General features: G+C 38.2%; 1 protein-coding gene across 1 annotated transcript; it reads left to right on the top strand.

Moving 5' to 3' along the window:
* The first annotated feature begins 16,343 nt into the window (after positions 1 to 16,343).
* Positions 16,344 to 78,925, top strand: LOC144454317 (uncharacterized). Its single transcript, XM_078146069.1, has 3 exons — positions 16,344 to 16,601; positions 21,413 to 21,508; positions 78,817 to 78,925. The coding sequence occupies exons 1-3, from the start codon at positions 16,421 to 16,423 to the stop codon at positions 78,879 to 78,881; spliced, it is 342 nt and encodes a 113-aa protein (XP_078002195.1). The 5' UTR covers positions 16,344 to 16,420; the 3' UTR covers positions 78,882 to 78,925.
* The last annotated feature ends 58,269 nt before the right edge of the window (positions 78,926 to 137,194 follow it).

Raw genomic sequence — 137,194 nt, 5'->3', positions numbered from 1 at the left:
TTCTGCCTGCCTCCAACCTCCTGAATTATCCTGTATTTGTTCTTTTTAATCTGTTCACAGGTGTACCTGTTGTTTCCCCTGATAGATTGTAAACTTCTTGATAGTAGACTATATAATTTTTGTCTTTGTCTTCTCAGTACCTTGCACAGTACCTGGCATAATTAATGCTTAAAAAATGCTTGTTGGTTCATTCATTCACTGTTGATTGATTGATTCCTTTATGCCTTGGTAAGAGTTTTTGTTCATTTATTGTCATTATAGTGCTAATAGAATCAGGGTTGTGTGCTTTGTAGCTTTTTTTGTTGTTTAGTCATTTTTTTCAGTTGTGTCTGACTCTTCATGACCGCATTTGGGGTTTTCTTGGCAAGGATGCTGGAGTGGTTTGCCATTTTCATCTCAGTTCATTTGCCTCAGAGTTTAGTGACTTGCCCAGGGTCGAACATCACATAGCTAGTAAGTTTCTGAGGCCAGATTAAAATTCAGGAAGGTGAGTCTTCTTGACTCCAGTCCCAGCACCACCTAGCTGCCCCACACAGTAGGTGTATGTGTAGAAAAAAGTCCTTTCCTCACTATGCCTTTGCACAAGCATGTTACTGATCACAAGGAGGTTGAGGGAAGAATGAATTCATGACTCAAAACAACCAGTCCCCACTACTAGAAAAACTGCAGACCAGTAATGTCATCACTGTATAGATAGGATGCCGTTATTTAGCATTTATTGAGTACTAGTCAGATACCAGATACTACACTGAAATAAAAAATTGTTAAAGAGTGAATGTCACCAGGTATGGTTGCTTACTTCTGTTACTGGGGAGGAAAAGACTGATGAATATCTTATCTTTTGAGAGCTTTAGAATTCTCAGCATCAGTGGGCTAAGCAGATCAGATGTCTATACTGTTTTGCACCAGTATGGTGAGTGGAGACCATCAGACTGACTAAAGAGGAGCAGGTAAAAGACAGAGCAGGTCAAACTTCCTACGCAGTTAGGCCTAAGAGTAGTTAATGTACCACCTTGCCTGGGGAAAATGAGGAGATCTAGCCTTGGGGGGAAAAACAGTGAATGTCAATTTCAAGATAACACTATAGATTGAAGTATTCTTAGTTTGCGTGCCATGCAATTCATTAAGATAATACATATTTATGAAATAACTATTTATGAAATACTTATTTCACTTACCCAGTTAATATTAAACAGGCATGAAAGAAGGGTATTGATAGGTACAGTATCTACCCTTTTGCTTATATGTCGTTTTCAGATAGATTTTATCAGGAGTAACTTCTCCTCTGGACTGTTCAGATGATGGAGTGAGAGAGCTTTGTACTCTACTTGCCAAGGGCTTATGGTTTACTCATAACCACCTCAGGACCAGATTTCAGCATCAATGGACATAGAAGGGGTGGCAACTTAATAGATGTCTCAGAGAACATTACCTCACATTTCAGAAAAAATTGAGGCGATTTACCATAATCTCTCTCTTTTCCCCTCTTCCCTGTTTCATATAAATTAGATGCCTTCTGCCATTATCTTATCCTTCATACCTGTCTTACATGAAGAGGAAGCCTTACTCCTTACCAAGGCTAACCCTTCTTACCTGTACAAGAGATCCCATTCCATCTTGTCTCCTTCAACAAATTGTCCCCTCTGTCATCCTCATTGTATAACTTCAACCTCTTCCTTTTCACTGACTCCTTCCCTACTGCCTACAAATAGGCCCATTTCTCCCCTATCCCTAAAAATCTCCCTCACTTGATCTGTTCATCCCCACTAACTTTTGTCCTATATTTCTTCTACCCTTTGTGAACAAACTCCTTGAAGAGACCATTTATAGTAATTGTTGCTGCTTTTTCTCTCACTCTCTTCTTAACCCTTTAAAATCCTTTATTCCATTGAAACTGTTCTCTTCAAAATCACTAATCATCTCTTAATTGCCAAATCCAATGGCCTTTTCTCATTCCTCATTTTTCTTTCTTTTTTTTTATTCCTCATTTTTCTTGACCTCTCTGCAGCTTTTGACACTATTTATTAATCACCCTCTCCTTGATAACTCTCTTCTCTCTAGGTTTTAGGGACAACCATTCTCCCCTGGTTCGCCTCCTACCTGTCAGATCACTCCTCAGTCTCCTTTACTGGGTCCTCACCCAGATCACATGTGCCCTGTAACCATAGGTGTCCCTCAGGGTTCTGTCCTGGGCCCTCTTCTCTTCTCCTTCTATACTACTTCGCTTGGTGATCTCATCAGCTCCCATAGATTTAATTACCATCTGTAAGCTGATGATTCTCAAATCTACCTACACTGCTTTGACTTTTCTACCAGCCTCCAATCTGCTTTTCAGATATCTTGAACTGGATATCTAGTAGACAGTTTAAACTCTACGTGTCCAAAACTGAACTGATTATCTTTACCCCTAAATTCTGCCTCCTTCTAGCTTCCCCGTTACTGTAGAGAGCAACGCCAACCTCCTTGTCCCTCACACTTGTGCAGCCTGCATGCTATCATCAACTTTTCATTACCTTTCACCCTCTTATTGCCAAGGCCTGTTGATTTCACCTTTGCACCATTTCTAAGATAGGTCCCTTCTCTTCTCTAATACTGCCACCACACTGTGATAGACCCTCACCTCACACATTGCAGTGACCTGCTGGTGAGTCTGCCTTCCTCAAGTCTCTCCCTGCTCCAATCCATCCTCCATTCAGCTTCAGCATTTTCCTAAAGCACAGATCTCACCATGTGGTGGCACCCCCTGCCCCCCAATTCCCTTTTATTGCCTCCAAGATAAAATCCTCTGTTTGGCATTCAAAGCCCTTCATAACCTGGCTCTCCTTACCTTTCCAGTCTTCTTATACCTTATTCTTCCAATCTTTGATCCAGTGACACTGCCCTTCTTGCATCGCATGAACAAGACCGTCCATCCGTCAGCTAGGGCATTTCCTCTATCCCTTACCTACAATGCTCTCCATCCTCACCTCTCTACTGACTTTCCCGGCTTCCTTCAAGTCCAAGAGCCTTTCCCAGCCCCTCTTGTTTCTAGTGCCTTCCCTTTGTTAATTATTTTCTGTTTTCCCCGTATATGGCATGTTTGTGCATGGTTGTTTGCTTCTTGTCTCCCCCATTAGATTGTCAGTTTCTTGAGGGCAAGGATTGTTTTTTGCCTCTTTTTGTATCCTCAGCTATCAGCACAATGACTGACACATTAATGATAAATATTATTTCTTAATAAATATTTACTGACTGATTAAGTCTGGGGGTGGTCATTCTTTAGCACCAAAAATTACAAGATGTTTAGTCCACTCTTTGAAATAGCCCATTCTGAACATATCTTGTTTTCTGTATTATAGGCTGTATTTATAACAATTGGCTACTTGCTTCTCACCTAACAGGGTCTCATTTTCTCTAAGGATACAAAAAAGACTTGACTAGTGATTTTATTGGTGGAGGGAATGCCTGTGTAAGGAAACTCTCTCACCAATGTGCCTTTTCTGCAATTCAGAGAATTTCCTGTAGTACCGAGAGGTCAGTGTGTGGCAAAGGCAGGACTTGAACACAGGTCTTCCTGGCTAGAGGTCAGCTTTCTAGTCACTATGCCACCTTGCCTCTGTAAGGGAGCTTTGGGAAATATTGGCACCTAGGAAGGAATGAAAATAAGACCAAGAGTCAGGAATAGCAAAGAGCAAATCACTATTAGACTCCAGATAAATAAATATTAGATTGTGAACTCTCTGAGGACAGGGAATGACTGTCTCTTACCTTTCTTTGAATCCCCAGATTTAGTACCCTGCCTGACAAAAGCTTTAAAAATGCCTGTTGACTGATCAATTCCATGACAATTAGGAGAGCAAAGAAGATACCCTCCCATCCCCAGGAGGCAGTAGACGGAGTGACCCAAGGCCTCCCTCATGGAAGTTAGGGGTGCTAGTCTTCCTCTCAGTTCCTCTGGCAATTTGTTCATATCTCATAGCCCTTTTCATATCCTTTCTTTTGTTGAAGTGATTTTTGTAACTTCTCTTTCTTTCTAGGCTTTAGGATCCATAAGTGTTTTATTCATTTTCACATTCCCCCTGCCCATGCCCCCTATACACAGTAACAGAAATAGGGGATAAAGGGGCCTGCTTTGGAGTCAGGAGGGTTTGGGTACAATCCCGGCATCAAACGCATCACTTATAGATGTCACTTAACTTTAAGTGCACCAGGAAACTTTAAATTAAGATTCTTGAGTTGTTGCTCATTTCCATTGTGTGAGAGAGTTTCTACAGTGGGAATTCCCTTCACCTATGAAATCACAGGCTCCAACAATGGCACTCCACCCTCTCCCCCCAACAAAAAATATATGTATTCTGGACCCTTTTCTCTGTCTTGGTTATTCCATCATCTACCATGGGGTTCAGTTCTTATCCTTATGCAAATTGCTCCCTGGTCTATATATTAAATTCATTCTCTCCCCTGAATCATTACCACCTACTACACGTCACTAAGTGGATGTCTCATGGGCATTCGGTTCAACATGTCCAAAACATCTCTCATTATCTTTCCTTCAAAACTCACTCTTTCCTAACTTTCTTTCTGCTGAGGGCATCACCATTTCTCTAGTCACCCAGATTTACAACATCAGAGTGGCCTATAACTTAGAACTCTGTGACTCTTTCCTCTTCTCCGCAAGGCAGGGCATCCCCAAATCTTTTTGCCGCTTAAAAGTGCATAAAGACTTTTGGGACACTGAATATCTCATATTGTCTGCTTTTCCCCACTCACACAAGTCAGAACCCTAGTCCAGGCCCACATCTCTTATATTGGGCCTAAGGCAGGCCCTTCTCAAATTTGTCCTCCTCACCACTAGCAAACTGATATCATCTGTTTAGTGCTGGTCAAAAAAAGAAGTATTGATCAATGAAACAGACTAAGAAAGCAAAAATATAAAGGGTCATATCATTATAAAATATAGAGGAGAATTAAAGAAAGTATCTTTACTGTAGCTAGAGGAGAATTCTTAATAAAACAATGTGTAGAAGTGATCATGGAAAATAGTCATTTTTTGTTATATAGAATTCAAACTTGTTGCCTGTGTGACCTTGGGCAAGTCATGCCCTTCCTGGGTCTCAGTTTCCTCATCAGTAAAATGAGATAATTGAAGTAGATGTCTTCTGTTATTCTTTTTTTTAATTATTATTATGTTAGGCAATTGGGGTTAAGTGACTTGCCCAGGGTCACACAGTTAACGTCAAATGTTTTAATCTGAGAGTAGATTTGAACTCAGGTCCTCCTGACTTCAGGGCCGGTGCTCTATCTACTACACCACCTAGTTGCCCCATCTTCTGTTATTCTTTTCAGCTACATAGCTATCATCTTATAAAAATAAAAAATTGGGGGGAAACCTGTTGTTATCTGAAGTTCAGGTCTAACCTTGTCACTCCCATCCTCAAGAAGGACCAGTGGCTCCCTCTTGTCTCTAGGATAAAATCCCAAACTCCCATTTTGCTTTCAAAGCCCTTTTGAAAATCTGGCTCCAGCTTCTCTTTCCAGGTTTCTTTCACATTACCTTCTTGCACAATGGATGTTCCAACCAAATTGGCCCTATTGCAGTGCCGTACACACAGCCCTCCATTCTCTTGTCTCTGTGCCCTGGCACAGATTGTCCCCGCGCCTGGGCTGTCCTCCTCCCTCCTTCCCTCACCTCCAGCTCCTAGGATCCTTAGATTCCTTCTGAGTTCTATTTGTATCACCTCCTACAGGAAGCTTGAGGCATCTAGGTGTCTGGACAAGCTGCAAAGCCTGAAGCCAAGAAGACCCAGTTCAAATCTAGCCTCACTTACTTCCTGGCTGTGTGACCCTGGGTAGGTCACTCAATCTCTGCCTCAGTTTCCTCAACTGTAAAATGAGAATCATAATAGCACCTACTTCCCAGGGGAAGCTCAAATGAAACAATATTCATAAATCACTCAGTATGTAGTGAGAGCTTAATAACTTTTTTCCTTCCTGTACTGATTCACCCAGTTGCTAGTCACCTCTCCTTTGAAGCTGCTCTGTATATGCTTTTCATTTTATTTTCTTTGTACATATAGAATAGAACCTAATATCTCTGAGGGCAGTGGCTGTTTTATTGTATTTATTTTTTTTATTTCCATTGCCTGGTACACTACCTACATCACAGTAGACACTTTAAAAATGTTGAGGGGCAAGTAGGTGGATAGAGCAGTGACCCTGAATTCAGGAGGACTTGAGTTCAAATCTGGTCTCAGACACATTACACTTATTAGCTGTGTGACCCTGGGCAAGTCACTTAACCCCATCACCTAGCCAAAAAAAAGAAAGGTTGTTGAATGAACATCATTTGGTAGTGTCACACACACACATATACACACACACAAACAATCTCCCAGGGTGTGTTATATACACAGTAGACTCTCAATTATCATTGTTCAGTCATTTTCAGTTATATCCAACTCTTCATGTCTCCATTTGGAGGTTTTCTTGGCAAAGATACTGGAGTAGTTTGCCATTTCCTTCTCCAGCTCATTTTACAGATGAGGAAACTGAGGCAAACAGGATTAAGTGACTTACTCAGGGTCACCCAGCCAGTAAGCATCACTACCTCTCTTGGGAAATATTTGCTCAATGAATGAATTAATTCTCAGCTCCAAGGAGACTAGGTTGAATCCAAAGCTGGGGCAGGATCAAGCAGATGCTCAGGGACAGTTAGGTGACATAGGGTATTTTTGCCAAGATTCAGAATATGCTGTCTTACACTTGCATAGACCTTTGCACTGTTCAAAGCAAGGTTACCTCTGCTATCTCGTTAGATTCTGCATCCCATTTATAGCAAAGGAAACTGAGGCAAAGGAAGTTTACAGAATTGAGAGAAAACCTGAGATTTCCTGGCTCCCATTTCAGTGTATTTTTCATCATAATGTGATGCCTTCATGTGTCAAGCAAGAATCATGATACTGAAGTAGGCCCTTAAGAAGTTGATCTACCTTTACTGAATGGAGTGTAATGGTTTCAGGGGTAATAGGAAGGGTATCCTATGTTCCCCAAATCTCAATTCACTTAGATGTTATAATGCTCAAAAGTTCTCCATTAGATATTCCTTTAGTCTAAAAATTGCCCTTTCTCTCTCAAACCTGGGCAAAGTAACACATTGTTAATAGTAATTTAATATTTTTTTTAAAAAATTGTGTTATCCTAAAGAAGACTGAATTAAGTAATAGGATAGGGGGAGGGGAAAGGAGGGCAATATGAGGGTGTGGACTTGGTGGAGGAAGGTTAAAGGGCACAGAAAAGGAGTGACCAGATTCCCAAGGACTGATTTTTCCAGCCCTCACAGTTTTGCCTGAGGCCGTTTACTTTGTGGAAAGCTATGTGCTAGACACTGGGAATACACAATCAAAGTGGAAACAATTTCTGCTCTCAAAGAGCTTCTTACAGCCTACTGGGAGGATGTACATAGATGACTAAATACAAGAAATTTGAGGATGAATGTGGCAGCTAGATGGCGCAGTGCATAGAGGAATAGGAGCTGGATTCAGAAAGCCCTGAGTTCAAATGTGGTCTCAGATACTTATTAGCTGTATGACCCTGGGCAAGTCACTTCACCAGTCTGCCTCAGTATCCTCATTTGTAAAATGGGTATAATAACAGCACCTTTGGGGGGATCAAATGAGATAATATTGGCAAACCTTTAAGTGCTGTACAGGTGTCCCTTCTACATCACAATTTTCCCTGTTGCAGTTTCAATATATTATGGGTTGGCACAAGAAATTAAATGGGAATTTTGGGGGAGTTTTGCAGAAGTTGCCGACGACGTGTGAAGGCCAACAGATGACAGAAAAAGTTTAGAAACTCAGAAATATATAAAATATATGCATAGTATATAAATATATGTATAGTATAAGAATGTATATTTTTATATGTTATATACTTCTTTTTATATTTATATTTATGTATTTATATATAATTTATATATTTACTATTATATATTATATATATATATAAAATATATGTGTAGTATATAAAATATAGCCTATGACCAAATACTTAACTCAAATTTTACAGTAAGGTACTGTAAACACCACATAAAAGAAAACTTAAAAAAAAAATCAGACTTCTTCTCTGGTACCAAGGGAGGGCCAAAAAGTTTTCACACGGGTTTTCTAGATCTTGGGGAGGGGGGTACCACACCCCTAGCCCCCATGATGTGGAAAGGATAACTATATAAATGCTAGCTGTTATTATGAATCCAGCACTAATATCTTGAAGGGGCAATGCAAGCCCCTACATAGCAGTTGGCCCCTGAACTAAACCTTGAAGGCTAATAAGGATTCTGGGGTTCAGAAATGAGAGGGAGCATATTCCAGGTATAGGACACCGTGATCATGAATGTATGTTGAATTATGCTCTGGAAGAAGTTAGCAGTCCAGTTTGATTACAGTATAACGTATGTGAAGGGGGGGTGACATGAAATAAGGATACAAAGATCTTTTGGAGCCAGATTAGATGTACTTATATGTGTACCTATTGTCTCCATCAATAGAATATAAACATCTTAAGAGGAGGGGCTAATGTGTTTTTCCCCCTTTTTCATATCCCCAACAATTAACCTGGCACATTGTAGGTGCTAATAAATACACTCTGATTGACTGATTGATTGATTGATTGATTGTGGAGGGCTCTAAGTGCCAAACAGAAGAGGTTTAGAAACTGTCAAAATGTTTAGCTGGCAGTCAGGAAGAAAAACCTACTTCCAGTCCCAGTAATTGGGAGAGGAGATAGCGGAGGAAAAGAAGCCAGCTTTTTGAGGAAAGAAGAAAAGCTAAGGAATTTGGGGAAGAAAAGGAAGAAAAACATTGTGAGAATAAGTTGGAGTCCACTTTTTAATGGAAGACCCTATTAAAATAGTTAAGTGAGTATAAAAAGAAAACCATTGATATTTTCTACATGTGTGACATTGGGCAAGTCACTTAACCACTCTGCCTCAGTTTCCTCAATGGTAAAGTTAAGAGATTCGTCTGAATGATGTTCCAACTCTAGATTTATGATCCAAAGATTTTTCAGAGCAATAGTGCTGACCTCATAGGATAGAGCAATCACAGTTTCTTATTAAGATGTCTTTGTTTTTAATTTATGATGTTCATGTTTGTTGTTCAGTTGTTTCAATCATGTCTGACTCTGTCATCCCCCGTTTGGGGTTTTCTTAGCAAAAATATTGGAGTGATTTGCCACTTCCTTTTCTAGCTCATTTTACAGATGAGGAAAATGAGGCAAATAGGGTTAAGTGACTTGCTCAGGGTCACGTGCCTAGTGTCTGAGGCTAGATTTGAACTCAGGTCTTCCTGATTCCAGGCTCAGTGCACTATCTACTGCCCCATGACATGCATAGTAATCTTCAAGGAACAGCCAAATAGTGTGATGTAGTAAAAAAAAAAAAAGGCCCAGGATTTAGAATCAGAGGAACCCCATTCTAATTCTTGCCGCATTCTTACTACCTGTGAGACCTTGGGCAGATCAAAACCCCTCTGGCTCTCAGCAGTTGAAGGGTGTTGGGCTAAATGATCTCCAGGGTCCCGTCTAAGTCTAGATGTGTGCTCCTACAGTCTGTCGAAAGGAGTTTGATGCAAAAGAAGCCATTCCAGCAGGGTTTTAGGGAGGCAGTAGGGCCCAATGAATAAAGCAACGGGCTCACATTCCAGAAAACTTTGGCTCTAACCCTACCCCAAACCCTTACTGGCTGTGTGACCCTGGGCAAGTCGATTAACCTCCTTCCGATCCAGTGTCCCCTATGTCACAGGGTTGTAGTGAGAATCAAATGAGATAATAGATATAGAGTGCTTTGCAAATCATAAAGTACTATGTAAATGTTAATTATTATTAATATTACCCCACCCCCAACAAGTTACGTATCTACCCTTGACTGAATCGAGGGTAGTCATGGTCACTTTAGCAAGGGAAGACCAGAGATAAGAGAGAAGCAAGAGTGGATTTGTTGCCTCATCTTACAAGGGCAACTTTGGGGGGCAAGAGCATAACTCTACTGGGTTCTCCTTCCACTGGGTGCCTAGCATATGGAGTTTGATCCACTCCTTGCCCTCTATTAAACAGAATCGGTAGGGGTAACAGTTACAGAACAATCTGGGTAAGTTTGAACCCTTCCTTTGTTACTCTATTTCTAGGTCTCTGTTCCCCAAAGTCTGAGGTGATGGCTATACCTTCCCCCCAATGACTCACTGCCTTCCTTCCCCTGACCAGAGTAATTGCATATGCTTGGAATAGCAATTAGTAGAAGCTTCCTTCTTTATTCATCTTCCCTCCTCTCCCCTTCCCCCCTCTGCCCCCCACGGCCACATACCAAAACAGAGACATCCCTTCTCCCGAACACCTCTTTTTTCTTCCATTTCAGGGTGCATGTAGTCCTTAAAAGACTTTAAACCTGTACCCAAAGACTGGCTCACAGCTCAGATCCACTTTTAGCCTACCAAGGAAGAGAGAAACTATTGATTTGGAAGGTATCTCAGAGTGAGAAATTAGGGAAATCTCCTCTAAGGCCTTAGCAATCATTTATGAGTCTCAGGGTATAACAGTGGAGTGTACTGAACGAAAAAGGAATACGGAGTCCAAGATTTCTTGGTGCTGGCTAACGTCCTCCAGCATTTCTGCAACAACAAAAAATGAAAAGAAGTGAGGGTTGGGTCATAAGGAGTAAGTGTTTCGGGGCACAGAGCTTTATCACATTAGATGACAAGAAATCCAATCTGGAAGAAATTTCTGAAATTTGTTTAGTCTGATCCCCTCATTTTACAGATGAGGAAACTGAGACCTAGGAAATCTAAGTGACTTGCCTAAGGTGATACAAGGAATCAATAACAGATGGAACTAGGACCCACGTCTCCTGAATCCTAATCCAAGCCAAAGCGTTTTTTCACATTATGATATATATGGTAATATATACAGGTGGGGGCCTTAAATCCGAGGGATGGAGGGAAACAGATCCAAGATCCTAGATCTTAGCATGGGAGAGCTTCATGATATCTGAAAATGGAAGAAGAAATGGGGACACCAACATTGGGAGGTAAAGATACAGCAGTGAAGTCAGGGAATTGTGCTGGGTAGGGAATTGAGGACTTTCTTCCATCTCCTCATATGAAAAAAATACATACTGTGGGATAAAGGATCCTATGAGATTAATGGTGTATGTTTAAAATAAGTGAAAATGTCATTTTGAATCTATATACTTTGTGATTTTTTTCCCCTGGGTCATATTCTTTTTACTACATATACTTTTGTGCATAGTAGTATGGGAATGGGGAGAGAGATTGTTTAGCTTGCTGCAGAAACTTCTATAGGAGAATGAATGAAGAGTGTTTCATTGGCGGGGGGGAAAGTAAAAAGTATTTGAGGATATAAGAAAGTATAACAGTGATTGCTACAGGCTTTAGATTTCTGGTGGCTACTACATTGAATAAAAAAGTTTATATTCTGGAATATTTCTGTATTTAGGGTATGTCTGATATAGTGGCAAACACATGATACTGTTAAATTTTCTATTTCTGATTCATTTTCTCTTCTTATTCTTATTTTCTGCATATGATGAAAGTTTAGTCTTATACTGTTACTTGTTAGCAGGAGTTTATATGGATATTTTGTGCATTAGTAAACTAGAAATAGTTATGGGACACAGAAATATGCAGTCACAAAATGGAATATACTATTGGAGGGAAGGAATACTTCTCTTTCTTTCCCCCGGTGTCACTAGATGGCTAAACATTCACAGTATCAGGCCAAAGAGCAGTGGTTTAAAATGATTGAAGTTGGTGGCTGGCCTGATTCTGAAAGACACCGAGGGATTCAGGAACATTAGTGAACAGGAGTTGGGTCTTCTTCCTTCTCATCTGTTGTTTCAACATAAGAAAAAAGCCCTGGGAAGCTGAATGAGGATGCAAATCACCGGCTACTGCTCTGCAAATGCCAGAGATCACTATCATTATAATAGCTAACATTTATATAGCTCTTACTATGTGCCAGGCACTGTGCTAAATGCTTTACAATTATTATCTCTTTTGATTCTTACAACAACCCTGGGAGGTAGGTGCTATTATTACTCCCTTTTTACAGATGAGGAAAGTGAGGTAAACAGAGGTTAAGTGACTTGCCCAGGGTCACACAGCTAGTAAGTGTCTGAAGCCAGCTTTAAACTAAAGTCTTCTTAACTCCAGGCCCAGCACTGCTACTTAGAATATACTTCTATGTCTCTTAAATACCTGGGTAGATGGCAGGTAATGTCTCCTAATGACTCTATTGTTGTTGTTCAGTCCTTTCAGTCCTTGTAAGACTCTGCATTACCTTATTTGGGGTTTTCTTGGCAAAGATACTGTAGAGGTTTGCCATTTCCTTTTCTAGCTCATTTGACAGATGAGGAAACTGAGGAAAACAGGGTTAAGTGACTTCCCAGGGTCACATAGCTTATAAGTATCTGAACCCAGATTTGGCCACCTTGCTGCCCCTAATGCCTCATAGTTCTCTTCAAATGAGACAGTGTTCTAACATGATTATGGCCCAATGTTTGAGAAATTAGTTTACCTGTTCTAGGACCTGTACCTTGTCTTCCACAGAATCCTTGTTGCTATTGAGTTTTATTTGTGGACACCTAAATATATGTAAGGGGGAAGCTAGGAGGTGCAGTAGATAGAGCTCCAGGCCTGAAGTCAAGAAGACTCATCTTGAGTTCAAATATAGGCTTACTAGCTATGTGGCAAGTCAATTAACCCTGTTTGCCTCCGTTTCTTCATCTATAAAATGAGCTGGAGAAGGAAATGGCAAACCACTGCAATATCTTTGCCAAGACTACCCCAAATGGGGTCACAAAGAGTCTGACACTACTGAAATGACTGAACAACAACAACAAAGTATATGTAAACTGAGGATGGCTTGGTGGCTTTGTGAAAATTCTGGGGAGACTTGAGAGGAACTTCACTTCTATAGAGTATGAGCAGCCAGACTTAGTACCATGGACCAGGAGACATAGTTAACATCACAATGTAGAGAAAGTTTAGGTTCAATGTGGAAACCTAAGAGAAAGCTTGAATTTTCCTTTTCTTTTCTTTCAAAAAAGAGAGAAGACTTTCACAGTCTAGGTTATATAGAGAATCAAAGAACATTAGAGTTAGATTAGGACCTTAAAGATCATTTTACAGATTAGGAAACTGAAGACCTGAGTGCATCAGTGACTTTGAAATTGTGTGAATCTGCTGGCTTCTGGGGAATTTAACCTGGGACACAGGCTAAAGGAAATGTATGGGTCAGTGCACAGATCATTGCCTCTAGGGTCAAACTTACTTCCAATCCTGCCTCTCATATTTCCTTACAGGTGTGACCTTAGCCAAGTTTTTTAATTTCTCCAAGCCTCTGTTTCATCTGTAAAATGAAGAGGGTGGTCTATGAGGTCCCTTCCAGCTTTAGAGCTAGAATTCTGAGGGGCTCGGAATCCTGAACTTTCCTGAGCTATGTGTCTATGAAGCTAATAACTCATTCTATGATATTAGTTTATTTGTGCTATCTATATAACCTAAAAGGTTTTTTTTAACTTAATAAGAACTTTTTTGGGTCATTTCCCAATATTCTTGCCATATAGCATTGAAATTGATTCTTTGATATCTACGAGACATTCTGTATTCCTAACCCCCCACTCCTCTGCTGAGAATAGAAAAGTATGAAGATGGTCTAAACCAGGTTGAGGATAACCAACAGGCCTCAAACCTGAGTTAGGGGGATGTTACTTTAAGCAATTGAAGACTTCCCCTGGTGGAAAGAGCAGATGAGAACAATTTGTTCCAAAGCCATGAAGATGGCTGAAGCAGGCTTGGTCAGACATCAAAGGTGCCAAGGTCATCCACTGCATCCCAAGCCATTGGCAATCCTTTTGACTTTTGTCCTACCACTGGACTTTGATGACTCTGGAGGAGAGAGTGAGGCTGATGACTTTGTGCTACTCTGCCTCACTTCAATCCAATTTATGTGCAAGTTAAGACATCATCTGTGATGTCACTGGTCCTCTCTGAAAATGAAGGACAAACAATGTATTTTATAATCCGTTTCCAAGGATCAAATGAAAGGTTTATTTGTAGTAAATATGAGAGTAAAGGAGCATGTTTTATAATCTGTTTGCTTGGATCAAATGAAGAGCTTACTCACAGTAAATATGCATAATGCTTTCAAAACACCACAAAATTGTACTTTAAAAAACTGATAGAGATTTCCCACTCCCCCCAAAAAAAATACTTATAAGACATATTCTCACTATACTACAAAAGGGTGGATTATTCTGTGTATTTTTTCATCCCATTTCCAAGTCACTTTGATGCATTTAAATTCCAGTTCTCTGATAGACCTAAATAATACTCTCTTTTGCTATGCTACTAAATGTTAATTTAACCATGTTATTGAAACAACAACCTGACATTTTGCTGAAAGCATGAACAGAGCAGATTCAGAAAAGAAACTTGGAGAGCCAGGTTTATACCAGCAACTTTTCTGTTGAGCTATTTACTCAAACTCTAACATCTTAACATCAAATCTAGGTTCCTCTGAGTATCAGTTTCCCTCAATTGTCCTCCCTTACCCTACAGCACTTCAAAAATAGTAAAACCCAAGAGAACATTGTACATAGTAACAGCAATATTGTTTTAAGAATGACTTTGAGCAAATAGTCATCTTGACTTTTATAAATACCCAAATTAACTATAAAAAACATGAAAAAAGACACTATCTGCTTCCAGAGAAAGAACTGATAATTAGAAGTATGTATGGAATAATTTTACATATATATGTATATATACTCATATATTCCTATTTGTGTGTAATGTAGGCATCTCTGGGGTGAGGGGGGAGGGAAGAAAAAAAGGGAAAAAATGTACATGATAACTTTATTATATATTTAAAAGGAATAGCTGGTTTTACATAATAGATTTTCAGTTTCATGTGCAATCATCTTTTTTATTATACTTTGTTATGGAAATACTTGTTTGTTACATAAATTTAAAAAATAATTAATTAATTAATTAATTATTTTTAAAAACACCTCCTGAGCTCAAGAGGAAAAAAAAAGTGAAACCAAGCATCTAGCTCTAAGATCTATTCGGATTGACACCAGCCAGATACAGTAGCTACAGATACAGATTTCCTTCTTTCTTTATGTCCTGGTACGGTTAGCCATTAAGGAGGGAAAACCTGAGTTTTGGGTTGAACCTATCTATGCCAGGCCCATAGAAAGCATGTAATACATGCTTGCCAATTGATGGGAAAAAATGGAATGATGGTGGAGAATAGACGTATATATATAAAAAAAAAAGAAGGCAAGTTGGTTATGAAGTTATGGGAGAAGTGCCTAAGCAATAGGAGCAAGGAGACAAATTAGCAATAGAGGAAAATGCATCATCTCGTGTTTGGAAAGTAAATTTGTAAGCACTTAATTTTCTAAGCACTTTCCCAAACAGGGCAATGTGAAGAATTCTGTTATTTTAAGTGAAATGATTTGGGCAAATGATTGCTTGAAGGCCATGATAATTTCCTTTTGATGAAAAAGAAAATCTATTTCACTTATCTTTCAGGAAAATAAAAAGACATTTTAAAAAAATCTTGCAATCTTAGAACTGACTATAGGAATTGTAGAATTTCATAGTTAGCATTTATATGGTGCTTTAAGGTTTTCAAAGCACTTCACAAATATTCTCATTTTATCCTCAGAATAACCCTAACAGGTAAATTCTTTTATCACCCCTATTATGCAGATAAGGAACTGAGATTAAGTGATAGCCTAGGTCTTCCTGAATCCAATTCTGGCACTCTGTCCACTGTCCCACCTAGCTACTAGAAGGCAGTTCAGAGATTATTTAAGTTAGGATACTCATTTTATAGATAAGTAAACTGAGGCCAAAGAAGTTAAGTGATTTGCCCAATGTTATAAAAGAGTAAGTGACATTTGGGATTTAGAACCTAGGTCTTAGGACTCTAAAATCATTCATTCAGTTGTTTAACAAATATTTATTAATCATGTATGATGTATAATAAATTCACTGTGCTGGACTCTAGGGATGCAAACATAAAATGAAACAATCCCTGCCTTCTGATACAGTACTCTTTCACCACAAGAAAGTAACATGATCCAAAAAATGAATGTATGCAAAAGTTTAGGGACCAATATAAAATCAGATCTCTGTGTTATGATAATTTCTCCAAGTGCTTTCTAACACCTTGGTTTCACTTTTCCTCTGTGCATGCCCTATTTGGTATTTAATATTTAGCCTAAACTAGATACTTTTACCACTCTTTTTTTTCCTTCCAACTTTCTCTTTTAGGATTACTCAAACTCACAAGAAGAAAATTCCTATCTGACCACAGCAGTTGTGCTGAACAGGGTTAGTACACCAGGGCAAGCTTTATGTACAGAGAGGAGGCTTGCACTGCTTTTAAACAAGTGAGATTTGGTGCCTTTCTCTACTTCTTGACAGCGAGGACGGAACAGCAGAGAGGAAAACCCTCAGATGACAAGGACTGGGTTTTGTTGTTACTGCTGTTGTTTTTCCAACTCATCCACTCTTGTCCTCCTACAGTGTTTGAAGGTAAGAGCTTAATCCTCATAACTTCATCCGCCTGGGCCCCTTATGATATTGTGTTATCAGTAAATATGTTATAGCTCCTTACATTATCTTTACATGCCTTGTATTCATTAAATGTTTGGAAACAAATTGAGATGCCATCTGATTAACATCCCAGTCCATAAAAGAATTTAAATTTGAGCAAGGAGGTTATAGCATAGTATGATTTTTGAAAATTTACAAGGAAATCTTATACCTGAAAATGAAAGCATATGCAAATGTGTAGGGCTATAATTTCTTGACAGGGACTTTGTTGAAAACTGTGATTAAAGTGATTTATTCATGTTCACTGGAACTGAGAGATGGAATTGTAACCTTCTACATGCTATTTACATTCCCTTATCTTTCTGAAATAAGAAGGCAGTGTTATCTTACCACACACATTTTTGCCATATACTCAGTGCTTAGCTTGTTTCATCATTAATTAATATTTATTGAATATTTACACTGTTCTGTGATTCCTAAAACCAAATAGAACTTTATTTCAGTCTCTTATAAAGAAGTGGCCCTTCTCCTTGTCAAAGCCAGCTCACTCTTGCTCTCATCCCCTTCTGTTTTTTCCAGCAGATTGCCCCACTATCCTCTACTGACTCTCTAATCTTCAATCTCTTTCTATCAACTGGGACCTTTCCTTCTGCCTTCAAACGGGCACATGTCTCCCACATTCTTTAAAACACACACACACACACACACACACACACAACACACACACACACACAAAACTACTCACTATATATGAGCATTCCCAGTAGCCATCATCCTCCATCTCTCAACTAAACTCCTTGAAAGAGCTATTTATGGAAGTCGAGGGGATGCCTATCAATTAGGGAATGGCTGAACAAGTTATGGTATATGATTGTGATGGACCACTATTGTGCTATAAGAAATGAAGAGCAGCATGCTCTCAGAGAAACCTGGAAGGACTTACATGAACTGATGCAAAGTGAAATGAATATCAACTTGAGAACATTGTACACATTAGAAGCAATATTGTAAGATGATCAACTGTGAATGACTTAGCTATTCTCTGCAATACAATGATCCAAGGCAGCCCTGAAAGACTTGAGATGAAAAATGCTATCCATCCCCAGAGAAAGAACTGATAGAGTCTGGATACAAATTGAAGCTTACTTTTTAAACTTCCTTTATTTTTCTTGGGGGATTTTTTGGGTCAATTTTATTTTTTACGACATGACTTAAGTGGAAATATGTTTTATGTGACTACATATGTATAACTTGTCAAATTGCTTGCCTTCTCAATAAAGGGGATGGGAGGAAAGGAGAGAATTTGGAATTCAGAATTTTAAAAATGAATGTTAAAAATTCTTTTTATGTATAATTGGGGGAAAATAAAATACTAAAGAAATAATTTAAAAGAACATTAAAAAATTAATTCAAAAAGAAAAAGCTATCTATACTCAGCTTCTCTCCTCTCATTGTTCTAAACTCCAGACAGTTTGATTTCCAGTCTTATTTGCCTGAAATTTTTCTCTCCCAAGTTACCAATGATCTCTTAATGACCAAAGTTAATGATCTCAGTCCTCATTCTTCTTGATCTCTTTGCAGCATTTGACACCATTGACCACCTTCTCCTAAATAACTCAGTCCTCTCAAGTTTTTTGGAACAGTGCTCTCTTCTAGCTTTCCTCTTACCTTTCCTGGGTGCTCTTTCTCAGTCTCCTTTGGTGGTTCTTCATCTAATGCTTCCTGAGCTCTCATCTCTTTTCTCTCTTGAGTCTATCACTTGATGATCTCATCAGCTTTCACAGGCTGTTTATCATCTCTATGCAGATGACTCCTAAATGAACATCCAGCACTACTCTCTCTCCTGAGCTCCAGTTCCACCACATGAACTGCCTATTGAAAGCATCTCAAATGCAATATATCCAAAATAGAACTCATCTTTCTTTCCAAACCAAATCTATTTCTAAAGTTCCCTATTCATGTTGAAGTCATCATGAGCTTTCCAGTCACCTCAGATCACAACATCAGTGTCATTTTCAATTCCTCATGCTTATTCACCCCACATAGAAAATCAGTTGTCAAATCTTGTTGTTTCTATTTCCATACCTCTAGTACCTGTCTTTTTCACTCATTCAGTTACCACCTCTCACCTGGATTATTGCAATAGTATTCTAATTGGTCTCCATGCCTCAAGTCTCTTCCTGCTCCAATCTATCCTTCACACAGCTGCCACAGCAATTTTCCTAAAGCACAGGTATGACCCTATCATCCTCAAGAAACAATTAGGTGGTATAATGCATAAAGAGCATTGAGACCGGATTTAGAAAAACCTGAATTTAAATCTGGCCTCATACATTTGCTAGCTGGTATGATCCTGGGCTAGTCACTGAACTGCTGTCTGCCTCAGTTTCCTCATCTGTAAAATAAGACTGATAATAGCTCCTACCTCCTTGAGTTGTTGTGAGGATCAAATGAAATATTATTTGCACCTTTAACTAATTAGTCTTAGGATATCCTGAAAAAGTGTGTCTCACTGACCTCATTTTGTATAGCTAGATCTGTCCATAGAGCCCCCGTTCATTCCCCTTAAGCTGTTACTGAAATGAGGCTCTAAAAGAAGTACTTCTTACTCCTATATCCTGGTTGTGACACCATTCACAAGTCATAGGTTGTGGAGCTGGGTCGTAGAAGCAGTGGCCTGTCTTGTTCCTAACATTTCAGTATTAACACAATGGGATTATATATACTTGTTCAACTATTTTGATCAAAAAGTTTTATAAATTTTCAATGTTTAACTAAAAAAAAAAAGAAATATTATTTGTAAATTGCTTAGCACAGTGCCTACCTTAATAGATACTGTGCTCCAGGCAGTTCTCAGATGAAGAAATTAAAGCCATCTATAGTCATATGAAAAAATACTCTAAATCACTATCAGTTAGAGAAATGCAAATCAAAACAACTCTGAGATACCACCTCATACCTGTCAGATTGGCCAACATGACAAAACAGGAAAATGATAAATGTTGGAGAAGATGTGGGAAAATTGGAACACCAATGCATTGTTGGTGGAGTTGTGAAATGATCCAGCCATTTTGGAGAGCAATTTGGAAATATGCCCAAAGGGCTATAAAAATGTGCATACCTTTTGACCCAGCAATAGCACTTCTAGGGTTGTATCCCAAAGAGATCATACAAATGGGAAAATGTACAAAAATGTTTATAGCAGCTTTTTTTTGTGGTGGCAAAGAGTTGGAAATTGAGGGAATGCCCATCAATTGGGGAATGGCTGAACAAGTTGTGGTATGTGAATGTAATGGAATACTGTTGCACTATGAGAAATGATGAGCAGGTGGACTTCAGAAAAACCTGGAAAGACTTGTATGGACTGATACTGAGTGAAGTGAGCACTTCAGGAGAACATTGTACCCAGTAACAGCCACATTGTGTGATGACTAACATTGATAGACTTAGCTCTTCTCAGCAATGCAAGGATCTAAGACATCTCCAAAAGTCTCATGAAAAATGCTATCCACATCCAAAGAAAGAATTGTAAAGTTTGAATGCAGATCGAAGCATACTATTTGCTATTTTTTTCTTTTGTTTTGTTTCCTCTCTTTGGTGATTCCTCCTACTGGTTCTAATTCTTTCTTGTAACATAACTGTTGTAAAAAAATGCTTAATAGGAATGTTTATGTAGAGCCTATATCAGATTGCATGCCACCTTGCTGAGGGAAGGGGGGAGGGGGGGAGGAAAATTTAAAACCCAAAAGCTTATGGAAGTGATTGTTGATAAATCAAAATAAATTAATAAAAAAAATACTCCATTCCTTCTTTCCTTCCTTCCTTCCCTATTCGATAAAGCCTAGTGGTTCCCTATTACTGTTAGGATCAAATATAAGTTCTTCTATTTGGCATTTAAACCCTTTCATTACTTGTCTTCTGGCACATGCTTCTTCTCCATAAATGCTGTGGTCCGGCCATACTGTCCTGTTTGTTATTCCTCACACACAACGATCATTGCTCTTTGTGCTGTCCGTCCCCAATTCCTGTAATGCTTTTCCTCCTCGTTGATGTCTTTTAGAATCCTTTTCCTTTAAGATTTAGCTCAAGTACCACCTTTTGTAGGAGTCCTTTCCAGTAACCCACAGATGCTCATACCGTGTACCTTTTTTTGTATGTGTCTTACCTTATATGTATATATTCCTTTGAGGTCAGGGATTTTTTCCTATTTTTCTTTGTATCCTTAGCACTTAGTATAATACTTAGCAATAGTAAACACTTAATAAATGTCATTTTATACTATCATTTACTTTTCTGTGTATTACCAACAAAAACCAGGAAGAAAGGATGGAAAGATAGATTCCATTTAAAAAAACTACAGACTATATGAAATACTTGGGAGTCTACCTTTTCATTCTGAGTAGCAATGTGGAGCCATGTTCCAAAAGTTAAGAAACTGTGCATCCCCTTTGACACAGTGATAGCACTATAGCCTATATTTCAAAGAGATCAAAGAAAGAGGAAAGGGACCTAAATGCACAAAAATATTTATAGCAGCTATTTTTATAGTGGCAAAGAAGTGGGAGCTAAAGGAGTGCCCATGAGTTGGAGAATGACTAAACAAATTATGGTACATAATTATAGTACATAAAATAATAGAATACCACTGTTTTATTAGAAATGACAAAAGAAAAGTTTCAGAGAAACTGAGGAGATTTGTATTAACTAGTGTAGAATGAAGTGAGAAGAACCAGGAGAAAATTTATGTAAGAGTAGCAATATTCACTACTTTGTTACAACAATGTTTACAGGTTTGGAAGACCTAAGGACTCTGATTATTGCAATGACCAATCATGATTCCAGGGGACTTAGTGATGACGAAGTCTGCTACCCAACTCTCAATACAGGTACGGAAAGAGAAAAATAAATATTTATGTATATGATCCATGAAGGAATTTTTATTTTTACTTTTTTTTGCTAGAATATGTGTTTGTTATAAGTGTTTTTTAAGGGGAAAGGCAAAAAGAAAATACATTTTTTGTTCATTAAAAAATTAATGAAATTTCAAACATAGATGCTTATTGATTGAAATTAGTAGAGTATGTGGTCATACTTTCTAAGTTAAAAATTAATTTTTTCTTTTTATCTGTTTGGATGGGATCTGTGTTTTTAGTGGGATAGGGGACTCCCAATGAGGAACCTGTTCTACAATTTATAGTCTTAGAGAGCTTATTTATAGTCTTTGAGAGCTACTTGACTGAGGTCATACAGCCAAATGTGAGAGAGACATGTGGGACCTGAATCTTGGTTTCCTTGACTCCACAGCAAGTTTTCTTAATCCACTATGCCACATTCTCTTTTTAAAAAAAAATAATATTAATATTTTATTTTTATGGTGAGTTTTAATTTTTTAAAAAATAAATACACTATCTGTGAATGTTTGCTGTTTCCTTTGGGCACACAATGAAATCAGCTCTTCTCTAAGGAGAACCTATGAACCAACTTTTTGTTTTTTTGGCTAAAATTCTCATGTCTTCTTCTGACTTCATCTATAGTAACAGTAACACATTCTGATAGTTCATTTCCACTAGTAATATAATGAATATTTGGTCATCGGAAAAATATTTCACATTTAGAATGCCAATTGTACATTTCTTGGCACCTTTTCCCACCATTCTGTTACCATCTTTTTAGAAGAAGGAATGTGGAAGCAGAAGAGGACCACATTAGATTGCAGGTCTTTATCTGTTTTTGTTTGTTTAAGGAGTTGCCATGACCAAATAATTCACAACCTACTAGTCAATATACTAACAATAAACCTTTTTGTATTTAGCTTTTATGGTCCTTGAATAACTCTTTTAATAATCCTAAATTGTTCCCTAACACAAAACCCCATCATTTTTTATCAGTATTCATCCAGTCACAGAAGCAGCTTACATGGCATAGTAAAGAGTCTTGACTTATATGTGAAGAAGCTTTGGAATCAAATCCCATGTCTGACCACAGCTGTGATACTAAGCAAGTCATTTAACCTCCATGCACCTTGGACAACTCACTATCACATATTTAATAAGTCATAAATGGGTCATAATATGTGTTGGTGGAAGGAATTCTGAAATCAGAAACATGTATGCACGTTCCTGCTCCAAAGCTGCAAACAAAAAATGCTATAGTTGCTCATACCTCAAAATTTCTGGTGATCAAAAAGTCAGTCAATGGGGAGATGCAAAGTAGAGACCGATTACCAGCAATGACTTGTGTGAAAGAAGTGGCATAAAAAAGATATTATCCAGGAAATGTATAGTTAGAAGAGGAGTTAAGCTAGTCATGTAGCAAGAGTAAGGGATAGCCAATGGACAGTCTGAGGGCTGACTTTGTGTTCACTGAATATTGCACACCTCCCCAGAAGTCCTCCCATGTAGATCATCTATGGAGGAATTCCATGAGGACGAGGACAAGAATCATGTAGGACCAGAGGATACAGATGTGTAGCTGTATGTACTGATGGAGGGAGCACCTGTATTGATGAGATCATAGATCCACATGTGACCTGAAGCACTTTCATAGGTATACTAATAGTATGGGTTATGTTTATATTACATTTTTAAGAGCTCAAAATACTTTGCCTGTGAAGCAGAGTATTGTACTCCCTTATGGACAAATTGAGGTACAAAGAGGTCGCACAGCAAGACAGGACTAATGTCCAGTCTTCTTATTCCTAGACCTGTGATTGATCTAATCAACTGTATCAACAAACATTTATTGAATAGTGCTACTATGTGCCAGGCACTGTGCTAAGCATGGACGTACAAAGAAAGGCAAAAGACAGTCTCTGCATTTGAGGAGCTCACAGTCTACTGGGGGAGACAACATGCAAACAACTATGTACAAACAATCTATATATAGGATAACTTGGAAATAACTAAGGAGGATTGGGAAAAGCTTCCTGTAGAAGGTAGGATTTTGGGTGGGACTTGAAGGAAGCCAGAAAAGTGAAGAGGCAGAGACACACAGAGAGAGAGAGAGAGAGAGAGAGAGAGAGAGAGAGAGAGAGACAGAGACAGAGACAGAGACAGAGACAGAGACAGAGAGAGGGACAAACCAAGGAAAATGACTGGGCATGGAGTGTCTTGTTCAAGGAATAGCAAGTAGGCTTGTGTCATTAGATTGAAGAGTGAGGGAAAGTAGGGAGGGAGCAGTGTAAATTGTTCATCTTTTTGTTAGGTGAGGCTCTGTGAAGAAAGTGCGTAGATTCGTAGCACTTACATTGATTTATTATTTATTATACCCATGATTGCCCTTCCAGGAGATGAATTATAGTTATCTCAAGGTTTGTTTCTCATATGTGTGAGTGCTTATATACACATATATACACATAAAGACATACACACACACATATGTATACTTAAGTGTGTGTGTGTACACACACACAAAATTAAATGTTTCTTTTTTGTTGATGAAAAAGTAATATGATATAGTGGAAAGAATATTGGCTATGGAATCAGAAGACCTAGGTTTTAATCCTGTTATTGTCACTACCTACCCAAGTGACCTTGAGCGAGTGACTTACTCTCTTCGGTCCTCGGTTTCCTTATTTGTAAAATGGATAAATTGAAGTACAGGACCTTTCACATTTCCAATTCTAAAGCCTTTTTTCCCCTACAGTTCAAACAATCATATCATTTTTGTTTCTACAAAAAGGCATACAGATATTTATAATAGTCAAAATGACTTATTCGCTCAAAGTTGTTCTTAAAACAATATTACTGTTGCTATATACAATGTTCTCTTGGTTCTGGTCATTTCACTCCGTCTTTCCATGTCACAGTAGTATTCCATCACAATCACATAATACAACTTGTTCAACTATTCCCCAATTGATGGGCATCCCTACAATTTCCAGTTCTTTGCCACCACAAAGAGCTGCTATAAACATTTTAGAACAGATAGGTTCTTTTCCTTTTTCCCTAATCATCTTTGGCAACAGACCTAGTAGTAGTATTTCTGGGTCAAAGGGTATAGAAGTTTAATAACTCTTTGAGCATAATTCCAGATTGCTCCCCAAAATGGTTGGACCACAGCTATAGTTGGTGTCGCAAAAAAACTTACTTTATTCAAGATAACTATTGATATATTTATATTTTTATAATTAAAAATCTACACTTATAAGTGATGCCAGATCATCTGATCTGCAATGTAATTACGTTACTGGATGATCAATTTCATGTGTATATGTGTGTGTAAATATATATGTATGTATATATGTGTGTGTATATGTATATGTATGTGTATGTGTGTGTGTACTTATATTTGTGTATACTTATATACACACATATTTCATTCAGGGAAATTTACACAGTGTAGTTCATAGAATCATAGAGTCTTTTAATTGAAAAAGGATTTTAGTGGTCATGTAGTCCAATCTTCACCTGAAAAATGAGTTCTGTCTTTGGCTAGTTGTGGTCACTGAACAAAGGTCAAATCAGAAAATATATTTTTAAATTAGAATATGTTGATAGGAATAAATCAAAATACATATGCTCTCTTTTAATGGCAGTTTTATTTTTCTAGAGAAGCAATTTAAAAATTCTCAAAATTACCTCTAAGTTAGTGAGTAAAGAAAATGTTTTAAATGGCGATAAAATGTGTATCAAATGTTTGACTGTTATAGAAGAGATAATAATTAAGAAAAGAACTACACGCACATAAATGATTTTTCCAAACACTATGAAACCAGAGTATAACACTCTGTTTCAGTAAGTTAAAGAAGAAAAGAACAAAGTGGACCTTACGAGCCATTATATTGTCCTTTAGGCTTAAAATGAGCTAATTATTGTAACAGAGGGAAAACATTGGGAAGTAAATAGAAACATTTTTTCATCCTAAATGTTACCAGGCCCTCATATACTAAACTCAACCTCTCTTCACCCATCAGTCTGCATTACATAGCTTCTCTTTTGCCACGTTTTCACCCAATGTGTAACCTCTTCTGTTTGGTTCAGAATATTTTTTACCTCCTACATCTTTTATAGCCTTTTCCCCCCTCTCCTTCATCTCATTGTATATTAATTGTATACTAATCATCTTAGGGGAGGAAAGGAGGAGAAGGGAAGGAATTAAGCATTTACAGAGCCTCTACTACATGTCAAGTTCCATATTAAGTGCTTTACAAATATTATCTCATTTGATCCTCACAACAATTCTATGAGGTAGGTGCTAGAATTATCCTCCTTTTATATTTGAGGAAACTTAGGCAAACAGAAGTTAAGTAATTTGCTCAGGGTCACAAAGCTAGCAGGTGTCTAAGGCTAGATTTGAACTCAGGTCTTTCTGAGCCCAGGCCCAACATTCCATTATTGGGCCACCTAGCTGCAGAAGTAATACCACTGCCCCCTCAAAAAAAACATATGGATAAAAATATTTCTTAATGAACAGTTTTTGAGTCTATTTATGTTATATCTCTTAATGGTCATTAGAAGAAACAAATTATGGAGCCAAAAGTCTTGTAATTATTATATACAATTCAATTCAACAACATTTATTAAGCACCTGTTATGTGGGAGGCATGGTACTAGGTGCTGTGAGCGAGTAAAAAAAGACAGTCCTCTTTATGGTGTTTATAATCTAGAATGAAAGGTAAGAAAACAACAGTCATGTAATACAAATTATAATATAGGTGTAGAGAAAATATATTACAGCTTGCTATGAGAGATTTGAGAAGGGAGAGATAGCTTTCAGCTGGAAGGTGCAGGAAATGCTTCACAAAAGAGAAGACATTTGAACTGGACTTTGAAAAGTGGGAAGGTTTCAATTGACAGAGACAGAGTGGAAGAGGCCATTCAGGTATGTGCTAGTAAATGTTTAACAACCAGCTGGAGGGGGAGGCAGGGATAAGAAGGGATGTGCACTCAACACACTTTTCAGTCCAATCTGTGTGATTGGGATGGAGCCAAGATGGTAGAACAGCAGGAAAACTACCTTCAAACAGACATAGAAACACATTCTTCTAAATCTTGATGAAAAAAATCCAAGAAAAATTCACAGTGAGTCATTTTTCCAGCTCAAGGTGACATAAGGAGACAAAGAGGTTTGTGGATGCTGAGGATAGGGTCTGGCCAGGAGTGCACCTTTTAGAGCATTCCATTGTAGAAAGAGGCTGTGCACCGGGGTAAGAAGAGTATAAATTGGCTGCTCTGTTGCTCAATACTCAATTCCATACATTCCTAATGAAAAGATCAGAGATACACAGACACTTTGAAATCCAGGCATTCAGAGAAACATAAAAAAGATAAACACTGACAAATAATAAAAGACTAAACAAGTATAACTTGCTTGCATTCTAATGTAGAGGGATGACATATATTTACCCTTTAAACTCTATCATCGTCAGAGGTCATAGAGAGATTCTGATTTGACCAAAGGCCTGGGAGTCACTTTCTTATGTTTGAACTTGAAGAATGGAAAGGGAGGAGAAGAGGAATATACTGGGATGGTAAAGTTAGAGAAAATTGTCTCATCTAATTGAGGTGCTCAAACATGGGTTTAAAGAAATAAGAGGGAAACGATGGGAGTACTCAATGATACTTGAACCTCACAGGAGGAAAGAATCCACACATAGCTGGGTAGAGAAAAACATTTTACTCAACAGAAAAAAAGGTGATATTTTCACACTGAAAATTTAACAATCATGAGGATAGTTCCAGCATACTTCTGACACATTCCAGGCACAGGGGAGAGTGTTAGCAAAGGCACTGAGATGAGATCAAAGAATAAGGAATCGTCTCATTTGGCAAGAGGAAGCCTAAAATCAAAATCACAGAATATCAGAATTGGAAGGTACCCTAGAGATCATCTAGTTGAATTGTTACCCAGTGAGGAAATCCCTCAACAATATCCCTCGAAGTGGTCATCCAAACTCTGCTTGAAAACCACCAGCAAAAGGCGAATCTTCTTGTAGTCCATTCCATGGGAGCTTTATTTACTTCTTAGGAGATTTTCCTTATGCTGAGTCCAAAACCTGTCTTACTACAACATCTGATTATCACTTCTGTCTTTGTCCTTTAAGGCTAAAAAGAACAAGTTTGATCCCTCTTCTTTATTGCAGCCTTTTAAATACTTCTCGTCAAACCATAGTTTTAGAGCTGTTAGTGCATCAAGTCCAGCCACCATCCCCTCATTTTACAGAGGGGGAAACTGAGGCCTAGGGAAGTTAAGCGACTTGTCCATGGGCATCTAGATAATGAGTAGAAGAGGTAGGGATGTGAACTTAGACACTTTGACTCTAAATCCAGCACTCTTTTCATTGTACTACAATGCTTTCTACACAGCTATGGAGTCTACTCTCACCCACTCTTCTCTTCTCTAGGCTAAACATCTGTAGATCCTTAAATTGACCTGTAGACTGAACAATCTCAGTACAATCTCCCTAACCATCCCAGTTATTCTCCTTGTGGCTTTCCTAGAAGGAGGAACTAAGCATAGCGTCACAGATATTAAATCAAATAGACCCATGACCAGGACCCAGAACAGTAGGACTATTACATCCCTACTTGTGGACAATATGGCATTTTTAATCCCACTTAAGATCAAGTTTGCTTTAAAAATTTTCTTTTAGTTATGTCACACTATTGAGTCTCATCAAGCTTGCTGTCCACAAAAATTGATAGATTTTTCACACAGAGTGTTATCAGAGAGCATGTAAAGGGGGATAGCGAGAGACAGATTGGAAAAGTGCCTTGAAGCCAAATGGTAGAGTGCTTTGAATGCCAGGCTGAGTTTGGACTTCATCAGGCAGAGGTGAATGTTTTATTCTGAGGGTGACATTATTACAGTGGAATCAAAGAAACAATATAATGGATAACTTGCAGCTCATGCTCTCACCTGTGAAAAATGACAACCACCTCCCTGGATGTGCTGAAGCCTGTGTCATTGTGATCATAAGATAAGGACAATGCATCCGGTCAACCCATATTATTGTACGTGAGACTGTTTTGCATAAAGTTCTCAGAATTATGCTTCTTGAAAGGCCATCCCACTTTAGCGACTTGTGTTCTAACTAGATTTTGGTGCAATCGGTCCTCAACAACCTAAATCCAACAACTCTATTGCAGATGGGCAAAGGCTACTATGATTGTCCAGTGGTCTCTGGTAACCAAAGGATATGTTAGTACATTACTAGAAACACTAAATAATTGCATTAAATAAAAAGAGAATAGATATGACATCATAGCAGATAATAATTAAGCAAATATTTATTAAATGTATACTTTGAGCATGGCACCAATAACTTAGGCTGTAGTGAGAGGTGGCTTCTTAGTGTAGAAAATGAGTGAACATGACTGTCATTGGTCTGAAACCAGAGGGAATAGGGCACATCTAAGACCAACAACTATGGTATCTCTAAGTTTGTTGGCTAATAGTAGTGAGTTAGCCATCATAGAAGACTAAAACCTAGACATTGTATGAAATGAAATTATATTTTAATAGCATTTAGTTTTAAATCATATACCTTCAAACTAAACTGAGAATCCACCAGTATATCAAGCTGCAATGAGATGGTCATAAAGCCAAATATCCTGAATTATCAAGATTAGGAAAAGACAGTGATGTATAGTGGAGAAAAAAAATGTAATGAAATAGACTTCATAAAACATGGCTTCTAGTCCCAGTTTATCCGCTAACTATATGTGTAACCTTGGCTAGATTACTTAGCTTACCTAAGCCTCTGTTTCCACATCCTAAAAAAATGACTAGATGACCTAAGGTTACTCCCAAATCTAAAATTTCAATTCTAAGCATAGATTATCAGAATTGAGCTGTGTGAATTGAAAGCTGTTTATTGAAATTGAAATTAATACCACTGGGCAGGAGTTTAGGAATGAGAAAGAATCAGAAAACAGAAAGTATATAGTGATGGTGAGGTAAGAGACGTAGCTACATCTCTGGATAGTGAGATTAAAGCAATTAAAGCAAGAGCCAACGGTAACTATGAATAAAAACCATGAGCACCAACAACAATCAGACATGTCAGTAGTGTCATAACCACATTTTTGTGTGTTATTCCCAAACTACACACACATCTATACATACACTTTTCTTTTGTTCTCATAATTATACACATTTTTATCAATGTCAAAATCCTTGGAGATTGACAGCCTTTAGGGGCAGCTAGGTGGCCCAGTAGGACCTGAGTTCAAATCCAGCCTCAGATACTCGACACTTACTTAGCTGTGTGACCCTGGGCAAGTCACTTAACCCCAATTGCCTAAGCAAAAAGAAAAGGAAAAAAAAAGAGAGAGACATTGATAGACTTTTTGTAATTAAGAGGTTAAGTAACTTATTTATGCTCGCACAGCTAGTTTCTTGTCAAAGGCAGGACTTGAACCCAGTTTTTCCTATCTCCAAGGCCAGCTTACTATCCACTGTGCCATGAGGTCTCCCCTATACTGTTGTAGTAACTGCAAACACTTCTAACTAAAAAACAAAATAAAACATTAAAGACTGCTTAAATGATTAAGCATTATTATTTAAATTAAATAGCAGACCTTGAATATGTATAATGTATAAATCACTGTACAGTAGGCATAGGAATAAAAATAATTCCACAAGAAAGCAATGAATGAGTGAAAGAGCTGCAATATGAAGCTCTATGGAGAGACTACTTGGGGACAGCTAGGTGACACAGTGAATAGAGTGCCAGGCCTGGAATCAGAAAGACTCATCTTCAAGAGTTCAAATCTGGTCACAGACACTAGCTGTGTGTGATCCTGGGCAAGTCACTTAACCATGTTTACCTCATTTTCTTCATCTGTTATGTGAGCTGGAGAAGGAAATGGCAAACCACTCCAAGTATCTCTGACAAGGGACCTCAAATGGGGTCATGAAGAGTCAGACACAACTGGAAAACAGCAATAATGGAGAAACGACTGCAGAAAAATCAGTGTGCTAAGAGAAGAATTGAGGTCTGAAAAGGACCGTGCAATGAAAATGTATCAACCAACCAAGAAAACTGAACAGTAAAGTTTTCTTGTAATCCTTTTCTATCACGAGGCTGAAGTAAAAACCTACTGATTGAAATAGTTGATTAAAACATGGGACCTTTGAGCTAGATTGAACCTAAGAGGTCATCATTATCAACCCCTTCATCCTAAAAAGGAGGAAAATGAGACCACCGAATGAAGAAACTGGAGCCTAGAGCAGGGTCAACAGACTATAGCACCGGCTTTGCTTGAAAATGTAGAAACTATTCTTAGCTCATGAGCCCTACAGAAACAAGTGGCAGACTGGATTTGTCTCTCAGGCCACAGTTTACTGACCCCTGATCTAAACAGTAATAATAATAATAATAGCTCATGTTTATGTAGCATATTAGAAAACACAAAGCACTTTCTTTACAACAAAATATACATAAGATATAATATAGTTAGTCTAGTATTATTACCTCTATTTTATAAGTGTGGAAACTGAGGCTTTACGAGGTTAAGGGATCTATACCTGGTCATAAGAGGACTAGTAAAAGCTGTGTAAACTCAGGTCTTCTGTCTCCCAGGTTTATGGCCTCTCCATTATACTATGATATCTCCAAGTGACTTTCTCAAGATGAAAGAGCTAGTTAGTATATGGCCAGGGCCAGTTTTCCAGACCCTCTTGACTCCTAGGCCATCACTCTTTCTATTATACTATATCCATGAAAAATCTACTATAAATGCTTATTCAAAAATGCCATATACTCATAAAAGAAAAAAAAAACAAATCAATATAATGAGACATCATCACTGTAAACAATTCCCAACTTACAGATGGATTGTGTTTCAGAAGTTCTTTGGTAAATCAGTTCCTTGGAAGTCAGAATACATTTTCTCCTAGAAACAATGTTATAAATAGCTTGCATTATAAAGTGTGCTACAGTATGAAGTATACTCACATGCATTATCTCATTTGAACCTCAAAAGAATCTTATGAAGTGGGTAGGATTATTGTCTCCATTTTATTGATGAGGAAACTGAGGCTCTGAGCAGTTAAATGACTTACTTAGGTCCTCACAGAAGGTAATTCTCAGTGAACAGATTAAAACTCAGGGCTCAAAGCCCATTATACTGTTGGACCTTTCAAACAGTGACTGGGATAGGAGAGGTAGGCAACAAAAAAGTCTATTTAATGCATAATGTAGTTAAATATTAGATGTTTGCAATGAAATAATCACAGAAAACAATAATGTCATAACACAATAATAAAACAAAACAGAAAAACAAGAAAATTGTGTAAGAAATAGATTTTTAACTTGAATGCAAGTATTTGAGGGAAAGCAGGTTTATCTAGAGCAAGGGTTCTTAGGGTTCTTAATCTTTTTCTTTCTTTACATTTTGAGAACTATATTTCAATATAATTGGTTTCCCTTGGTAATCCTATGCATTTGATTTTATACATATAATAACATTATTCTGAGAAGGGGTCCATAAGTGGCACCATACTGCCAGAGAGGTCTTTGACTTGCAAAATGACCAAGAGCCTCGAATTTAGAGGAACGCAAGGAAGTAGGATATAGCCTTTTAAAGAGATTCTAAAGAGGCCTTCTGGGAACCTTCAAGAAATAAAGTGGTTGTTGGCATTTTTTCCCCATTATGTCTAATTTCATTTCAAAACATTGGCTTTCTTGTTCCTTCTTAGATGCATATAAGTAGCATTGCTTTTATGCTCAGGTAGTATTATTATTATTGTTTTCAATATAATGACGAGAAAGCAAGATTTCCTGTGGGAACTAGATCAGAGCTGGAGAGAGAGGGAGGATGAAGAAAGTTAAAAGATGATCTGTGAGAGAGATTGCCTGATACAGAATTAACTATGAGTGGCAACGGCCAGTGGATACAGTGCCAGACCTGGAGTCAGGAAGATTCATCTTCATGAGTTCAAATCTGGCCTCAGACTTAGTCGAAATATAGGCTAAAAAATAAAAGTTTTTAGTCACCCAAAGGGCAATGGAGAGATCATTATGGATGTAAATCTGTTGCATCATTTTACTAATGAAGAATTAAATGCAAGAAGTCACATAAACCATATCATCAAAGAGATTTACGGAAAAGTCTTTCTGGTCATTGTAGTGAGGAAGAGTAAAGAATATGAGATGGGCAACTGGTGCACTCTATACAAGTCATTTAACCCTGTTTGTCTTAGTTTCCTCATCTATAAAATGACCACTCCAGTATCATCTGCTGAGAAAACCCCAAAGGGTGTCAGGAGAAGTCAGACATGACTAAACAACAAAAGAATGGTGAATGACAGAAGGAAAAGGGAGCATCATGAGGTATACGTGATTTTCTTGAGGGAGGAGGAGAGGTGTGAGGAAGAGATGTTGATAGGATCATAGACAGGATGTTTAGGCTGCTGAATCCTACGTTCTCCCTTTACAGAGGACAAAAATGAAGCCAACAGAAATGAAAAGACTTGTCCTAGGTCAAATAGGGATCAAATAGCAGCGCTGGAATTAGAATCCAGGTCCATTCACCCCAGACCCAGGGCTCTTCTACTGCTCCATGCTGTCCTGAAACTAGTAACTAGGTAGCACCTTTAGCCTGGGAAATCTCAGTTGCCAAACTTAGACGGGAAGTCAAATTAAGTCAACAAGCATTTATTAAAAACCTACTGTGTGCCAAGCACTGTGCTCAGTGCGGGAATACAGAGAAAGGCCAAAAACAGTCCCTGATCTCAAGGAAGAGAAGGAAACAAGCATTTATTAAGCACCTACTGGGTGCAAAGCAATGTGCTAAAAGTTTTACAAATATTATCTCATTTCATCCTCACAACAACCCTGTGAAATAGATGTTATCATTATCCCCAGTTTATACTTGAAGAAACTGAGGCAGAAAGAGGTGAAGTGACTTGCCCAGAGTCACACAGCTAGTAAATGTCTGAGACTGAATTTAAACTCAGGTCTTCCTGACTCCAGGCTCAGCACTCTAGTCACTTCATGTGCAATGGCTTATAATCTATGGGGGAGACACCATGAAGACAACTATACAAACAAGATATATACAGGATAAATTGGAGATAATCAACAGAGAAAAGGCACTGGCATTAAGGGGAATCTAGAAAGGCTTCTTGCAAGTGTGATTTTAGCTGAGATTTGGAGATCAGGGAAACCAGAAGGCAGAGATAAAGTGGGAGAAATTCATTCATAGGGTTTGGGGGTACAGCCAGTGGAAGTGCCTAGAGTCAAGAGTTGTACTAGTCATGTGCAAGTCACAGCACGGAGGGCAGCATAACCAGATAACAGAGTACGTGGTGGGGTTGGGGGGGGGTTAAGATATAAGAAGAGTGGAAAGGTAGAAAGGGGTTCGTGTTATGAATAATTAATTAATTATAATAATAAATTATTAATAAATAATTATAACAAATAACAAATGAAATAATTATAACAACAAATAATAAAATAATTAATGTTATAAAAGGCTTTAAAAGTCAAATGGAGGATTTTCTATTTGATCCTGGAGGTAATAGGTAGCCAAGGGAGTTTATTGAATAGGAAGATGATATGGCCAGATCTGTGCTTTAGGAAGATCATCTTGACAGCTGAGTAGAGCATGTTCTGGAATGGGAAGAGATTTGAGGCAGAGAGCTCACCTATCAGGCTGTGGCTGTGGTTCAGGTGTGAGGTGATAAGGGCCTATACCAGGGCAGTGTTAGCTGTGTCAGAGGAGAGAAGGAAGCAGGGATAAGAGAGACTTTGTGAAGGTAGAACTGTCAGGACTTGGCAACTGATTGGATGTATGGAGGGTGAAAGAATGAGGAGTCAAGGATGCCATTTAGGTTATGAGCCCGAGTGACTAGAGAGATAACAGTGCCCCCAACAGTAACAAGGATATTAGAAAGAGAGGAGGGTTTGGGAGGAAAAATAACGAGCTCATTAAGATGTCTGTGGGACAGCAAAATGGCACAATGGATAGAGGGCTGGGCCCAGAGTCAGGAAGGCTCATCTTCCTGAATTTGAATCTGGCCTCAGACACTTACTAACTGTGTGACCCTGGGCAAGTCACTCAATCCTGTTTGCCTCAGTTTCCCACCTGTAAAATGAGCTGGAGACAAAAATGGCAAGCCACTCTAGTATCTTTGCCAAGAAAACCCCGAATGGGTTCACATGACATGGGTTGGACATGACTGAAATGACTGAACAACAACAATAACGAGATATCTGGAGGACATCCAGTTCAGGATGGCCAGTGGGCAGTCAGAGATGCAGAAGAGGTTAGGGCTGGATAAATGGATAAGAACCTCTTCATAGAGATGATAATGGAATCCATGGAGGCTGATGAGATCACCAGGTGAAATAGTATACGGAGAAAAGAGAAGAGAGTCTACAACAAAGGCCTATAGGACATTCTTAGTTAGCAGTCCAGAGCTTGGATGAAGATCCAGTAAAGAAGACTAAGAAAAGGCTGGTCAGACAGGTAGGAGAGTCAGAATGGAGAAGTGTCAGGAAAACCTTGAGAGAAGAGATTATCAAAGAGGATGGCATGATGAATAATGTCAAAGGCTGCAGACAGATCCAGAAGAGTGAGGATGGAGAAAACACATGGTTATTTAGAGTAGGGGAAAGCAAGGTGTGTCTTATACAATTACTGATTCTCAGAGTGGGAAGGTCCCTCAGGGGCAGTAATAATAACAACAACAACAATAACAGTAACAAAATAGTTCGTATTTATATACAGAGCTTTCAGGTTTGCAAAGCACTTTGCATATGTTATCTCATGCGGTTCTCACGACAATCCTGTATGGTAGGTGTTACTATAAGGTCCATTTTCCAGATGAGGAAACTGAGACTGAGAAGGGTTAAGTGACTTGCCTAGTATCACACAGCTAGTAAGTGTCTGAGGTAGGACTTGAACTCTTCTTCCTTACTTCCAAGTACAGCATTCTTTTCACTCCACCACCTAGCTGCCTAAGTCATCTCATCATACCTGTAGCTGAACAGGATCCTAGAATGTTTGAGTGGTAGTGTCAACTGAGGCCCATCCTATAAATGATACATTCATGATATGTGTGCGTAATTCAGGGAGCGTCAGTACTCTGAAATAATTAGATAATACTGCCAGTCTGACTTTGTTTTTAAAAAACAATTTTTTTTGAAAAGCAGTTTTAACATTTCAAGTGTAGTTAATATTTTAAAATATGTTAATTTATATAAATAAGATGTAAATAGATGAAAAGATTACCATTCATTCATAGAATTATAGAGCTGTAAGAAACCTTAGAAATCATCTAGTATAATCCCATTTGTTAATGTCTTAAAAAAAAGCTGCAGTCATTTCCTAATGTATGTTTCTTGTTGTTCAGTTGTGTCTGACTCTCTGTGACCCTGTTTGGGATTTTCTTGGCAAAGATACTGGGGTGGTTTGCCATTTCGTTCTCCAGCTCATTTTACAGATGAAGATACTGAGGTGAACAGGGTTAAGTGACTTGCCCAGGGTCACGTAGCTAGTAAGTGTCTGAGGCCAGATTTGGACTGAGGAAGATGAGTCTTCTTGACTCCAGGCCTGACACTCTATCCACTCTGCCACCTAGCTGCCCCCAATTTGACCCTTCCTTATAACAAAGAAAAGCAGTTAAGCATGACTGGCTATTAGGATGGAGTATGACAAATCAATCTATATCTTGAGTCAGAGGAGCTGGGTTTAAATGCTGCCTCTGTTTTTTTCTGTGTAGTCTTGGACAAGTCATTTAATCTCTTCGAGGTCTCAATTTCCTCATCTGGAACATGAAGGGGGCTGGACTAGGAGAACTTTTATGTCTCTTCCATATTCACTGTAAATTTATGATTGTGCCACAACTGAATGTGTTTAGAGCATTTGAACTTCTACCTCTCTCTCAAGAGGAGAAATGTGTGTTTTGTCCTGCCATCTTTTTGACTCTTGCCCATGGCCTTCTATAAATCCTCCATAGGAGCGCCATCTGAAGTGCTAGGGGCCACCTTCTAGTTTTATAGAGTGCACCAGTTGCCCATCTCACATTCTTTATTCTTCCTCACTACAATGACCAGAAAGACTTTTCCATAAATCTCTTTGATGATATGGTTTATGTGACTTCTTGCATTTAATTCTTCATTAGTAAAATGATGCAACAGATTTACATCCATAATGATCTCTCCATTGCCCTTTGGGTGACTAAAAATTTTTATTTTTTAGCCAATATTTGGACTAAGTCCAAAGATGAATCCTGTTTCAGATATGTTGAATTTAAGATACCTCTGGCATATACAGTTGAAAATGGCCAATGGACAGATAGTTTATGACAATGTTTGGATTTTGAGAGAGAGATTAGAGCTGAATATATAGTCAAATCAAGTCAATAAATAAATTTACTAAGTGCCTACTATGTTCCAGGAACTATGCGAAGTGCTGGGGACACAAAGAAAGGCAAAAACAGTTCCTGCCTTCAAAGAACTCTCAATGGTAATCGTCTGCATAGAAAAGATAATTGAACACATAGGATTTGATGTAGCCTGCAAATCATAGTGTAGAGATAAAAGAGAAGAGGCAGACCCTTGGAGTATACCCACAGTTTTTTTAGAAGCTACCAAATACTTTAATATACAAGAATTCATTCCTGGAAACCTAAATATAAATGCACCCCGCCTGGGCTACTGCCCCAGAGTGTAGTTATGACGTTGAGTTCTAAGGATAACCCTATGTATATATCCACACACTCCTAACACTATAGCTAACTCATGAGCCCCTATGGATGTATTACTCATTATCATTCAGCTACTAGATACAATTAGATCTTAGCAAAGGCATTTGTTAATATGGCATAGTAAAAACAATAGCTACAAAACATTCTCCCCATAAGTCTAGGGTACACTCTTCCACAAATACACACATTGTCAATCAGAAGAGTGAACTCAGACTTAGAGTTTGTAATGGTACTAAGGTACATATGTAGGATACAAATGTGTCAGAGGCAATTCACAACTCTGATACTGCAGAACCTGGACATTCTTTCTCTCTTTCTATAGTCCGCACACATCTCTCCGTGGGAATAACATCTCTACTGGCAAATTTGCTCATCTGGATTCTCAGGATCTGCTCTTCTCCCTAGTGACTCTCTTCTCTGCTGTGAAGTGTAACATTCTTCGAATCTGATTCCTCCCTCAACTATCTCCCTGTATCTCTGTCTGGAGTGCATGTCTCAGATCCCCATTGGATGCAGTGTCTACTACTGGTCAAGTATTTCTCTGTTAAAGCTACATGGCAGATGACAGTAGGAAGGAGAGAAAAGTCCGTATCTCTCTCTTCAAGGGTTTCCTCTACAGACGGTTCCCTGACTAGAAATCTGCCTACTCTTCAACTATTAAAATTCCTCTAAGGTTTAAGCTATTTAAAACCCCCAGAGCTTTTTGCTCATTTGTTTACTTATCCAAGCACATTATTCCCTTCTCAGTCAGAGAGTTGATCTTACTCCATCAAGGGATCAGAGAGTATTACACCTTATTGCTACATTAAAACATCATCATATTCTGTGACTACATTGGCTGAATTGGAGGTGGGGTGTTATAAAATACCTCCTTCCCTCACATAAAAGGCTATTAATTTTTGAGTCTGAAAAAGTTATTAAGTTTGGTTGTATTCCTCTTATTCAAATTAAGACCTTGAAATTTCATAGAGGAAAAAGTATTTTAAATGTTTTACTCAATATTTACATCAACTATCTTAATTATTGAAAGTATTTGTGTTATTGGAATCTAAAGTAATGGAGTTTATCTTAGTGTGAGCTTTCAGAATCACTAAAATAATTTCTTTTGGAATTTCCTATTGCCTCCAAACAACCTAAAATGAGGGTGAAAAGGTATCAGGAGCCTTAATAAGGATGTAAATTGTATTTGAATGTCAGAACACTAAAGTGATCCAATTGTAAGTCTAGAAATCTTGGAAGGAATCACAAAAATGCAATTCATTTTCAGAGCTATTGACCTTCCCCAAAATAGTAGCTTCCCTGGGAAAAGCAGAACCAATTGGTTCAAGCAGCATGAAATACACTCTCCAATCAGCATTGTAATTCAGGATATGAAAATAATACCAGAAATAATTAAGACAAATTCATTTGACTAGGAGAGTAAGTTACTTAACTATGATGGCTTAGGAGATAGAAACTTGAAGATATCTTAGAAACCATCTGATTCAATTCATGTGATTTGGGTTCCATGCTTTTTCTCTTCTTCGAGAAGTACCTCAGTGAGGCTTTCTGTCTGAGCCTTGACCAGCATGGGATAGGAAAGTAGTACTGATATTATTATTGACTCTTACTGCTTTTGGATGGAAGGCTGCACAGAGACTGGTCTACTTGGAAAGGAGGTAGGAAAGAAGAAATCTTGAAGAAGGGACTCATTAGAACGGATTGGGGATTTCTTTATGTGATGAAGGGTGTGTGGTGGAATCAATATCTCAACTCCTCCCCTCATGCAAGTTAGGCTAGTTTTTCCTTAAAAGGTATTGAAAGCTTGGTTGTCTTGGGGAGACTAAAGGCTCAAGCTATTGACATCATTTCTTGGTCACCTGAGTACAGAACAGACACAAAGAGCGCCAGGCACCATCTCTGATTCTTAAATGGTGAATTACAATTGATAACTCAGGCTAGGAGTCTTTGCTCAGCTGAATTATCCTGAGGTGTTCTCCAAGCCTTTCCTTATTATATACCTTTCTGCAATGGCTAAGTAAATCTCTCATTGTTAACTGTTGAATGACCCAGGGGGTCTCATTTTGTTCCAATATTAAGCTCAAATTACCATGAAACTGACTTGAAGGAAGGAAAGAAACATTTAAGGGCAGCTTAGATAGAGCGCCAGTCCTGGAGTCAGGAAAACTCATCTTCCTGAGTTCATATCTAGCCTCAGACACATACTAGCTGTGTAAGCCTGGTCAAGTCACTTAACCTTGTTTGCCTGAGTTTCCTCATCTGTAAAATGAACTGGAGAAGGAAATGGCAAACCATTCCAGTTTCTTTGCTAAGAAACCCCCAAATGAGGTCACAGAAAGTTGGACACGACTGAAAATGACCACACAACATGTGCTAAACCCTTCATAAATATTATCTCATAGGATTCTCACAAAGCCTTAGGAGATAGGTGCTATAATAATAATAATAATAATTATTATTATTAATAATAATATAATTGATATTATTATATGTATTAATATTATTGTTATTCCCATTTCACAGTTCAGGAAACTGAAGTTAAATGTCTTTCCCACGGTCAGACAGTAAGTGTCTGAGGCCAGATTTGAATTCAGGTCTTCCTGACTCCAGGCCCAGAGCTCTATCTACTGAGCCACCCAAATGACAGCTTGAGTCAGGCCCTGCCCCAGAACAAAATGAGAAAGGATGATCCCTGGACCAGAGCTTCTTCTTGCCGGGGGCTTGAAAGTGTACTCTCATTTTCTACTTCTACTTCACTGAAGGAGTGCTTGTGTTGAATTTTCATGTCCTCTAAATTTCCCATTGTGGAACAAAGCCCTAATAGTTCAGGTCCAGTTATGGCTCTTCTTGTTAGAATATGTTATTGGGTTTTTTAAATTAATTTATTTTTAGTTTTCAACAATCACTTCCATAAGCTTTTGAGTTTTAAATTTTCTCCCCATCCCTCCCCACCTATATCTGATATAGGCTCTATATATACATTCCTATTAAACATATTTTCACATTAGTCATATTGTAAAGAAGAATTAGAACCAATAGGAGGAGCCACCAGAAAGAAGAAACGAAACAAAACAGAAGAAAAGAAAGAGCAAATAGTATGCTTCCATCTGCATTCAAACTTCATAGTTCTTTCTCTGGATGTGGCTAGCATTTTCCATTATGAGACTTTTGGAGATGTCTTAGATCCTTATATTGCTGAGAAGGGTTTAGTCTATCCATATTAGTCATCACAAAACATGGCTGTTACTGTGTACAACATTCTCTTGGTTCTGCTCACTTCACTCAGCATCAGTCCATACAAGTCTTTCCAGGTTTTTCTGAAGCCCGCCAGCTCATCATTAGAATATGTTATTGTTGGACTCAATGTGGAATACAAGCTCCTTGTGAGTAGGAGTTTTTCATTCTTTGTACTTGTGCCTGCACTGCCTAGCACAATGCTTGGCTGGCACACAGTAGATGCTTAATAAATATTTGTTGATTGATTGATGGAGCAAGTTGCTATTGGAAAGCATTGTGATCTAAGGATCCTTATGGAAGAAATTCAACAATATATCAGGTCATAGTGTTTTGAACTAAAAGTCTAGTTGGAAATTAATATAATCAACATGTAAAAAACTGAACTCAATTTTTTTACCCAAAGTCCACCTTTATCATGACTTCCCTGTTTCTTTTGAGGGTCCCACCATTCTTGTAGGTCTATAATCTTAGAGTCATAGTATCAGAGCTGAAAGGGACATTAGAAGCCATTTTGACTCCAAACTCCTTTTCTACAGATGAGGAAACTGAGGTATAGAGAAAGTAAGTGGCTCACCCCAAGGTCACAAAGCTATTAGGTATCTGTCTTTCTGACTCACTGTCCAGAACTCTATGCATTTGATTCTTCTCTTTTCCTCTCCCATTCCATTTTTAATCAGTTACCAACTTTTTACTAATTTTTTTTAACTTTTGCTAAGTTCTTTTTTTTTTTTTTTGCTAATTCTACCTCCATAACATCTCTTGTATTTGTCCATTTCTCTCCACTTACCTGTCCATAAACCTAGTCCAGGTCCTCTTCTCCTCTCCACTGTACTATAGTGTTGTCATTGTTCAGTCATTCAGTTGTGTCTGACTCTTTGAGACCTTGTGGAACATAACACGCTAATACTGTCTGTGGGTTTTTTTGGTAGAGAAACTGGAGTGCTTTGCCATTTCCTTCTCCAGAGGATTAAGGCAAACAGAGGCTGTGACTTGCCCAATGTCACACAGCTACTAAGTATCTGAGGTCACATTTGAACTCAGGTCTTCCAGAGTCCAGGCCCAGCACTCTATCCACTGAGCCACCTAGCATAGCCTTCTAATGGGTCTTACTATCTCAAGTTTCTCTGCTCTCTAATCTATCCTTCACACAGGCAGCAAATTCACATTCCTAAAGCATAAGCCTGTGTTGTTTCCCTGCTCGAGAAGTTGTAATGGTTTCTTATTGCCTCGGAATAAAATATAAACTTTCCTATTTGGCATTTAAACCCATCACAACTTGTAACTAGCCTTTTTTTTCTGGGATAATTATATATTACACTCCTTTATGTGCTTTACCTTCTACTCAAACTGGCCTACCTGCAGTTCCACCTAGATAATATTTGGTCTCCCATTTCTGCATCTTTGTACAGACAGTCCTCTTTCCTGTAATGCTCCCTCCTCAAATCCCTTGAGTCCCTAAGGACTCAGCACAAGTACTACTCCCTCACAGACAAGGCCCTTCCTGAGTCCTCCCTAACAGCAGTTATTACTTTGCATTTATCTTGTATTGACTTGTGCATTGTTTCCCCCTAGTGGAATGTAAGGTACTTGAGGTCCAGGTATTGTTTTTGGTGTATCTCCCCAGCCCCCACCCCACCCCCGTCCCTCCCTCAGTCTGTGGCACAGTACCTAGCACTTAGTAGGTGCTTAATAAGTGAATTAAATATTGTTCTTCATTTTTCTTTCTCCCAAAACACATAAAATAGTCTTCTGTGTTATAGGTATACAAAATATTTAGAAATATGTTGGGGCTTCTGAGTTAGTCTAAGTACCCTTCGAAAAGTCCTGGGCACATAGTAAACATGCTGGTATCTTAGTCCCCCTAAACAGGAAAACTGTGTTCTGATTTTCCTTAGTACAGACAGCACACCTTCAGTCCTAGGAGCCTTTTAGCTGCCTCTGTATCTGCTGGCAAGATATGTCTACAGAAGTCCAAGGAGGATGGGAAAGTATTAGAACCTGTTAGATCATTCTGTTGGAATTCATAGGAAACTTGGGAAATCTGAACCAAATTAGAATCAAGCCAACTTACTCAGGATCTCTCAACACAAGAGCCCTATAACCTCTAGGTTGAGACTGAGAGGATTCCAGTTTAGGTATAAAAGGGATTGTTTTACTGCAAAACAAGCCAAAAACAAGACCAAAAAATTGGGAATCTCTTAGAAATTAGATGAGACAAGAAGACTTTTTTGGGGGGAGAGGGAGAAGAAAAAAAAGGAAAAAAAGAAAAAAATACATTTACATGATAATTTTGTTATATATTTGAAAGGATTGGCAAGTTGTACATCATAGATGTGCAGTGTCACGTGCAATCATTTTTTATGATACTATGTTATGGAAATGTGTGTTTTATTCCATAAATTAAAAATAAAATAAATTTTAAAAAAGACTTTTTATACTAACATATTTATATATGTATATATCATGAAATAACAACATGTAGATATGCACACATATATATATATATACATAGATGTGTTTATATATTTATACACACACAAATATTTTTATACATGGCCATTAGTATATTGAAGCAACCTCTCAAACGAACATACTTCTGTTTCTCTGAGGATCCCAGTGGAGCTATGACAAGATACTTCAAGAAGCTACAAGAGGCATGATGGCACAAAACTCTATTCTCTGTTTCTGGGGGAGACTGATGCTGGTGATCACTTGAGCTTGGGAGTTTGGAGCTGTTGGAGAGCTAAAGCTGGTCCAGTGTCCTCACTAAGTCTGGCACCAATACATAAGCCACAGAGGGTGGGGAAGGGCGTATTACCAGGTTGCCTAAAGGGGTCAGAAATAGAGCAGGTGAAAACTTCTAAGAGAAACAGAGACAGAGAGAAAGAAAGACTACCCAGGTATGAGACAGAGTCAGCCTTTGTTTTCTTACGTAGAGACTACTGACTCTCCACAGATTGACGACATCCACTTCATCAATACTACAGCTGAACAAATGATATTTGGCTCAACCCAATGCTAGTGAAAATTGCCACACCATGCCCCTGCTATAGAGCCCTTGTGAAAATTAGGGTAGAAGGGGAAGCTAGGTGGCACAGTGGATAGAGCACTGGCCCTGGAGTCAGAAGGACCTGAGTTCAAATCCAACCTCAGACACTTGACACTTACCAGCAGCATGACCCTGGGCAAGTCACTTAACCTTGATTGTTTCAGCAAAAAAAAAAGCAAAAAAAAAATTAGGGTAGAAGGTTTACATGGCTTAGTCGTGTCTGGGGTAAGCAAGCACATGTAGAGGGAATGAGAAAGGCTTGTCAATCTCTAGTGGCATGAGTGTGTACTGAAGGTTAGTCATCTGAACAATCTGCTTCAAACTGTTAGCCACTAAAGATGCAAATATAGGAGATGGGCTAATTATGGAGAAAAACACTTGGAGGTTGTTGTCAGTGTCAGGACATGGACCAAACATTATTGGCTGTAAAAGTTCTATCGTGCACTGGATCCTGAGTCTATATACCTTTGCCAGAAGTCCATAACACGATCTTGAGTCTTCAACCGATGACTGGTCTTACTTGATGAAATGACTCAAATATCAAATGACAAATATGTTGTATTGCCTACATTCCTTTCATATCTTTTAGGAGGTGTGTTCACAGAGTATGTAACAAATCCAGAAAGTGGAGGTTCAAAGCAGCTGAGTGTCTGAAAACTGCTTTGATATGCCAAAGGCCATATATAAAAACATTTGTGTATATATGTGTATATATGCATATATTTACATATATATTTATTTATGTAGATTATATATTTATGTAGATTGTAAGCTCTTCTATTAGATTATAAACTCCTTGAGGACAGGGACTGTCTTTTGCTTCTTTTTTTTTATCCCCAATGTTTAGCACAGTGCAGCCCATAGTAGGCACTTTACAAATGTTTATTGATTTGTGCTTGATTATATTTTATATGTATATGTTTGCATATACTTTATATCTACACTTATATATTTATCTTTATATATATGCATGTTAATTTATATCTATATATATTTTGTTTATATTTATGTATATTTTATATGCTATATATTTGTATATTTCATATATTTATATATAAATATTTTAGGTATGTATATATGCATATACACACAATGTATGTATAATTTGTATGTGCATATATCTATCTATATCTATGTATCTATTTCTCACTTGTTGCCTACTGTTCCTAAGCTGAGAGTAAAATACTTCATATAGCTGAACCTATTCTGTCTCCTTTGGGGAGTGACTCCATTATTTCAAGGTCATATGACTAGGGCTCAGTGAAATATAACAAAGAAGAGGAAGTTTCTGGTAGGAGGGGAGATTGGAGCTTGAAAATACCAGCCCCTGACTCAGTTTGGCTGGTACTTCAGGTTCAATATTGGAACAAAATTATGTACTTCCGGAACATTTAGCAGTTAACGGAAGGAAGGGGATGTATATTCAGTGAGGATACAGCACTGATTCAGATGACCATACCTTTCCTTTGCTGGCCACGGTGCTGTACTGCCCATCAGATGCTAGAGAAAGGTCAGAAGCCCTGAATATTGTGTGCTACCTTTTCTGTCCGGGTGACCAGGGAGCTATATTAGCAGCTTGAGCTTTAGTCTCCTGAACCAAGCAAGCCTTGAGAATAGTTTTCCTGCCTTTTAAGGAAAAAATACAAAAACAAAACTATCTTAGCCTGTACTGGTTAGCGCTTTATACGATAACAGAATCTGCTAGGTGTTCGCAGAGTTGCTTCTCCACACCAAGGACCATGACACTCTCAAATGCTTGAATATCCGAAGTATGATTTGTTCAATACAAACGACATTGAAGAATAGGCATTACCATCTTGTTTGCTGCTGAATCCTGAAGACCATGTACCCTTTCCATTTCATTTGCATCTGAAATTCCCTACATATATTCTCTTCCCATCAAAGTGTGAGCATAGTCAGTCAATGAGCATTTATTTAGCGCTTGCTATGTGCCAGACACTGTGCTAAGTGCTGGGGATACAAAGAAAGGCAAAAGATAGTGAGCTCCTGAGGAACTAGGGCAACTCGGTGGTGCAGTGGGTAGAGTGCTGGCTCTGGAATCAGAAGGACCTGAGTTCAAATACAGCCTCAGGAACTTGTTAGTTATATGTGACCCTGGACAAGTCACTTAACCCTGTTTGCCTCAGTTTCCTTATATGTAAAATGAATTGGAGAAAGAAATGGCAAACCACTCCAGTATCTTCTTTGCCAAGAAGACCCCAAATGGGGTCACAAAATGTCAGACACGACCAAACAACAATGACAAAAGGAGCCTACAATGTGATGAATGAGACAGCATGCAAACAACTATGTACAAACAAGCTATATACAGGACAAATTAGAAATAATCAATAGGGGGCAGCTAGATGGTGTAGTCAATAGAGCACCAGCCCTGAAGTCAGAAGGACCTGAGTTCAACTCTGACCTCAGACCAAGCACTTGACATTCACTAGCTGTGTGACCTTGGGCAAGTCACTTAACCCCAATTGCCTAAAAAAATAAAAAAATTAAATTAAAAAAATTTTAAAAATAGAAATAATCAACAGAGGAAAGGTACTAGCATTAAGGGTGATTAGGAAAAGCTTCCTTGGGAAGATAGGATTTCTATCTGGGACTTAAAGGAAAGTAGGGAATCCAGGAAACAAAGAGGAGAAGGGGGACAAATCCAGGCATGGAGAATAGCCAGAAAAAGTGACTACAGTCAGAGACAGAGTATCTTGTTCAAAGAACAGCAAGGAGAACTGTGCCAGTGTGTCATAGATTATATGGGGGGTGGGAGCAGTAAGGTATCAGGACAGTGGAAAGGTAGGAGGGGGTCAGGTTATGAAGGGCTTTTAAATGCCAAACACCGGATTTTATATTTGACACTGGAGTTAACAGGGAGTAATGGAGTTTATTGAATAGAGAGATGATACGGTCAGTCCTGTTCTGTAGGAAGATCATTTTGACAGCTGAATGAAATATGGACTGGAGTGGAGAGAGGCTTGAGATAGAGAGGACCAAGCAGCATGCTATTGCAATAATCCAGGTGCAAGGGGATGAGGTTATGCACCAGGGCTGAGGCACTATCAAAGGAGAGAAGGGGGTGCCTGCTAGAGATGTTCTATTGTCAGTTGTTCCTAGTCACTTTTGACTCTTCATGACCCCATTCGGATTTTCTTTGCAAAGATGCAGGAATGGTTTGCTGTGGCCTTCTCCAGCTAATTTTACAGATGAAGAAACTGAGGCCAACACAATTAAGGGATTTGCCCAGGCTCACACAGTTAGAAGTGTTTGAAGCGATATTTGAACTCAGGAGGATGGGTCCTTCTCACTCCAGGCCCAGCACACTATCCATTGCACCACCTGGCTGTTCTGCTGGAGATGTTACAAAGGCAAAATTGACAGGACTTGGTGACAGATTGTATATGGGGGATGAGAGAAAGTAAAGAATTGTGGGTGACATCTAGAATAGGAGGCTGAATGATTAGGAGGATAATGGTACCCTCAAAAGTAACAGGGAAGTTCAGAAGAGCGGAAGGCTTCGGGATAAAAACAGTGAGTTCAGTTTTAGACATGCTGAGTTTAAGATGTCTAATAGGAAGTTGAATATATGAGAGAGAAGGTCAGAGAGAGGTGAGGGCTGGATAAGTAGTTGAAAATCATCTGTAAAAAGATGATAGTTGAATTCATGGAATCTAATGAGATCACCAAGTGAAATAATATAGAGGGAGAAGAGAGATCCAGGTCAGAGATTAGAAGATCACCTTTAGTGAAAGTGACCAGGATAAAAATCCAGCAAAGGAGATTAAGGAATGATTAGATGGGCAGTAGAAGAATCAGGATAGGGTAGTGTCATGAAAATCTGGAGAAAACAGTGTATCAAGGAAATATGGTGATCAGCAGTGCCAAAGCCTGCAGAGAGGTCAAGAAGAAAGAATGAGAATTGAGAAAAATCCATTACATTTGGCAATTAAGAAATCATTGTTCACTTAGAGAGAGCAGTTTCAGTTAAAGGAAGAGGTTGGGAGCCAAATTGTGTCATTAAAAGGAAAATGAATTTTTCAAAAAATGAAAGGAAAGGAAGTAGAGGCATCTATTTTAGATGGCCTTCTCAAGGGGTTTGGCCACAGAAGGGAGGAGAAATATGGGATGAGAGCTAGTGGAGATCTAGGCATGGGGGTGGGGCTGGGCATGGACATGTGTGTAGGCCCCTTCATGTGGGAGAGGGGTGAGGGAGGAATTGCCAAAGTCATCCAAGTGATATATGAGATGAGGAAAGGGGAGAAGAGGGAGCTCTCGGCAAATGGCCCTAATTTTTTTCAGTGAAATACGAGACAGGTTTTCAACTGAGAGGGTAGGAGGAGAGGGAGAGATATAAAAGGTTTAAAAAGACGCGAAAAGGTTTGGGAAAAGCACTGTAGTGAGTGGGACAGTGAATCAATTAGGGAGGTGTAAAAGGATTGCCTTGCTACTGAGTGCCCAGTAGAGATTATGTAACATAAATTGGCAGTGGATCTAGTCAGCAGAATTTCGTGATTTTCTCCAGCTTCATTCAGCAGCATATGAATAGGAGTGAAGGGAGCAGATGGTGGGAGTAATCCAGAGCTGAGGTTTGGCAAGACAAGATCATTGATAAGATAAGGGAGCAAGGAACCAGAGAGAAGAGGACTGTGTACAGTTGAACTGGTCTACCAAGGAGTCCACGTGGGAAAGGGAGGAGAGTAGAGCCAGTGCAGTGGTGTTAGCCTGGGAAAGACCTGAGGAGTGGAGGGATTAGCGATCCCAGCAAGTACAAACAGCAGGTTTTGGAGTTGCAAGGCCGAAGAGGAGGTAGAATGGCAATATATTGTGTTCAGATGAAGGAATTTCAGAGTTTGTGAATATTGGTAGTAGCACTCCTTCAGAACAGACATTGTCTTGCTTTCCTATTTGTATCCCACATGTTTAGGACAGTCTTTTATAGACCATGTATACAAAAATTGCTTTTTCATTCATTTATTGAAAAAAAATGTCTGTGATCTGTAGAAAGGCAAGAGATTTATAAGGTGTCTTTTCATCTTTCAGCCTCATTCATTGTTTAACTCTGAAATATAGTTTCTAACTTATTTTTCACCCATGATCCCTGTGTCCACTTTTACAATTATGTCATCAGATACATAAATGTTGTCTTAGTTTGAAGTCTCTCGTTAAATTCTTTGTTAATGTTCTATCCTTCATCCACCGTAATAGATTGCAATTGTCTTCATGGTGATCTGTTTTGTTTTTGCTTATTGTAAGGACTACAGGGTGAAATGACCAACTACCCGTGAAATGACCCTTGGGGTACCTTTTTGCTTTGGGATACATGATGAAACTTACTTCACCAGCTTTTTCATTTGCCTTTCCAAAGAGAACCCATGAAGTATCCTTCAAGCTAAACTGTAATTTTCTTATGTCTTCCCATTCCATTTATAACAAGAATGCTCATATTGATGTGATTCATTTTCTCTGTGATACTTCATTGGTTGATGGACAACAATGTCCAATTTATAGCACCAAGAGTTAAATTAATGTTTATGGATGGACTGTTGAATTCAACAAGCACTTAACTAAATACCTGCAATGCCTCTAGATCCTGCTAGCTATTAGGGGTACAAAAACAAAAATGTTAATAGTTCCTGCCCCATTCCACTGAAAATAGTTAAAACTAAAAAATTATTTAATTCTTAACACCTTGGTACCCTTTTTCATAGCTTTGCCACCATCACTAACCCAGCAGAAACATCCAGGCAGAGAGAGGAAGGCAACATATATTAGGCAAATCAAATGACCGCCATTTTGATCATAATCTTCCATTAGACCCTAAGGAAGACAGCCCAGGATGCTGAGCCCAAGAACCTTGGGAATATCAGTGCACCCTAAATCAGACCTGCCTACTCCTGCAGTCTTCATTGACAAGAGAAATCATTGTGAAGAAAGGGCCCACCTTCCCCATCATTATCACCAACAGCTATTGACCAGTTGCCACCAACAGGCAGATGGATACACAGGAGACCTGGGAGTAGTATCACCCCCCAGAATACTGGTCTTGCTTCTAGCACAAATCTCACAGCCTTCAGCCAGGAACACAACTCCTGTAGAATTGAATCCTAGCAACTGCTCTTACAGGTGATATTACTACAGCTACTGAAGACCCAGAAAAGAAAGTTCTTTGCACCAGATGCTTCAACATCAGAAAGTGATATAATCTTATCAGTGGGAATAACCTAAAAAAGAGGTATTAACATCTGCACCCAAAGGACAGTGAGACCTTTTTCTGATTTGCATCTAAAATCTTCAACATATGTTGTCTCCTCCATTAGAATGTGAGTTCAGGGACTGTCTCTCTTTTTTATTTGTATACTCAATGTTTAGCACAGGCTTCGTACATAGTAAGTGCTTAATAAATGCTTTATTCATTCATGCATCCCCTGAGGAAGCAGAAGGGGACTATATAGGACTTGGGGTGCTTTAGAATTTTTCTTTGTTTCATTGATTGCCATTGCTGAAGAGTAGCCAGCCTACTGGTGATGAAAGTTTCTTTATGTACCTGTTCTGATCCTTATGAGTCTATGTGGTTGTTCTTATCAACCACATTTCAAGCCTTATCGGTTTAATAGAACCTATCAAAGTTTGTCCTCTGATGGTATAGCTTTTAAGGACAGTGGCGTCAAAGTCAAAATGAGATGGGGCCACTCATTTATACATAGAGAGTCTTGTGGCCTAATGTTGACTTAGTTTTTAAATGTAATGTTATCCATGTTTAATTGTATTTTTATTTATTTTGTTAAACATTTCCCAATTATAAATTTATCTGGTTCAGGCCACTTGGGAGTGTTGCAAGGCCTCATCACCTCTACCCCATAGGGAAACATTTAGAGTAAGACTTTCATTAAGGTTTGTGGCAAAATTGGGACAAAATCCCAGTTTCCTGATTCCTAGTGCAATGTATATTTCATACAACTCAATTAATTTAAACTTAACTAAACGTTAAGTGATGAGTAAGCCGCAATGTGCATTGGTGGTATTCACTCTAGCATATTCTTTTGGACTATAGATTCCAAAAATGCAGAGACTGTATTTTATTTAAAACTTTGTCTCTTCCTTGGTGCCTAATATAATGTATTACATACAGCAGGCATTTAATAAACATTCATTTAATGTTTCATTGAATTTTAAAATAGTGCAATCCCACCAGCCAAGTGGCATGGGACAGATAACATTGGAGCAATATTTTATATTTAAATTTGGAACTCTGTGTAGAAATTTGGGGGCAGTTAGGTGGAGAGTAGATTGAGTGCAGGGCCTTGAGTCAGGAGGACTCATCTTTCTGAGGTCTGCTCTGGCCTCAGACAGTTACAAGCTGCGTGACCCTGGGCAAGTCACTTAACCCTATTTGCCTCAGTTTCCTCATCTGTAAAATGAGCTGGAGAAGGAAATGACAAACCACTCCAATATCTTTGCCAAGAAAACCCCAAATGGGGTCATAAAGAGTCTGACACAACTGAAATGATGGACAATAACATATAAAGTTGTAATGACAATAACATATAAAGAGTAAAGGATTTACAATGTAAAACACCCATGGGGGGAAAAAGTGGGTTAAGAATACATATTGCTCAAATTTGGACATGCAGTTGGATAGACATCCCATTGAGTTGGTCCCTCAGAACATCTGTAATGAGAGCACAATGAACTGACCTCTGAATTGAACAGGAGAGTGAAAGGAAGCTGGATTGCATTTTAGAAATTGTGTAGTACTTTGGGGGATCCTCAGCTGCATCCTAACACAAAAACTCATCTTTTCAATACCAATGTTCTCTCTCAGTCATGCTACACGATTATGAATCATGGTGAATAATGATCTCTGACAGCTCAAACTTGTAGGTGACTCAGAGAGTGAAAGAGAGATGCGTGGTCGATAAAAGTGGTTTATCTCCGTTATTTTTTGCTTTCAGTATATGCTTGTTTCCTTTTCCCCATCATATGTTTCTTAGATTACTGTATCCTTTAGACCACTCTTTTTCTCATAAGTCATCAAAGGATCACAGGATGATCAGTTAGAGCTGAGAGGAACAACAGCGGTCACTGGGGAGGCAGCAGTGGAAAAAGTAGTAGATCTGAAGTGTAAAGGAGCAGGTTCAAATCCCAGCTTTTCTTCTGGCTTCCTGTGGGACCTTGAGAAAAGTCACCTCCTTAAGCCTTTGTTTTTTAGTAGTTTCAGTCGTGTCAGACTCTTCATTACCCTACTTGGAATTTTCTTGGCAGAGATACTGGAGTAGTTCACCATTTCTTTCTCCAGCTCATTTTACAGATAAGGAAACTGAGGCAAACAGGGTTAAGTGACTTGCCCAGGGTCACCCTGCTAGTAAGTATCTGAGGTCGGATTTAAACTCAGGAAGACGAGTCTTCCCGACTCCAGGCCTGGTGCTCTATCCATTGCACCACCTAGCTGCCCAAAGTCCTTAGTCTTTAGGCCCTATAAAGTGAGGGAGTTGATGAGATAAGCCTGTGAGTTCCCTTCCACCTCCCAATTTGTGATTCTGAAATCTAGTCAGTCAGTTAACAAGCATTTATTCAGCACTTTCTGTATGCCAGGCGGTATAACTTCTTCCACTCACTTCCTCTACTCCTTTTCCTAGAGCTTTTTATGTGTTATCTTCACCAATTAGAACGTAAGCTCATAGACTGCAGAGACTTTCTTTCTGCTTGTATTTGTACTGCCAGCCCTTAGCACAGTATCTAGGAAATCATAACATTAACATAAATGTATAGAAAAAAAAATAGAAGGGATTTAAAAATTTTTTAATTTAATTTTTTTTAAAAACAGGAAAGTTTTGAAAAGTAGCTTGTAGAATTTATTATTTACTTTTAAAGAAGCAAGCAGTAAGAAATGGAGATTCATGGTTTCATATGGAATCCCCTTTTTGTGTTGTGTGTATGGAAATTTAAAAAAAATAATATTTAAGTTCAGAATAAAAAATGCTTTGAAAATTATTTTTACAACCACATTTTTTCCACCGAAGTCTTCCTTTAGTGATTCATTGTGGTGTGGGGTGACAGTCAGGGGTGTGCCGGAGAAGGAGTCAATTGTTAAATTTTCAGTGAGCATTTATACCTAGGGAATTAGCAAGTAACATAAATGAGGGCTTGATTTACCATTGTGTTGATTGTCTAGACTTAGGAAAGTGATTGAGAGAATGTTAATCATACAGATTAAACTTAAAAGTGTGTCAATGTACATCCTCCCCTCCCAGAGCTGGTTGTTAAATATTTACCAACATGACCCTGCCCTTAGCTCACAAAGGCTGTGACAGTGAAACAGAAGCTTTTGCAGGCTCTAGAGATCTAGAAAGGCTTTGAGTATAACCCTGGAAATAGACTGTATCTGCTTTTTAAGGATAGCCTAATTATGTATAGAGAAGATAATTATCAGCATCATAATAGCTAGCATTGATATAGCCTTAAAGTTTGCAAAGCACTTTACATGTATTATGTTATTTGGTCCTCATTACAACCCTGTGAGAAAGTTGCATTTATTATCTGCATTTTACAGATGAGGAAAGTGAAGTTGAGAGGGGTTAAGTGACTTATCCAGGGTCACACAGCTGTTAAGTGAGTGTCTGAGGCAGGGTCCAAATCTAGGTCTTCCTCACTCTAAGTCCAACATTCTATCTACTGTATCACTTTGTCTATGGCAAGGCAAGAAGAAAAGAAAAATACAGGTGGTCATCAGTCCTGTGTGACCTTTTTTTGTTCTGACCATGGCAGGTTAGTGGAAAAGGAGAAAGAGAGTACTAAGAATCAAAATTTTTTAAACCATCTATAAACATTCATTTAGATGCTAATACTCTAAATGTGATCCCCTTGTCCAGTGACCAGTGAGTGGACATAATATTGGAGGAACCAAGTCATATGAATCTTGACATTTTCACCATAAATGAAACTGGAAGATTAAAAGAAGTTGCCCTAAAAGGGTAGAACTGTTCAAAGACTTTCCTTGGAGAAGCAATACTGTTAACTACTACTATTACTACTATCATGCACCTTGAAACTGCTTCCAGCCCTCAGTAACTGTCTCTTTGGATTTCTATGCGTCTGATAGATATGTTTTTGCTTCTTTACCTGGGCCTTAAACCCTTTTGCAAACTGATTTTCCAGCTGCTGAATGGACCACAGCTTTTTTGCTAGTGCTGGGAATAGTGAAGGGGAACCCCCATCTCCCAGCTAAGAATTGCCCAAACTTTTCTAGGACTTAGCTGTTTAAAGACCTGTAAAAGCATACTCAATTTTTGCTCAACCAACGAGATTATTCCCTTTAATTCAATAAAAGAAATATGTTCACACTTTGCAAAAGGATTACCAGGTGTGATCACCTTATTAACACATTAATATCTCTGTTAATTACTCTTTGCTTTCTGTGAACTATCAAATAGAGAATGGGGGAATCCCCCTCCCTTATACCATTAACAGCCTTTGAATGACAAGAGCAATAAATTTGCTCTAGACCCTCTGATTATGAGATTATGTTGATTAAATCAAACCCCAGCACCTTCCAAAGCCTCATAAATGACATCCATAATCATTCAAAATAGCTCTGCGTTACTATTTACAAAGTAAAAAGAAAAACAAAAAACAAGTGTATGAAAAATGCTTATTGACCACAGCATCTGGTGGATGGACATGGATGCTTGGATTGACATCCTCAACATCTTATTAGGATATGTATCTTATATATCTCTTATTAAGGTATGTATATCTATCTATCTATCTATCTATCTATCTTATTAAGATATGTGTATATATATATATATACACATCTCTTAAGATATATATCTGTATACAGATACACATAGAGATATAGATGAATACACATACACATATACACACTTTAGACAGACACTAAAGATGATCAATAAATTGGACTCATAATTGAACACAAGGAGGAGAGGAGGCTGGATTACCTTTGGGAAATTTCATAGTTCTTTTGATAACCTCAAGTTTTCCCCTTAAACAAAGACTCATCATTTCAATATGAATATTTTTCTTGTGACACTGTATGATTGCAATTGATGAAATGCTGCAGTCTGAAGAATTGAAACTGAGAATTCCCCAAGAGGAACAGAGAATTGGAAGATGGGTCTAAGACAAGAGTCTCACAGAAGATGAGAAGTTTTAGGGAGGTTTGATCTGAATTGTTTGAAAGGATCCCTACATTAATGAGATCATGGATCATGCCTCTCCATTAACGATTTTTAAGTCTACTTATCCCCCCGACCTTCTTTTCTGACCCCCATTTTCATATCTCCAATTGCCTATTGAACATCTTAAACTAGGTGGCCTAGAAACATCCTAAATTCAATATATCCAAAACTAAATTCATTAACTTTACATTCAAACCATCCCCTAACTTTCCCATTATTGTCAAGGGTACCATCATCCCCCAGTCACCCAGGCGTAAAACCTAAGTGTTATCCTCATCTCCTTACTCCCTTTCACATACCCTCCCCCCCACCCCTCCATTCACCATATCCAATCTCTTGCCACCTCTTGTATCTTTGTAACATCTCCAACATACACACCCTTCTGTCCTCTAACACTGCCACCACCCTTGTACAGGCCCTCATCACCTTCACCTGAACCGTTGTGATAGCCTGCTAGTTGGTCTCCTTGCCGCCAGTCTCTCTCCCCCATAGTCCACTCAGGAAAGGGATCTTCCTGAAGTGAAGCTCTGACCACGGATTACAACTTAATAAACTCCAATTGTTGCCTGTCACCTCCAGGATCAACTATGAAATCCTTTGTTTGACTTTTACAGCCTTTCATAATCCGTCCTTCCAGATACCCTAGTCTTCTTATATCTAATACTACTCCCAAACTTCTATCCAGTGACACAGACCTCCTTGATGTGACTTGCATAAGTCAGTGTACTTTGTGACTCTGTATGTTTTCACTACCTGTCACTCTCCTCTTCTCTGTCTCCTGGCTTCCCTGGATTCCTTCAAGTCCCAACTAAAATCTCATTTTCAACAACTTTCCCGATCCCTCTTAATTCTAGTGCCTTTCCTCTGATGATTATTTTCCATTTAAACTGTGTGTAGCTTGTTTCTACTTAGCTGTTTGCATGTTATCTCCCCCATTAGTCTTTGAGCTCCTTGAGAGCAGGGACTGTCTTTTGCCTTTCTTTGTATTCGCAGCGCTTAAGCATGTCCAACACAGTAGGTGCTTAATAAAGGCTTGTTGACTGGCTGTTCAAAGTATTGAAATACAACCAAGTTTAGCCTACTTGAATGGAAATTGTTTGGAAATATCCCATTTTATTAAAGTAATAAATTTCTCCTTTGTGTATTTAGCTGAGATTGCTAAAGACATTAGACTAGTTTTCTGTTGTCTTTTCTGTCTGTGAGGACGGGTGACTGAGAAAGTCAGGTGAGGGTGAGGGCACAGGATGATTCAAATCAGTAAGCACTCGAGGGGTGGCTATGCTTAAGTCTCCCAAGTGAATAAGAAAGAACACAGCAAATGGCTTCAGAAGACATTTCTCAATTCAAACAAGATAAATAAAAAGCACTTAAAAATCTCCTGCTTCATTAAGCTCCTCTTTATGGGTTGGAGGTTCTTGGAAAAAATCATCACCCTCTTGCCTATGCCTAAAATAAAAGCCATTTTTAGGTGGAGCCCAGAAATATGGAGCTGGATTCCAAAGGGATGGTCCAAATGTCCAAATTATTTCATTGAATTCAGTGGGTTCTAGCCCACTGAATCTTTTCCACTAACTAGCCAGGTGACCTTGGGCAAGTCAATTAATCCCTGAGGGCCCAAGGTTCTTTGAATTCCCAGTCCCCAGCACAGTGCCTTGAATATAGCAGGTATTCAACTTAATAAGTGGCAGTGATGAGCATGAAAAATTATTTCAGTATACTTGAAAATAATTGATTCTTTTAAGTAGCTTAAGCATTACTACAGGCATCTTATTTATACTATTTACTTTCCTAGAAAACCCTTCTTTAAAGAGAGTGAAGAACACAAACCTCAGCTTTCAGAGGCTGTGTGATACAATTGAAAAGGCCTCTGGATTTAGAGTCAGAGGACTTGGGTTTGAATAATGGCTCTGCCACTACCTCTATGACCTTGGGCAAGTCACTTAACTCCTCTGAGCCTCAGTTTCCTTATCTGTCAAATGAGGGAGTTGGCCTCTAAGCTCTCTTGCAATGCTAAATCTATGACTATAAATCTGCCGAACTACCAGGGAAGCAGACATTGGGTTTCATTCTCTTTCTTTGACCCTCTAGTGTGGCAATGAGTGTTTTCTGTCTTTAGATGGCCTTGTGAGGGGGAAGATGGGGAGGATCTTCTCCCTGCCTCATTGTTTTGGTTTGTTTCTTCTTTTCTTTCTTTCTTTTTTCTCTTCTTCCTTCCTTCCTTCCTTCCTTCCTTCCTTCCTTCCTTCCTTCCTTCCTTCCTTCCTTCCTTCCTTCCTTCCTTCCTTCCTTCCTTCCTTCCTTCCTTCCTTCCTTCCTTCCTTCCTTCCTTCCTTCCTTCCTCCCCTCCCTTCCCCTTTCCTCTCCCTCTGTCCACATAGAGTATCATACATACCCTTACCTGTGGGTGTTCTGCCCAAGGGAATGTAAATTTTGAACACTGAAACCTCAAAAGAAAACTTGGGGTTTATGGGTTAGATTTCTTACTTAAGGACCATGCCTCAAACCCAAATCACTCTGGCTCTCATTGATTGACCTCCAATAAATCCCAGGCCAAGCCTCCACTTGGCCATTGTTTGGGCCCTGATTAGCTCAGAGTGAATGTAAATAGCAATGGTTTCTGTTTTGGCCCGATACCGTGGAGGTCTTTCCCTCCCAAATTGAATTTTTTTTTTTACTAAGTAAAAGAGGCCATTCTCTGCCCCATTTCTTATCTAACTTTAATCACTGAGTGGGTACTGCCTCAGTCAAATTGAGATCTGTTAAAGACCTTAGCTTAAAAAGGCCAAGGTCTCCCACTGCATCCTTGGCCATCTCCAGTTGTCCTGATCTGTATCTTACCACTGGACCCAGATGGCTCTGGAGGAGAGAGTGAGGCTGGTGATTTTGCACAGCCCTGCCTCACTTAAATCAATTTCATGGCTTCACCATCCTGATGTCATGGTCCTCTTTGAGAACAAAGGACAAACAACTACTCTATTCCCAGAAAACTTTCTCCTGGCCTCTTAGCTGTCTTTTTCAATTTATGCTTCCTTTCCTAAGTAGACAATTTAACATTAGCCTTGGGAGGATGAGATGGATTTATCTAGGCTTAGAGGTAACTTAGTGAATTTGAGAGGTTTTGAGGTCCAATGAATGGGCCTAGGTAGTAGCAAGAGAATCTTTTTCATAGAAGACAATACGAGGATTGGCTCAAGCCTGGCCCATTTTACCTGCAGACATGTACTGGTGTTATCTGGACAATGCAGAGCTGAGGTAAAATATAAAATGCCTAATTAGCAATTCCACAGATTGTTTTATGTTCTGATGAGATTTAGGTAATAGCTTCCAGTAGATTAAAATAGTATTTATAAGTAAAGTTATTGAAATCTGCTTTAAGTTGGTTTTTTTGGTCAAATTCACTCTTTTTAGGGTTCTGTGTTTATTATTTCTTTTGTGTGTAGGATGTAAATACCTGTCCCATAACTGATCCATATTAAATAATAAGTACTGCTCTACTCTTTCTCTCTTTAGGGAGACCCTAGACATGAACCAGAATTTAAGCTTTAAATAATTTGGCCCCAGGGTACTGAGGTGGGGGGATTAATGAGCTGAAGAGAATGAGAAAAGGGAATCTATCCCCCCTCTCATTAGAGGCCAAGCTCCCCCAGGACTGAATCCAGTCCAGACCACATGGTTGTATCCAGAGCAGAAAGGCCCTTTGGGAGAAGGAGTGACTGCAATCTGCAGCCCCCTGGGTCTAGCAGGGGTTCTTTATTGCTAGACGGGTATCATACATTACAAATCATTGGGGTTCAAATTAACAAAGTTTTGCTCTTCTTATTAACAACTTCCTTAATAATTGTTGAAATGGGGGCTGTGGAGGAGTGATCAAAAGTGACAGTCTCTGAAAAATCATTTTCTAAGCTCTCTTCCTCAGTTTCTCTCCTTGCTACCACTCTACTTCTGCTATTTAGTTACATGTAATAACTTTCTGCTTCTTCTAAAAAGCCAACTTTCAAATCCTATGACTTTCCTGCAGCAAAGAGGTCTGAATAACTATAACAGCCCCAGCTGTGTGTGTGTGTTCCCTAGACTGTTATAGAAATAACCCTGTAGAAGTTATCCTGGTTAAGAATAAGGCAGAGGGAAAAAACCCCCAGAGCCATACTGTATAGACTTAGCAATATTATATTTCCAAAGTTACTTCTTTCTGTAGGGATGGGAAAGTATCTCCCATTTATTCATAGTCAGGCTATCAATTCATTTAGGCCTTGGCCATTAGGAACTGGTGCTAGAAGTTCATCTAAATATCCTTTGAAAGAGAAATAATTGATGGTTGGTAGCTCTTTCTGCCAATGGTATTTGGCAACAAAGAGGAAGAACTGGGAATCGGCAGAATTTCCTAAGCAGAGACCTTCATATCCCTGGTTGATCCACAGAGAGCTGCATGAATTTTACATCCCTAGGTAAAAGTAAAAACAAAAAGAAATGGTTTCCAATAGATGGTGGATATGGATATGGCTGGAAGGCCTGTGGATATAGTTGTGGTTCAGAGGCAATTACTTTATTGAAAGGAATGCAGATGTAATGCAGATGTATGGGACTGCATGAGATGCACCGAATCTCATCTCTGGTATTATTATTGTTTTTTGGTTGTGGTAAAACCTCATCAGTTTGAAATGTGAAAGATGGAAGGAATTAGAAATTGGAATAAATTTCTAATTAATCAAGCTTTTATTTTTCAAGATTTTTATTAAGAAGTAACAGGGTATGTCCTTGGTAAGGGAATAGTAATTGCTTTGAATTACACCAGTCTCGGAAAAAATGTCACCATGACCAATAACAAAAATACCAAGACTGAAGAGAATAGCTAATAGGGCATCAGATCAAAGAATCCTATCTTACTGTCGTGACTCTGCATGGTTAGGAATATCTCTTCTTCTCTCATTATTGTAGAGCCATCTTTATGAATAATCATAATACTAGCTAGCATTTTTATTATGCTTATTATGTTCCTGGCACTGTGCTAAGAGCTTACAAATATCATCTCATTTGACCCTCACAACAACCCTGGGAGGTAGGTGCTATTATTATCCCAATTTTACAATTGAGGAAATTGAGGCAAATAGAGGTCAAGTGACTTGCTTAGAGTCACACAGCTAGTCAGAATCTGAGGCTGGATTTGAATTCAGATCTTCAGACTCTAGGCACAGCACTCTATCAACTATTATCAACCACCTAGCTGTCTCAATAAATTCAGGATTGAAAATCAAACTTTACTTTGGAGGAGGACGATATGTAATGGACAGTTTATAATGGACAGAAAAGCGAGTATTTCCAGACCTTAACCAAGACCAGAAAAGGAGATTAGCTCATTGGGCAGGTCATGCCTGAGGAGAATAGTCAATAGCTAGATGATGTAGTGCTGGACTTGGAGTCAGAAGGACCTGAGTTCAAATTTGACCTCACTCACTAGCCAAATGAGTCATTTTACCTCTGCCTCAGTTTCCTCATCTCAAAAATGGAGATAACAATGGCACTACCTGATAGGGTTATTGCAGGACCAAATGAAGTAAGAGCTGTCAAGTGCTTTGCAAACCTTAGTGTGATATAGATGCTAGCTACTGTAGGGCTGCTAGGTGGTGCCATAGTATAGAGAGTACTGGGCCTAGAGTCAGGAAGACTCCTCTTCCTGAGTTCAAATGTGGCCTCAGACACTTACTAGCTGTGTGACCCTGGGCAAGTCACTTCACCCTGTTTGCCTCAGCTTCCTCATCTATAAAATGACCTGGAGAAGGAAATGGCAAACCACTCCAGTATTGCCAAGAAAACTCCAAATGAGGTCATGAAGAGTAAGACAGGACTGAAAATCAACTAAATGACAGCAACACTGTAGCTAATTCTTAGAGGATATATTCTTATTGATACTCACCTAATATTTGGGGTTGATTCAGCCTTTCATTTGAGAAGTTAGTGGGGTTTTGTAGCTTCAAGAAATTAGATGCCACTTTTATATTTTGTTAGAATGTTAAATTATTTATCATCATACTTAACCAGACAGTGTGGTGTAATGAACAGAGGGCCAGTCTTCAAGTTAGGAAGATCTGGGTTCAAATCTTGCCTTTCCAAGATTTGATTTTAGCCCTATGACTGTGGGCAAGTCCATTACCCTCATGGAGCTAAGACTAAGTTCTACTGGAATTGCTGATCTGTTTTGGTAGAGAAAATCTCCATGTGATGAAATTTCAGGTGTGGACCAAAATAACCTTGTGGACGGATGTTGATTTACATAATTATTATAGACTCATTTTTCGTTTGCTAACTCCTTGCTCTTGGTCACCCACATAGGACTTGAATCCAGGTCTTTTTCACTGCAAGGCTGTCCCCACCCTATGTTGCTTCTATTTTTCTGAGGCAAACAGGTATAGCACAATGGATAGAGTGCTGGATTTGGACTACGAAAGACCAGAGTCCAAATCTTTCTTCTGACCTAGCTGGGTGACCCAGAGTAAGTCACTTAATTTCATTTGTTAACTAGGGAGAATAATCATCTCTAAATAGAATTCTCACATAGAATTGTGAGGATCAACTGAGATCACATACATAAATCACATGCAAATGTTGGAAGTGCTCCGTAAATGCTAGCTACTATTCTCCAGTTTAAATGATTTTTCAAGTGATTATTAACTTTTTGTGCTTCCTCCTTCATGAAGTATCTTTTCCTATCTTTTAACATTTATCCATTGAGGCATTGGCACTATTCTTGTAAATATGTTTCAATTCTTTATAGATACTGAATGCGAGATTTTTAAAATTTAATTTATTGACAACAAATATTTTCCCAATAATTTATTTTGAAGTTAGATACATTGCTTTGTTGTATAAAAAACTTTTATTTATAAGTAAATTCATCTATTTTTCCTCCATTATTTTCTTTCCCCCCCCTCCATTATTTTCTTCCATTTGTCAGTAGACAAGATTTTTTTTTTCTTCTCCATGACTGAAATAAATATCTGTAGATAAGGTCCAGATTTTATTGATATAGAGGACTCTTGAGAGAGGAAAATACTTCTACAAATGCAGGTTAGTGTTTTCTCTGCAATTTACAGTTTTGGGTATGCCTAGTACTCCAAGGGTTTAAGGAACTTTCTCAAAGTAGCACAGGCCATGTCTGTCAGAGGTAGGACTTGACGGTTTTCCTGGCTTTGAGGCCAGCTCTACATCCACTTACACCATGCTGCCTCTGATATTTTTAAAAAACATCTATGTAATGAGTGACTGGCCACTGAGCCTAGTCCTTGGGAGCATGCTTAAGATATTCGAACTATGGCCCACAAATCAAATTCAGCCTGCTTCTTCCTTTAATATGGCTTGCAATCTAGGAACAGTTTTTACATTTTTAAATAAAGTTTTATTAGAATACAGCCATGCTCATTCATCTACATATTGTCCACAGCTGCTTTTGCTCTATAATGATAGTGCTAAGCAATCATGACAGAGATAGCACGTAGCACTGCTATTAGATGCATTAAAAAATCACAGTGACACACTTATAAATCAATGGCATTGAGGACAACACATGTTGTTGTCCTGTGATATTTTAGTACCTGTACATAGCCATCATGTCAAAAAAAAAAAGAAAAAAGAGAAAAAAAGTTTTATTACAATTTTTAGCTCAGGTCTGGACATTTTTCTGAAATGAGAACCACTCTTAAACACTATTAGCAAACAGTGAATGGCTTTGGAAATTAGCTTTTGCTGCAAGCCTGGTAATGTTTTTTAAGGAATTTGCAGGCAAAACAGCATTTATATCTGGAACTCATACTGTAGTAAAGTCAATTCAACCACTAACATTGTTCAAACCTCACAACTAATATTAAGCTGTTTTATATACTTCCCATGCTGTTGAAAGTTAAAAGAATCAAGGTCTCCATTCTCACACAAATTTGTAACAGATATATTTTTCTGAGCTCAAACTACAGTTCCAGCAATATTTTTTTGGATTTTGATGCAAATACAAAAGAAATGTCCACATTTAAAACTCATTTAACCATGCAACTAAGAAGTTACTACCTGCTAACCTTCAATTGTCAAGTGATTAATCTACGCTATAATGACATGCAAATATCAAGAGAAGATTCTAATAGAATTCTACAAATGCCTTCCAAGTTGATGAATATAGTCAATTAAAACCATAAGCTCATAGATCTATACCAGTATTTGGTACTACCTATCTGTGTGAAAAGGTATTTTTTTTTAAGTGAGGCAATGGGGATTCCCATTGGAATATGGAATTCCCAGATGAGCAAACTCCCTTTACTAATGCATGTCAATGCCTTCTCTGAAACAGTCTTAGTGAGTTTCCTAGATCTCTGAGAGGTTAAGGGACTTGCCAGAGTCATACAATGGGTATGTGTCAGGTTTTCCTGGCTTCAAGCTGGCTATCTATACACTCTAATGATATTTCTAGCAATTTCCCTTTGTGCTAACCTTTGTCTTCCTAACTTTATTGCATTTCAACAGTTTCACTCACTTTGGTTTCGTGACCCTTTCCATGAGAAAGATCATCTGGGGTAACTAATAAATTGCTTTAGAAAGCAAAGGACTGAGATTCTAGTACCACTCAGTTCAGTGATTCTCAGTAGGTATTTCTAAGGGACCATCTTCATGCCTATAAGGATGGAAATCCATGGAAAAACCATAAATGCATTTGCATAGATATCTGCTTTTTATGTGTGTGCCAAAAGTATGTAGAATCATTGGGGGGGGTAACAAATATATTCTTGATTCCTTTCCTTTTTTCATTCCTTTTTCTCCTCTAATATTTACACACCTTTTTTTAAAAAAAAACACATGACTCTTACACGTCAAATTTTTCTGTATTAGAACCAAGGTGATAAGAAAAGAAATGCTTTTCTAGACTCAGTCTTTCATCTATATTTGCAAACACTCATTATAATGTCTGGCCTTCTAATGTGAGAAGGGCCTTAGTACTTTTTGTTAGTCTGCTAACTCATGGTTTCTCAGTTTCATTGGTTGTGATCAAAGATTTTTTAGAAGCTCACGGAAGGATTCATGAGATTATGAACTCTGGAGGTGGAAGGAAACTTAGAGGTTACCTAGTGCAATCTGCTCATTTTAGAGACAAGCGAAATGACTTTTTTTTTTTAACAATCATAAGTGCCTACTATGTGCAGGATAAGTGTTTTACAAATATTTCATTTGATCCTCACAACAATCCTGGGAGGTGAGTGCTATTGTTATCCCCATTTTACAATTAGGAAACTGAGGCAGACAGAGGTTAAGTGACTTGCCCCAGGTTGCACAGCCAGTAAGTGACTGGGGTCACATTTGAACTCAAGTCTTTCCTAACTCCAGGACCAGGGCTCCATCTACGGTACCATCCAGCTACCTCTAAGTTCTGTGAGGAAATAAAAAGGCAAGAAAATACTAGCTGGCATTTGTTTAGTACATTAAATTTTGTGAGATGCGTTAGATAGAGTACATCATCTGATCCTCACAACAACCCTATGTAATAAGTGCTTCCAATCTTACTCTCTCTATTTCATAAATGAAGAAACTAAGACTCAGAGAGGTTAAGTAATTTGCACATAGTCACACAGTAACTTAAATAAATTATCTTGGTAAATTTTATTTATATTATTTTATGCTTATATATAATATTTATTTATAATATATTCATTTATATATATATAATTATATACATTTCCTAAAAAACACAAACTGTAGAAAACAGACGTTCACCGTTTCTCATATAGTTTTCTTGTTATTTTTATAACTCCTCTCATTCTAATCTTAACCCCTTACAGTCTGGCTTTTGACCCTATCATTCTACCAAAACTGTTCTCTCCAAAGTTACTAATTAGGGGCATCTAGATGGTGCAGTGGATAGAGCATTGGCCCTGAAGTCAGGAGGACCCAGTCTCAAATCCGGCTCCAGACACATAACATTTACTTGCTATGTGACTCTTGGCAAGTCACTTAATCCCAATCGCCTCAAGAAAAAAAAAAGTATCTTCAAAGTTACTAATGAGCTCTTAGTTGCCAAATCCAATAGCTTTTTCTCATTCCTCATTCTCCTTGACCTCTCTTCAGCATTTGACATTGTGGATCGCTCTTTCCTCTTTCACACTTTCTTTTCTCTAGGTGTCTGGAAGACTGCTCTCTCCTGGTTTTCCTACTATCTATTTGAACTCTCCTTCTCCATCTCTTTTTTGCTGGATCCTCATCCAGATTATACCCTCTAATAGGAGGTGTCCCTCAGGGTTCTGTCCTGCACACTCTTCTCTTCTCCCATCATTTAGTGATGTCATCAGCTCCCATGGATTCAATTACCATCTCTACCTTGATGATTCTCAAATTCACCAATCCTGCTCCAGCTTCTCTCCTGAGCAACAGTCTCCCATCTTCAAATGACTTTCAGATATCTGGAACTGGATATTCAGTGGACATCTTAAACCAAATATGGCTGAAAGAGAATTCATTACCTTTCCCGTTAACTCTGCCCATTCCTCCCCACTACCTTCTCTATTACTTGGAAGGCAACACCATTCTCCCAGTCCCTCAGGTTCCCAATCTAGGAATCATTTTGGACTTCTCAAAATCTCCCCCCACCATCTATTGCCACAGCGGCCTTCACAATATTTTTTCACCTTTGCAATATCTCTCCAATATGCTCCCTTCTCTCCTCTGACACTGCCACTGTTGAGGCTTAGGGGTTCTGGGACCCCAAAATAGCAACAGCAAGAGACTGGGGGTCCTTCCCAGAAGAATTCCACCCAAGCCTTCTTTTAGCCAGAGACAAGGTTTATTAAAGATTCGCCATATCACCAGACTCTTAAGGAATCTGAACATTTGTGAGCTATTGGCTAGGTTCTTAAGGAATCTAAGCATCTCAATGGAGACAAGATGGACCTCATATACAGAAAGACTATGAGAGGGATCTAGGAGTAGCCAAGAAGTCTGAGGGGACTGTGAGGTAATAGATGGCCAGGGAGCTGGACCCTGGCCCAGGGAGAATACAGCCTAGGTAGGATTAAGGGTGGGAAGTGGCTGAGGGGGGTGGGTCATAGAAAGGTAAGACAATGGAAGGCTAGGAACACAGGATTGAGAGATTGGTGTAGGAACAGCCAGTTGATAGATTATACCTTTGGGAAGTAGGTGATAAGGAAAACCCAGTTGATGGGATTATACCTTCAATGGCTTCCTTGATCAAGTAAGAGAATTCAAGGATTGTCCAAGGGTTTTCTAAGGCCCCTTAGACAAATGGGGCCCAAATTGGGACAAGCTGGGCCCATACCTCATCACACCCAAACTTTTAATAATAATACTAACTTTTATTTGCTAATTAAAATACTCTTCTCTTTTCCTACTACAGGTCTATGTGAGGCCAGATTTTCTTGGTAAGCTTCAGTCCCAAAACAATACATTTTTACAGATCACGAGAAGCCAGCTGTCTTCTATTAAGCCAGACATTAAAGAGATTTGCAAAAATATGTAAAACAATGCCACTTCTCCTCACTATTTCTTTTTGTTTTGGAATATGTAGTTGTTTTTTCACAAAACATGATACTTATGTCAACATGTAATGGATTTATTAGTTATTCTTAAATGAATTAAGAAATATTTTATAAATACATATTTTAAAAGTTGACAGTTTTAGTTTCGATGTAGCAAATGTCGATAGAAATAACCCAAAGAAGTAAAAGCTCTTTGGGATCCTCAATCATTTTTGGCAGCAGAAAGGGATTCGGAGACCAACAAGTTTGAGAACCACTCCACTATGCATTTGTGCCTCCACAAATGAAGAAACAAATAGCAGACCTGATTTATGAACAGTTAAATGACCTGTTAGCTAGACCTAGAAGCCTAGGGGAAAATGGCCAACAAAAGTGTCGGGGGGTGGATATTGAGGTGAATTTTAGTTCATCTGATAGGAATCAGGAGGAAAACTGGACTTAGAGGCTGAGGAACTCAGGGCAGAGCCGAAAGGCTGCATCTTGGTAAATGAGATTCTGGTTACAATTGTTTGATTAAACCTCTAATTAAAAGCTGGATGCCTGAAAGAACAGGGGTCTGGCTGATGGCACAACTGTTAGACCTCTAAACCTAGGGGTATATAGAAGACAGGGATTTTTTTTTAAAAAACATATAGTAAGCTCAGTACAGACCTCACTTTCCAGAGAGGTAGCTGTGATTTAGTAGAAAGAACAATTGAACTCAGAGGGAAAAGACCTGTGTTTGAGTCCAGATATGTGCGACCTTAGGCAAGTCATTTAATCTATCCATATTAGCTTCCATCTCTATAAATGGGGAAAATTATACCTGAAATACTAAGCCACTGGCTTGCTGTGTGGTTCACATGATATAGTGTCTCTAGAGGGGTGTGGCTGGAATACTTAAGAGCACTTAAAAAGATTAGAGGATGAGGCTTTCAGGCTCATTTAGTCTTATTCCTTTAAAGGAAAGTGGGAGTATCCTTGGCTTGGGTACTTAGTGATCCATTCATACCTCACTAAGAATGGTTAATTGAGCTCTGGACAATTTTAATCGAGTCAGGCTATTGTAGCTCTGAGCCACACCCTGATATTGGTTTTCTGGAGTCATCCCTGACTCCTCACTCAGTCATCCCTCAAATCCAAGCTATTGCCTAGGCTTTTTCATTGATTTTGAAGGGATGCTTATGATGACCCCTATGATGAGGTCTAGAGGTTAGGGGTGCTGAAATCCCAAAATCATGAACTCAGGTCCTGCCCAAAAGAATTCGACCCAAGCCTTCTTTCAGCCAAAAACAAGGTTTATTGAAGATTTGCCATATTAACTGGACTCTTAAGGAATCTGAGCATCTGTGGGCTATTGGCTAGATTGTGAAAATCTGAGCATCTTTATGGAGACAAGATGGACCTTATATACAGAAAGATTGTGGGAGGGATCTAGGAGTGGCCAAGTAGTTTGGGGTGACTGGAGGAGGGGTCTAAGGAGATCTGGATGGGAGTGGCCAGTAAACTGGGGTAAACAGAACTCCTGGGACCTGGACAATGGAACCTAGCTAGGATTAAGTGTGGGAAATGGCTGGAGACTATAGGGAGGGTTAGGCTAGGTTAAGGGTAACAGAATTGGGAGATTGAGTGTAGCCACAATGAAAGGCCAATTGATGGGATTATAGCCTCAGGCAAATACCAGAGATTGTGAGAAAGTCCAGGGTTTTTCCTTTTGGGGGCCTAAATCCCATCCTCATCACCTAAAAGGCCCTGGACTTTCCCTCCCGGGCCCAGGTCCCTGGTGTTCCCTTGAGGCTGTAATCCTTTCAACTGTCCTTGCATTGTGGCTTTGATTCTGCCCCAGCTCTTCATTGTCTGTTACCTCCACATTACCTTGGCCATGTCCCACTCTTAATTCCATCTAGACTCCTTCCAAATGGCCGGGTCCCTGGTGTTTTGCCTGTGGCACCCAGCCCTTCTGGTCCTTCTCTGTTACCTCCAGTCACCCCAGCTATTGGCCACTTCTTGACCACTGTATGTAGATGTCCATCTTGCCCACATTAAATGATCAGATTTCTTAAGAGTCAGGCCTGCTTGTCAATATGAGTATCACAAAGGCTCAGATTCTTAACATCTGGCCAATAGGGCAGATTCTTAGAATAAACCTTGTCTTTGGCTGAAAGAATGCTTGAGTCGAATTCATTTGAGGCAGGACCTGTGTCACTTGCCCTTGAATTTTGGAGTTCCCAGCACTCCTAGATCTCAACAATTTCATCTTTACACAGCTTTCAACTATGTCCCCTTCTCTCTTCAGATACTGTCTCTGTCTGAGTTCACCTCCTCATTGATTTACTCCTAGACTAATACAATAGCTTGTTTCCATGTTTCAAATCTCTCTTTACTCCAAGTTCGTTCTCTACTCAGCTGTCAAAGCCAGTCTTCCTAAAATGTGGGTCTGACCATGCCATACCCTAACTCAGTAAACTCCAGTGGCTCCCAATTATTTCTGGAATTCAATATAAAATATAAACATATATATATATATATATATATATATATATATATATACATGTATAATAACATAATATATACGATATAAAAATATAAAATCCTCTGTTTGGCAGGCAAAGCCGGCTTCTTCACAGCCTCCCCTCTCTCCGCATACCACACACATGCCTTTCTAGTCCTTTTCACTTTATATCCTTTGCACTCTTTTTTTAGTTGTGTCTTGGCAAAGATTTGTCATTTCCTTCTCCAGATTATTTTACAGATGAGGAAACTGAGGCAAGCAGGATTAAATGACTTGACTGGGGCTCCCACAGTTAGTAAGTATCTGAGGATATATTTGAACTCAGGAAGATGAGTCTTCCGGACTCCAGACCCAGTACTCTATCCACTGCACCACCTAGCTGCCAGGAAGGTGTTAATACTATTATCATTTTTCAGATGAAGAAACAGAGGCTAAGAGTAGTTAAATGACTGGTTCACAGTCACACATCTATGAAGTGTCTGAGGCTGGATCTGAACTCAGGTCTTCTTGACTCCAAATCCTACACTGTACCCATTGTACCACCTAGCCACCAAGAAATGAGCTTATTGGATCATAGATGAAAAGCTAGAAGGAACCTTCAAATCCAACCCCTCATTGACCAGATAAGGAAATTTAGGCCTAGCGATGATATTATGTTACTTGTAATCTTTCACACGGGCAGTCAGTATCAGAAACAGGTTTTGAACACAGATCCTCAGACACCAGAGGCAGTGGTTTTTTCCATTGTCTCACCTTGGAGAAGGTGATATTGGGAAGATCATCATAGGATGTGATTTTGAGTTGGAATTTGAATAGGAATCAGAGATTGAGATCAGTTAGTTCATCTCTTTATTTTATAGATGAGGAAACTGAAACCCAGAGAGGATAAGTGAATTACCAAGGGTTCCACAGCTATTAAATATTTGAGTCGGGAACCTCTCACACCACGTGGGTGTGATATATCTGTGTAGGTGTCCTCTGAAAAAGTTATGGAGAATGGGAAAAAGTATCAAGGGAAGAAATTTTTCAGTTTTTTTTTAAAGGAGGAAGAAGGTAGATTCTTCACAGAATAGTTTAGGAATCTTGACTTACATTCCTGTGAATATTCTAGCATATACTTAAAAAGTGGTTTGTTACCATTTGGAAAGAGAAACAGCTGTCTCTAGGAGGTAGTGCAAGTTAATTAAGAACAAGCCATGCCAAATTAAGTTATTTCTAGTTTACAACAGGATGGCTAACCTGAAAAATTAGAGGAATGCCATATACCTGTATTTTAGAAAGACATTTTACAAAATCTGTCACAAAATCATTTTGCACTGAATGATACTACAATTAGGTAGGCTTGTAACTGGTGAAATGACCAAGCTCAAATAAGAAGAACAACAATAGTTGATGTGCATATAAGGTTTATAAAAGTTTACATGTGTTATTTGATTCTCATAACAACCATGTGAGGGAAGAATTATAGATAATATTTTTGTTGTTTAGTCATTTTCAGTTGCATAACCCCATTTGGGGTTTTCTTGGCAAAGATACTGGAGTGGTTTGCCATTTTCTTCTCCAGCTCATTTTACAGATGAGGAAACTGAGGCAAACAGGGTTAAGTGACTTGCCCAGGGTCACACAGCTCATCAGTGTCTGAAGCCAGATTTGAACTCATGAAGATGAGTCTTCCTGACTCCAAGCCTCATATTCTATCCACTGTACCACCTAGCTGCCCAGTAGATAATATTATCCCCACTTAATAAATGAGGAAACTGAAGTTCAGCAGTTAAATGATTTTCTCATGTTCATACGACTAGTAAGAGTCATAGGAGGAATTCGGACTTAGGTCCTGATTGACTCCAAATCCAATGCTTTTTTTTAGTAGCCATTATACCTCTCAAAAAGTGGCAGTTCATGGGTTGATGTCAATCTAAAGCGAGGTCTGTGGTGGTCTGCCACAAAGATCTATCCTTGACCTTGTTCTGTTCATCATTTTTTGACTAAGTGACATGAATGAAGGTATGAATGCCCTTTTTATTAAATTAATAGATGACACAAATCTGTTATGGATGGTTATCACATTGAATGGTAGAATCAGGACACAAAAAGCTGTCCATGGGATGATGTAAGAAGCCAAATCTGATCAGCTAAGCTTTGAGAGGTATGAAGTAATGTAATAGTCTTATAGTGCCCAAATGAAGGATGGAGAAACTTTCCTAGACACATTCAGTTATTAAGGACTATATATTTAGTGTGAGTCAATAGAGTGGCATGACAGCACACATTCCCCCCTCCCCCTTAGGCTAATTGTATTCTTGGGCTGAATTCATAGAGTCAAGAGCCAAAAAGGGAGGTGACAGTCTTCGTAATCCTGATATACTTTGCCCTGATCAGACAACTTCTGGAGTATTATACTCAATTCTGGATACCTTATTGTAGAAAGAATATTGACAGTTTGGAAATTGTCCAGAAGTGGGCAACCAGAATGGTGAGGGAACTCAAAATCATACCATATGAGGATCATTTGCAAGGATTGAGAATGTTTAGCCTAGAGACAGAAGATTTCGAGGGAATATGTTAGCTTTATATATAAATATTTGAAGGCCTGCCATGTGGAAGAGGGATTAGACTTTTCTTCCTTAGCCCAGAGGGCAGAACTGGGAAAAATGGCTGAAAATGGCAAAGCATCAAATTTCAGTTAACTAAAAAACAAAACAAAACAAAACAACCCTCCTCCGTAACCCAACAACTTCCTGTTTTCTCTTCAAAAGATCAATTTTGTGAGGAAGTAAGTTGCTCGTCTCTGGAGGTATTCAAGTGGAGTCCAGATAATAGTTGGAAATTGTTGTAGAGGAGGTTCCTACTTCAGATAGACAGAAAGGCTGTGTGGATTTCGAGATGGGAGGATACCTGCGTTTCCATCCTTTCTCTGATACTCGAAAGCTGTGTGACCCTGGCTAAGGCTCTTAAACTTTCTGAACCTGGGTATTCTTGTCTGTAAAATAGAGACAATATTTGTAGCACCTTCTGCATCGGTTTTATTTGTGAGCTAATGAGATAATGTATCATAGAGTACTTTGTAACACCTGAAATGCTAGATAAAGGCCAGTAACTATTCAGATACAGACTGACTGTTTCAGACAAGTCCAATACCCTTGGAACTAGATGAGCTGTCAGATTTCAGAATTCCGTGATTTAAGAATGATGTCACTTTGCAGTTTAGGAGACAGTGTTTGATGCCTATTGACCCATTAGTGTAATCCTAAAGCAATAATTTGTACCTGAGCCTTGAGTGATTCTTATGAAGGAGATGAAGAACAGCCCTGGGGCAGCAGATGGCCAGTGAGCTGGCTTCAGACTCAGGAAGGCCACCTTGGTTCAGTCTGGCTTCTGACACATCCCTTGTCACTTATCTGAATTTTCCTATTTCTATTGAGGTTCCAACTCACATTGCAGGCATCCAGAGTCCTGAGCTTGGAGTCATCCTTGAATCTTTCCGTCCCCATTTCTAATCAATTGTCAAGGAAGGAAGGAAAGATGCACTTTTTATGTCATTTGATCCTCACAACAATTTTGAGAGGTAGGTGCTATTACTATCCCCATTTTATAGTTGAGGAAACTGAGGCAGACAGCAGTTAAGCTGTGCCCAGGGTCACACAAGTAGTAAGTGCGTGAGTCCAAATTAGAACTCAGGTCTTCCTGACTTCAGGCCCTGTTGCCTAGCACAGAAAAACAAAATAGTCTCTACTTTAAAAAGCTTACATTCTAATTGGTGAGACTATATATACATATATACATATATATATATATATATACATATATACATATATATATATATATGTGTGTGTGTATGTGTGTGTGCATATGCATGTATGTACGTATGTATATAGACACACACGTATGTATGTATGTGTGTGTGTGTGTGTGTGTGTGTGTGTGTGTGTGTATGTATATGTATGTGTATATATATAGGCAGCTAGGTGGCACAGTGGATAGACTTCCAGGCCTGAAGTCAGAAAGACTCAACTTTCTGAGTTCAGATCTGGCCTTAGACACTTGCTAGCTGTGTGACCCTGGGCGAGTCACTCAACCCTGTTTGTAAAAAGAGATAGAGAAGGAAATGGCAAACCATTCTAGTATCTTTGCCAAGAAAACCTCAAAGAAGAGTCAGACAGGAATGAAATGACTCAACAACTATATGTACATATGTTGGAATATACCCAATTACATATAACACAAATACAGGTGATCTTGAGGAGAAGGCACTTGAAGCCAGGAGGAGGGGTCAGGAAAGGCCTCCTGCAGAGGGCGAGTGCTTACACGGACTCAAAAGAAATCAGGGATTCCAATAGACAGAGAGAGGAGAATGTATAATCCAGGCACGGAGTATAGCCACTGCATCGGCATGGAGACGGGAGAAGATGGTGTTGAAAGAACAGTAAGAACATCAGTTTGGCTGCCCCCAGGGGTGCACTGGTAAATGTTTAACAACCAATTTTCTAAAAAATGTACACAGGACGCACTTTTAAGTTTAATCTGCATTATTAACATCTTATCCATCACTTTTTAAAGTCTAGACCAGCAACAAAACAATAAATCAAGCCTTAATTTGTAGCATTTGCAAATTTCCAAGGTATTAATGCTCATGTGTAAAATTTAACAACTGACTCATCTTTTGAGCCGGTTATAACTGGTGCCAGCAACACTCTTGGCTACACCAGAGTGCCAAGGAAGGGGAATAATATGAAATAAGCCTGAAAAGGTAGGTTGGGCCCAGATTGTGAGAATTTTTAAATGCCAATGGAGCTTATATTTTAGCCCCAAAGCAACAGGGAACCAATGGAATTTACTGAGTAATCGAGCACTATGCTGAGGAGTTAGGTTAAGTACTGGAGAAAGAAAGACAAAAACTAGACAGTCTCTGCCCTTGGTAGCTTATGTTCTACCGGAGGGAAACAACGTGCACAAAGATGATTGAATACATAGGGGTGTGTGTGTGCATGTACACATCATACATATACATATATATTAAATATAAAGTAATTTCTAATGGGTTTAGAGCAATACCAGTTGGGAAGGGGAGGGCTGGAGATGAGTTTTGAAAGAAGCAAGGGAGATATACAGTAGTTCCAAGATATATAGACGAAGAGGGAGAACCGTCTCGGAACAGGGTGGGAGCAGGTTGCACAAAAGTCTTGAGGGGAAAGAATTGGAAAATCCTTTATGGGGAATAGCAGGTAGACCATTTTCACTAGAGCTCATTAAAAAAGATCATTCAACCCAAGGGAATTAATGAGATCAACAAGGGAGTTTTGTTGTATATGTGTGTGTATGTATAAATATGTACTATACAAATATACACACAAGCATATATATAGTAACTTATGTAACATATGTTTATATATTATATATATTTTATGTGTATGTACATGTGTTTTAGATGCGTGTGTGTGTGTGTGTGTGTGTGTGTGTGTGTGTGTAGAGAGAGAGAGAGAATAATAAAAGAAGAGGCCCAGGAGAGCTTTGGGGGACACCCAGGCTTAGGTGCTAGAAAACAGATAATGACCAAGGAGTACCAGAAGAAGGAGGTGGACAAGACAGAAGAAAACCAGAAGTGAGCAGTGTCACAGAAACCAAGAGAAGAGAGAATATGGAGGACTGGGGGTTGATGACCAGTGCCGAAGCCATAGAGAAAGTCAAAGAGGATGAGGACTGAGGAAAAACACAGGGGATTTAACAGTTAAGAGATCATTAGTAACCTAGAGAGAGTAAGTTCAGTCTAGTGGTGGGGTCAGAGGCCAGAAGGGGTGCAAAAGTGAGTGATGAGGAAATAGAAACTGAAATTTTTGGAGTGTTCTTTCTAGGAGTTTGGTAATGAAAAGGAAGAATTCAGTTCAATTCAACCAACATTTGAGACAATAGTGGGAGGGGAGGATGAGGCCAAGTGAAGATTGGGAGAACAGTCAGGTGGCCTAGTAAATACAGCCCATTGGGCCTGGAATCAGGAAGACCAGAGTTTAAATATGGCCTCAAGCATGCCCTAGTTGTGTGACCTTGGTCAAGTCACTTCACCTCTGTTTGCCTCAGTTTCTTCATCTGTAAAATGGGGATAATAACAACACCTACCTCCCACGGTTGTTTTGAGGACCAAATGAGATAGTAATTGTAAAGTGGCACATGGAAAGTGCTATATAAAAGTTAGCAATTGTTATTAGCTATTATTTTAAGATCAGGAGAGCTCTGGGCATATTTGTAGGTATTGGGAAAGGAATGAGTAGGTAGAGGTGGATGATGAGATATAAAGGGAATAATGGATGGGTAAAGCTTCTAGAGAAGATAGGAGGTTTGGTATCAAGCAGAGAAATTGCTTTTAGCCAGGAAAAGGACCATCTCTTCCCCACAATCTGGTGAAAATGCAGAAGGGTTTTGAGGTATTCTTGCTCATAAAATCATTTCTGTGAGCCAGCATCTAGTGGGGCTTGAGGGACCAGGGGAAGGATCCTAATACCATTTGCTCTCCAGTCCTAGTCCTGTGATTTGAGAAGTCTTGGCTTGGCAGTCTAACAATGATGAAAGATTCATTTCAGTTTCAGAGTTGGATATAGGAGGTGAGTTCCCAGCTTCCATACTTATTCCATATTCCGTGTTCTATGCTTACTTCCATATCCCACTCCCTGTGTATATGGCAGAAAGGATGGTTTAGGATGAGCCAGACCAACAAAAACCTTTAGCTAATATGGGGAATGGGCAAAGTGGCAGTGAAAGAATCAGATTTGGCATGGCAGCGGTAATACCCATAGAGCACAGGGTAGACGGCAGCTCTTGGAAAGAAACTAGCATTTATCAAGTACCTACATTATGCCAAACACCGTACTACAGACTTTACAAATATTATCTCATTTGATCCTCACAACAACACTGGTGGGGTGATAGGTGCTACTTTTGTACATTTTACAGATGAGGGCACTGAGATGGATAAAGATTAAATGACTTGCGCAGGGTTATGCAACCAGTAACTGAGGTGGAATTTGAACTCAGATCTTCTTGATGCCAGGACTTATCCATTGCATCACCTTGCTGCTTCTAGCTTTAGATGGAAAATTGCTAGGTTCTTACTGTTCTGAATTAAGATGATAGGTAGAGAGCCAGATCTGATCTAGCCTAAGTTCTCTAGGGAAATGCACTTTTTAGTACTCTATTTTGGATAATCTGGAAGTGAGCATCATCTCCTAGGTGGGCGGCTAAGTGGTGCAGTGAATAGAGTGCAGAGTCTAGAGTCAGGAAGACTCATCTTCCTGAGTTCAAATCTGGCCTCAGATACATACTAGCTGTGTGGCCTTGGGCAAGTCACTTAACCTTGTTTGCCTCAGTTTCCTCATCTGCAAAATAAGCTGGAAAAGGAAATGGCAAACCACTCCCATATCTTTGTCAAGAAAATCCCAAATGAAGTCATGAAGAATCATATGTGACTGAAAAACAACTGAGCAACAGTGAAAGTCACCTACCATAAGCAGAGTGTGTGGGGAGCAGGAGCCAGGAAATGGTGGAATAAATTCTTCATTTTTTTCTGCTACATGTTTTGGAGAGACAAGTGGTTGGTTGGCACAGATTTCAGGAACGGTGTGAAAGAAGCCCAGTTATATTGGTGTTAAGATGTATTATGGCAGAAATCCTGCTAACATGTCCAGCTGGTATAATGGATGTGCCTTTCAGACTAGAGGTGAGAGGGAGCAGAAAAGTGAATAGCTTCCTCACCCACAAAATATCTTCTAGAAATGGGAGGGGAAGGGGGGATGCCACATGAGGGCAAAGCTGTAGCTTCCGTGGCTCTAAATATGTCCCAGAAGTCCTTTGATTCCCAGAGGAGTTCTGAGTTTTCTTTATCAAAGTCAGAGACCAGCTGGGATCAGGAGACTGGCTCTCAGTAGCAAGCTTTGGAGCGCTCCAGGATTATAGTGGGTCACGCTGCTTGAGTCAACAGATCTTAAGAACCGCTGAGAAAAGTGGGGAGTGGAACCAAACCATTCTCTTCATGGCACCTATGGGATGCTTTGGCAGGATAGTGGATGGCATGGTGCCTGGCCTATTGTGTCTTGAGCAGGAGAGAAGTATCTCCTTAAAACCCTTCATTTATAAATTCCAGGAGAAAATATGCCTGATTTCTGTATGTGTGTCCTTTTCCCTGGTGGAACTGGTCAGCCCCTCTGAGAATTGGTCATCTAGTGAGAGGTGGCATGCTACAGTGGAAAAGAACACAGGGTCTAAAGTCCAAGGACTTGGGTTCAAATTCTGGCTTTGCTACTTAATAGCTGTGTGAGGTTGGGCAAGCTGCTTAATCTCTTTGGCCCTCAGTTTCCTCATCTGTAAAATGAGGGGGATTGGGCTACTTGGCCTTCCAAGCTCCTTTCTAGCTCTGAATCTATGAGATAGAACAAGAAAGGGCAGCTTTCTTGATCAGATCCTAGGCAAAAAAAAGCATCTAGATTGTTCAGTTGCTTTCCATCATTAGGCACCTATTTGAATTTGTGCAGAAGGTTTGCAGAGCAGGCCAACAGGGAGCTAGTCTCTTTAAGGAGAGGGGTCATTCACTCAGTGACTAATAGGAAGCTATTAGCTGGTGAGTAAGTCTAAAGGGCAGAAATGAATGGAGAGCTTCCCTTGTGCCAAAGAGCTACATAATGCTTCTTTCCTGCCCTTACTCCCTTCTAACTTGCATGGAAAGCTGCTGAGGCAGGGGGCAGAAGGTGCTAGATGGTTAGGGATGGTATGGGAGCAGAGGGCCATAGGACTAGCCCTTCCTCAGTGGACCTAGGTCTACAGGGTTTTTTTTTTCCACCACCTATCTGGCTTTCCTCCAAGAAGATGGTACTTTTATCCATGTATATGTATAGGCATAGGCATATGTACATGTATACACACATATATACCTACATGCACACACATGTATTCCCTGCAGGATAAAAGTGCCAGACCCCCCTGGAGGTAGATATATATACACACACACCTGTGTATGTATATATGTGTGTATGGATATATGGATCTATCTATCTATCTATCTATCTATCTATCTATCTATCTATCTATATGTATATATGTATTTGTAATGTTTTCAGGACCTGCAAAGAGTCCATGTTATCCTCCAATCCTAGGAAGAAAGTATGAGATCAGAGTCATTTATATAGCATGAAAGGAAATCCTGGGTCTAAAGATTTAGCTGTGGTCAGAGGTGGCTAGGGCTCACTGAGGGCAGGAGAGTTTTGAGGGACTAAATCAGCAGTGTATTCAGAGATAAATGTTTCACATATAACATTAACTCTAAAAAAAAAAGAAAATACTCCCTTGGGGCAGTTAGGTGGTGCAGTGGATAGAGTTCCAGCCTTGAAGTCAGGAGTACCTGAATTCAAATCCAACCTCGGATATTTGACACTTACTAGCTGTGTGACCCCGGGCAAGTCATGGAAACCTGTTTGCCTGTTTCCCCATCTGTAAAAGTGAGCTGGAGAAGGAAATGGCAAACCACTCCAGTGTCTCTGCCAAGGAAACCCCAAGTGGGGCCACAACAGAAATGATTCAACAACAACCGGCCCTTGACTTTGACAATGGGTTTTCAGTCTGGCAGTTAAAAGGGCCATCCATGTTTGGGATTTTGGTAGGTCCTTGACACCTGGACGCTGGAATACCCCCTTTTCTAACGCCGAAATCATGGAACCTTCCAGGTAGAGGTTGTGACTTAGACAAGGTTCAGAGCCTGGCCTGGAATAGATTAGTTTTTCGATGTTCAGTCCAATTTGTTCACTATATTACTATATTGCCTCTTCTTTGACACTTGGACACTCCCTTTAACCATCTGCTTGTCTACTGTCCCAGTGCCTAACCCTAGATTTAACAGTCTTACTAGAGAAATCAGGAAACCATATTAAACTGACATGCTATTAAACTAGCCGGGCTTTCAGTGGGGTTCAACTATCCTACCTATGCCCATGCTAGCTGAGTTCATTGCCTTAAAATGTACAAGCATTTCTATGATCCATTCTTCTCCTCTTTCTAGGGACATGGATTGACTTCTTCAAACTTCTCGGTGCGGCATCAAAGATTAAGCCCCAAATGGTGTGACTTTGTACAGGTCTCTTTATTTCTCTGGGCTTGGTCTTCTCATCCATAAAATGAGAGGTTGGACTGCACAATCTCCAGGGCCTCTCGTAATCCTCATATGGTACTTATCATATTGTATCTTGCTTGATAGTTGTTAATAAATTTATCTTCAAAACTATACTGCACGCTCCTGGAATACAGAGATTAGGTTTGATATTATATGTCTTTGTGCCCCTCATAGCATGATGTCTGACAAAAAGTTGGTGCTCAATAATTATTGGTTTAATGGATGAATTCATAAGTAATTATGACGATGTATAATACACACCCATTTGCAACAGAGTAGATCGTATAATGGATTTGGAGTTAGGAATCCAAATCCTAGTTCTGTCACTTGCTTTGGAATGTGGCCTGGACAGGTCATTTAACCTCCTCAGTTTCCACATCCATAAAAATGAGGCCAATGATACCCAGTGTATCTACCTTGTGAGTTATGAGCTCAAATTAAATGATTTGTGTAAAGTGCTTTGCAAACTTTAAAGCAACACATTAATATTAGTTATTATAATTTTGACATTTAAATCCCACACATTAAACTAGGTTTTAAAAATTGCTAGCTTGTAGTAAAGTCATTTTTCAGTTGTATCCAACTCTCTGTGACCCCATTTGGGGTTTTCTTGGCTAAGATACTAAATGGTTTGCCATTTCCTTCTCCAGCTCTTTTTACAGATGAGAAAACTGACGCAAACAGGGTGAAGTGACTTATCCAGGCTCACATACCTAGTAAGTGTCTGAGGCCAGAGCTGAACTCAGGAACTTGAGTCTGACTTTAGGTCTAACATTCTATCCAATATGCCACCTAGCTACCCTAACTTGTCGCAACTAGCTGCTATTTTGTTTTTCTTAGTAGGCTAATCAAAGGAGGTTGGGTTACTCAAGATTGACCTTTAAGGTTCCTTCAAGCTCTAACATTCTGTGACTCTACAATAAAAGCTTAATTCTCACATAATATTAGTCACAGAGCCTATATGCTATATCCTATATCCAGATAAGTTTTCTTTCACTAGAAAAAAAAAATTAAAAGGAAAAAAAATAATGAAGGGTAGGACTGTTTTGTTATCATGCTACTTTTTACATTTTTTCCTAAAATACCTGTAGCTGATATTAGAATGGAATGCTGATTCTACTATATAAGACTCCCATGCTATTTTAGAGCTCTTTAAATTTAATTAAATTTTTTTTCATTTTTATGGAGGTATTATAGTGAAATCTCCTTTATCAAGATCTTCACCTTTATTCACATAGAGCATCTCCTTTAAGAAACTCTGAATATACCTACTTGAGTAAAAATGGTATTTTGGAACTTAAAAACCCATGAAAAGACAGGAACAGAAGAAGATTCCAGTTATGGTGAGTTCAGAGCACAGAAATAAAAAAACCTCTGGTCTATAAGAATCTTCCAAAGGAAATTTAATTTATGCTTTTGCTGCTAGGCTAAACCTTTCCAGTCATATGTGTATCTGTCTTGTTCTTAATTATCTACAGAGGAGATGAGTCATCCTACTCCGTTGGCATTATCATTCTCTATTAATATTCGTTCATTCATTCATTCATTCACTTTATTCAACAAATCTTTATTGAGGACCTACTGTGTACAAAGCATCGTGCTAGGTAGGTGCCATGTGGAGTACAGAGTAGTAAGAGGCATGATCCCCACCTTAAAGAAAGTGACATTGCCAGTAGATAGACAAAATATATGGTATAAAATGGGGAAGTAACAATAGAAATCAACAGGAAGGGTAGTAGGTAAAGAGGCAGCCTTCAGAGCCGGGAAAGTCTGGGTTTAAGTCTCACCTATGACATACTGACTTTGAGACCCTGGTAAGTGACTTAACCTCTCAGGGCAACTCTCCAAGCTGTAGAGCATGTCTCTACCTGCATTAATAGAAGGGATTTTCATATCTGTAAGTTCCGTATAGCAGTGAAATCCCAGGTCCAGTCCCTATCTTTGTATGATTGAATACCTGAATGAGTGGTTCAGACAACATTTGCTATAGGTGTTTGGCTATTCACTTCTTGTAAATCAGAACAGGTAAAAAAAAAATCCCAGACATTTAGTTGCCCTTAATTACCTCCATCTGTTACTCCCTACTAACATGTACTCCCCTCTTCGGAAGGGTTTGGATCGTAGCAGGAGTATGAGTCAAGTGTAGAACTGCTTAGTTTCTGAGGGAAGACCTAAAGGAATGAATGCTCAGTGAAATAGTAGCAATGTAGAGAGGTGGATGGTAACCCCTGGAAGGTAAAACCGTGTTCCAGTTACTCTGCTCTGGGGTCCACAGAGTGCTGCTAGGGGAAAGGTTCTGTCTGGCCTAGTCTTCAGGGATGCAGAGGCCCCCTTTCAAAATTAAAGAGTAAACCAGGGGAAGTCAGACTGACCCTTGTTTCACTAGTCCTCCCTGGGTAGGGAAGGGTATTTGTTTTCTAATAGGGCTACTCATGTCAAGGATCTGTAATAATAATGGAGTATTAATAGCAATTGTTTGTGTTCTGGCCAGAAACTCTGAGCGTCTTCCTCTCCCAGAATGACTCTTTTGTGAAGCAAACTAGGCCATCTTTTGCCTCGCTTCCTACCTCGCCTTTAATCACTGAATGGGTGTTGCCTCAGACAAACTGAGACTCAGGAAAGACTTTAACTAAAAAAGGCCAAGGTCTCCCATTGCATCCAGGGCCATCATCCTGACCTATGTCTTACCGCTGGATTCTGATGACTATGGAGGAGAGAGCAAGGCTGATGACTTTGCACAGCCCTGCCTCACTTAAATCCAGTTCACTTGTAAGTCAAGACATCGCCCTCCTGATGTCATTGATCCTTTCTGAGAACAAAGTACAAGCAACAAATGATAATAATAACAATAATAGTAACTTGCATGTATATAGTGTTTTAAGGTTTGCAAAACACTTTCCACTTGTTAACTCATTTTATCCACACAACAGCCCTGGGAGCTGGGCACTGTTATTATTCCTATTTTGCAGTTGAGGAAAATGAGACAGAGGTTAAGGGATAAGGTCACAGAGTTAATAAGTATCAGAAGGAAGATTTTGAATTCAGGTCTGATGGACTGCAAGTTGTATGTTCCATTGCCACCTAGCTAATTCTAAAATGTTAAAGTAGAAAGAATCTCTGAAACACCAAGGAAATCAATGGGCTGTTAACCTGGCTTTATCAGGAGAGCATGGGGGTAGTGGAAACATTTTTGTGATCAGAATTTAAGGGGTGGATTCCAGTGATTTCAAAAGCAGAAGCAATCATTGTGGCCCTTGGGGAAGAGTAGAAATATCTGGGGCAGCAAGGTGGCGCAGTGGATAGAGCACTGGCCCTGGATTTGAGGACCTGAGTTCAAATCTGACCTCAAGATATAACACTTAATAGCTGTGTGACCCTGGGGAAGTCACTAAACCCCATTGCCTAGCCAAAAAAAAAAAGAGTGGAAATATCGACTTTATAATTGTCCATCTAAAAAGAGGTATGCTTAAAATATAATTGATAGAATTATATGTAACATAGCCCTGTTAGTTGGCCCACTACTTTTGTATCATGGCATTTTTACATGTCACGGGAGAAAGTAGGCTAAATTTATGAGTATCTTTTTTTTTTCACCCTACTGCAGTCTATTGGAAGGAAATATACTAGACAAATTTAAGGGAGGCATGGATTTTATACCAGGCTCCACAAGTGATTTATTCTGGGATGCTTAGAAAGTCAGTTGACCTCCTGGTGCCTCAATTCCCTCATCTATGAAATGGTACTGTTATCATATAACCTTAGCACCCCTCATAAAGGCAAAGAAAAAGCTAGGAGTCATAATAATGCAAAAGAAAGTAGTAGTATTTTTGTTCTCCTATAAATTGTAAAAGGTTTAGCTTCAAGAACATTCAAATGGTCTTGTATCATTCATGATGACTCAATAGCAATGTGTCTGCAAATTATTCAAGCCTATTCCATGACTCATACATTATGTATTATGGCAAAGTTATTTTTTGCCTTCTCCTGAACAGAAAGCTTTTTTTTTTTTGATAAAAAAGGTTAAAAATTTGAAAATTTTTGAGAAATTATTCAGCTAATTATTTAAGGGGTTATTAATATTTTAAGTAAAATGAAATCCTATAAAAACTGAGCTATGACCAAGATACTTGAAGTTAATAAGATTGTTAGAATCTTAACTTTCCTCCAAGGATGTCAACTATGTTCATACAGGCTGCCTTGGATCTAGATTTATCCACATGGAAAGTGTTTAATAAATGTCTGTTGACTGACATGAAGTTTTTCTACTCAATGTCTTTTCAAGGCTGATCTGTTTTAATACAAGACTATTCTGGCTATGGAGGACACTGTACCCCTTGGTAATGGTCCTAGAGGGTTAGGATCAGCCTTGAATTAAAATACTCAGCCTACAAGGTATCTAACATTCTGCTACGGAGCTAAAATCTAAATCACTGAGGATTCTGAAGCATATGAGTCGTTTTCAATTGTCACTCTGGCTGTGGGCTGGTCTTAGCCAGGCCACTGTTCTGCCAGAACAAGGGTCCAGCTTAATTTAGTAGCCCTGGCATTACAGACAGTGGATAGAGCGCTAGACCAGGAGTCAGGAAGACTTGAGTTTAAATCTTGCCTCAGACTGCTCAAGGAAGTTCACGTTCTGAAGAGCTACCATGACCTTTACAATTTTTGAGGTAGAGTCAACTCATAGGTAGAAAAATTGTCTAGATGGGAGTAACTTCTCCTTAACATTTGCCCCATGGATGCCCCATGGGTGCCTCATGGATGCCCCTGTCTTGGTTGAGTGTACCACCATCCTTTCAGTCGTTTAAGTTCATAACCTTGGCATTATCTGCATTCTCTCTCATAGCCAGTCAATTGACACATTTTGTTGAGTCTACCTTCACCACATCTCCTCCTCTTCCACATGACCATCACCTTAGTTCAGGCCCTCATTACCATCAGCTCTTTCCTCAACTATTGCTACAACTTCTTCATTGGCCCTTTTTTTTTAAGTCTGCCCTCACCAGTCCATCCTCTATGTAATTGCCAAAGCGATTTTTCTGAAGTTCAGGTCTGACCAAGGCACTACCCTACTCCATAAACTCTGGTGGCTCTCTGTTGCCTCTAGGATCAAGTATAAACTCCTCCATTTAACATTTACAGTTCTTTACTACTTAGCCTCAACCTACCTTTCCAGTCTTTTTTTTTTTTTAGGGCAGTTGGGGTTAAGTGACCTGCCCAGGGTCACACAGCTAGTAAGTGTTGAGTGTTTGGTCTGAGTCCAGATTTGAACTCCTGACTTCAGGGCCAGTGCTCTATCCACTGCACCACCTAGCTGCCCCACCTTTCCAGGATTATAGCATAGTAATGTGCACTGAGAGCTGAGACAGCTAGCTAGGTGGCACAGAACATTTAGTGAATGGAATACTGGACTTAAGTAGAGTGAAGCCCAGGACTTCTTTACTCCAAGTCCAGTGGTCTAGATACTTTGATAAGCTCCTTCATAAATTAAATTGAAGGTGATTAATTTTCCTGATAGAATAGTAACATTTTTCAGGCAAAAAGTATCCCAATACTTTCACTGTTAACGCTGGAATCTCCAAACACACTCTCTCGTGGATGCCTATATGTTATGATTTGTGAGCTTCTGGTAAAGCTCTTTATCTCCCTCCTCTCTCATATCTTCCCTAATGGACTCTCTCTCAGGGTGTCTGAATTTCTGCCGGTAGATTCATTTCTTTGTATCCAGGCTGGCCCCCAGTAGGTACTCACTAAATTACTCACTAAATACTTGTTTAATGAATGGATGAATATGGGATTGGGTCCCCTATTAAAATGAAAATATACTGGGAAGTAGAGGTCTATTAAATTGCTATCAACCATTAACACCACAGTAATAACAGTAGTTTATTAGATCAGTCTTGATAGCGAGGTGTCATTGAGGTCCTGTGGAAATAGATGTACTTGGTAGGTCAGTTTGGGCAGAGTTACAGATTTTGAGCAGTGATTTCCACTCTGTGAGCCTCAGACTCCTGGGGGCTAAGGAATCATTATAAGTAGTCCATCTCATTAAATGACTTAGCATAATAAATATGCAACTATGCCTTTTATAGATTCAATAAGTAATATTTTTATATACATATATGCATTACTATGTTTCAGATTTATGTAAATCCTGCTGGTTTTGGTTTATTTTCTTGACAATCCTAACTGTAAAATTGAGATAATAATATTGCCTACCTTCCAGCATTGCTATGAAGATCAAATGAGATAATGTTTGTGTGGCATTTATCATAGTGCTAAGCACATAGTATGTGCCTAATAATTGTTTGTTTCCTTCTTAGAGGAAAATAGGTGGAATAGTGGATAGAGCACTGGACCTGGAGTTAGGGAGATCTAAACTCAAATTCATTCTCAGACACTTATTAGCTATGTGACCTTAGGAAAGTCATGTAATCTTTGTTTGCCTCAATTTCCTCAGCTATAAAATGAGGAGTGATAATAGCACTTGTGTTCCAGAGTTATTGTAAGGATAAAATGAAATAATATTTGTAAAATTGTAAAGAAAAAAGAAAGGAATATGGGAGTAGGAATCTATAGACCTTGGTTCTCATAAGTAATCCCTCTTCCACTGTCTGCTTTTTAAATGCTTAAATGCAACAATTGTGTCCCTTTGCCATCACAGTTGCCATCAATAGTCTGTTGGGGATCTGCAGAGGTTTATTTAGAAAGCCAGTGGGTCAAAAAGCAGAGGTGTTGAGGGGACAGACTTAGGCCCCCTTAGGCACCTTCCATTTTTCAGAAGTTATTTAACCCACCCTGAGCCTCAGTTTTCATCATTTAAATGAGAGGATTGGACTAGACTTCTAAGAAAATCTTTCAGTTCTAGATCTATCATCCTATGAAAGTTTTCCAGTGCTTACTCAATCCTGGATCAGGTCTGGTGCTTGAGAAAACTGCTTATTGAAGAACATAAGCAAGAAGAGAAGAACAGCTAATAATAACAACGATAATAATAATAGCTTATGTCTATAGAGTGCTTTAAGATTGGGAAAAATTACATACATTATATCAGAGGGAGGAAATGGTATGCAAACTCTGACTTATTAAAGGAACAGAATTCATCTGGAATACTAGGGAAATCATAGGAAAGATTCTGTTTTGATGTTATATCCTACACATTTTGGTATTTTAAAAAATCTCATTATTTTTAGTCATCTTGAACACAAAATATGTATAAAGGATTTTTTTAGGAGGCGTTGAACCTGTGACTTCATTTTTTGTTAGGGGATGATCAGGGTGAAAATTCCCTCAATTGCTCCAGATCATCGCCTCATTTACACTTTAGCCTTAGAGAATTTCGTGGTTAGGTGACTGGGTGGTGTGTCATACAGCCAGTGCCTATCAGAGGCAGAATTTGAAGCCAGGCCTTCTTGACTCCAATACTAGATTTCTAGCCACAAAGATGTTCACATTAGCTAGGAAAAGGCAAAACAAGTTGAAAAAGGGAGTTTCATCTGTAAAAGCTACCTTTTTCCAATCTTCAATACTCCTGTCTTTGTACTGTCTTGCCATGACAAACATTTCGAAATTGTTGTTTATCCCAAGTAGTTCATACACCCTTGTACTCTACTGAATTTATAGTAGTGGACATTAATACAGTGCCTAAATCCAAAAGTTCAGGATGATTCATTAATACCTTCTTATTTCTCCCAACATTGTACTATATTAGGTAAGCAATAAACCTTACCAATCTGGCAGAAAGCAGAAAAGGTTATTTAAATTCACAAGACAATGACATATCACCAGTAGGATCCCAGATTTAGAGCTCAAAGTAAGTCATCTAGTCCATTCCACCCATTTTACAGATGAAGAGTTCCAGAGACATTAGGTATTGTGAAAGGTCAAATAACCAGTAAGTGGAAGAGCTGGGATACAAACCTATGGCTTCTGACTCCATTTCAGTGACTATTACTACTATAATACTTCTGGCTCAATACTTTGTATCCAGCTTTTATCTGAATAGTTCTGTGTGTTTATATTAAATATTCTGATCTATCAGATATTAGGAACCCCAAAGTACACATTACCTCAGCCCAAGGTATTTTAATAATAATAATAATATGTATTCTATGGAGAAACTGGGACTGTACCCAAAAAAGAAAGAACTATTAGCAAATCCATTATCAGGATGTCACTGTTTACTTTTCTTTGTCAACTTCAATCCCCTATCATTTGAATTTAGCTCTCCTTAATTCATTAAGATCAATAGTAGTACTTGTTAGGAAGACATAATGTGCTTAAATTTCATAAGTATGTATGCATAGCCCAATTTTATTTTCAATTCTGAAGAGGGGCCAAAATCACTTACTGTTTTCACAGGACAATTATAATCTAGGAACTAACTGGGTATTAATTCCTAAGCTAGCAAAAGACTATCCTTCACAAAAGAACTATCACCAGGGCCCTATTTGATGAATGAGTATATTGTTCTTGCTTGCTGATAGACATTAGACCAGTTTGGTCTCTAATCAGTAATATGTGTGAAATTGTACCTGTCAATCAAAAAAACCCAACAAGCATTTATCAAGCGCCTCCTAAAGGCCATGACCTATGCTAGGTATAGAGAATACCAAGACAAAAGTAAAACATTCTTTGCCTTCAAGCAGCTTACATTCCATTGAGATAACATATACCATAGCTACATAAATATATACAATATATAAAAAAATAAATGCAAAGTTTTTTGTGGGGGGAGTTGGAGAGTGAGTTAAGGTGGGGGAAGTCAGAAAAAGCATTATATAGGATGTAGGATCTTTGAAAGAAATTAGATAATTAGATATAAAAAGGCAGAAGTGAGGAGAGAGTATATTCGAGGCATGGAGGACAACCTGGAAAGTTATGGAGGTAGGAGGTAAATGCTATGTGTGAGAAACAATAAAAAAGCAGGTTTGGCAGGAGTGTCAAGTGTGTGAAAGGGAGTAGTGTGTAATAAGCCTAGAAAAGGAGGTGAAAGGCTTTGAAATGGCAAACAGAGGAGTATGCATTTGAAAAGTAACAGGCAGTCACAGGAGTTTATTGAGCAGGGGTATTATGTACTCACACCTACACCTTAGGAATACCTTCTTTGCAGCTATGTGAAGATTGGATTGGTTACAGTGGAAGCTGGAGATAGGGAGATCAATTAAGAGACTATTGCAATAACCTAGGCATGGGATGACAAAGACCCAAGTAGAATGACGGCTGTAGGAAAGGATAGGAGGCAAATGCAAGTGATGTTGTGGAGTTATAATTGAGAAGATTTGGCAACTGATTTGATAAGTGAGGTTAGAAAGGATGAAGAATTTAAAATGGCTCTTTTAGAAAGGCCATGGGTAGGGTTGTGACTAGAAGGATAGTGGTGCTTTTGATAGGGAAAGGGAAGTGGGAAGAGGAATAGATTCAGAGAGAAAGATACTGAGTTGATTTGGACATATTGAAATTGAGATGCTTATGAGACATCTACTTTGCAGTGTAATAATACTGTGCTATGAAAAATGATGAGATCAGTGAACTCAGAAAAACATGGAAACACTTGTATGAAATAATGAAGAGTGAAATGAGCAGAACCAAGAGAACACTGTATACAGTAACAGCAATATTGTTTTAAGAATGACTTTGAAATTGGAAATTGAGGGGATGCCCATCAATTGGGGAATGGCTGAACAAGTTGTGGTATATGAATGTAATGGAATACTATTGTTCTATAAGAAATGATGAATAGGAGGACTTCAGAACTGATGCTGAATGAAGTGAGCAGAACCAGGAAAACATTGTACACAGTAACAGCAGCATTGTGGGATGATCAATGTTGAGAGACTTAGCTCTTCTCAGCAGCACAATGAACTAAGACAGTTCCAAAAAACTCATGATAGAAAATGCTCTCCACATCCAGATAAAGAACTATGGGGTCTGAATGCGGATCAAAACATACTATTTTTCTCTCTCTTTTTTTTTCTTTGTTTTTTTTTTCTCATGGTTTTCCCCTTTGGTTCTAATTCTTCTTTACAACATTACTAATGTGAAAATATATTTAATATGATTGCACATGTATAGCATATATCAGGAGGAGAAAATTTAAAATTCGAAATCTTATGTTGAAAACTAAAACTAAATAAATAAATATTAAAAAAATGACTTTGAGTGAATGAGGTTTTTTGAGTATTATAAATACCCAAATTGACTATGAAGGACATATGAAGAAAGATACTATCTGCATCCAAAGGAAGAAATGATTAATAGAAGTATGTATGGAATAATTTTACATATATATATATATAATATATATATACATACACATGTATGTGTATATGTATATTTATGTGTGTATATATACATATATATACAAATGTGTTTGTGTATATATATATATATATATATATATACAAATGTGTTTGTGTATATATATATATATATATATATATATATATATATACACACATACACGCACAGCTATTTGTGTCTAATGGTAGTCATCTCTAGAGCAGGGAGGGGAAGGAAGAAAAAAAGGGGAAAAAAGAAATTTACATGATAATTTTGTTGTATATTTGAAAGGAATAGCAAGTTGTGCATAGTAGATTTGCAGTTTAATGTGCAATCATCCTTTTTATTGTACTATGTTATGGAAATGCTTGTTTCCATAAATTAAAAATAAAATAAAATTTTAAAATACTTTGAAATGGCCATAGGCAGTTGGTGATATGGGAATTTCAGGAGAGTGATGTACATATAGCTCTCAAGAGGATAACTGAACTCATGTGAGCTGATGAAGTTATTAAGAGAGAATGTGTGATGGAATACTGCTGTGCTGTAAGAAATGACAAGCAGGTTGGTTTTAGAAAAACATGGGAAGACTTGCATGAGTAATGTTCTAAGTAATATGATCATTTGAATCAACTATGAAGGACCTATGAAGGAAAGTGCTATCTACCTCCAGAGAAAAACTGACATATGAAAGTATGTATTGTATGGTTCCACATATATATATCTTTATCATTTGTTGGTCTTCTCTAATGTGGGCTTGGGAGGGAAGGACACAACTCAGAACTCAAAACGTAACAAAAATAAAATAAAACCAAAGAAAATAAAAATTAAAAAAATAAGAAAGAATATGTATAGACAGAAGAGAAAGCACAGGAGAGACAGCCTAGAGATTCATCAATAGCAGGGAATATGTTATGGATGAAGATTCAGAATAAAATTCCTTATCTATTTCCTTCAAACTTAATCTTTCACCAAACTTCTTTACTTCTGTCAAGGGAACCACCATTCTTCCAGTCTTCCAACTTTATAACCTTATTATTATGCTTAACTCCCCATTCTCCCACACCCCATATATTCAAACCCTTACAAAATCTTGACATTTCTACCTCAACAGCATCTTTCACATTCTACCTCTTCTCTCTTCTCACACAGCTACCACCTTAATTCAGGCCCTTATTACCTTTCATTTGAACTATTTTTTGGCCTACTAATTGTTTTTGCTGCCTCAAGTCTTTCCAGTATGTCCTCCAAATAGCTGTGGAAATGATTTTCCTCAAGTACAGATAGAGCCATGTCACTCCTCTCCTCAACAAACTTCAATGGCTCCCTGTTGCCTCTAGGATCAAATATAAATTCCTCTATTTAGCTTTGAAAACTTTTCATTACTTTGCTGCAGTCTTTCTTTCCAGTCTCATTATGTATTCTTCTGCTTCTGGCACTCTGTGGTCTAGAGTGCCCTTCTCCCTGTTCATCATTTATGGCTCTGCATCTCCCAACTCTGAGCCTTTGCACTGGCTGTGCCTTATTCCTGGAAGGCAATTCATCCTTACTTCCACCTCATACACTTTATTATTCCATTCAAGACTCAGATCAAGCACTGGCTTCTCCAGAATGCTTTTCTTCATTCCTTCGATTGGTAGTTCCCTCCCCTATCACAACTGTCTTTAATTATCTCTTACCTATGTTGCATGTATTTTTTCTGTATATAATTCTCTAGGTATGTGTGGTTTCCCTTATAGAATGTAAGCTTCTTGAGAGTAGAGGTGGTTTTACTTTTTGCCTTTATATCCCTTAGTTCAAGGCACAATGCCTGGCATATATCGAGAAAGCTAAGTGGTGCAGTAGGTAGAGCACTTGGACTTGGAGTAAGAAGACCTAAGTTTATTTTATTTTCATTTAGTTTATTAGTGAGGCATTGGGGTTAAGTGACTTGCCCAGAGTCACAAAGCAAGTGAGTGTTATGTATCTGAGGCCAGATCTAAACTCAGGTCCTCCTGACTCCAGGGCGGGTACTCTATCCACTGTGCCACCTAGCTGCCCCCAGGAAGACCCAAGTTTAAATCTGGGTTCAGATACTTCCTAGCTCTGTGACCCTAGGCAAGTCATTTAATCTCTGTTTGCTTCAGTTTCCTTATCCGGAAAACTGGGATAATAATAGCACCTACCTCCTAAGAGTTGTTGTGAGGGTAAAATAGGATAATAATTGTAAAGTGCTTAGCATGGTACCTGGCACATGGTAAATGCTATACAATTGTTAGCTTTTTAATTATTATTAGGCACTTAATCAATATTTGTTGATCGATTGATGGATGTTGATTGATTGATTGATGAATTTCCAATAAAAGAGAGCAAAATGAGGTGGTTAGGGAGAAGAAGAACCAGGAAAGAGAAGAGAAAAAAACTCATTGAGGGGAGAGTATTCAAGAGGAGAAGGTGGTCAGCATTGTCAAGTGCTTCAGAGATGGCAAGAAGAATAAGGCTGGTAAAGTGTTCATCTGATTAGACCATTCTGGGATCATTGGTAACTTGGGAAACATCAGTTAGAGTTGAGTTATGAGGTAAGAAGCCAAATTGCAAAGGGTTGAGAAGCGAGTTAGAGGAGAAGCAGAGCACAATATATACAGTTGATTTTTTTTCCCTAGGAATCTTATTGTGGGAGGGAGAACATGAGGGAATCTTATGATCAATTGTGTTGTTTTTTAAGAATAGTGTGACATAAAAAGCTTGAAAGATATAGTTTCTGGGTATCATTTTATTAATCATGCTAGCAGGAATTAATAAAGGGGGTCAGTGACACTCCTGAATGCCGCATTTCTAAAATATATAGAGAACTGAGTCGAATTCATAAGAATACAAGTCATTCCCCAATTGATAAATGGTCAAAGGATATGAACAGGCAGTTTTCAGGGGAAGAAACTAAAGCTATCTATAGTCATTTGAAAAAGTGCTCTAAATCACTATTGATTAGAGAAATGCAAAGCAAAACAATTCTGAGGTATCACATCACACCTAGCAGATTGGCTAACATGACAAAACAGGACAATGATAAATGTTAGAGAAGATGTGGGAAAATTGGAACACTAATGCATTGTTGGTAGAGCTGTGAACTGACCCAACCATTCTGGAGAACAATTTGGAACTATGCCCAAAGGGCTATAAAACTGTGCATACCCTTTGACCGGGCAATACTACTTTTAGGGCTGTATCCCAAAGAGATCATAAAAATGAGAAAAGGACCCACATATACAAAAATATTTACAGCAGCTCTTCTTGTGGTGGCCAAGAATTGGAAATTGAGGGGATGCCTATCAATTGGGAAATGGCTTAACAAGTTGTGGTATATGAATGTAATGGAATACTATTGTGCTATAAGAAATGATGAGCAGGCAGACTTCAGAAAAACCTGGGAAAGACTTATATAAACTGATGCAGAGTGAGATGAACAGAACTAGGAGAACATTGTACACAGTAACAGCCACATTGTGCAATGACTGGCTTTGATAGACCTAGCTCTTCTTAGCAAGAATCTAAGACAATTCCAAAAGATGCATAATGGAAAATGCTATCCACATCCAGAGGAAGAAATTAGGAGTCTGAACAAAGATGGAAGCATACTATTTGCTCTTCTTTTATTTTGTTGCTTTGTTTTGTTTCTTCTTTCTCGTGGTTCCTCCCATTAGATTCAATTCTTCTTTACATTGTGATTAATATGAAAATACCTTTAATATGAATGTATAAGTAGAAACTATATCAAGCATTCCGTCTTGGGGAGAGGGGAGGAGAGAGAAGGAACAAAATAAAAACTCAAAATCTTGTGGAAGTGAATGTTGAAAACTAAAAATAAACAAATTAATTATAAAAGAAAAAAAAGCACTCATATGCCCTTGGAAGAGTGGGTGTTCCTGAGGGTGGCAATGACTCTGATTGGTTAACAAGGTATGAGAGAGAATGAATATTACAATGAGAAGCTGGGGCAGGGGGGGAGGAAGATGTGACTTTGATCACTCAGACCTGTCAGACTAGAACACAATGGGTCCAGTTTCACCCAGATTAGATTAAATTCTTCCTTAGGCTCCCTAGTTGGGTGAGGTCTTCCACCCAGGATCAAAAGGCATCTACTGGGAGATTTGGGCAATCTCATCAATCAATGATGTCTTTCAGAGATTGAACAATCTACAGGCTTCTGAAAACATCCCAGTTTTAATTCAATAACTGATTACTTAATATAAGAGAGAAATAATAATTTCTGTCAGTAGTGGAGTCCTATGAATGCCTATAGGTATCAGAGAATGAGACGTTGCATAAGGAGAGATTGAAGATTAGAGAAAGAAGGGGTAGTTGTAGGAGATGAGATGGGATGGGATCAAGGGTAAAAGTAGAGAGGTTTTCCTTGGTGAAAAGGGCCACATCTTCAACTGACTAAAATAAAAGAGGAGAAAATGGGGGCTAATATCATGAAGTTTCAACATTAGGGAAGCGGAGAAGAGGGAGCTCATAGAAAATTTTCTTAGTAAAGTATGAGGCAAGGTCCTCTTCTGAGATGAAAGGGGCAAATGGGTGGTGTCAGAGACTTGAGCTGAAAGGAGAAGGCTTGGAATAGCCCCTCTAGGGAATGCAATGGAGAATGAAGAAGGAAGAATAGGGATGTCTTGCTGCCATGTGAGAAAGGTTTACTGGGTTTAAGGTCCTTTCAGAATCCTTGTGAAATATAAAGAAATGAGAACTTTTGACTTGTGTATTACATTTACCTTCAGGGCTCCATTAATTTCAGAACTGAAATTTAGTGTATTAAACTCAATTTCTTCTCTCTAGTGTATACTGATATTTTCAAATTTAAAACAGAAGAGAACTTTTTTCATTGTGGCCAAATGAAGAGAGTAGTGGCCTTTGAGAACATTGCTTAAGTAGTATAAACCACTCCCTTCCCACCAGCTGTCCCACTTTAAGAGATTCAGCAGGCACCACATAAGAGGTCAGACATGTTCTTGAATTATCTAAAAATGGACTGAATCAGCATTTTAATATTACATATAAAATATTAACTTATAAAATATTTAGTTTTATTAATATAAGTCCTCCCCTAAATCTCAGCATTTTAGTAGTAGCAGTAGTAGTAGTAGTAGTAGTAGTAGTAATTGAGTTCAGTTGTTTTTCACTCCTGCCTGACTCTTCATGACCTCGTTTGTGGTTTTCTCAGCAGAGATACTGGAGTAATTTGCCATTTCCTTCTCCAGCTCATTTTACAGATGAAGAAACTGAGGCAAACAGAGTGAAGTGACTTGCCCAGGATCACACAACCAGTAAGTGTCTGAGGCCAGTTTTTAACTCAGGAAAACTCATCTTCCTGACTCCAGGCCTGGCATTCTATCCACTGTGCTACCTAGCTACCCAGTAGTAGCAATAGTAATAATAAATCCATATCTGATAATTCCTCTTATTCCTATACCATGCTAACATACAGAAGTGACCCTGGGTCCTTAGATATTACAGCCAAGCATAAGCTATGACAAGTCACAGTTATACTGTCATCACAGATTTAGAGGTAGATGGAACCTTAAAGGTCCTCTAATCCAATTTCTTCACTTTCAGATGAGGAAAGTGAGGCCCATGGATGTTAAGTGGTTTGCCCAGGGTCACATAAAGAGTAGATCTGGGATTTGAAGTTAAGTCTTCTGGACTCCAAAAACAGAGGTCTTTCTTCAGTACTATGCTGCCTCCATTATCGAGTTGGAAAAATTTCAAGTATGGGCCCAGTCTCCAATGTTATATATTTCATTCAAAGGCTACCCTAGCTAATTTCAGAAAAGCTAGGTAACAGGTTAGCCATAGGTTGAAGAATTGCTTGGTGACAGAAATCCTTCTATTAAATCACAGAAGAGTTTTGATCTGAATCTGTGATGGGAATATATACACATGTTAAAATCACATGTTGTTGAAGTGTGAAGTATGATAATAGCTTGAACTTTTCTCATAGACACCCAGTAAGGCAGGAACTCCAGCCATTATTATGCCAATTTTACAGAAGAGAGAACTGAGGCACAAAGAAGTTCAATGATTTGCTAAAGGTCACACTGTTAGTAAAGGACAGAGCAGGGACTCGCACTTAGGTCACTGTCTCTTAAATCTAAGATCAATGCTCCTACAATAAGAAATGGAAATTGACATCCTCGGATATGTCTGCTGTGAGGATCATAGATTCCAAGCTGGCCAGGATTGGAGCAGGCCATCTAATTAAACACCCATACTTTACATGTAAAGAAAATTGGATCCAAGGAAGTTAAATGACTTGCTCAAGGTCACACAGTAAGTGTTAGAGGTAGGATTTGAATCCAGGTCCTCTGACTCAATTCAGTTAATAACCTAATCACTGGTCAATAACAACTTAAAACATTTTGTCATATGGCTATTGATAGGTTTAATCTCTTCTAAGAATTTCCTATTCATGTCCTTTGACCACTTATCAATTACAGACTGGCTTTTATTTATTTTTTTTAATATATAAATTTGGCTTAGTTTACTATATATTTGAGAACTGAGACCTTTATCAGAGAAATTTACTGTAATTTTTTTTGCCAGTTCCCTGTTTTCCTTCTAATTAGGGTTACATTGATTTTGTTTGTGTAAAACCTTTTTAATTTCATGTAATCATAATTCCATTTTACTTCCTGTGATCCTTTCTGTCTTTTATTTGGTCAGAAACTCTTTCTTTATCCATAAATCTGGCAGGTTAATTTTCTTAGACTCCCCAATTTGCTTATGCTATCACCCTTTATGTTTAAATCATTTATCCATTTTGACCTTATCTTGGTATACAATGTAAGATGTTGGTCTATGCCTAGTTTCTGCCAAACAGCTTTCCAGTTTTCCCAGCACTTTTTGTCAGATAGTGAGTACTTGTCCCCAAATCTTGGATTTTTTGGCTTATCAAAACTAGATTACTATGGTCATGTACTACTGAATGTTGTATACCTAATCTATCCCACTGATCAACTATTCTATTTCTTAGCAAATATCAGATTGTTTTCATGATTATTGCTTTGTGGTATAGTTTGAAATCTGGTACTGCTAGGCCACCTTCCTTCACTTTTTTTCCATTGATTCTCCTGATGTTTTTCAACTTTTGTACATCTAGATGAATTTTATTATTTTTCTTCTAGCTCTATAATATAATTCTTTTGTAATTTGATTGATATGGCACTGAATAAGTACATTGACTTAGGTAGAATTGTCATTTTTATAATGTTGGGGTTTTTTTACTATCATTTTTATTGTCAATAAAAATTGTCGTGTTTATTATATTGGCTACCCACGAGCAATTGATATCTCTCCAGTTTTTTAGATTTGTCTTTATTTATGTGAAAAGTGTTTTTTGACTGTATTCATATAGTTCTTGGGTTTGTCTTGGCAGATGAACTCCCAAGTATTTCATGTTATCTGTAGTTATTTTAAATGGAATTTCATGTTGTTGGATTCTGATTTCTAATCACGCCTTATTTAAAGTGGTTTAAGGTAAAGACCACTTTCAAATGAACTGATGCTTCAACAAGGATATTGGTAGTTTTGTTGTCATCATTTTTTTTGTCTTGTGATATACAAAATGATTCTCCTCCCTGAGATTCACTAATGAAGCTTCCTTTTGTCTTCTTTTACCACCCATTGTTAACACTCTTTTAGATGTTAGTCTCTTTTTCCTCTTAATATCAATTTCATTTACCAAGAATGAAAAGATACAGTCATAGCACTTCGCAGATTTCTTATGCATTTATTAAAAAATCTAACAACAACAATAATAGCTAGCATTTATACAGAACTTTAAAATCACATCATTTTATCCTCACAATAACCCTGGGAGGTAGGTGCTATTGTTATCTTCATTTTTCAGATAATGAAACTGAGGCAAACAGAGGTTAGATAACTTGCCCAGGATCATATAGCTACTGTCTGAGGTGCAATTTGAATTCAGATCTACCTGTTTGAGGGCATAGCAAACTATCTACTGTGAAAAACCTAGCTGTAGTTACTATATTAAGCGTTTGTTATGCATTGGGGACCATGCTGAGTACTAAGGGATATGATGACAGAAAAAGAGATGTTATCCTTATTCTAAAGAAGCTTACATATATTGTAGTCTGTATTATAACAGTTATGAATGTCATTCCCCTCATAATAATGCCAGCTCTTTTAGGGAAGGGAATTTGTCTTTTTCATCTTTGCGTTGTTTTATCTCCCAGTGCCCAATATAATGCCTGATAAAAAGTACTTCCTTAAGTCCTTATTAAATTGAATTGAAGACAAGACATGAAACTGGAGTTTCATCCATGCACATCCCAAGTGGCTGTTTTCTAATATTTTTTAAATGTTAGCCTCAGAAAACTAACAATGATATACATGCAACATAAATACTTCTACACATCAAAAAACCAGGCCACTTCATGTTACAGTGTTAAAGTGCTAATCACTTCTCTATCTCTCCGAGGGAACCCCCTTAAAACATCACTTCTCATCAGGCAAGAGGTAAGAGCTGCCAAGCTCCCACCCACAGTAGTAGAACGTGAAACCATCTGATTCCCACATCCTCTTACTGACAAAGTGTGCTGCTCAATTATTTCACTAACTGTGTAAATAACGACAGAACCAAGGAAATAGACACTTGGTTGACATAAAACAGCTCTTTTCCTTTACTCTTTCAACCTGGAACAGGGTGGTGTTCATGCTGCTGTGGTAATTGCCTTTCTCTTTGATGTTGTAAATGCATTTATTAAAGTTTTAAACTCCCCCCACCCCCACCCCACCTAAAACCTTTAGGGCAGATATATTCTTAAACATTTTTGTGTGATGAACTCCATTGGAAGTCTGGTGAAACTATCCCTTCTCAGAATTTTTTTTTTTAAATATCTCTTCCCAAATATATGATTACAAAGGAAACCAATCATATTAAAATATAGTAATTAAATTTATAGATATAGAAACATACACATATGTTTCTATAGCTATATATTTAGAGCTCACAGACCCCCAGTTAAAAACCCCTGCTCCAAGAACCAAAAGGAAACCTTTTGACCTTTATCATCTGAACCTCACATGCATGTAATTTTTTTACTTTTACAGTAATGTCCCTCCAGTTGTCCAAAGATAGGGCATATACATAGAGGGCTGAAAGGGACATCAGACACCATCTAGTCCTATTCTCTCATTTCCCAGAAGACCAAGGCTCAGGGGGAATTAGAGACTTGTCCAAGGTCACAAAGCCTCACAGAGCCCAGAATTCAAAGCTCAGTACTCTGATTTCAAATCCTGCATCCATACCCCTGTACCACTTGGTACCACACTGTACCCTACTGCCTTCATGATAAAAAAGTGATCATTAGTGGATTGACTGGATTTAGTAATGAGGTATTTGTAATAGATGTGGGTGATAATTAAAAGTTTATCATCAGTTCAGTCTTCCTAAAATGTAATTTTCTGTTAATCTCATCTCTTGGAGAATGTCCTTCCACTCCCCGTGGTCTAGTAAGTAAAGTCTAAACTGCTTAGCCTAGCATTCGAAGCCATTTATGTTTTGGCTCTAACATAACTCTCCAGCTTCATCTCACTTCAAACTACTACCCTTCAAGGAACCCGTGTCCCAGTCCAAACTTGCTCCACTTTCCCATACCCTCATACACAATTCCTTTCATTAAGAATGCCCTCTCTAGGGGGCAGCTAGGTGGAACACTTATAGTATGACCCTGGACAAGTCACTTAACCCCAATTGCCTAGAAAAAAAAAAGAATGCCCTTTCTACCCTAGCCCTGCTTGTCTAATTCCTGTATATCCCACAAGGCTGAAAATGAATGGTTTCTCTTCTGTGAGGCTTTCCTCAGTCTCTTCCTTGAGATCTGTCTCTCCTGTGAACTGACTTGGGATAGAACACTTTGTAGATGCTATAGAGTTTTCTAACTAATATCTGTATCATAATTACTTTGTAAAGTTATCTCCCTTACGAGACTGCATGCTCCTTGAGGGCAGGCACTGTATCTTATTCTCGGTGTTTTTCCTCATGATATTTTGTACATTCAACATTTTGTACAATCAACATTTATTTCATGAATGAATTAATGAATAGACTTGAACTATGTTCATCATCTTGTGGAATTTCTTAGAAATGTCTATGTGAGAGAAGTGCTAGAAGCTTTGTGACTATATGGAAGAAATATGTCTGTTTTTCCACTTAACAAAATGAGAAAAACAATAGTGCCCTTTTACCTAGTTTGCAAATTGCTGGATGAATGGCTTCACTAAATTGTGCTGATATCAAATATACCTATTGTACCAGTGAAAATCAAGTTCAGAAATAATTAAAGCCAAGTGAGCTTTTTTTTTTGGAAAGGGTCTCATTTAATAAGACTAGTTTACTTGTACAGAACATTTTCATAGTGATAGAGCAATTTTAACACTTTAACTCATTTAATCTTGACAACCAACCTGTGAGGTAAATAGCACAGCTATTACCCCTATTTTATAGGTGAGGAAATTGAGCCTGAGAGATGTCAAGAGACTTACTGAAGGTCATCGTCTTATTAAGTGGCAGAACCACAATGCCCACTCAGGTCTTCTGATGCCAAGGGCAGTGGTTTGTTCCCCTCCCCACACACATACACTTTCATGGTCTTCCCAGTTTGATTTAAATGTAATAGGAACCTGGTATTTGTGCAGAGTGCCTCTGATGCAAACTCCCCACGTCAAAGAGGAGCCTGCTTTTAGGAATGTTGTGATGATGTATAACAGCAATGAATAGGAGCATGTCTAGGCATTCTTTAACTGTTTGCTGCCTGCTAACCATTAGCTGGGCAGCTAAGTGGCGCAGTGAATAGAGTGCCAGGCCTAGATTCAGAAAGACCCAGGTTCAAATATGGCCTTAGATACTTAACTAGCTGTATGACCCTGGGCAAGACATTTTACCCTGTTTGCCTCAGTTTCCTCAACTGTAAAATGAGCTAGAGAAGGAAATGGCAAACCACTGCAGTATCTTTGCCATGAAAACTCCAAATGGGGTCATGAAGAATCTGAAACGACTGAACCACAACAACCAGCCGTTTGTTAAGAGAAGCTTTTTTAATTGGCTACATAGGTAAGAAAGGGGAATACTTTCAAAAGGCACTAGGCTATTGGAGTTTTAGCTGTTCTCTTCAATTTCTCTCTCTTGGTTTAACTGTCTAGATGATACTGCTCAGTGCTTCCCCTTACCTTGCTGTAAGGGGAAAAGTATTGGACACTCTCCTCTCCAAATCTGGCTTGTGAATCCAGAAAAAATGGGCCTTGTTCTTTTGTCTCATCATTTTCATTTTGGATGCTTCAGTTTTGCAAGGAAAAGTCAGCAGAATGAGTCTCTAGGAATCTGGGAATTCAGGAGTTGGAATCATTCTGAGTTTTACAGTTAGCCCAGTACTGATGCCTAGAGGAGCAAGGATCTTAGGGACTCAGCTTGGCTCTAAGAGATGAGAATTCTGTAGGCAATAATGCTATAGTTGGGCATGACTTTAGTGGGACTAAGGCTATGTAGAAACTGTGCCAGGAGTGAACCCACTCTCCCCATAGACTGTGGTGACATAGGGAAAACTGTAATCCTGAGGTGTTGGGGGGTGGGGGGGAAATGTTTGTACTTCTATTTTAGCTGTATCATTAAAATAAACATTGCTTTGTAAAAGCGAATTGATGTCAAGTTGTTAAATGGGATGGGTGCCAGCACCTAACAGTAGGCAACCCAGTTGCTGGAGGCTCGAGCCAATAGTGGAGAGATACCCAGACCCCTAGGACACTGAAAGGGGAGATGCAGCCTGATTGGCTCTGATAGAACAACCCAGAACAACTTACTACATACCTTTAAAAAGACTAACCAAGGTTACTGGGGGAAAAAAAATCTACTGGCCCCCCAAGCATTGGCCTTAATTTGTTCTGTCTCAAAAGTCTGCAATATTAAGGATATTTCCTGAGCCAAGTGCTCTTGGAATGTTCTGGTTGTAGGTTACAGTCTCTTTGAGATATAGACCTTATCAGCTGTACAGTTCTTTGATATCTTCAGATTAATTTTTTTTGATCAAATCTAAGAAAACAAGAGTGAAAGCTTCCTTTTTCTCAAAGTAACAATAAAGGTTGATTATTCAATCAAATTCAAATAGTATTTGCTGAATAAATCTGTTTCATTTTCCTATTGCTTCTCCTTTATTTCACTTCCTGAAAGGAGATTGACCTGACATTCTGTGAAATTTCCTTCAGTATGAGATATTCTTTGGGGAAGCGGTGGGTATATATGTATATAGTCATTTATTGCTGCTCCTGTGGAGTTGCTGAAGTTCTTTCTGTTATTCTTTGACCTAAGGCCTTGCATGCCATAGATCTTTGTTTATGAAAGAATTAGCTCTTGCAAGAAGACTTTGTCCATGTGAATGCTTAAGTGGGCCTAGATTTAACTTATTCAGTTTCAGCACATTCTACCTTCATGGAGAGGTGGAGTAGAATGCTCCAACTCTAAAGGCTATGTCAGTACAAATGATTTTTAGATGGCCTAGGAGGGATATCTTAGGGCAATGGAAATAGCATGAGACTAAGTGTTGGAACACCTGAGCTTGAATCTTGACTCACCACTTACCACTTGTGTCTCTGGCCTAATTCTTAATTTCTCTAAGCCTCAATTTCCCTGCCTATAAAATGATGACTGTAAACTTGTCTTACCTATCTCATGGGGTTATGAGGATCAAATAAGATCATATACATAAAAAATGTTTAGTATCTGTAAAGAACTATGTAAGACAATGTTATTATTTCTAAGTTCCGTTAGAAGTAGTCACAGTTTTCCTCTATAGAACTTTAGATATAAAAGAGACCTTAATGATCATTGATTTCCATGTTCTCCTTTTGCAGAGTTGCCCAAGGTCTTAGGACCACTGAATTGGTAGAGCTTGCAGGGACCTTACAGATCGAATTAGTGGCAGACCACAGCTAGAACTCAGGTCAAATGGACCCCGATCCAGTTCATTTTTCTTCATGTTCTTTGAAGTAGAGACTCCATCTTGTATTTTTAGTTCTGTCTTCTACAGCACTTAGCAGAGTGCTTTGCAACAATGAATATAGAATTTTAGAGCTAGAAAGTACCTTAGAGATAGTAGTTACTCAAATTTTTGTTGAATTAATGAAATATATATGTATGTATACATGTATGTATATATATGTATATGTATATATGTATATGTATATATATGTGTGTGTGTGTGTGTGTGTATAGCAGGTTTCAAAACTACCTGTGAAGCTAGTAATAGTCCCTGGGAGTAACAAATTAAATGTATTCAGTATTTGTAATCTGTGTGCTCTCTATGTAGCCTTGATCTCATACCTGAGAGTTTACTCCAGCAAATTGCTTCACAATCACTACCACCGTTTCTAATCTTCAATCTATCCTTACCTATTTATTCCTTCCATGCTGCCTTCAAACATACTCATGTCTCCCTTTCCTTAAAAAAAAAAAGAGACAAAAAACCTTACTAGATCTTACCATATCCTCAAGCTATCATCCTATATTTTTTCTCTCTTTTACAACCAAAGACTAGAAAAAGTTGTCTGTAATCATTGCCTCATCTTCCTCTGCTCTCCTTAACCAGGGTGGCCTCCTCACTCAATCTTTTCAAAGTTACCACTTCTTAATTGTCAAATCTAATTTTTTTTTTAGTACTCATCCTTCTCATTCTGTCTGAAAGGTCTGACACTATTGACAGCCATCTCCTCCTAATTACTCTCTACTCTATGGATTTTCATGATTTTGCTCCAGTTTGGTCCTCCTATTACCCATCTGACTGCGTCTTGTCAGTCTCTTTTGTTGGTTCATGAATTCATTTCACACTGTTGTTGTTCCCTAAGGCTCTGTCCTGGGTCCTCTTCTGCTCTCTCTATACTGTCAAGGAGCTCATCAGGTCTCATGGATTTAATGATCATTTATGCAACAGTTCTATATATGAAGTCCCAGTCTTCTTCCCTAAGCTTTAGTCAAGACATTTGCTTATTGGATATTTCAAACCAGACTTCCTGTAGCCATAGAAAACTCAACATGTCCAAAATTATGATCTTTTTGTCTAAATCCCTCCCTTTTCTGAACTTCTTTATCTCTATAGAGGCTTCCACAGATCACCCACACCCACAACTTTGATGTAATCCTTGATTCTTTACTCTCTCTTATCCCACATATACAATCAGTTGTAAATCTTGTCATTCCTACCTCCATAAAATCTTTCCCATACACCTTTTCTCCTACTTATATGGCCACCTTCCCAATCTCCCTTCCCCACCCCAGTTCTAACTCTCATCATCTCTGGCCTGGACTTTTTCAACAGCCTTCTAATTGGTCTCTCTTCCATAACTCTCTCCCCATTCCAATTTATTTACCGCATAACAGCTAAAGAGATTTTTCCTAAAAGGCAGTTCTTACTGTGTTACACCATTGCTCAATAAACTCCAATGACTCTCAATTGTTTTTAAGATTAAATATAAATTTCTGTGTTTGTTTTTTGATGCTCTTTACAACTTGGTCTCAACATACCTTTCCAACCTTAGTATATATTACACCCTCTTATACACTGTAGTCTAGCCAAGCTAGCTTTTGTGTAATTTCTTACATAGAGCGCTCCATCTGCTGACTCCTTTGGACTGTCTCCCAAGCCTAGAATGAACTTCCTCTTAACCTCTTATGCTTACAATCCCTTTTGTTTCCTTCAAAATTCAGCTCAAGTACTATCTTCCACTTTATTCCCCTGGATGGTAGTGACCTCCCCCACCCAATTACCTTGTATTTATTTTTAATGTATTTTGTGTGTAATTATAAATATACATATTATCTTCTTTCATAGAATGTAAGGTATTTGAGGGAGTGACGGTTTGTTTTTTGTTTTACATTCTCAGGGATTAGCACAGTGCCAGGCACATAATAAATGATGGATGGATTATGATTGATTAATTGATTCTCTTTGCTTAGAGGGTTTGTGATAGATGTGTTTACTAAATATACAGCATTTATAAGGATAAAGTATGTGGGAGATGGCTGATTGAAAGGCAGCATGGTGAAGTGACTAGACCCCTGTTAGACACTAGCTCTATGACCCAAGGCAAGTAACCTACTTTTCTGGTCCTCAGTTTCCTCACTTGTAAAACTGGGAAGGTAATAGATTCTAGTTCACAAAGCTGTTGCAAGAATCAAATGAAATAACAAAGGTACATTTTACAGTGATAAATAAGTGAGAGTTGCCAGTAAGTTTGAGAAATGTTTTCTGTAATAGTCTTAGGAACAAAGTTGGATGAATAACCTTCTGCACTGTGATTCCCACTCAGGTTGTAGACCACCTGGTATATCTCAGTGGGAGGCATGCACATCAAAGATGTACTCAAAATAGCTTTATTTTAATTCAGTTTAATTTAAAAAAACCTGTTATGTTACACTTGTAAGAGGAGGGGCAATGTACCCAGGATAAAATGATAACTCGTAAATCCTAAAAGAATGGGGATTTAGTGCTATTGAATAAAGTGTTCACCTGTGGCATTACACCTCAGGCTACCGAGGGTCAAAAATAAGTCTGACCCCATTCAAAACGTTAAATGACATATACTCATTCTGAGGATATCTGAGAAATGACACTCTTTCCTACCCTGCTTTTTTGGTTATTGTTTTGGTTTTTGTTAATCCTGTGTGATGAAACACCAGAACACTAGACAACCTCACTGATCTTGGGAATAAACCCACAATAAGAATAACACATTTGTATGAGGAGTAAATGAAATATCACAAGGCAGCTAGGTGACACAGTGGATAGAGTGTCAGGCCTGGAGTCAGGAAGACTCAGAAAGACTGGGCAAGTCACTTAACCCACTTTGCCTCAGTTTCCTCATCTCTAAAATGAGCTAGTGAAGGAAATGGCAAACTGCTCCAATATCTTTGCCAAGAAAACCCCAAATGAGGTCAAGAAGAGTCGGACTTGATTGAAACAACTGAACAACAAATGAAATATTGCATATGAACTTTTTTTTGCAAATGTTCAAAGACTATCTAATGTAAATATTATTTGCTACCTTCATCATCATCACCACCACTACCACCACCATCATCATTATTCTTAAAGATTTGCAAAGCACTTTCCCCAAAAATAGCTTTGTGCAGTACACAAGAGAGGAAGTCAGAAGCAAGAGAGAAGAAAAATCATAAAGAACTGAATTTGTCCTTTTTTTTTAAAAAAAAAAAGTTCTTTTCCCCTTAAGAGCCTCTAAACCACAAAGAGGAGGTAATTAAAAAAAAATTTGCTGTTAGAAAATAACCTTTGTCCAGAGAATCAATGATGGCTTGGAAGGTCCCTAACTAGTCAGTCAGTCAACTAGAATTTATTAAGTACCTGCTATGTACCTTGTCTTATGCTAAGCAAAAAACGGTCCCTCTTTTCAAGGAGCTTTCCTAAATAGCATTGATTTACAACCAGAATAGATAGTAATGGGCTGTTAGGAGGCCAGATTTCAGTAGAACATAGATATGTCATTTCAGAATACAGCATTTGTATTAGTAGTAGAGCAGCTAGGTGGCATAGTGAATAGAGTGCCAGCTCTGGAGTCAGAAGGACCTGAATTCAAATATAGTCTCAGAAACTTACTAGCTATGTGACCCTGGGCAAGTTTGCTTCGGTTTCTTCATCTGTAAAATGAGCTGGAGAAGGAAGTGGCAAACCATTCCAGTATCTTTGCCAAGAAAACCCCAAACGGGGTCATGTAGAGTCAGATGTGACCGAAATGAATGAACAACAAAAATTAGCAGTATGGTCAACTCTTCTCAAGCCTCTAATCCTTTACCACTGTGCTTAATGGCTTACACAAGACAATAAACAGCACTACAAGGATGCTCCGGCTCTACTGTCTCAGGGTCAGGCAGGCCACATCTCCCCCAGAGTCCTCAAGCACCCTGAGGGGCTTCTGGTGTCTCTCTTCTGTCATGGGCTTAGGCAGCCACCAGCTTTGTTCCCAACCCTTCCTCCATTTTTAGAGGGCCAATGACTAGTACCCCAGGTCTTTTTACTAAATACCATGTATCTTGTACAAAGGGATATTTACTTCAAAGACATAGTAAGAACAAATGTACAAAGGTTCTCCTGACTTCTCCCCCAATTCTGCCCCCCAAACCCTCTGGGGAAGGGGAAGATTAGCCTGCAAGACCCTTCCCTCTACAGGCTCTTCCAGGCTTCCATCACAACACCATAGCACAAGTAAAAACAACGAAGCAAAGAACTGACTCAAGCCTTTTTGAGGATGCCACCATGGGCTACGTAGCCAATGGAAAAATACTCTGGCTAGCCACATGTTTAGCCAATCAGAACTAATTACCCAATATCTACACATGATTCAATCTGTCCTAGGTACTTCCTTCCTATTTCTCCTGATAGCAGCACCTAGCATTCTGTTTGCGGAGACGCCATTTTAATGATCTGAAAGGTTCTGCATGGGAGCCAGACCCCTGTGACAATAATAATACTAAATCTCCTTCCCTTTTAATTGGGCACATATTTCCCTAGTAGCAACTGAGTGTTACAAGTCCTGCATTTGAGCCTGGATTCATCCATTTATTAGCTGCATAATCCTGAGTAAGACTTTACCTTACTTCCCTCATCTATAAAATGAAATGAACAATATTTATTTACGTGCCTCGTAAGATTGTGGTAGGGATCATGTAAAAGGGCTTTGTAAATGCTTAAGTATTATATAAATGTTAGATAGCATTATTGTTTTATTAAAAGTATTCAGTGTTTTTCTCATAGAACTTGAGAGATTTTTTTCAGAGACCTTTGAGATCACAGAATCTAGAATCATATATTTGGAACTGGAAAGGGAAAAATAGGAGAACAAGGCAAAAATAGCACTTCAGTTGGGGTTGGGTCTGGAATCTTAAGACTTTCTGTGTTCATAACAAAAAAAAAAAGCTGGAACTAAAAACTAAGAAGCAAAGAATTCTCCCCCATCCCTACCTCTCCCCACTCCATCCAATAAAGCCCAGGCAAGTATGACTTTAGTTCAAAGAGGAATAAAAAGTAGCCTTGGAGTATATTGAACCATTCCTGGTGGCATATTGTTTTGTAGTCGCCTGAAAACCCACACTGCATTTTCTGGATGATTTAGATTTACATATACATTAATAAAGACCAGCATGTGTTTGAAAGCTAGATAGTGCTGGTTTAGTGAATGTAGTTTAAATTGTTCTCTATAGCCGCAGTTAGGGGGCAGCAGATATCCTGAGATAGCCTTAGCTGCAGTAATTACGCCAAAGTTGGGTTTTTATCAAGCATTTGATTGAGAGGAAAGGGCAGGCCTCTTCTTAACCTTCAGGATTCTGTAATTGCTATACAATGAAGAAAATAGCAAATTTTTAGTAGTTGGTATGGGGGCAGGGTGAAAAAAACCCAACAGGTTCTACCCAGACTTTGTGCTTACAAGGTCAGGTGTCTGTGCCTAGCAGCAGTGTCTTTGTCATCATCATCATCATCATCATCAGCAGCAGCAGCAGCAGCAGCAGCCATACCCTTTTAAAGACTGTAGCTGTGAGTGCCTCTGATTGGTTCAAAGGCAGCTAGCTATTCATTTGTTGAGTTGCTCTTAAAACACACTTCATTTGTGTGGATAGAACACATGAGTTTTCAGAACTGTCAATAAAGTGGTTGTGCTATTTATCTTCTCTAAAAGAACATTCCCCCTGAAAATGATCATAATTTAATATTCTCCCTAGATTCAAAATATACTCATTGGAGAGAAGAAACCAAGGAGAAATTTTTTTCCCCGCAAAGGAAAAAAACAAACCACTGTTGACTAAAAATAGTCAACACGGCTAGTTCTATAACTAAATAATAACTAACACCTATATAGAGCCTGCTGTGTGCCAAGCACAACAATTTTATTCTTTTACAATTATTCATTTCATCCTGACAACAACCTTGGGAGGCAGGTGCTATGATTATCCCCATTTTAAAAATGGGAAACTGAGGCAAGCAGAGGTAAAGAGACTTGGTACACAGCTAGGTCACACAGCTAGTAAGTGTCTAAGGCCGAATTTGAACTCAGGTCTTCATGACAGAAAGGGCCGAAACAATTGTTCAATTATACAAATGATAAAGCTTATAGTAGTTGAGGGAGGCAGCATGGTATAGAGGATTGATGACTGGTCTTGAAATCAGGACCACCGGGGTTTAAATCCTGTCTGTATACATACTGCCTAGATGACCCTAGGTAAATCACTTAACTTCTCAATGCTAGGCAATTAAGATGTCAATTCGTAGATAAGGTGCTGCTGTGTAATAATAATTTCTTGCCATTACAATATAATTACTTGCCAGTAATTTCCTACAGAACTGAAATCAGATTGCATATGTATGACTTATATCAGATTGCTTATCATCTCAGAAAGAGAGGAAGGGAGGGAGGGAGGGAAGGATAGAATTTGGAACTCAAAACTTAAGAAAAACCCAATGAATGTTAAAAATAGTTTTTTACATGTAATTGGGGGGAAAATAAAATATTTAAAACTGAGATCAGAGAACAAACTGAATAAGACTAGTTGTGCTTTGTATAAAATATAGTCTTATTCTCCAAAATCCCATTTATGGTATTAACAGGACTAAATAATTCAGAAGACATCATTGTATTGTAACTGGTCAACAAGCATTTATTTAGCACATTCTAGATGCAGGCCTATATGATTTGAAAACAAAAGACAAAATAAAACAATTCCTGCCCTGAAGAGGTTTACAGTTTATATGAAAATATTAATATCTTCTAGTTAAGAATTTATGAGGTCAAACATGGGAGCAGAGCCAAGATAACAGAGAAAAGACAGGTACTCCCCTGAGTTCTCCCAAATTCCCCTCCAAGTCACTTTAAATAGTGCCTCAAAATGAATTCTGGAGCAGTGGAACCCACAAAAGGACAAGGTGAAACACCCCCAAAACAATTTAGAATATTAGTAGAAAAGGTCTGTTGTACCCAGGTGATAGTGGAATGCTGGCCAGCCCCAGCACAGGCTGCACCCGTGCAGACTACCCCCAGCAAACCAGCAGCAGGCAGTGGGGGTGGTAGCAGCAGCTTCTGGAGCTCTCAGCCCACATTCAGTAAGTGGGTCAGACAACTGGTCAGAAGGAGATTACAGAGGTCACTTTGCTGACACTGGGTGCAGGACTCTGTTGCATTGCCCATACTTGGATCCAGATCACAGTCTTGGGTCACAGTTCCAGGGTGAGGAAGAGCAGTAGCACACCAGAGCTTATGACCAAAAGGGAGTGTGACTCTGGTCACACTTCAGGATGGAAAAGAATGCTTGTGGTTGCTCACAGAACAGAGCACAGGCTGGAAGAGTAGTAAACAAACTTCTGCTTAGATCATGTCACTTTGAAAGAATTAAAAACTTACAGACCCTGAGAACTACCTCTGAAAACAGCTGCACACACACACCACACACACACACACACACACACACACACACACACACACAAAAGAAGCTTGGGACAGTTTCCCCTCCACTCTGAAGCAGAACCTAACTTGAACAAAAAGTTAAAAGTTGAGAACTAGGCTGGAAAAAGAGCAAACAACAACAGAAGAACAGAACCATAGAAAGTTACTGTGGTGACAGGAAAAATTAAAACACAAACTTAGAAGAAGTTAAAACTGCTGAATCCAAAACTTCAAAGAAAAATATGAATTGGTCTTAGGCCTAAAAAGAATTCCTATTAGAGCTCAAAAAAGGACTTAAATCAAATAAGAGAGGTAGAGGAAAAATAGGGAAAGGAAATGCAAGAAAATCATGAAAAAGAGTCAATAGTTTGGTAAAGGAGGCACAAAAAATACTGAAGAAAATAATACCTTAAAAAGCCAGAATAGGCCACATGATAAAAGAGGCCCAAAAATCTGAAGAGAAGAAGAGGAGAGAACTCCTTAAAAAGCAGAATTGGCCAAATGGAAAAAGAGGTTCAAAGGCTCACTGAGGAAAATAATTCCTTAAAAATTAAAATTGGACAAGTAGGCACTAATGACTTCATGATTCATCAAGAAACAATAAAACAAAATTGAAATAATGGAAAAATAGAGGAAAATGTGAACTATCTTATTGGAAAAACAATTAACCTGGAAAATAAATCAAAGAGAGATAATTTAAGAATTATTGGTCTTACCTGAAAGCCATGATAAAAAAAAAAAGAACCTAGACATTCACTTTTAAGAAATTATCAAGGAAAACTGCGCTGATATTCCGGATTTCAATCAAGAATCACCTACCCAGCAAAACTGAGTATAATTCTTCAGGGAGAAAATAAACATTCAATAAAGCAAAGGACTTTCAGTCATTCTTGATGAAAAGACCAGAGTTGAATAGGAAATTTGACTTTCAAATACAAGACTCAGGAGAAAGATGAAAAGGTAAACAGGAAAGAGAAATTATAAGGGATTCAATAAGGTTAAATTGTTTACATTCCTACACGGGAACATGATACTTATGATTCCTGAGAACTTCCTCCATATTAGGGCAGTTAGAAGGAGTATACATAGACAGAGGGCATAGGTATGAGTTCACTATGATGGGATAATATATTAAAAAAAATTAAGAGGTGAGAGAGAGGAATACACTGGGAGAAGGGGAACAGGAGAGGTAGAATAGGGCAAATTATCTCATATAAAAGAGGTACGAAAGAGCTTTTACAGTGGAGGGGAAGATGGGGCAATTCAGAGGGCAGTGCTTGAATCCTACTCTCATTGGAATTGGCTCAGATGGGGAATAACATACACATTCAGTTGGGTACAGAAATCTGTCTTACCCTACAGGAAAGTAGGAGCAAAAGAGGATAAGAGAAGACAATGCAGATTGGGGGAGGTGGTAGTTAAAAGCAATATACTTTTGAGGATGGACAGGGTGAAAGGAAAGAGTGGGGATAAACAGTGAAAAATAGGATGGGGGTAAATATACAGTAATTATAACTGTGAAAAAAATTTTATAGCAAGTTTCTTTGATAAAGGCCTCATTTCTCAAATATATAGAGAACTGAGTCAAGTTTATAAAAATAAGATACATTCCCCAAATGATAAATGGTCAAAGGATATGAACAGGCAGTTTTTAGACAAAGTAATCAAAGCTATCTATAGTCATATGGAAAACTGCTCTCAATCACTATTGATTAGAGAAATGCAAATTAAAACAATTGTGAAGTACTGCCCCACAACTATCAGATTGGCTAATATGATAGAAAAGGAAAACGACAAATGTTAGAGGATGTGTGGGAAAGTTGAGACACTAATGCAGTATTGGTGGAGTTGTGAACTGACCCAACCATTCTGTACAGCAATTTTTAACTATGCCCAAAGGGCTATAAAGCCTTGCATACCCTTTGAGCCAGAAAAGCCATTACTAAGTCTATATCACAAAGAAATAAAAACAAAAAGGAAAAGAACCTATATGTACAAAAAAAATTTGTAGCAGCTCTTTTAGTGGTGACAAAGAATTGGAAACTGAGGGGATAACCACCAAATGTGAAATGGCTGAGTAAGTTGTGGTATATGATTGTGATGGAATACTATCGTACTATAAAAAATGATGAGCAGGATGCTCTCAGAAAAAACTGGAAAGACTTACATGAACTGGCAAAAAATGAAATGAGCAGAACCAGGATAACGTTGTACACAATAACAGCAACACTGTATGATGATCGACTATGAGTGACTCAGCTATTCTCAGCAGTACAATCATCCAAGACAAGTCTGAAGAACATATGATGAAAAATGATATTTTTCTACAGAGAAAGAACTGGAGTCTGAATACAGAATGAAGTATACTTTTTTTAAACTTTATTTTTCTTTCCTTTTTTTTGGTCTGTGTTTTATTTCATAGCATGATTAATATGGAAATTTGTTTTGCACAATTACACATGTATAACCTATATCAAATTGCTTGCCTTCTCAGTGGGGAAGAGGAGAAAATTTGGAAGTCAAAATTTTAAAATACAAACGTTTAAATTGTTTTTACATGTAATTGGAGAAAAATTAAATACATATGCTAAATAAAACAATTAAAAGATAAAACTTTAAAAATTATGAGGCCACCAAATCACTATTTTAAACTTATTGAAAAGTTTCCTCATGTGAATGTTAATCATTTTAGGCTTATTTCGATTTTTCTTTTTTTAAAAAAACTGGTAAGTAATATTTTTAAGCGGAAATATTCTATTTGCTTTTTCTAACTATCTTCAGGAGCATAAGACACTTAGGTAGGACGGTATAGGAGGTAATTCTTTAGATTTGCCCTCAAGAAGACCTGGGTTCAAATTCTACTTCAGACACTCAAATGAATTATGACTGTAGACAAGTCATTTAGTTTTTCTGGGCCTCAGTTTCTATATCTGTAAAATGGGGGGACTAGACTAGGCTTTTAATGTCTCTACCAGCTCTAAATCTATGCTGCAATAAGCTTTGGAATCTCTAAAATCTTCTTTCAGGCATATTGTGATGGGAAAATGAAACAAGACAGCACAGAGAGATAAATAAGCTAAACTAGACCCCACTCCCTGGGCTTATCTACCACAAGTATATGTGGTTCCCAACAAAGGAAAGATTTATAATTGTAGTTTTAGATATGATTTTTCGAAAGCATAGTAATAAATTATAATTACTAGGAAGCATTACAATAACAGGCTTTATTGTCAGAAACTTCGCTAGCAGAGGTAGGATAAAAAGGAGCTCCAAACTGTGTTCTATGACATTAGAAAAAAGACAGTGTATAGAAGTAGCATTAAATACTAATTAAAATAGCATCAAATGGTCCAGAAAAATACATATATAATATACACATAAACATCTGAGTTTCTTTGAAGCAAAGGGATGGGAAGAGTTAAGGTTAAGAGAAGAGAAGGAAATAATTTGATTTGTGCTCAATACTGAAAAGAGGAATGAAGGAAAGGTTTGAAGGTCTGAGCATACCTTTCCCATTCCCTATTTCCTAAGGAATAAAATACAGACTTTTAAACCTTAATATTTAAAGCTCAGCTAAATATGGCTTCAACCTGCCTTTCCAGAGCTCTTTTATTCCTCATACATTCTTTAATGTAAGCCAAACTGGACTTATATTTGGTAAAAATGTCTTTAATTTCAGTCGTGTGTGTGTGTGTGTGTTGATTATGAGACCCTTGATGAACTGATTCTCTCAACCTACTTGATAAAATTACAGAATGTAAGGAGCAGGTAATAGAGATAATGAAAATCTTAAAGACGAACTCCTCTTAGACTGTGATCAAATTTGCAGGTTGCAAGATTGTGCTCAGTTGTTTAATGGTCTATTTGCATATATAAAAGGGTCAGGAAACCCATCTACAAATAAGCAGGAAAAATGGACTCATCCCTAGGGTGTGGATCACTGTTTCTCTAAATGCTTTTTGAGTAGGAAATGGGATAGAAGGAGAGTGCAAAATGGGAGAATTGACTCTGGGGAGTCACCAGAGGTGTGAGCCACTGTGGAGAAAGAACCATGTTCTTGAGTTTGCTTTTCACCTTTTCTCTTGTACCCTGAAGTAGTTTGGAGGAGAGAAGGTCAATAGGATGCATACAGTGAACCTTCTTCTTAACTCCAAGGTAGACCCTCTATCTATACCATATTGACTCTACATTTTACAGTTTTGCAATTCTAGAGTCAAATCCTGTCTCTTTAAACTTATAAATATGTAAAGTAAAGTATACATTACAAGGCATTACGTGGTTACCTAATTATTGTCAACCCTATCCTCCCAATAGGGCATCTAGGTGGCACAGTGGAAGTCCCTGGAGTCAGGAAGACTTTATCTTCTTGCATTCAAATCTGGTCTTAGCCGCTTACTAACTGTGTGATCCTGGACAAGTCATCTAACCCTGTCTGCCTCAGTTCCTTATCTATAAAATGAATTGGAGAAGGAAATGGCAAACCACTCCAGTATATTGCCAGGAAAACCCTAAATTGGGTCATGGGCAGACAGACACAACTGAAAAATGACTGAACAACAAAAATCCTCCCAGTACAACAGATGCTTCCAAATATAAGCATTGGGAATTTTATACTTTATTACCCTAAGCATTGTATTTCCCTGTATAAAGTATTGCGACAGCTACTTTGACCTAAATAGATCATATTTAAATATTTAATTTCATTCTTTCATGGCCCATTTATGCTGGTACTGAAAGACTTCACTTTGTCTGTTGGGTGGAAGTAGTGTGTTGGGTTGGAGTACAGGAGCTAGGGATAGGAAAAGAAGGATTTCTTGCTGGAAAGCAGTACATCCAATTAGTGTGTGGTTTATCTGAGTCATTTTATACAAGCTTTCTGTGTTAGAGATACATTCCTCTAGCCTTGCTGTTTGGGGGATTTCCCCTTCAAAAAAGTCTCAGAAGTATATTCTTTTAGCTCTCCGTTTATGTGCTATTACTGTCAACTACTGGAGAGCCCAGAGTTGACCAAAACTAAGAAATTATGTACCTCCAATGATCCCAAGAGACATCACAAAATACACCACAAAAATATTTTAAAATAAATTAATTTCAATGCATTTCAGTTAATTAAAATATATGGCGAACAGTATTTTCATTATGGGTGAAAGGGTTTATAAAATCAAACCAGTAATAGGATGTCCTGACAAAGCATTACTTAGGATTGGACTAAACCAGTGGTTCCCATTTAGTAGTTCTTGAACCCTGTGGGGGTTCCCAATGATGGTCCAAAGAGTTGGCACTAAAAGTTATTTAACAGTGCCTTAAGGAGCAAAAAATTGCCTAATTATATTAGAAATATATTTTTCCTCTTGAAATTTGTAAATTAAATAAATTTAATGCCTTGCACATAATAGTAAGCATGTATGAAGTCATGCAAGATTGCCTTTAATTCTTACACAATGTCCCACATAAAGTATTCATAATAGATTTAAAATTAGTTTATAATTTTGCGTTTATAATTTTCATAAGTACAGGTAAAATAACATTTCTCTTTTGTTATTATTATTATATAACAAATTTTAATTTCAAGTTTTGAGGAGTAAACGTTTTCATTGTGGTTATTATAAGCACTTGAATAAATCTAAAAGAATCGTATGAGTGGTATATTGTAGTATTATTAGTAGTAATATTATTATAGTTTTATATAGGGGGTTCACAACACATTTTTATTGTTGAAAGGGATTCTTGGATTAGAAAAAGTTGGGGACAACTGGACTAGACTATGGAAAGATTAGCTCTCACATCTAGAAAAACTAACAATTTGAAGAAAACAAACATTCTAATCTCACCACCCCAAACCCTTCCTTCCTCCCTCCTCTTTTGGGTTCCGGCCTTTACACAGCAATCCAAGTCCCTTTCCACAGCTGGCCTGCAATTTTCTTCTAAACCCTTTTTTAATGCTTTGTGACCATTTTAATTGCAAGTGAGTTGAACAATGCACAACCTTCTTTTCAAAGGCAAAGAGACATTTCCCTCTTCAATTCCCATGGACTTGCTCCCTAGACTTTCTTTTGAAGGTTTGCCTACTCACTTTTTTTATATTTTCCTAAGTGATTCAATGTTCATGATATAAAGATTTAAAAGAAAGATGCAGAATAACTTAGAGACGTGGGTTTACCCTAAACTAGCCATACTTAGACCAAGTCTCTTGAGCCACTTGTGGCTTATTCATATGTACCCCATAGATTCATAGAATTTCAGAGCTGGAAGGGACTTGGGGATTAACTACTAGCTCTCCTGATCTTCCAGATCTTAAAGTGTTAATATTAGAATGTTAGATTTTATTCTGTCCTGTAGGACATGTGTAGGCTGTGTGACTCTCCTGATTGAGAATGATTGCAAATGTGCTTCTGAATCACATACCTGAGGATCACAGCTCCAGTGGGATCTGCTGAAGGATAGGAGGAATACATGTATTAAAATTCCATGTGGGGGTGGCTAGATGGCGCAGTGGATAGAGCACTGGCCTATTCAGGAGGACCTGAGTTCAAACTTGGCCTCAGACACATAACACTTAATAGCTGTGTGACCCTGGGCAAGTCACTTAACCCCATTGCCTAACCAAAAAAAAAAACAAAACATGTGGATAGAGCACCAGCTCTGGAGTCAGGCGGACCTGAGTTCAAATGTGGCCTCAGACACTTGACACTTACTAGCTGTGTCACCCTGGGCAAGTCACTTAACTCTGATTGCCTCAAAAAAAAAAGATGTAAAGAATATCTAAAGGAGTCATATAGTGATGTTTGATGGCAGTAACACAGGAGGGTATATATCACATAGTCAATGTGGTCAATAGATGCATATTGATTATTGATTGATTCATGATAGAACCTATAGTTATTTTATTACATACCACATCCTATATTCTCACCCCTAGTCTCTTCCTAAGTAAGGAAATTCTGCCTCGGGGAGGATGTGTTTAATTTTAGGTAAAGAAAAAAAGCATTCTATATGTTACAATAAAGTATTGCCAGATTGACAGGTATCATTGGATGCTAGGTCAATATGTTTATTCAGATTTTGACTCTTATGTCACGGATAGTCAGACTAATGCTCCTCATTAACTATTCATGTGGGAACTGAAATCGAGTCAGCACTCCAATGAATGCTACATTTGGCAGCCACAGTTGTGATATCAGATAGCATGGACCTGCTCCATTTGTATGATCCGCAGAGCAAGGACCTTAGCTTCAGTCCTCTGCACCCCAGGCCTTAGAGGAATTAGAAAATTCCGTGATCCATGAGATTCCATATATTTCCTGTGTAAAGGGAGTGAGTGTACGCACATTTCAAGCCTCCCCTGCCACTCTTATCAGAAATCTTGCTAGGAGTAAATTATCAGCAAGGTGGCTAGGTGGCATAGGATACAGAGCCTTGCACCTAGAGTCAGGAAGACATGAGTTCAAATCCTCTCTCAAGTACCTGCTGGCTGTGTGATCCTAGGCAAGTCATTTAATCATTACCTGCCTCAGTTTTGTCATCTGTAAAGTGGGGATAAGAATAGCACCTACCTCCCAGGGTTGTTGTGAAGATAAAATATTTGTTAAGCACTCTACCAACCTTAAAGCACAATATAAATGCTTGCTGCTATCACCATTATCATCATCAATCCAGAAATGAATCAACTTACAGATGGTAGTCTAAGTTCTATTAGAAGTACCTCTGATGCTGAAAAATTACTTTTCTATTGATAAAAATGTAGATCTTTCTACCAAGCTCTCGCAACTAAAATGCTTATAGCATGTGATATGAAAGAAAGGAAGAGTGAGGACAGTTTTAGACCTGCTGCACATGATAAATTTTATCTTTTGGCTCTAACGATGTACATTTGCTAGATTTGCTTAGAGATAGGCCTAAATATTTCCATTTCAAAACAGTTTAATGACCTGGTGGAGGTGGAGTGGGAAAGAGGGTTGGACCTATTCCCTTTAAAATACTTGTTTGCCATGTTTTCATCTGAGGCTATATGTATACTTCCCAAACACAAATATAGTCTAGAGCAGTAGTTATCATGCTTTTTGATTTCAGTACTCCTTTATGTTCTTAAAATTATTGAGAATCCTTCTGAAGAGTTTTTATTTATATGGGTTATATCCAAGAGAATGTTAGAGCCAACTCAAATCAGCTTAAGAGAAAGCTGATTGTTAAATTTTCAGTGTGAACATTTACACCTTAGAAATTGGCAAACACGACAAATCAAGACTTGATTTTTTTTGGTTGATTATCTAACCTTAAGAAAGTGATGGTTAAAATGTTAATAATTCAGATTCAACTTAAAAGTGGGCCATGTATACATTTCCCCCCTGGAGAGTCAGTTGTTAAATATTTACCAGCATAGACTTGAGCATATCTATAGATATTTAGTATATTAGTAATTAAAACACATTACAATCATTATGAAAATGTTTGACATTGTGAACCTCATGAAAGGTTCTTAGAACTTCCCAAGAATACCCAGACCACATTTTGAGAACTGCTAGAAAAGGTCACGTTCATATTCATGATCTATGCTTGTGATAAGAAAGACAGATGACAACATATACTATAGAATAATTTAATATTTATATGCATGGCTATAATTTGTTATAGCATTCTAGTCCAATCACTTGACACCAACCATATTCAATTTCAATCTCTGTAAAAATAAGAGATTTGACAGATTGACCCCAGGGTCTCTTCAAGTTCCAAAGTTCTTTTGTTCTATTAAGTGTGTCTTGGGGGATTCCAAGCTAAATTAGGTTTGAGGTTGTTATTTTTATTTTGTGTAGAGTCTAATGGAATGGCATGTGATAAAAATCAGTTGATGGTTAATCCTCAACTGGAAAACATTTGAAATATACTTCAATTTGGAGTCAACAGACCCCAGGTTCAAACCATAGTTCCATTACTTATTTGTTTGTAGGAATATGATTTTCCCTCTAAGGATTGCTTTAGCTACCTCCTAGAAATTTTGTTATGCTGTTTCACCATTATAATTTTCTTTCATGTAGCTATTGTTCTATGATTTGTTCTTAGACCCGGTCCTTGTTAAGTATTTTATTGTTAAGCCATTGAGTTTATATCTTTTGTTTGTGGTCCCTGAAACAATCACTATTTTTATTTCATTGTCTGTAAAAAAGATGTATTAACTATTTCTGCCTTTTTTTAAAAATTTGTTTGCAATATCTCTGTGCCCTAGAACTTGGTCAACTTTTGTAAATACTCAATGTGGTGCTGAAAAAAATATAGATTCTTTTGCAATCCCATTTAGAAGATGTTGTAAATCTTTTAACTCTAGTTCCTCCAGCAATTTGTTCAGTTCCGTATATTCCCTTTTGTTTTTCTTTCTGTTAGATTTACCCAAAACTGAGAGAAGGACATTGAAATATCCTATCACTATTGTGTTACTTTCTGTGTCTTCTTATATCTCAGATAATGTTTTCTTTATGAATTTGGATGCTAAGGCATTTGGAGCATATGGGTTTATTACTGATACTGGTTTGTCATCTATGGTTCCTTTTAGCATAATATAGTTTCCTTGTCTTGTCTTTTTTATTTTTTTGAATGTTCTTAATTTGTCAGGTAGCATAATGGCAACTTCTACTTTTTTTTTATTCACTTGAGGCATAGTAAATTTTTTCTCATCTCCTCAGTTTTATTTTGTGCATGTCTTTGTTTCTTATATGTTTCTTGTAAGCAACAGACCGTAGAGCTTTGCTTTCTTAGCCAATTTGTTACTCTTTTTGTTTTTGATTGTTTAATTCATTCACATGTAAAGTTGAGAACTAGGTTTATGTTTTCCTCCATCAGTCAATAATACTGTATTTTTTCAAGTTACGTCCCCCCTTCTGCTATAAACAGAGTATTATATTCCTTCAGTTACTTTACCTTAATCTTTTTTAAAGTGGCCTTATTCCCTGGGGCAGCTAGGTGACACAGTAGATAGAACACTGGCCCTGAAGTCAGGAGGAGCTGAGTTCAAATTCGGCCTCAGACACATAACACTCACTAGCTGTGTGACCCTGAGTAAGTCACTTAACCCCAATTACCTCCCCGCCCACACACAAAAAATGGCCTTATTCCCATGGGCTCTCTTCCTCTTTCCTGCTCATTTGTTACTGTTTTCCATTTGGGGTTTTGCTTGTTAGTTCTTCCAATGGACTTCTACCTTCATCCATGTCTTTTCGTGCACATTTAGGAAGCAGTCTCTTACTGTGTTGTCATTCTGTTGCTATTGCTGTCCTCGGATGATGCATTAATTTACTTCTGCATTTCGGTTGTTTGGAGTGTTTGAGAAGAAAATAATATCTCGAATTTTCATTTTCTTTCTAATGTGAAAAATGATTCTCAGAGCTTGCCCCCAAGCCAGCCCCTTTCTGAAAAGTTCTTCACAAGGACATTACTAATAATAAGCGTATCCTGGTCAAACTCCAACCCAGGCCTGAACTGATTTAATCTGCTCAGGTTTGGGTGGAGACAGATTCTTTAGCACAGACAGCCCGAGACTAGGGGTGGTCTGATAGAACAGGTCAGGATTACATGACCTAAGTCATGTACTCAAGACCTCATTTTAATATAACCCACTTCCCAGTGTGTTGACCAATCAGGGTTGATTGGCACCCCTTTGGAACACTTACTCTTCAAAGGGCATATAACCTTGTACCCCCAAATCCCAAATCAAGCCAGTTCTGAACTGGCCCCTTTAGGTGGGCCCAGTTTTGAACTGAACTCTCATGCAATGCATGTCAAACCAGCCTGAGAGAAATTAAAATGGTGACACATGCACCCTAATTTTGTTTGTTTCTTTCTTAGAACAGACTCTGTAATTTATTTGGGTTTGTGGGGTTTGACACTAATAATGCTTCAAACACCTTATTATTTAACATCCATCTCTTTTCAAAGACAGCTAAGCTAAGATTTGAACAGCAGGTCACTCTGGGTTGCATTCTGATCTCCTTTGCTCTTCAGAATACAGTATTTCATTCCCTCCAACATTTTGCAATGGATATAGAATAGTCTCATGTGATTCAAATGTCCTTTCCATTGCATTTGGAGGTCTTTCTCCCGATGGCTTACAAAACTTGTTTCTGAATTGAATTGTTATATTTAAGTACTATGTGTCTTGGAGTTTGCAGGAGTGGATTATTGTTGTTTTTGTTTTCTTAGAGGTGGCCTATGAATTATTTCAATTGGTATTCCATGTTGTGTGTTCAGAATTTCTGAGCTGTTCTCTTATATTATTTCTTGCATTAGGATGTTAACATTTTTCATCTTGCCATGCTCTTCTGGGAGACCTGTGACCCTTAGGTTTTCCATCTGCATCCTCTCTTTGAGATCAGTATGCTTTGTTTGATAATGAGCCCATTTTCTTTTAGTGTTGTAATTTTTTGCTTCTCTTCTTCTAGGTTGTCCTCATCAGTATGTTTGCATTGCCAAATTATCGTTCTTTCTTTTGTTTCTTTGGTGAAACTTGCCATGGCAGATTCCAGTATTTCTATTCTGCCCATTGTTTTTGCTGTGTAGGCCACAAATTCTGTTCTTACAGTTCTCATTTCTCTTTTGAACTAGTCAGGAACAGCGTGTTCCATGTTCTCATATTCCACAAGGAATTCCTCTGCCGTATCAAATGTTGCATCATTTTCCTTTGTTTTGCAGTATTTATTCATCGATAACTGAACTTATTTAGTAGATCTGGAGACCATATTTCTTTCTGTTGTTGATGTTTTTCCTGTTGATTTATTTGCTTGGGTCTTAAAGTTTTCTTCCTGAGATCTTTGGTGATTTCAGTCTTTTTCTCCTCTTATTTTCCTCTCTTGCTCACTTTCTGATCCTGATTCTCTCCCTTCTGATGGTGGTTTCTTTGGGGGCTGGATCTCAAAATGTCTCAACTTCCCCTGGATCACCAGTCTAGGTCTCTGCCCTCAAGGGACATTTGAGTAGACAGAGCTAGCACCAGCTGGACTCTGAGCTCTTTAGCTCAGGAGTGTTGCATATCTCCTTCTTCCCTCTCCCAACCCCCAACGTGGCGGCCGTCCTGCTCCCTTTGTTTCTCAGTTCTCTGGCCTGGCACTGGCAGTACAGAGGTTTGTCATCCTGGCGCTGGGGAGTTGTTTCTTTGTAGTTTGTGTCTCTGAGCCATTGGGAAAAGGGTGTGTGGGGTGTGGTATCGAGCTCTATCTCAAGCCCAGAGGTATGTCCTGCCCTTTCTCCTCTGTTATTCTGCTCTCTTAGATCTTTAGAGATCTTCTGCAGCACAGACCGCTGTCCACCTTGATGCCAGCTATGTGTCTCTGCTCCCAGCAAACCTCTGTTCCTGCTGGGTTGCCATGGTGCTGTCTGTCTGTCATGACTTGAGCAAGCTTCCACAGCCTGCACCAGGGTCTCCAAAACCCTGGAAAGAAGGTGGGGGAAATGGAGGGTGAGATCGGGTTTTGTTGCAAGCTTGTGTGTCTGGTCTTTGGGTTAGCTAGTACAGCCTTGCTACTGCTGGTAGCATGGGAGGTGGGGGAGGGGTGCTGAGTGAGCTCAGGGCAAGCATCAGTTCATATATGTGTGTGTGTGTGTGTATTATATATGTGTGTATATATATATATATTATACACACACACACACATATATATGTATGTGTGTGTGTGTGTGTGTGTGTGTGTGTGTGTGTATATATGTATATATATTTTGGTGAAGCAGTCAGGGTTAAGTGACTTGCCCAGGGTCACACAGCTAGTAAGTGCCAAGTGTCTGAGGCTGGATTTGAACTCGGGTCCTCCTGACTCCACTCTATGCACTGCATCACCTAGCTGCCTATATATATATGTTTTTTTTTTCTTAACCTTTTTTTTTTGGATTCTTAGTGTCTAGATCATGGAGAGAGCTGAAGTTGCTTTATCTTTGTTTCATGATTCCTATTTTGGAGAGGTTTGAGAGGTGGTAAGGATCAGAGAAAATGTTTAGCCTTCTATCTTGTTGCTCCTGTGACCAGAATACTCCATCATTTACTTGCTCTGTGATTGTGGGCTCTCTCTTAATCTCTCTGAATCTCATTTTGCTGATTTCTAAAATGAGGGTAATATACTTGAACTACTTACTCCAAAAAGGTTACTCTAAGAAAAGTAATGTTGAATTGTGAGCTACTAATATGATTTTCATGTTTTACTTTTCTTTTCATAGACAATAAAACTTCAAACACATCTGTTGTTTCAGTATTGATATTTCCTTCCAACAATGCAAATCATAACCCATCCATGTCTGTCCATCCTGTGTGACTCTTGTCCATGTCCTCCCATAAGCTTACAATAGGGGTTCCACCTACTGTGCCAAGGATTTTATTTGCTTTCTCTCAATGTCATGAGGATGCCCATGTACCATACAACCTACCTATTAGTAATCCCATAGATTTGCCACATGGTCAACCCATCTTCTTTTTCATTCAAACATTTCTTCAATGACATCTTTTAGACTACTTCTCCTTCGTAATGGCTTATTTGTCACATATTGTAATTTGCTGACACCTGCCGTATGTCTTTCCATCTTTCTTTAAATGGCACTAATTTTTAATTCATTAGAAATTGTGGTACTTCATGACTTGTAGCCATTCAACAACACTGGTACAATTTTGGTACAAAGAATCATTTGTTTCTGGCTATAACAATAACAACAACAATAATAATAGTGCTGTATAGTCCATACAGTGCTTTAAGATTTATAAAATGCTTTACAAATATCACCTCATTTTATATTATTATTATTATTATTTGCTTTGGCAATCAGGGTTAAGTGGCCCAGGGTCACACAGCTAGTAAGTGTTAAGCGTCTAAGGCCAGATTTGAACTCAGGTCCTCCTGACTCTAAGGCCACAGCTCTATCAACTGTGCCACCTAACTGCCCCTCATTTTACCTACATAATAGTCCTGGAAAGGAGGTGCTATTATTATTCTCATTTTACAGATGAGGAAATTGAGGCTGAGAAAGGTTAAGTGACTTTCCCAGCATAGTGCTAGTCTGAGATAGGATTTGAACTCAGGTCTTCATGACTGCAGTCTTGCATTCTATCATCTATGCCGATTACCTGCCTATTATTATTAAAATATTATAAAAAGTAACTGCAGTGAGGTTTATTGACTGACATTGAAAGAATGGAAAAGCAAAACAAAAGTTTGCCTTGCTGGGTCAATTCTTTGCAATGATTCTTGTCAGGAAAATGAGCAATAAGCATTTATATTTTTAGGAGTGGCATTACATACTAACAGCTTCTTCTTGGCACCAGAGCACTATAAAATGATTGAGAATTTAACATTTTTTTTTAAAGTTGAGAGGATAGGAGAGAGGGAACATGTAAAACATTTGAAAACTTTAACAGTTAAGGAATTATAAGTTTCTCTTGGAATGTGAAGACAATAAAAAAAGGAAAATGAGTTGGGGGAGGGAAGAAAAAGGAACTGTAATAAAATTGTGCAATAGTTGATTAAGAAGCAAATAGAAATAAAAAGAGAAAAGCAAGTTACATCATTATTCCTAGGATAAATTTGGGAGGAGTGGATTTAAAGACAAGAAAAGTAAAATTAATGAAAAAGGAAATAGAAAGTAAAGAAAGAATGCATTCTGTTTCCAAAACCTCAAATTAAAAAAGTTTAAAGAACATCTGCTGTTTCTTGTTAAAGTTTGAAAATTGGTTTTCAGTGGTTTGTTGTTGGGTTTGGTTTTTTTTTTTTGGAAGAATTGGTACCTCAGATTTTCTCATTATATTCTGTCATTGGAATACAAACAGTGTTTTGGAGTTTGTTTTCCCAGCTTTTTAATCTTCCCCGTAATCACTAGTAACAGTGAAGCCTTTTCATTTTGATATCAGTGCATTCTCATCTGGTATTTTTTATCTGTGGTGCCTAACACAGTTTGTGGTTATATATGGTATGTGGCCATTCAGAAGGAAAACAAATCCAGAGAAAAGTAAATGTGTAAAGAAGTGTGAGGAAAGAGTGTATTCTAATAAGATCTTTCCCCCTTGAGCCAGGTTGGGCTAAATGATGCGGGAAGAGTGAGGATGGCTAGGTCACATTCTCTTCATGAGGACCTACTTGTGGAGCCCACGTCTTTCCTGAAGGTGGCAGTGTCTCAGTGGCTAAGACGATCAAGAGAAGAAAATGCCAGAATTGATTTAGATGTTTAATCTAAGATATAGGGCTGAAAGGGACTTTAGAAGTCAACGGGTTCAACCTCTTCATTTGGTAGGGTTAGAGAAATAAAGTGACTTAATCAAGGTGATTTCGATAGTAAGCAGCAGAGATGGTATTTGAATATTCTTTCATAATTCAGTTTTCTTTAAACAATACTATATTCTCTTGGTGGAGAAAATTAAGGGAGAAGAAGCTACTCTAATCCTGAGGGCCTGGGTTGGGGGAAGCACCCCAGTTGGACAACACCCTGGAGATCCAAGTCCTTTCATTGTATAGAAGGGGACATTGACTCAGAAAAGCTGAGCAAATTGGCCAGTCACACAGCTAGAAGTCTATGAAAACCACATTCGAATGAAAAGAATCTTTAATCAAGGGTATTCTCCTAGGTCCAGTTCCTATATTTCCATGTGCCAGCTCAGTTAACTAAGGGTTTCTTAGGGGTCTATGACGAGTAAAGAAGTTTCTTTAAAATGTAGGTCCAGACCTTTTTTTTTTTTCCGCATTTCAGTGGGATGACTTGCCCAGGGTCACACAGCTACTAAGTGTTATGTGTTTGAGGCTGCATTTAAACTCAGGTCCTCCTCTCTCCAGGGCCAGTGCTCTATCCACTGTGCCACCTAGCTGTTCCCAACTTTTTTATCCTTGAGAAGAAAAGTAGAACCTTCAATTTCATTTAGAGGTAGAAAGTTGTCGGTGAAGAGAGAGGAAAATCAGAATGATGAGCATGACAATTGTCATCCATCCTTCCAAGGAATAAGCCATATGCATAGTGCCTGTGATTAATATTTTGAGAAAGAATGAAACTTTGTTATTTGGAAATAAAAGATACATGAATTGGTTTCAAGCACGGTGACAGTGGACAGAGTACTAGATCTGAAGTCAGAAAGAACTGAATTCAAATCCAGTCTCCTCAGATACTTCTGTGTGACACTGGCCAAGTCATGTTGCCTCTATGTGCCTCAGTTTCCTTATCTGTAAAATGAGTACTGGAATAGCATCTACCTTCCTGCATTGTTGTGAGGATCAAATAAGGTCACATTTTAAAGGCACTTTGCAAACCTTAAATGCTAAAAATGCTAGCTATTATTATTATTATGTAATTCAACAATAATTTATTACATACCTACTGTATTGCAGAGCATAGTGCTAGAGCAGGGGAAGGATTCAAAGGTAAATGAGAGAAGTTTCGTGAACTTATTATGGCTATATATTTACTTTACACTAAGAATCAAATTTTGTAGTTGTGAAAATTATATAACTATAATACATCAAAGCTATTTTAAATGATCAAATGAAATCTGCAAGAAGTAAATAAGATGAAAATATTTGTCACATCCATATATGTATATATTTAGTAAACTAATTTATATGTGAGTAACACATACATCAGATTATGAAAAAACAAAACTAAAAAGTTTATAACAAGTTGTTAGGATTATTGTAGTGATACTGAATATTGCATATTAGGCAACAGAAAGCCCGACTATGTAAGAATTAATGTCTTATAGTGTCTGATTGGTCAAAACTAAAGTAAACTGTAACCAGGATATTTGTGTAACTATCTTATTGGCTAATTTATCTGTAATCTAATTCTTCTTCCAAAGGGACATGGAAGAGTAAAGCCTCAAGGGATATTGAGAGTTATAGCCTTTTGGAAGAAGATCCAAGAATTGAAGAGAAACTGTTAGATACAGATTCTGGAAGTAGCCGTTATTATGGTTCATTGATTCTACATCTGTTTTATTTTTAACCCCTTGTCCCTAAAATATTTCTCCTTGAGGCCTTTCATCATTCTATTTTCTAAGTTTATATCAAGAAGATTGCAAACTTAAAAAAAAAATGACAAATAGTACTTTCCAAACTTGGTAGTTTCCTTTACACTCTTTTTATGCTGGTTGCATCATTGTATGTAGATTGTCACTGTTGCATTTAATGAGTAGAATCTCACCTAGTTTATTTTATGCCTGCTAGGTCACAGGCATCATTGAACTCCTTGCTGAAAGATCCTTATATGTTTATACTCTAAGAAATGAATAATCTTTTATAAATTTCATTTTATTCTGCTAAATAAATCAGTCCTTTGTCATTCCTGGCATTATTGAAACTTACTGAACCATACCTTTTTCTTTCTACCTAATTTTTCAGTATTTAAAGGAGTTGTGATTTTGTAAGTGCACTTCCCCCCCTTCAATATGATTCATAACCCTTCTATACTTTAATCAAAGATCTTGAATTATTATTGTTAGGAAGTCATCATCTACAATGGTTGACCTGGAGCCTCTCTGAAGCTAGTTAACTGGGTTGATTCTCAGATGGCATTTGTATGTTTGATTGCTAGGTACTTCTCAAAGCCAGCAGATGGAAACCATCAGAGTTTATATTCCCCTGAGACTTCAGGATCTAGAGTCAATCCCATACCACAATGAAACATTGAAGTAGGATTTTAATGAAGGATCTTTCCTTTTTTATCTAGTATCAGTTTAGCTCAAAACAGTGCCCACAAGGTTGAACTTAAATGGATACTGCCTTATGCAAATGTTTTTGTTGATTTAAAAAAAAATTATGTAAGGGAACTCCATATGTAGAAAATTGGAAATACTACTCAATATCAGCTAATTGTTTGAGATCGAAATTTAGAGCACAAATTCTTAACTTGTTTTGTATCATGAACCCATATGGAAGACTGGTGAACCTTATTTATCCTTTCTAAGAATCATGTTTTTAAATGAATAAAATAAAATACAAAGGAAGTAAAATATATTGAAATATAGTTATCAAAATATCTTTTTTTGGGGGGGACAACTGTGTGGCACAGTAGATAGAGCACTGGTTCTGGAGCGGAGTTCAAATATGGCCTCAGACACATAATACTTCCTGACTGTGTGACTCTGGGCAACCCCAATTGCCTCACCAAAAAAAACCCAACTTTTTTTTTAGAAGTTCACAGACTCTCTAAGGCCCCCTGCAATAGAAGGCTTTTAGAGAAAAACACGTTAGCACATAAAACTGAACATCATAAGTCATGCCACCAATAATTAAGTATCTATGCTAATGGAAGGGAACAGATATAAGGATAATCCAAAATATGATGACTCCCACTTTGTTAATAATTGATTTTATGACATAGTTAGAGACACATCAATTCAGGCGGCTTCTCACACTTTTACTCTATATGTACCCTGGCTTCATCCTAGATCATACTTATTAGTAACCTGGAACCTGATGTGGTGACAAGGGAGATGATAATTAGGAGTTGATGATATTGTTTTCTTTCTGTTACTTCTTTCTCTCAAGTGACTTTATTATATAACAATCCATCAAAATGAAAAGTTTTCTTGTCCAAAATTTCACCAGAGGTGAAAATTTTTTTATAATGTTCATCAATGGTAAAGCCAATATACTCTTTAAGTTTGTTGTATGGTAAAGTAGCTCTTTACCCTTTGGAGAGGAAGCCCTGAGACAGAAGTCTTTGGTAAGTCAGCCAGGCATTGTAAAGTATATCTGCAAAAGGGTGAATATCCCTAATACTGGTAAGAGACAACTCATTGACCTCTTAACTATCTATTGCCCTAACCAATCTCTCAGCCTAACTCTTTCTCTGAAAGAGACAGGGAGGGGAGATTTTTGGAGGAAGTGAGGGAGAAGGAAATGAGTGATCTAAGGACTAAAAAAGATCATTTTAGACAAGGCTGAGGAGGTGAGTGACCAAAGTGCAGCCCAGTGCTTCCTTACATTGTTTCAGACAAACTCTTGTTGATGGAAAGTATTGAGATTAGAAGAGGGCGTGAAAGCAGTGACTTGGTTGAGTACTCCTCCAAACCCCTCCAAATACCCGTAAAAAAGGTGGCTCTAAACAAATTCTAAAGCAGCAGAACCCACAAAAAGACAGAGTAAAACAAATTTCCAGCCCAAGACAGCCTGGATGGTTGATCGGAAAGGCATATCATGTCGGGCGGGGCGAGGAATGCAGTTCGGGCGAACCTGGAGCAGGCCTCAGAGGACTGAATCACAGACAGCTGTGGCGATTTCCAGACTCCTCAATCCACTAACACTAAAGACAACTTAGAAGGTCAGTGGGAAAAGTCTGTTTTTGTGGGGAGAAAGGAGCTAGGTGAGAGCCAATTCCAGAGTGCACAATGCAGAGCATGGGTGCCAGGCCGGTGGCTGCGTCCTGAACTCCCGGCCCGCAGACTGAGGGGGAATCGAGTGGCTGATCAGAGGGGGACTGCAGGGATCTCTTTGTTGGTGCTGAGGCAGTATTCTCTTGCTTTGCCTGTGCTTGGATCTGGGTCACAGTTCTGGGTGGCAGTGCTGGGGTGAGGAGGAGTGCTGGCGTGGAGCTTGTAGTGGCGGTAGAGAGGAAACCCTCTTCGCAGTTCCAAGAGAGAAAAGACTGCTTGTGGCTGGTCACTCAAAGACCAGAGCACAGGCCAGGAGAAGAGTAAACACCTCAACCCTTATCATACCACCTTGGAAGAACTGAAAATTTACGGGTCCCTAGAAGTATCTCTGAAAAGAGCTATACAAACCCCTGAAACTTGGGACAGTACATTCTCCACATTGGAAGCAGACTCTTACCTTAACAGAGTTTAGCAAACCTCACAAAAAGAGTCAGACTATATTATCTTACTTCGGTGACAAAGAAGATCAAAACATACAACCAGAAGAAGACGACAAAGTCAAAGCTCCCACATCCAAAGCCTCCAAGAAAAATATGAATCCATTCCAGGCCTTGGAAGAGCTCAAAAGCGATTTTGAGAAGCAAGTAAGAGAAGTAGAGGAAAAACTGGGAAGAGAAATGAGAGTGAGGCAAGAAAATCACAAAAAACAAGTCAACAGCTTGCTAAAGGAGACCCCAAAAAATACTGAAGAAAATAACACCTTAAAAAATAGCCTAACCCAAATGGCAAAAGAGATCCAAAAAACCAATGAGGAGAAAAATGCCGTAAAAAGAAAAATTGGTCAAATGGAAAAGGAAGTCCAAAAGCTTACTGAAGAAAATACTTCCTTAAAAATTAGAATAGAGATTAGAAGAGCTCTTTGCAGTGTAAATGTCTCTGTTTTTAAGTGTTTTTGCAGAATTTTTTACAAAAATATGATAAACTTAACTATCAACAAAATTAATCAAATAAACATGAAAAATAAAGAATAAAAGCACAAGAACAGCAATAATAATAAATATCATGAAGATCACGATGATGACAACTAACATTCATATAGCAGCTAAGTGCCACTTACTGTGCTAAGCTCTTTACAAATATTGTCTCATTTGATCCTCCCAACAACCCTAGGAGGTCAGTGTTAGTATTATCCCCATTTCACAGGTGAGAACACTGAGATAAATAAAGGTTGAATAACTTGCCTGGGTTCACAGAGCTAGTAAGTTTCTGAGACCTATTTTGAAATCAGTTTTCCTGATTCCAGGTCTGACATTATACAGAAAATTTGAAAAAAGTAGAAACAAACAAATTAATAAACATTGAACAAATACAAAGTATGTTTATTCTGTGTCTACTTCTATATCTTCCATTGTATTAGTATTATATTGTTACTTTCCCCTCAACAGTGGCTTTGTCCAGTTTAGAGATTAAAATCATATTTGTATTGTAGAGGGAATGGGTAACCAACTATTTTTCTCCATGTTTTTGTACAGTCTATATAATATGTAACTCTTTCAAAGTTTGGTAGAATTTTATTATTAATCTATCCATAGTGTGTGAATTTCTGCTTCCTTTGGCCTTATAAAATTATCTGTTCTTCTGGTGCTATTCATTTCACTTGGCATAACTTAATATAAATTTTTCCATATTTATTTGTCTGATTTATGTCTTTTTTGATAATTTAGTATCTATTATATTTATTTTATTATATACATATATGATTATATCTATTGTATATTTGATGAATGTCTATTTTGTATTCTATTATTATTATTTAATTCTGACCTATGATTTTATCAGCGTCTGTGCTCCTGATGTGGAAGCTCGTTTCATCAGTGAACATCAGCAACTCATCCCTCACTTAACAGTTCTAAAAACTGGCCCAGGATACCAAAAGGTCAAGTGACTTGTCCAGGCTCATGCAGCTTGTATGTACTAACTTGAACCCAGGTCTTCCTAACTCCACAAATGGCTCTCCATGCACTATACCATGCTGCCTCTAAGTCAATACATCATAATTTATTTAACCATCCTCCAATTATTGTATATATATATATGTATATATGTACGTATATATATGTATATGTATATATATATGTATATGTATATATGTATATATCTATATATCTATATCTATATCTATCTATCTATCTATCTATCTATCTATCTATCTATCTATCTATCTATCTATCTATATCTTATTTGTATTTTGGTGTGATTACAAATAAAGCCACTATGGATATTTTTGCATTGGTAGGACCTTCTCTCCCTCCCATTCTCCTTTATTATATTCCAAAAGAAAGTCTGCCTGTGGATTCAATGGGTCATTGAGTCCTAGGGTAGGATTATTTTTGTGATTATCCAAAATGTTTTCACCAGTCCTAACTGGAGGTTTGAAGTGATTGTGAATGATCTCATAAATTTTCAAATAAAATAAATTCCATTAAGCTGAATAGGAAAGAACTATATAAAGCCCATTATACTGCCTTCTAGGCTTTATGAGCTAATTATTATAATAGGGTGTTGCATAAAAATAATTTTTAAAATGTTTAGCTCACTAGTTAGAGTTTATTGTTGCTTATGGTATGATAGATGGATCCAAATCCATTTTTTTGCTATAAAGCTATCTACCCTTACCAAGAGTGTTTATTGAATAGTGATTACAACCCCCATTGATTAGTAGATATGGACTTGTCAAACACTGACCTCTTATATGTGTTAAACATTTTTGTACACCACAAAACTTATTTTTTAAAACATAAATATTCTCCACTACTTGACATTTTTTCCTGGTACCAGACATATTTCAGAATAATTGCTTTATAGTACATTTTGAAATCTGGTATTAGAAGTTCCCCTTCACTGGTTCTCTTTTTAAAGTTGTTCTTGCTATTTTCCCTATCTTTTCTTCCCATACAAGTTTTGTTATAGCTTTATCAATTTCTATGAAATAAGTATTTTGATTGGTATTATGTTTGACTTGTAAATTAGTTTGGAAAGTTTAGGGACTCTGTTACTAAATTTTCTTGACTCAAGGAGGAGCAAGGTATATAAATTTTTTCATTTCTTCTTTGATTTCAGTTAAAATTATTTTAACCTTGTCTTTGTACACGTCATAGATTCATAGGATCAGTCTTGATAAATAAATGCCTATGTGACACTTTCTGTTTTCCTGTAAAAAAAACCCCTTTCTATTAATTTCCCTTAATTCTTGTTAACAGCATATAAAAATACAGATATTATTTCTGTTTAATTATATGCTTGTACTAAAGATACTTATTAATTTTTTTAAATCTTCATTTTCCAGGTATAGAAATATGCAATGTGCAGATATTTCAATTTTTCCTGTTACTAAGGATTTCTTTAATCTCTTCTATCAGGTCTTATTTCTATAACTAACATTTTTCGCTTGTTTGTTTTTGAGGTAGTCAGGATTAAGTGACTTGCCCAGGGTCTGACAGGTAGTGAGTGTCAAATGTCTAAGGCTGGATTTGAGCTCCGGTCCTGTTGACTCCAGGGCCAGCTCTTGCTCCACTGTGCTACCTGGCTGCCCCTATGAGTAACGTTGGTAAGATTATGTCAAATTGGAGTCGCCTTTGTGTACAGTCCCCTTTTATGCTTTTTTTTTTTAAAGTGGAAATATTTCTAATGCTTCCCTAAAGCTCCCACTATTTTTCTTAACTGTAGGTATCTAATGTAAACTTTTTAAAAACCATACTTAGGAAATCTTCTTCAATTCCTACACATTTTAACATAAATTAGTTCTACATCTCTAGAATGCTTTCCTTCTCGAACTCTGACTCTTAGAATTCCTGGTTTCCTTTAAGATTCAGTTCATGTAACTTCCTCTAGGAGGCCTTTTCTAGTTTCTTCAGCTACTAGTGCCATTTTTGCTGAAGTCAACTTCCATATATAAGTTACTGTATGTTGTCTCCTTCATCAGAATGTAAGCTCCTTGAGAGGAGGGATAATTTTTGCATTTTCTTTGTATCCCTAGTACTTAGCATATGCTTAGTAAGCTCTTGCTGATTTAAAAAAAAATTTTTTTTAGGCAATTGTGGTTAAATGACTTGCCCAGGGTCACACAACTAGTAAGTGTCAAGTGTTTGGTCTGAGGCCAGATTTGAACTCAGGTCCTCCTGACTTCAGGGCTGGTACTCTATCCACTGCACCACCTAGCTGCCCCTAAACTCTTGCTGATTGATTAATACAACTGTATAAACTTTTTTTTCTCCTGTTGATATGATTACTATATTGAATTTTTATTCTGTTATAAAACCATCTTTATATTCCATTTAAAAAAAACCCCTATTTGATCAAGTTGTATATCTGTTAAATTGTTGCTATCCATTCTTTGTTTTTGAAGAAGGCCAATGACCTCACAAGGTGATGTCTTGACTTGCTCATGAATTGAATTGAAGTGAGGCAGAGTTGTGCTAGGTTATTGGCCTCATTCTCACTTCTGGAGTCATTGAAGTTGTCTTGACTTTTGTACATCTATACTGATATCCTATATTGTTATGTTCTATTTGAACATCTTAAATATTTTTATGTCAATAATCATGAATAATATTAGTATATATTGTTACTTTCCCCTTAACATTGGTTTTGTTTAGAAATTAAAACCTTATTTACATCATAGAGGGAATTGAATATCCTATTATCTATCTCAATGTTTTTATATAATATGTATGAGTCACTCTTTCAAAGTTTGATAGAATTTGCTTGCTAATCCATCCAGTCCTGTTTTTTTTTTTGTAGGGTAATTCTTTAATTGACTATCTAGTTTCTCCTTCAGACATTCACCTGTTATTCACTTCTTATTTTAATAATTTTGATGTGCTATATTTTCACCATAGTCATCCAAGTTTCCCTAAGAAAACACCAAGAAAGTGGTAACTTGTTTCTTGGGCCTTTGTGGATGAAGATCTTTCCGGCTGTTCCCAGCCATGAGTCACTCTAAGTGGTAGAAGGATTTTTTTTGGTGCTTTAGATCAATGTAAGAGACCCTGAATGGCCCCTTGATCATCCTCACTGTTTCCATGAGATCAGAAAGGGGGCATGCTGCCGCATCTGATAAAAGAAGAGGTTTCTTTCTTTGGCTGCAGCTTCCTAAATAAGAAGATGTGATGCCAGTGAGGTATAAGGAGAGACAGGGTATATCTCAGGGTTATAGCAGTTCTAACCCTATCTCAGGGTTATAGCAATCTGGCCCATACAACTTAACCAAGAGTGACTGGGGTAAGGAGGAAGGCAATTGTGTCCTGGATGCTATTCATTAATTCCTTCTTTGGGTTTCTTCTCTTTTAGAAGGTCTGAAGGGGTGTGAGGTAGGGAGAAGGGGAAAAGTCCATCTAATTTTAAGCTGTAGTCTAGAGACCAAGGGTTCTTTAACTTTTCTTCTGTTGAGGATCCCTTTGGAACTCTGGTGAAGCCTATATACCTCTTCTCAGAAAAAAAAAATAATTTTTAAATGCATAAAAACAAAATGCATAAGATTACAAAAGAAACCAATTATATTGAAATACAATAATCAAATTTTTAAAAGTTCATGGAATCTAGGTTAAGAACTCTTGAAAATAGGCCTTTTTAATTTTTTTTTGCCCTTTCATTTCTTTTTTTAGTTAATTTTTAGTTTTCAACATTCACTTCCACAAGATTTTGAGTTCCAAATTTTCTCCCCATGTCCCAAGAGGCGTGCATTCTGAATATCCCTTCCCCTAATATGCCCTCCCTTCCATCATACCCCCTTTCTGTTATCACTTTCCCTTTCTATTTTCTTATAGTGCAGGATAGATTTCTGTACTCCATTGCCTGTATATCTTGTTTCCCAGTTGCATGTAAAAACAATTTTTAACATTTATTTTTAAAACTTTGGGTTCCAAATTGTCTCCCATCCTCCCTCCCCACCCACCCTCATTGAGAAGGCAAACAATTTGGTACAGGTTATATATGTGCAGTCATGCAAAACACTTCCACTGTAGCCATGTTGTGAAATATTAACTATATTTGCCTCCATCGTATCCCATCCCCCATTTATTCTATTCTCTCCTTTGACCCTGTCCCTCCTCAAAAGTGTTTGCTTTTGATTACCCCCTCCCCCAATCTGCTCTCCCTTCTATCATCTTTCTTTTTCTTATCCCCTCCTCCCCTATTTTCCTGAAGGGTAAGATAGACTTCCATACCCAATTGGGTGTGTATGTTATTCTCTCCTTAAGCCAAATCCAATGAGAGTAAGAGTCACTCATTCCCTCTCACCTTCCCCCACTTCTCCTCCACTGTAAAAGCTTTTTCTTGTTGTTTTATGTGAGATAATTTACCCCATTCTACTCTCTCTTTCTCCTTCTCCCAGTATAATCCTCTCTTACCCCTTAATTTTATATATGTATTTGTCCCTTCAATTGCCGTAATACCAACAAAGGTCTCATGAGTTACAAATATCATCTTTCCGTATAGGAATGTAAACAGTTCAACTTTAATAAGTCCCTTATGATTTTTCTTTCTTGTTTACATTTCCATGCCTTTCTTGAGTCTTGTATTTGAAAGTCAAATTTTCTATTCAGCTCTGGTCTTTTCATCAAGAATGCTTGAAAGTCCTCTATTTCATGGAATATCCATTTTTTCCCCTGAATTTTTTTCTGGGTAAGTGATTCTTGGTCGTAATCTTAGTTCCTTTGACCTCTGGAATATAATATTCCAAGCCCTCTGATCGCTTAATGTAGAAACTGCTAAATCTTGTGTTATCCTGATTGTGTTTCCACAATACTTGAATTGTTTCTTTCTGGCTGCTTACAATATTTTCTCCTTGACCTGGGAACTCTGGAATTTGGCTATGATATTCCTACTTTGGGGATCTCTTTCAGGAGGTTATAAGTGGATTCTTTCCATTTCTATTTTACTTTCTGGTTCTAGAATATCAAGGCAGTTTTCCTTGATAATATCTTGACAGATGATGTCTATCATTTTTTGATCATGGCTTTCAGGCAGTCCAATAATTTCTAAATCATCTCTCCTGTATCTATTTTCCAGGTCAATTGTTTTTCCAATGAGATATTTTACATTGTCTTCTATGTTTTTCATTCTTTTGGTTTTGTTTTATAATTTCTTGATTTCTCATAAAGTCATTAGCTTCCATTTTAAATTTTTTTTTTTTGCTTGGTGAGGCAGTTGGGGTTAAATGACTTGCCCAGGGTCACACAGCTAGTAAGTGTCAAGTGACTGAGGTTGGATTTGAATTCGGATCCTCTTGATTCCAAGGCCAGAGCTCTATTCACTATGCCACCTAGTTGCCCCTCCATTCTAATTTCTAAGGAATTATTTTCTTCAGTGAGCTTTTGGACCTCCTTTTCCATTTGTCCAATTCTGCTCTTTAAGGCATTCTTCTCATTGTTTTTTTGGAGCTCTTTTGCCATTTGGGTTGGTCTATTTTTTAAGGTGTTATTTTCTTCACTATTTTTTGAGTCTCCTTTAGCAAGCTGTTGACTTGTTTTTTGTGATTTTCTTGCCTCACTCTCATTTCTCTTCCCAGTTTTTCCTCTACTTCTCTTACTTGCTTCTCAAAATCCCTTTTGAGCTCTTCTATGGCCTGAGACCAATTCATATTTTTCTTGGAGGCTTCAGATGTAGGAGCTTTGACTTTGTTGTCTTCTTCTGGTTATATGTTTTGATCTTCTTTGCTACCAAAGTAAGACTCTATGGTATGAGTTTTTTTGCATTGTTTGCTCATGTTCCCAGCAAATTATTTGACTTTTAAACTCTTTGTTAAGGTAGAGGTCTACTTTCAGTGTGGAGGATATACTGTCCCAAACTTCAGGGGAAATACTTCTAGGGACCTGTAAATTTTTGGTTCTTCCAAGGTGGTATGATCAAAGGCGAGGTGTTTACTCCTTTCCTGGCCTGTGCTCTGGTCTATGAGTGACCGAAAGCACTCTTTTCTGCCTTGGAACTGTGAGGAGGATTCTCTCTCTACTGCTGCTACAAGTTCCACCATGACAATGCTCCTCCTTACCCCAGGACCACCACCCAGACAGCAACTCAGATCCAAGCACAGGCAAAGCAAGAGAATCTTGTCTCAGCACCAGCAAAAAGATGCCTGCTATCCCCCTCTGATCAGCTGTTCTATTCCTCCACCCACCAACTGTGGGCCAAGAG

Source organism: Phascolarctos cinereus, unplaced genomic scaffold (genome assembly GCF_003287225.1).
Source record: "Phascolarctos cinereus isolate Bilbo 61053 unplaced genomic scaffold, phaCin_HiC Scaffold_726;HRSCAF=1367, whole genome shotgun sequence".
In the NCBI taxonomy this organism is placed as follows: Eukaryota; Metazoa; Chordata; class Mammalia; order Diprotodontia; family Phascolarctidae; genus Phascolarctos; species Phascolarctos cinereus.
Note: the sequence above shows the minus strand (reverse complement) of the source record. Positions and strands in the feature narration are given on the sequence as shown.

Bases quoted from the DNA above. Each gene is read 5' to 3' on its own strand.
- LOC144454317 (XM_078146069.1), top strand. From the start codon at position 16,421: ATGTACAGAGAGGAGGCTTGCACTGCTTTTAAACAAGTGAGATTTGGT. The intron at 16,602-21,412 runs GTAAGAGCTTAA...CAATGTTTACAG, and splicing joins TCCTCCTACAGTGTTTGAAG to GTTTGGAAGACCTAAGGACT. The intron at 21,509-78,816 runs GTACGGAAAGAG...TCCTCTTTCTAG, and splicing joins CTACCCAACTCTCAATACAG to GGACATGGATTGACTTCTTC.